Source organism: Zosterops lateralis (genome assembly GCF_965231275.1).
Source record: "Zosterops lateralis genome assembly, chromosome: 37".
Taxonomy (NCBI): domain Eukaryota; kingdom Metazoa; phylum Chordata; class Aves; order Passeriformes; family Zosteropidae; genus Zosterops; species Zosterops lateralis.
Window position 1 is genome coordinate 330058 of NC_139797.1, and position 139787 is coordinate 469844.

The window sequence follows — 139787 nt, forward strand, 5'->3', positions numbered from 1 at the left end:
GTTTGTTTTTGGGGCGGGCGCGGTTTGGGCATAAATCGGGCGGGGATTGGCTGGACGGAAAAGGGGGCGTGGCTTATATCTGCCCCGCCCCTTTCACGGGCGCAGCGCCCCCCGCGGGCTCCGGGAGAGGAAACGGGACCCGCCGGGACCCGCCGGAGCAGGTGGGGACAGGGACCGGGACAGGGGGGGACACAGGGATAGGGGGGACAGCGGGGACAGGGGGGGGACACTGGGACCGGGACAGGGGGGGACACCGGGATAGGGGGGACAGCGGGGACAGGAGGACCCACCGGAGCAGGTGGGGACAGGGACCGGGGGGACACCGGGAATGGGACTGGGGGGACAGGGGGACTGGGGGGGACACCGGGTATACTGGGAATGGGGGGGACACCCCGGAGCAGGTGGGGACCAGGGGGGACACCGGGATAGGGAGGACAGGGGGGGACACCGGGACATGGGGTACAGGGGGGCTGGGGGGACACCGGGACCCACTGGAGCAGGTGGGGCCAGGGGGGACACCGGGAATGGGGGGACACCGGGGACAGGGGGGGACAGGGAGACTGGGGGGACACTGGGACAGGAGGGACAGAGGGACTGGGGGGGACAGCGACCGGGGACAGGGGACACCGGGATTAGGGGGGGACACCGGGGACATGGGGGTGACAGGGGGAACGGGGGGGACACCGGGACCCACCGGGACCCACTGGAGCAGGTGGGGACAGGGGGGACACCAGTATAGGGGGGGACACCGGGACTGGGGGGACACTGGGGACACTGGGACAGGAGGGACAGAGGGACTGGGGGGGACAGGGGGACCCACCGGGAACACCGGGAATGGGGGGACACCGGGAATGGGGGGACACCGGGACTGGGAGGGGACACCGGGGACAGCAAAGAGGGGACAGCGGGACTGGGGAGGGGACACAGGGGAAAGTGGGGGGACAACGGGACCGGGACCGGGGACCGGGAGGGGACAGCGGGACTGGAGGGGGGTGACAATGACCGGGAGGGGCGGGACCGTCCCGGTGTCCGGTCCCGGTGTCCCCTCCCCCCCCCCATTCCCAATTTCCCCTCCCCCCCATTTCCATTCCCGGTGTCCCCTCCCCCACCCCCCATTCCCGGGGGGGGGAGGGGTCACCCGAGGTGAGGCCGCACGTGGGGGCGGGGGATCCCCCACGTGACCGCGGCACGTGCCGGGAAGCCCCGCCCCTCCCCCCTCGTGTCACGTGTCCCCCACGCGTGTGGAGCGCCGGGTCACGTGTTTGGGGGGGCGTGGTCACGTGGGCTCGGTCACGTGACGGGATTTTTTGGGGGGACAACCCCTCCCCCCAAATTTTAGGGGGAATTTGGGGGAAAATTGAGGATTTTTTGGGATATTTTTTTAGGGGAAGATTTTGGGGAGTTTCGTGAGGAATTTGGGACATTTTTGGGGGGAATTTGGGGCATTTTTAGGGGAGATTTGGGGGGAATATTTTGGGGGAAAACTGGGGGATTTTGGGGGGAAAAAATTTGGGGAATTTTGGGGTATTTTAGGGCGAGGATTTGCGGCATTTTGGGGGGAATTTGGGGCATTTCAGGAGGAATTTGGGCCATTTTGGGCAGAATTTAGAGCCATTTTGGAAGGAATTTAAACCATTTTTAGGGGAACAATTTGGGCCATTTCAGGCTGAATTTGGGGCATTTCGGGCGGAATTTGAAGCATTTTTAAAGGAGCTATTTGAGGCAGAATATGGACCATTTGGGGAGCAATTTAAGGCATTTTTGAAGGGAAGATTTGGGGCATTTTAGGCGGAATTTGGTTCATTTCACCATGGCCCCCCATGACCCCTCCATGACCCCAATGACCCTCCCATGACCCCCCATGACCCCCCATGACCCCCATAACCCCCCTGTGACCCCCATGACCCCAATGACCCCCAGTGACCCCTCCATGACCCCCATGACCTCCCATAACCCCCCCATGACCCCAATGACCTTCCGTGACCTCCTGTGACCCCTTTGTGACCTCTATGACCCCCTGATGACCCCCATAACCCCAATGACCCCCATGACCTGCATGACCCCCAATGACCTCCCATGACCCCAATGACCCCTCCATGACCCCCCATGACCCCCATGACCCCAATGACCTTCCGTGACCCCCCATGACCTCTTTGTGACCTCTATGACCCCCTGATGACCCCAATGACCCCTCCATGACCCCAATGACCTCCATGTGACCCCAATGACCCCCCTGTGACCCCTGATGACCCCTGTGACCTCCTGATGACCCCAATGACCCCCCGATGACCCCAATGACCCCTCCATGACCCCCAATGACCCCAGTGACCCCCCTGTGACTCCAATGACCCCTGATGACCCCTGTGACCCCTCCATGACCCCCCAATGACCCCCCTGTGACCCCCAGATGGAGGAAGCGGGCGGGAGCCGTTTCGTGGGCGTGTCCCTGGCCCCGCCCTGGGAACGCCCCCCGGCCCCGCCCCCTCCCCAAATGGGGGTGGGGGGTCCCGAGCTGGAGTACGTGGACCTGGACGAGTTCCTGAGGGAGCACGGGCTGCCCCCCCCCAGCCCCCCCGAGAGCCCCCAGACCCACGAGAGGGCCCCCGGTACGAGGGGGGGGATGGGGAATTGGGGAGGAGGATAATGGGAATTTAATTTGGGGAGGGGGATGCGGGAATTCGAGGAGGGAAAAAGGGGAATTTGGCGGGAAAAGCGAATTTGGGAAGGGGAGAACAGATTTTGGGGGAGGGAAATGGGAATTTGAGGAGGGGGATAATTTGGGGGGAAATGGGAATTTGGGGCGGAGGATAATGGGAATTTGGCGGGAAATGGGAATTTGGGGAAAAAAATGGGAATTTGGGGAGGGGGATAATGGGAGTTTGGGGGGGAAATGGGAATTTAATTTGGGGAGGGGGATGCGGGAATTTGGGAGGGAAATGGGAATTTGGGGAGGGGGATAATGGAAATTTGGCGGGAAATGGGAATTTGGGGAGGGGGATAATGGAAATTTGGGGGAAATTTGGGGAGGGGCATCTTTGGGGGGAGAAACGGGAATTTTGGGGGAAAACCAGGAATTTGGGGAGGGGAAAACCGGAATCTGGGGGGACAGAACCGCCGCCTATCGCGACAGAACCGCCGCCTATCGCGACATAACCCCTGGTTTAACCCCCTCAGCGCCGGGCCCGGTGCGGGAGGCGCTGCCCGAGGCCGAGGGGGGTCCCGGGGGCGGCCCCTTCGACCCCCGGAGGTTGCGATTCTCGCAGGAGGAGCTGCGGCCGCAGCCCATGGCCCGCAAGGCCCGCAAGGTCCACGTCCCCGAGGAGCAGAAGGTGAGGAGGGGTTTAGGGGAAAATTCCGGGTTTTTGGGAAAATTGAGAATTTTTGGGGATTTTTTTGGGATTTTTTTGGGGGTGGTTGGGGGATTTTTTGGGAATTTTTTTGGATTTATTTTTTTTTTTGGGGGGGGGGGGTTTAGGGATTTTTGGGGGGGTTTTTTAGGGATTTTTTTTTATTATTTTTGGAGGGAGGTTTTTGGGGATTTTGGGGGATTGTGTCCTTGTGTTCGTCCCTGTGTCCATCCCTGTGTCCCCTTAACCCTGTCCTCGTGTCTCTCTGTCCCTGTGTCCCTGTGCCCCCCCTGCCCATGTCCCCATGTCCCTCTGTCCATCCCTGTGTCTCCCTGGCCCCCTAACCCTGTCCCCCCTGTCCCTCTGTCCCCTCTGACCGTGTCCCCATGTCCCTCTGTCCATTCCCTGTGTCCCCATGTCCATTCCCCTGTCCTGTGTCCACCCCCTGGCCCTGTGTCCATCTCCATGTCCCCCTGTCCCTCCTAACCCTGTCCCTTTGTCCCTGTGTCTCCCCTGCCCATGTCCCCATGTCCTCCTGTCCATCCCCTGTCCCTCATGTCCCTCTGTCCCCTCTAACCCTGTCCCCGTGTCCCCATGTCCCCCTGTCCCCCCTAACCCTGTCCCCTATCCCCATGTCCCCATGTCCCTGTGTCCATCCCCCTGTCCCTGTGTCCCCCCTGTCCCTCTGTCCATCCCTGTGTCCCTGTGTCCCCCCTGACCGTCCCTGTGTCCATCCTCCTGTCCCCATGTCCTCCATGTCCCCTCTAACCCTGTCCCCATGTCCCCCATGTCCCATTGTTCCCCTGTCCCCCTGTCCCCCCTAACCCTGTCCCCGTGTCCCGCTGACCCTCTCCCCGTGTCCATCCCTGTGTCCCCCATGTCCCCCTGTGCCCCCCTAACCCTGTCCCTGTGTCCCTCCTGTCCCCATGTCCCTGTGTCCATCCCCCTGTCCATCCTCCTGTCCCCATGTCCCCCTGTCCCCTGTCCTGCCTAACCCTGTCCCCTGTCCCCCTGTCCCCATGTCCCCCATGTCCCCATATCCCTCTGTCCCTCCTAACCCTGTCCCCATGTCCCCCCTGACTGTGTCCCCATGTCCCCCATGCCCCCCTGTCCCCCTGACTGTCCCCATGTCCCCCTAACCCTGTCCCCCTGTCCCCTGTCCCCATGTCCCCCGTGTCCCTCTGTCCCTCCTAACCCTGTCCCCATGTCCCGTGTCCCCCTGTCCCCCTGACTGTGTCCCCATGTCCCCGTGTCCCCCTGTCCTCCTGTCCCCATGTCCCCCATGTCTGTCCCATGTCCCCCTGTCCCTGTGTCCCCCCTGACTGTGTCCCCATGCCCCCCATGTCCCCGTGTCCCCCTGTCCCCCTGTCCCCATGTCCCCTGTCCCCCTGACTGTCCCCTGTCCCCCTGACCGTCCCCTGTCCCCCTGACCGTCCCCTGTCCCCATCCCAGGACGAGAAGTACTGGAGCCGCCGTTCCCGTAACAACGCGGCGGCCAAGCGCTCTCGGGACGCGCGGCGCCTCAAGGAGAACCAGATCTCGGTGCGGGCGGCGTTCCTGGAGCGCGAGAACGCCGCGCTGCGCCTCGAGGTGGCCTCGGCCCGCCGGGAGCTCCAGCGGTTCCGGGCCATCCTGGCACGATACGAGGCCCGGCACGGGCAGATATGAGAGATCTCCGGGCTTTGGGGTCTGCCTGGAGGGGTCTGGGACCATCCTGGACTGATCCAGGTGATCCAGGACTGCTCCAGGTGATCCAGGACACCTCCAGGGCCATCCTGGCACGATACGAGGCCCGGCACGGGCAGATATGAGGGTCTGGGGTCTGCCTGGAGGGGTCTGGGACCATCCTGGACTGATCCAGGTGATCCACAACACATCCAGGTGATCCAGGACTGCTCCAGGACTGCTCCAGGTGATCCAGGACACCTTCAGGGCCATCCTGGCACGATACGAGGCCCGGCACGGGCAGATCTGAGAGATTTTGGGGGTCTGGGGTCTGCCTGGAGGGGTCTGGGGTGATCCAGGAGGGATCTGGGACTGCACACAGAGCCTGGAGATGTTTTGGGACAGTTTGGGGAGATTTTGGGGCTGTTTGTTTGGGGAGATCTGGGCCAGCCCCGGGTGATCCAGAACCGCCTGGAGGGATCCGGGAACCATCGGGGACGGCCCGGGAAGGGATCCAGGAGCTGCTGGGGATCCACAACCACACCCAGGGCCGGGATCCAGTGAGGAGATCCGGGACTGGGATCCAGTCAAAAAGATCCAGGATTGGGATCCAATGAGAAGATCCAGCAGCAGGATCCAGGCCCCAGACACAGCACCGGGATCCACTCAAGAGATCCAGAGCTGGGATCCAGTGAGAAGGTTGAGGATTGGGATCCACCACTGAGATCCAGGACTGGGATCCATCCCCGGGATCCATTCCCGGGATCCACTGAGGAGATCCGCCCCCGGGATCCAGTGAGGAGATCCAGGATTGGGATCCATCCCTGGGATCCACTGAGGAGATCCATCCCCGGGATCCAGCAGCTCTACGGCCCCAGAGCCCCCCAGGGGGATGGGGAGGGGGTTAGGACTGAAATCCCCTCCCCCAGATCCCCAAATTCCCGGGATCCCCCCAAAATTCCCAGATCCCCTCCCCCAATTTCCCTATTTATTCCCAGCCCCTCCCCCCGGGGTTGGATCAAAGCACAATTTTGGGGGGTGGGGGAGGGGTCCCAGGGATTTCCCCCTCCCCCACTCTCCCCTCCCCCACCCCATTCCCAGTTCAGGCCAGTAGCGTTACTGGGGTGGGGGGAGGGGCACTCTCATCACCCCTCCCCCACCCCAAAATCCCCCCCCCCGCCCCTCCCCCCCCCCCCCCCCCGGCACTTTGACCACTTTACCGCCCCTCCCCCCACCACCCCCCGCCCCCAGCACGAGGGATTTTTTTGGGGGTGGGGGAGGGGTTTTTGTACAGAATTAAAAACAAAATAATAAATTAAAAAAAAAAAAACACAATAAAAAAATCGAACTGGGGGATACTGTGAGGGGGGGGATGGGGTGGGTTTTAGACCCCAAAACTTCCCAGGAATCCACAAAAATCCCTAAAAATCCCCCCAAATCCCCGTCCCAAGGGGTCCCCTCTGTCACCTCAATGTCCCCAATGTCCCGGGACAGCAATGGGGGCAGCTGTCGCTTTTTTCCCCTCTCACATTTCCTGCCCTTTTCCCTTCATATTTCCTGTTCTTTTCCCCTCACGTTTCCCGCCATTTTTCCCCTCTTTTCCCGCCATTTTCCCCCTCACGTTTCCTGCCATTTTCCCCTCAGGTTTCTCTCCTTTTCCCCTCACATTTCCTGCCCTTTCCCCCTCACATTTTATGCCTTTTCCCATCATATTTCCTGTTCTTTTCCCCTCACATTTCCCACCATTTTCCCCTCACGTTTCCCACTCTTTTTCCCCTCAGGTTTCTCTCCTTTTTCCCCTCACATTTCCTGCCCTTTTCCCTTTGTATTTCCTGTTCTTTTCTCCTCATGTTTCCCTCCATTTTCCCTTCACATTTCCTTCCATTTTCCCCTCACATTTCCCACCCTTTTTCCCCCTCAGGTTTCTCTCCTTTTCTCCCCTCACGTTTCCTGCCCTTTTTCTCCCCTCACATTTCTCACCATTTTCCCCTCACCTTTCCCTCCCTTTTCCCCTCACATTTCTACTTTTTCCCTCACATTTCTCACCATTTTCTCCTCTTGTATTCGCTGCCATTTTCCCCTCACGTTTCCCGCCATTTTCTCCCCACTTTTCCCTCCCTTTTCCCCTCACCTTTCTTACCATTTTCCCCTCACATTTCTGCTCTTTTTCCCCTTTACATTTCTCACCATTTTCCCCTCACGTTTCCCGCCATTTTCCCCTCACATTTCCCACCCTTTTTCCCCTCAGGTTTCTCTCTTTTTTTTCCCCTCACGTTTTCCCGCCCTTTTCTCCCCTCACGTTTCCCGCCCTTTTCCCCCCTCACGTTTCCCGCCCTTTTCTCCCCTCACATTTCCCTCCATTTTCCCCTCACATTTTCCCCTCACATTTCCCACCATATTTTCTCCCCATCCCCAAAAAAAAAAAACCCCAAAATTTCCCCCTGGAGGATCCCCTTCCTTCACTTCCCCATCACCCTCAGCACAGGTACAAAACCCCCTCCCCAAATAACCCCCCTCCCCTTTTTTCCGCATCAATTACCAGCACCATTGATTGATTTATTGATTGCTCTTTATTAATTAGCCCAATTTAAGGAGGGGTCCCACTTTTGGGAGGGCTCTGAAGGCACTTGGAAGGGGGAGAATCAATAGGGACCCCCAAATTGGGGAGGGGTCCTGAGGGTGTTTTTTAAAGGGGGGATCCTGGAGATGTTTTTGGGGTAAATTTTGGGGGTCCCCTCCTTTTTTAGGGGCTCCTTAGGGGGGTCCCGGGGGGGTCTTGGGGACATCCAGGCTGGGGGGAACATGGGGAGGGGGGTCCTGAGGGGTTTTTGGGGTTCCCTGGGGTGTTTTAGGGGGAATCTGAATTTTTGGGGGGTCCTGAGGGGTTTCTGGGGGATCCTGAGCATTTTTTGGGGAACCCTGAGGAGTTTTTGGGGCATCCTGAGGAGTTTTTGGGGCATCCTGAGGAGATTTTTGGTGATCCTGAGGTGTTTTTTGGGGCGTTTCTCCTCCTTTTGGGGGTTCCCCATCCTCGCCGCCCTCCTGGGAGGATTCGAGGGCGTTTTTGGGGGTCTCCGGGGGGATTTCGGGGGTGTCCCAGGGGAAGGAGACCCCCAGACCCTCCATCCTCTCCCTGTAGACGAGGTCGAAGCGTTGACTCTGCTCCGGGCTCAGGTGGTTCCTCCAATCCCCCGAGATCCCTGAGGAAATGGGGACAAAAATGGGAAAAAAAGGGAAAAAAATAAGCAAAAATGGGCAAAAAATGGGAAAAAATGGGGTAAAAATGGGCAAAAATCCCTCAGGTTGTTTTCAAATATCCCCAATCCTCCCAATATCACCAAATATCCCAAATTATCTGAATTGTCACCAATGTCCCCAAAGTCCCCAAATGTGCCAAATCCCCCCAAATATCCCAAATTATCCCAAATGTTCCCAAATGTCCCAAACACCCCCAATGTCCCAAATCCCCCAAATGTCCCCAATTATCCCAAATGTCCCCAATGTCCTCAAATGTGCCAAATGCCCCCAAATGTCCCCAATGTCCCCAACACCCCCAATGTCCCCAAAGTCCTCAATTATCCCAAATGTCACAAATCCCCCCAATGTCGTCAATTATCCCCAAATGTCCCCAAATCCCCAAATGTGCCAAATCCCCCCAATTATCCCAATTGTCCCCAATGTCCTCAAATGTCCCAAATGCCCCCAAATATCCCAATTGTCCGCAAAGTCCTCAATGTCCCCAAATGTGCCAAATCCTCCTAAATATCTCCAGTTATCCCAAATGTCCCCAAAATCCTCAAATGTGCCAAATCTCTCCAAATGTCCCCAACACCCCCAATGTCCCCAATGTCCTCAATTATCCCAAATGTCCCCAATGTCCTCAAATGTCCCCAATGTCCCAAACACCCTCAATGTCCTCAATTATCCCAATTGTCCCCAATGTCCTCAAAGTCCTCAAATGCCCCAAATCCCCCAAATGTCCCCAATACCCCTAATGTCCCCAAATGTCTCCAATCTCCCCAATGTCCCCAATGTCCCCCAATGTCCCCGCTGTCCCCAGCCCTCCCCAATGTCCCCCATGTCCCTACCTTTCCTGAGGAAGGGTCCCCGCCGCCGGTCCAGGATGAACTGGGGGCTGAGGCTGAAGTTGCTCATGGGGTTGTGGCTCATGGTGACAAAGGAGGCGTTGGCCACCACGGCGTCCAGCGCCGCCGCGTCCAGCGGCCGGCCCAGGAACGAGCACAGCCTCTGCACGCTGCCACGGAGATCCTGGGGACAGTGGGGACAATCAGGGGACATTGGGGACACTGAGGGGCCCAGGAACGAGCACAGCCTCTGCACGCTGCCACGGAGGTCCTGGGGACACCAGGGGACATTGGGGACAATCAGGGGACATTGGGGACACTCAGGGGCCCAGGAACGAGCACAGCCTCTGCACGCTGCCACGGAGGTCCTGGGGACATTGGGGACAATCAGGGGACGTTGGGGACACTCAGGACATTGAGGGGGATTTGGGGACATTGGGGACAATCAGGGGACATTGGGGACACTGAGGGGCCCAGGAACGAGCACAGCCTCTGCACGCTGCCACAGAGGTCCTGGGGACAGTGGGGACAATCAGGGGACATTGGGGACATTGGGGACATTGGGGACACTCAGGGGACATTGGGGTCATTCAGGGGATTTGGGGACACTCAGGGGATTTGGGGACATCCAGGGGAATTTGGAAAATTTTGGGAACATTCAGGAATTTTGAAGACATTGAGGTGACACAGGTGACCTCGAGGTGTCCCCAGGTGTCCCCAGGTGTCCCCAGGATGTCCCAAGGTGTCCCCAGGGTGTCCCCAGGTGTCCCCAGGATGTCCCAAGGTGTCCCCAGGTGTCCCCAAGGTGTCCCCAGGTGTCCCCAGGATGTCCCAAGGTGTCCCCAGGTGTCCCCAGGGTGTCCCCAGGATGTCCCAAGGTGTCCCCAGGTGTCCCCAAGGTGTCCCCAGGGTGTCCCCAGGATGTCCCAAGGTGTCCCCAGGTGTCCCCAGGTGTCCCCAAGGTGTCCCCAGGTGTCCCCAGGTGTCCCCAGGTGTCCCCAAGGTATCCCCAGGTGTCCCCAGGTGTCCCCAAGGTGTCCCCAGGTGTCCCCAGGTGTCCCCAGGTGTCCCCAGGGTGTCCCCAGGTATCCCCAGGTGTCCCCACCTGCTGCAGCTCCTCGTAGCTGATCCAGAAGAAATTCTCTCGTCCCCGGAGCTGGAGCCACCCCCGGACGTGCTGGAACCACGACCCGAAGGGCACTGGGGACACGTTGGGGACACGTTGGGGACACGTTGGGGACATCGCTGACACCTCAAACCCCCAAAATCTGGATTTCCCACCCCAAAATCCCCCCCAAACCCCACAAAATTCACCAGAAACAGCCCTTGGATTCCAAAATCCCAAATTTCTGCCCCAAAATCCCCCAAAATCTCCCCTAAAACTCTCCAGAACCTTTTAAATCCCAGAAATTCCCAATAAAACCTCCCCAAAACCCCCAAAAATCCCCGAAAATCTCCCCAAAACCTTTTAAATCCCAGAATTTCACAATAAAACCTCCCCAAAACCCCCCAAATCCCCAAAAATCCCCGAAAATCTCCCCAAAACTTTTTAAATCCCAAAAATTCCCAATAAAACCTCCCCAAAACCTCCCAAAATCCCCAAAAATCCCTGAAAATTTCCCAAAAAAATCTCCCCAAAACATTTTAAATCCCAGAAATTCCCAATAAAACCTCCCCAAACTCCCCCAAAAATCTCCCCAAAACCTTTTAAATCCCAGAAATTCCCAATAAAATCCCCCAAAATCCCCCCAAATTTGGCACCATCTCCCTCCAGGAATTTCTCCATGAACTCCTCGAGGGTCCCGGGGTCTTTGTAGGGTCGGAAAATTCGAGCAAAGTGGAAAAGGGACACCAGGACGTCCTTGGGATCCCTCACGGTGTAAATCACCTGCAAAAAGAGCCCAAAAAACCCAAAAAATCTTCCTAAATATCAAATTCTATTGAAATCCCAAATTTCTGAGCCAAAATCCCAAATTTCTGACCCCAAATCCCACAGAAATCCCAAATTTCTGACCCAAAATTCCACTGGAATCCCAAATTTCTGACCCCAAATCCCACATTCCTGATCCCAAATCCCATCAAAATTCGATGTTTCCCATTTTTTTTTACCCTTAAAAATCCCCCTAAATTTCCCATTTTTCCCCCCCTAAAATCCCCATTTTTTACCCTTAAAAATCCCTCTAAAAATCCCATTTCCCCCCCCTAAAATCCCCATTTTTTACCCTTAAAAATCCCTCTAAAAATCCCATTTCCCCCCCCTAAAATCCCCATTTTTTACCCTTAAAACCTCCCCTAAAATCCCCATTTTCCCCTAAAATCCCCATTCTTTCACCAAAAACCACCATTTTTTCACCAAAAAATTCAGATTTTTTACCCAAACCTTGGCTTTGGAGCCAAAAAAAGCTTTAGGGAACATCTGGACGGGGATTTGGGAGCTGATGATCCTCGGCCTGGGATTCCCCCGGGCTCTGCCATAACCCGCCATTTTCTCCCCTCACATTTCCCTCCATTTTCCCCTCATATTTCCCATCTTTTCCCCTCACATTTCCTGCTCTTTTCCCCCTCAGATTTCTCTCCTTTTTCCCCTCACGTTTCCTGCCCTTTTCCTCTCACATTTCTATCCATTTTCCCCTCATATTTCCCATCTTTTTCCCTCACATTTCTCACCATTTCCCCCCCTCACGTTTCCCGCCCTTTTCTCCCCTCACGTTTCCCGCCATTTTCCCCCCTCACGTTTCCCGCCATTTTCTCCCCTCACGTTTCCCGCCCTTTTCCCCCCTGGAATCCCCATTTTCCCCCCTAGAATCCCCATTTTTTCACCAAAAAACACCCATTTTTCAGCCCAAACCTTGGCTTTGGAGCTAAAAAAGGCTTTAGGGAACATCTGGACGGGGAGGTGGGAGCTGATGATCCTCGGCCTGGGATTCCCCCGGGCTCTGCCATAACCCGCCATTTTCCCCCTCACGTTTCCCTCCATTTTCCCCTCACATTTCCCATCTTTTTCCCTCACATTTCCTGCCTTTTTTCCCCTCAGGTTTCTCTCCTTTTTCCCCTCACGTTTCCTGTCTCTTTTCCGCTCACATTTCTATCCATTTTCCCCTCATATTTCCCATCTTTTTCCCTCACATTTCTCACCATTTCCCCCCCTCACGTTTCCCGCCCTTTTCTCCCCTCACGTTTTCCCGCCATTTTCCCCCCTCACGTTTCCCGCCATTCTCCCCCCTAAAATCCCCATTTTCCCCCCTAGAATCCCCATTTTTTCACCAAAAAACACCATTTTTTCCCTCCAAACCTTGGCTTTGGAGCCAAAAAAAGCTTTAGGGAACATCTGGACGGGGATTTGGGAGCTGATAATCCTCGGCCTGGGGTTCCCCCGGGCTCTGCCATAACCCGCCATTTTCCCCCTCACATTTCCCTCCATTTTCCCCTCATATTTCCCATCTTTTCCCCTCACGTTTCCTGCCTTTTTTCCCCTCAGGTTTCTCTCCTTTTTCCCCTCACGTTTCCTGCCCTTTTCCTCTCACATTTCTATCCATTTTCCCCTCATATTTCCCATCTTTTTCCCTCACATTTCTCACCATTTCCCCCCCTCACATTTCTCACCATTTTCCCCCCTCACGTTTCCCGCCCTTTTCTCCCCTCACGTTTCCCTCCATTTTCCCCCGTAGAATCCCCATTTTCCCCCCTAGAATCCCCATTTTTTCACCAAAAAACACCCATTTTTCAGCCCAAACCTTGGCTTTGGAGCTAAAAAAGGCTTTAGGGAACATCTGGACGGGGAGGTGGGAGCTGATGATCCTCGGCCTGGGGTTGCCCCGGGCCCTGCGATATCCCAGCAGAGTCTCCAGCCACGGGCCCCGGTCCCAGTTGGGGACGGAGCGGCACCACTTGGGATCCCCGTCCTGGCGGATCAGGCTCAGGATCTCCAGCATCCACACGGTCCCTAAACAAATAAAGGATTTCAGGTAAATTTTTTGGGATTTTTTTGGGATTTTTTTGGGATTTTTTTGGGATTTTTTTGTGATTTTTTTTTTTATTTTTTGGGGGAATTTTGGGGTCCCTGTCTTGGATTTTTTTTGGGATTTTTTTGGGATTTTTTTTGGATTTTTTTGCAAATTTTTTGTGATTTTTTTTTTATTTTTTGGGGGAATTTTGGGGGTCCCTGTCCTGGCTCAGAATCTGCAGCAATCACAGTGTTCCTAGAAAAAAACCACAGGATTAAGGATAATTTTTTGGGAATTTTTTTTAGGGTTTTTTTTTTTTTTTTTTTTTGCAATTTTTTGGTGATTTTTTGGTGATTTTTTGGGGATTTTTTGGGGATTTTTTGGGATTTTTTTGTGGTTTTAGGGGTCCCCGTCCTGGCGGATCAGGCTCAGGATCTCCAGCATCCACACGGTCCCTAAACAAATAAAGGATTTCAGGTAAATTTTTTGGGATTTTTTTGGTGATTTTTTTTGGATTTTTTTTTTATTTTTTTTGGATTTTTTGCAAATTTTTTGTGATTTTTTGGGGGGAATTTTGGGGTCCCTATCCTGGCTCAGGATCTCCAACATCCACACAGTCCCTTAAAAAAAGAAAATAAGGTTTTTGGGGGATTTTTGTGATTTTTTTGAACCTCAACCAATTTCTGGACATTTCCTGCACATTTTCCCACCCCAAATTCAGGATTTTCCTCCCAATTTCAGGATTTTTCTCCCCAAAACCCCCAAATTTCCACCCAAATTTTCAATATTTCCTCCCAAAATTTGGGAATTTTCTCCCCAAACTCTCAGACCTCAGAAATTTCCCCAAAATCCCCATTTTTTCCCCCCAAATCTCCCAATTCCTGCACATTTTCCCCCTCCAATTTCACAATTTTCCTCCCCAAACCCCCAAATTTTTTCCCAAAACCCCTGAATTTTGACCCAAAATTTTGGGATTTTTACCCCCAAACTCTCAGACTTCAGGAATTTCCCTAAAATCCTCATTTTTCCCCCAAATCTCACCCAATTTCTGGATATTTCCCACACTTTCCCACCCCAAATTCAGGATTTTCCTCCCAAAAATCAGGATTTTCCTCCCCAAAACCCCCATTTTTTTTCCCCAAAATCTTCAGATTTTCTCCCAAAATTTCAGATTTTTCTCCCCGAACTTTTAGACCTCAGAAATTTCCCCAAAATCTCCATTTTTCCCCCCAAATCTCACCTCATTTCTGGACATTTCCCACATGTTTTCCCCCCCAAATTCAGGATTTTCCTCCCCAATTTCTCCAATTTCAGGTATTTCCCCAAAATTCTCATTTTTCACCCCAAATCTCCCCCAAATTCAGGATTTTCCTCCCCAAATTCAGGATTTTCGTCCCCAATTTCAGGATTTTCCTCCCCAAAACCCCTAAATTTTTTCCCAAAATTTCAAGATTTCCTCCCAAAATTTCAGAATTTCCCCCCAAATTCTCCAATTTCAGGTATTTCCCCAAAATTCTCATTTTTCACCCCAAATCTCCCCCAAATTCAGGATTTTCGTCCCCAATTTCAGGATTTTCCTCCCCAAAACCCCAAATTTTTCCAAAATCCTCATTTTTCCCCCAAATCTCACCCAATTTCTGATCATTTCCCACATTTTCCCACCCCAAATTCAGGATTTTCCTCCCAAAAATCAGAATTTTTCCTCCCCAAACCCCCAAATTTTCTCCCCAAACCCCCAAATTTCCACCCAAAATCTCCAGATTTTCTCTCAAAAATTCAGATTTTTCTCCCCAAACTCTCAGACCTCAGAAATCTCCCCAAAATCCCCATTTTTCCCCCCGATCTGACCGGATTTCTGGTAGGTGACGTTGAAGACGTCGTCGTCCTCCACGGGGAAATCGCGCGCGGCCTCGAGGCCCCGGGGGGAGTAAAGGAGCCCCGGGAACGTCACCCCCCCGTGCTGGAAGTACCCGCACGACATCGGGGACACCTGGGATTCCAGGAAAAAAAGGTCAGGAATTAACAAAAAATTTGTCCTAAAATTTGCTCAGAATTACAAAAAAATCCCCGTCAAAATCCGCCCAAAATTCCCGTCAAAATTCCCAAAAATTCAAAAAAAATTCCCAAAAATTCCCGTAAAAATCTACCCGGAATTCCCAAAATTCCCATCAAAATTCCCAAAAAATTCCTGTCAAAATTCCCCAAAAATTCCCGTCAAAATCTACCCGGAATTCCGAAAATTCCCATCAAAATTCCCAAAAAATTCCTGTCAAAATTCCTCAAAAATTCCCGTCAAAATTCCCAAAAATTCCCATCAAATGTCCCAAAAATTCCAATCAAAATTTGATTGGAATTCCCAAAATCTGCACGACATCGGGGACACCTGGGATTCGGAGAAAAAAGGTCAGGAATTAACAAAAAATTGGTCTCAAAATTTGGTCAGAAGTCACAAAAAAATCCCCGTCGAAATCTGCCCAAAATTCCCGTCAAAATTCCCAAAAATTCGCAAAAAATTCCCAAAAATTCCTGCCAAAATTCCTCAAAAATTCCCGTCAAAATCTGTCCAAAATTCCCGCCAAAATTCCTTAAAATTCCCGTCAAAATCCAGCCAGAATTACAGAAAAATCTGCCCCAAAAATTTGTCCCAAAATCTGCTCAGAAGTCATGAAAAATCCCCGTCAAAATAATAAAAAAATCCCCATTAAAATCTGCCCAGAATTCCCCAAATTCCCATCAAAATTTGTCCCAAATTCCCATCAAAATCTGCCCAGAATTCCTGAAAATCCCTGTCAAAATTCCCAAAAATTCCTGTCAAAATTCCTTTAAAAATTCCCATCAAAATTCCCAAAAATTCCCAAAAATTCCCAAAAAATCTGCCCAGAATTCCCGAAAATTCCCGTCAAAATTCCTCAAAAATTCCCAAAAAATTTCCTGTCAAAATCCACCCAGAATTCCCAAAATTCCACCCCCAAAATTCGCTCCAAATCCACCCGGAATTTCCCCCCAAAAATCCCAAAATTTCCCCCACAAATTTGTTTCAAATAAAAGTAAAAATAAAAATAAAAGTAAAAGAAATAAACAAAGAAATAAATAAATAAAAATCCGGAGTTTGGGGATTTTGGGGAGGTTTTTTGGGGGATTTTAGGAGAATTTTGGGGGGATTTTTAGGAAATTTTGGGATAATTTTGAGGTTTTTTTGGGGGAATTTGGGGAGTTTTGGAAGATTTTCCAGGGGAATTTTGGGAGATTTTTGGGGAAGTTTTGGGAGATTTTTTTGGGGGAATTTTGAGACATTTTTGGGGGGAATTTTGTTTTTTTTTTTTTTTTTTTTCAAGTTTTGGGAGAATTTTGGGGAAGATTTGGGAGATTTTTTTGAGATTTTTTGAGATTTTTTAGGGTAAATTTTGGGAGTTTTTTTGGGGGAATTTTTAGGAATTTTTGGGGGGAAATTTTGGGAGATTTTTTGGGAGTTTTGGGAGATTTTTCAGGGGAATTTTGGGAGATTTTTAGGAATTTTTTGGGGGAAATTTTGGGAGATTTTTTGGGGGAGTTTTGGGAGATTTTTGAGAGAATTTTGGGGAATTTTGAGAGATATTTTTGTGAAATTTCGGGCGATATTTTTTTTTGAGTTTTGATAAAATTCTGGAACATTTTTTGGGGGATTTTTGGGTCCCGGCAAAACCCCCCCGCCACCACCAGGGGGCGCTAAAAAACCACCTAAAAAATTTTATGACAAATTTTTGCCAAATTTATAATTTTTTTTTTAAAATCTCATATTTTTTTACCTCCCAAAAATCCCTGAACGATCCCCAAGCCCCTTTACCCAAAAAAACCCATAAAAATCTTTAAAAAACGCCCCAAAATATTTTTTAAAAATAAAAAAATCTCCACGGCAACACCTCGGGGTGGGGGAGGGGCGGGACCTGCCCTTATTTTATTTTAATTTTTAATTAATTTTTTTTTTTTTTGGTTTGGGGGGAGGGGCAGGTGGGGGAGGGGCACCTTGAGGATGATAAAAATCATTTAAAAAAAACCCCCCAAAAAACCCCTAAAAATCAAAAATTTTCCCCTCCCCCACCTTTACCTGGAGCCGCGGCCGCACCTGAGCCCGGGGTGGGGGGAGGGGCTGAATTTGCCCCTCCCCCACCCTAAAAAAAAAAAAAAAGCCACGCCCCTCCCCCACCCCGCCCCTCCCCCACCCTTCGAATTGACGCAAAAACCCCCCGGACCGGTTTTGCCCCTCCCCCACCCCCTTAAAATTATTATTTTTTTATTTTCTGCCCCCTCCCCCACCCAAAAATCCCCAAATTTTTATTTATTTTCCAAAAATTTTGCCCCTCCCCCACCCCCAAAATAATTTTGGGACCCAAAATTTGGGGAAAAAACAAAAAAAATTTCAAATTTTTTTATTTTTTTGGCTCCTCCCCCACCCCAAATTTTCCTCCTCCCAAAAATTGAGGAAAAAAAAAAAAAAATTAAAATTTGGGACCAAAATTTGGGCAAAAAAATTTCCCAAGATTTTAATTTTTGACCCTTTTCCAACCCCAAATTTGCGTAAAAAACCTCCAAAATTTGGGTCCCAAATTGGGATAAAAATAATAAAAAAAATTTATTTTCAAACCTCTCCCCCAATCACAAATTTCAGGAAAAAAAATCCAAAATTTGGGTCCCAAATTGAGGGAAAAAACCCAAAATTTGGGTCCCAAATTTGGAAAAAATCTCCAAAATTTGGGTCCCAAATTAGAGAAAAAATCCCCAAAATTTGGGCTCCAAATTAGAGAAAAAAAAACCCAAAAATTTTAATTTTTGACCCTTCACCCTCCCTAAATTTTGGGGAAAAAAAATTCCAAAATTTGGGTCCCAAATTGGGTTAAAAAACCCCAAAATTTGGGCTCCAAATTTGGGAAAAAAAACCCCCAAAATTTAAATTTTTAAACCCCTCCCTTAACCCCAATTTTTTTGTCCTTCCCTCGATTTTTCCCCCCAAATTTTGGGTAAAAAAACCCAAAAATTTGGAATTTTTACCAATTTTACCCCAATTTTTTTTTAAAAAAAACCCCAAAATTTGGTTAAAAAAACCCAAAAAATTTAAATTTTTTACTTTTCCCACCATATTTTTTTAAATTTTTCCCAAATTTTTCACCCCCAAAAAACAAAACTTGAGCCCGTCCCCTTTATTTCCTTTATTTGATATAAAAACATAAGTTACAAAGGGGGGAAAAACCCCAAAATCCGCCCCAAAATCCCCCAAAATTTGAAGGAAAATCCCAAATTTTTTTGAAGTTGAACCCGAATTTTGGGGAAAAAAAAAATTTCGAGGATCCCCAAAAAAATTGGGGCGAAAAAAGAGAAAAAATAGAGAAAAAAATCCCAAAAATTTGGGGAAAAAATTCAAAATTTTGGGGAAAAAAAAGGGAAAAAACCCAAAATTTTGGGAATAAAAAAAGGGAAAAAACTCCAAATTTGGGGGAAAAAAATCCCAAAATTTGGGTCCAAATTGAGGAAAAAAAATCCCCAAAAATTGAGAAAAAAATCCCCAAAATTCGGTTTTTAAATAATAAAAAAACCCCCAAAATTCAGGATCCCAAAATAAAAAGAAATCCTCAAAATTCGGATCTAAATTGAGAAAAAAATCCCCAAAATTTGGGTCTAAATTGAGAAAAAAAAAAAAAATCCCCAAAAATTGAGAAAAAAATCCCCAAAATTTGGGTCCAAATTGAAGGAAAAAACCCCCAAAATTTGGGGTCTAAATTGAGAAAAAAATCCCAAAAATTTGGGTCAAAATTAAGGAAAAAACCCCCAAAATTTGGGTCCAAACTGAGGAAAAAAAAAACCCAAAAAATTGAGAATTTTTGGGCCATTTTGGCGCCGCCTTGTGGCCAAACCCGGGAACTGCAGCGCCCAAAATTTGGGATTTTTTTTTTAAATTTTTTTTTGATTTTTTGGGGGATTTTTGGGGAGGATTTTGGGGTTTTTTTGGGGTGTTTTTGGGGTGATTTTGGGGGATTTTGGGGCCCCCTAACGCATGCGATAATCGGTGGAGCAGGAGAGTTCACAGAGCTGCCCCTTGAAGTCCAGGTCGATGGTGAAATCCAGGTCTCGCTTTTTTAGGAGAAAAAACAAAATTTTAACCATTAAAAATTAATAAAAATTAATTAAAATTAATTTAAAATTTCCTGTCATTAAATAAATTAAAATTACTCCCGTAAAATCCCCAAATTTTATCACAAAATTGTTTTAAAATTGTCAAAATTCCCAAATTTCCTCCCAAATTCCCTCCCAAAATTTAAAATTCAAACCCAAAATACTCCAGTTTGCTCCTAAATTCTCCAAACAGTTGAAAAATCCCACACAAATAAACCAAAAAAACCCCCCAAAAATCCCACAAAAATATTAAAAAATCCCCCCCAAAAATCCATCCAAAAAACCTCAAAAAATCCCCCCAAAAACCGTTTAAAAAATTCCCCAAATAATAAAAAAATCCCCAAAAATCCTCAAAAAATTTCCCAAAAAAACCCCAAAAAATCCCCAAAAAATTCCATAAAAATCCCAAAAAATCCCCAAAAAATTCCATAAAAATCCAAAAAAATTCCAAAAAATTCCCAAAAAAACCCCTAAAAAATGGCCCAAAAATAATAATAAAAACTTCTCAAAAATCCACAAAAATCCAGAAAAAGTTCCCAAAAAATTCCCCAAAATTTTCAAAAAATTCAAAAAAACCACAAAATATTCCCCAAAAATTCCTAAAAAAATCCCCAAAAAATCCTCCCAAAATCCCAAGAAATTCCCAAAAAAATACCCTAAAAAATCTCTCAAAAAATCTACAAAAAATTACCCCAAAAAATTCCCAAAAAAATCCACAAAAAATCCGTAAAAATTCCACAAAAGATTCCTAAAAAAATCCCAAAAAAATCCCCCAAAATTTCCCTAAAAATTCCTTAAAAATCCCGAAAAAACCCCAAAAAATCCCCCCAAAAATTCCCAAAAAAATTCCCAAAAATCCCCAAAAAAATCCACAAAAAAATCCAAAAGAATTCCAAAAAAATCCATGAAAAAAAATCCACAAAAATCCACAAAAAATTCCAAAAAAATTCCTAAAAAATCCCTCAAAATCCCCCTAAAAAAATCCCTCAAAAAATCCCAAAAAATCCCCCAAAAAATCCCCCCAAAATACACAAAAATTTCCTAAAAAAATCCCAGAAAAACCCCCCAAGAATACACAAAAAATTCCAAAAAAATTCCCAAAAAAATCCACAAAAGTCCACAAAAAATCCCCAAAAAATCCCCCCAAAAACATCCCAAAAAATTCCCAAAAAAATCCTAAAAAATCCACAAAAAATCCCCCAAAAAATCCACAAAAAAATCTCAAAAAAATCCACAAACAAATCCAAAAAAATTCCAAAAAAATTCCCAAAAAACCCTCAAAAAATCCCAAAAAATCCCGAAAAAATGCCACAAAAATCCCAAAAAATCCCCCAAAAATCCCAAAAAATCCCGAAAAAATGCCACAAAGGTTTCCTAAAAATATCCCAAAAAAAGCCCCAAAAATACACAAAAATCCCCCAAAAAATCCCAAAAAATCCCGAAAAAATCCCCAAAAAATCCCCAAAAAATTCCCAAAAAAATCCCCCAAATTCTGCTTTTCTCACGTTGTTTTTGGCGTTGGGTTTCATGGTGATGGTTCCAAAAATCTCCTCCCCGCTCTTGACGGTCAAATATTCCTCCATGTAAAACACCGTCTGTTTCCAGTGGGTGTACGGCGATTCTGGACCTGAAAATGCACCAAAAATCATCAAAAATCCACCCAAAATCACCTCAAAATCCTGGAGAAATTATCCCGATTTTTTCCTATTTTTTTGGATTTTTTTCCTATTTTTTTAAAGATTTTTTTCCCAATTTTTCTTGATTTTTTTTCGTATTTTTTTCCCAATTTTTTCCTATTTTTTTCCAAATTTTCATCAATTTTTTTCCTATTTTTTTTTCAATTTTTTTCCCATTTTTTCTTGATTTTTCCTATATTTTTTCGATTTTTTTCAGATTTTTTCCCTATTTTAGTTCCAATTTTTAATCAACTTTTTCCTAATTTTTTCCGATTTTTCATTAATTTTTTCCCAATTTTTTACATCAATTTTTTCCCCAATTTTTCTTGATTTTTTTCTTATTTTCTATCCAGTTTTTTTTCCTATTTTTTCCAATTTTTTATCAAATTTTTCTTATTTTTTTCCAATTTTTAATCAATTCTTTTCCATTTTTAAATCAATTTTTTTTTCTACTTTTTTCTCTATTTTTTTCAATTTTTCCCCCCAATTTTTCTGGTTTTTTTTTCCATTTATTTTTAGCTAATTTTTCCTATTGCGCAAAAAATCCCAAAAATGCCCCAAAAAAATCCCCCCAAAAATCCCAACCCCCCCCAAAAAATCACCAAAAAAATCTGAAAAATTTCCCCCAAAAAGTCCCTGAAAAAATATCCTAAAAAACCCCGAAAAATTCTGCAAAAAAAATCGTGAAAAAATTGCCGAAAATTCCCAAAATTCCTCAAAAAATTCCAAAAAAATCCCTCAAACAATTCCAAAAAAAATCCCTAAAATTCCAAAAAAATCCCCCAAAAAACCCCAAATAAAAATCACCCAAAACCCCCTTAAAAATAATAAAAAAAAAATCTAAAAAAATTCCGAAAAAAATAAAAAAAACCCCTTAAAAATAAAAAAAAACCACCAAAAAAACCCTTAAAAAATCAGAAAAAAATCAGAAAAAAATCCCAAAAAATCCCAAAAAATTCCCAAAAATCCCAAATTGCCCAAATTTCTCAAAATTAACCCCAAATTACTTGTGGAGAATCCGGTTCTCTTGTGGCACCGGGTGAACTCGATGTTGAAATTGGTGATCAAAACTCCCTGGAAAAATCCCCCAAAAATCCCAAAAAAATCCCAAAAAATCCCTAAAAAATCCCCAAAAATCCCTTAAAATTTCGCAAGAAAATCTGCTAAAACAATCCCAAAAAATTCCCAAAAATCCAGGAAAAAATCCCTGAAAAATTCCCAAAAAATCTCCAAAAATCCCAAAAAAATTCCGCAAAAAATTCTGGAAAAATTCCACAAAAAATCCCCAAAAAAACGCAAAAAAATCCCTGAAAAAATCGCCGAAAAATCCCAAAAAAATCCCTTAAAAAAATCCCAAAAATTCTGAAAAAATTCCAAAAAAATCCCGAAAACCTCCCCTAAAAAAACCCTTAAAAATTCCCAAAAAATATCTAAAAAAAAATCTAAAAAAATTCGAAAAAAACCCTTAAAAAATCGGAAAAAAATCAAAAAAATGTCCAAAAACCCCCTTAAAAAATCCGAAAAAAATCCAAAAAAATCCCAAAAAATTCCCAAAAATCCCAAATTGCCCAAATTTCTCAAAATTAACCCCAAATTACTTGTGGAGAATCCGGTTCTCTTGTGGCACCGCGTGAACTCGATGTTGAAATAGGCGACGAGGGCGTGAACGTAATCGTTGCGCTTCACCTGGAGACAGAACGGGGCTGTGAACGTCAGCTCCTCCACCTTCACTGTGTAAATGTCCACCTCCTGGGGAGAAAAATGGAAAAAAAGGGAAAATTTGTGAAAAAACAGCGAAAAAATGGAGAAAATCGGTGAAAAAATGACGAAAAAATGACAAAATTTGGTGAAAAAATGACGAAAATCGCACAAAAAACGACCTAAAAATGGAGAAAATTGGGTTAGAAATGATTCATTCAGCTCCTCCACCTTCACCGTGTAAATGTCCACCTCCTGGGGGAAAAAATGGGGAAAAAAAATAAAATTAGAAAAAAAAAATGGTGAAATTTGGTGAAAAAATGACGAAAAAACGACGAAAATTGCACAAAAAACGACCTAAAAATGGGGAAAATTGGGTTAGAAATGACTCATTCAGCTCCTCCACCTTCACCGTGTAAATGTCCATTTCCTGGGGGGAAAATAGAAAAATAGAGAAAATTTGGGGAAATTTGGTGAAAAAATGGAGAAAATCGGTGAAAAAATGATGAAAAAATGACGAAAATTGGGTTAAAAATGACCTAAAATGACTTAAAATTAACTCCAATTTCAGTTTCTCCACCTTCACTCTGTAAATGTTCATTTCCTGGGGGAAAAATAGGAAAATAGAGAAAATTTGGGGAAATTTGGTGAAAAAATGGAGAAAATCGGTGAAAAAATAACGAAAAAATGACAAAAATCACACAAAAAATGGCCTAAAAATGGGGAAAATTGGGTTAAAAATAGTCAAAAATGATCTCAATTTCAACTTCTTCACCTTCACTGTGTAAATATTGAATTCCGGGGGGAAAAAATAGAAAAATAGAGAAAATTTGGGAAAATTTGGTGAAAAAATGGAGAAAATTTGGTGAAAAAATGACGAAAATTGGGTTAAAAATGACCTAAAAATGGGAAAAAAGAGGAAAAGAATTGGAAAAAACTGGGAAAATTCAGAGAAACTGAAAAAAAGGGGAAAATTTTGGAAAAATCAGGAAAAAAAACCAGGAAAAAAAAACAGGAAAAAATTGGGAAAAATCAGGAGAAAAAAAGGGAAAAATTGGGGAAAAAACAGGAAAAAAAACAGGAAAAAATTGGGGAAAATCAGGGAAAAAAAGGAAAAATAAAAGGTGAAAAAATTAAGGAAAAAAATCAGGGAAAGAAAAAAAAGTGGAAAAAAGAATTGGGAAAAAAAAAAGGAAAAAAACAGGAAAAATCAGGAAAAGAAATGAGAGAAAAAGTGGAAAAATTGGGGAAAATTGGGGAAAAAAACCCAGGGAAAAACATGAAAAAAAAAAGAGTAAAAACTGGGAAAAATCAGGGAAAAAATTAGAAAAAAAAACAAGGAAAAATGAGCAAAAAAATGAAAAAAAAAGGAAAAATGAGCAAAAAAATGAAAAAAAAACAGGAAAAAAAAGCAAAAAGAAAGAAAAAAAAAACCCACGAAAAAATGAGAAAAAAAAGAGAAAAAACCACGGAAAAATGAGAAAAAAAAAAAGACAAAAAATCCCAAAAAAATCAGAAAAATTCACCAAAAAACCTCAAAAAAATTGGAAAAAAACCTGCAAAAAATCCCTAAAAATTCCCATTTTTTTCCTTCACCCCCCTGAGCCATTTCTATATAAATTTTTTTTAATTTTTCCCCAAAATAATTTGATTTTTTCCTATTTTTCCTGACCTTGATGAGGCAGGCGTTGGTCACCAGCTGCTTCGGGTCCACCACGTCCACCAGGGGCTCCTTGATGGCCACGTCCTTAATGCACGACATGTCAAAGCCATAAACGTTCTCCCACCCTGAATTTGGGGCCAAAAAAATCAAATTTTAATTAAAAATAATTAGAAAATATTTCAGAAAAAAATCCGGAAAAAATCCGACAAAAATTCGCATTTTTATCGCAATTTTTTGGCATTTTTTTGTCATTTTTATTCAATTTTTTTAAAATTTCGAAGCAAAAATTTTGTCCAAAATTCCCCATTTTTTTGGGACATTCCCATTAAAAATCTTTCACCAAAAATTTGAGAATTTATACCCAAAAAATTAAAAAAAAAATCCCAAAAAATTATCAAAAATTATCCCAAAAAATTCCCCCAAAAATTCCTCAAAATTTCCCCAAAAAAATCCCCCAAAATGCCTCAAAAAATCCCCAAAAAATCATCAAAAAAAACCCCAAAAAATCCCCAAAAAAATCCCCAAAAATTCCCCCAAAAATTCTCAAAATAATCCCCAAAAAATCCCCAAAAATCCCGACCCCGGTGGGTCCTTAATGCACGACATGTCAAAGCCATAAACGTTCTCCCACCCTGAATTCGGGCCAAAAAAATCAAATTTTAGTTAAAAATAATTAAAAATAAATTTAGAAAAAAATCCGGAAAAAATCCAGTAAAAAATCATATTTTTACAGCAATTTTTTGGTCATTTTTGGTGATTTTTATTCAATTTTATTGAGATTTCGAAGCAAAAATTTTGTCCAAAATTCTCAATTTTTTTTTGGGGAATTTCCATTAAAAATTATTGGTCAAAATTTTGAGAATTTATTAAAAAAAAATTAAAAAAAAAATCCAAAAAAATTATCAAAAATTATCCCAAAAAAATCCCCAAAAAATCCCCCAAAAAATCCCCAAAAATTTCTCAAAAATTCCCCAAAAAATCCCCAAAAATTCTCAAAAAAATCTTCAAAAATTCCCCAAAAAATCCTCAAAAAATTCTCCAAAAAAAATCCCCAAAAAATTCCTGAAAAATTCCTGAAAAATTCCCCCAAAATTTCCCAAAAAATCCCCCAAAAATCCCAAAAAATTCCCCAAAATCCCCCCAAAAATCCCCAAAAATTCCCCCCAAAAATCCCAAAAAAATCCCCCCAAAAAATCCCCAAAAATTGCCCAAAAAATCCCCAAAAAAATCCCCAAAAATTCCCCCAAAAATCCTCAAAAAAAATCCCCAAAAAATCCCCAAAAATCCCGACCCCGGTGGGTCCTTAATGCCCGACATGTCAAAGCCATAAACGTTCTCCCACCCTGAATTTTGGGGCCCAAAAAATCAAATTTTAGTTAAAAATAATTAAAAATAAATTTAGAAAAAAATCCGGAAAAAATCCAGTAAAAAATCATATTTTTACAGCAATTTTTTGGTCATTTTTGGTGATTTTTATTCAATTTTATTGAGATTTCGAAGCAAAAATTTTGTCCAAAATTCTCAATTTTTTTTTTGGGAATTTCCATTAAAAATTATTGGTCAAAATTTTGAGAATTTATTAAAAAAAAATTAAAAAAAAATCCCAAAAAATTATCAAAAATTATCCCAAAAAAATCCCCAAAAAATCCCCCAAAAAATCCCCAAAAATTCCCCAAAAATTTCTCAAAAATTCCCCAAAAAATCCCCAAAAATTCTCAAAAAAATCTTCAAAAATTCCCCAAAAAATCCTCAAAAAATTCTCCAAAAAAATTCCCCAAAAAATTCCTAAAAAATTCCTGAAAAATTCCCCCAAAATTTCCCAAAAAATCCCCCAAAAATCCCAAAAAATTCCCAAAAATCCCCCCAAAAATCCCCAAAAATTCCCCCCAAAAATCCTCAAAAATCCCAAAAAAATCCCCAAAAAACCCCCCCAGAAATCATCAAAAAATCCTCAAAAAAATTCCCAAAAAATCCCAAAAAATTCTCAAAAAAATCCCCAAAAAATCCTCAAAAATCCCGACCCCGGTGGGTCCTTAATGCCCGACATGTCAAAGCCATAAACGTTCTCCCACCCTGAATTTGGGCCAAAAAAATCAAATTTTAATTAAAAATAATTAGAAAATATTTTAGGAAAAAACCCCGAAAAAATCCGATGAAATTTCGTGGTTTTATTGCATTTTTATTCCATTTTTTTTGGAATTTTTTAGGTATTTTTTGGGATTTTTATTCAATTTTTTTGAGGTTTCGAAGCAGAAATTTTGTCAAAAAATCCAGAATTTTACCCCAAATTTTTTGGGAATTTTTATCTGGATCTTTGGCCAAAAATTTGGGAATTTATCCCCAAAAAATAAAAAAAAAAAATCCCAAAAAATTCTCAAAAATTACCCCAAAAAATTCCCTCAAAAATTCCCCAAAAATTCCCCAAAAAATTCCCCAAAAATTCCCCCAAAAATCCTCAAAAATCCCCCAAAATTCCCCAAAAATTCCCCAAAAAATTCCCAAAAAATCCCAAAAAAATCTTCAAAAATTCCCCCAAAAAATCCCCAAAAATTCCCAAAAAATCCTGAAAAAAATTCCCCAAAATTAAAATAAAAATGTTTTAAAAACCCCTAAAAATAATCCAAAAAATCCCAAAAAAAATCCCAAAAAATTCCCAAAAATCCCCAAAAATTTCTGAAAAATCCCCGAAAAATTCCTGAAAAATTCCCCAAAAAATCCCCCAAAAATCCCAAAAATTCCCATCCCAAAATTCTCCAAAAAACCCCAAAAAAATCCTCCAAAAAAATATCCCCAAAATTAAAAAAAAAAATTTAAAAAATCCCTAAAAATCACCCAAAAAATCCCCAAAACCGCCAAAAAAAATCCCAAAAAAATTCCAAAAAATTCTCCAATAATTCCCCAAAAATTTGGGGGATTTTTTGGGAATTTTTTTGGATTTTTCCCCCAAATATTTAAATTTCTCACAGTGAATTTTGTAATCCTTGTACTGCCGGTCCTCGATGGCCGTGACGTAAAGTGTCGCTCGGTCGGGGAAAATCAAACCATCAGGAGTCTGGAAATAGAAAAATTCATCATTTTTTTTAGGGAATTTCCCAAATTTTTAGGGAATTTATGAATTCCCAAATTTAGGGGAGGGGCTGAGTGATCATTCAGAAATTTTTGGGAATTTTGAGGTTTTTTTTACTTTATTTTTAAGGGATTTTAAGGGATTTTTGAGGTGAATTTTGGGTATTTTTTCAGTTGATTTTCTGTGATTTTTAGGCTGAATTTTGGTGATTTTTAGGCTGAATTTTGGGGTGGATTAGGGGAATTTTTGGGCTGAATTGCTGTGATTTTTGGGCTGAAATTTGTGGTTCTCTGGCTGATTTTTTGGCCAAAAAATTCCATTTTTAAGCCTTTTATATCTCAAAAAAAAAAGGCGATTTTTGACCATTTTTTCCCAGAATTTTTAGGATAAATTCTGGATATTTTTGGGCTGAATTTTGAAGATTTTTGAACTGAATTTTGGGGATTTTTGAACTGAATTTTGGTGATTTTTTGGGGGTTTTTTTTGGTGATTTTTGGGCTGAATTTTGGTGATTTTTTAGGGTGAATTTTGGGCTGAATTCTGGATATTTTTAGGCTGAATTTCGGTGATTTTTGAACTGAATTTTGGTGATTTTTGGGCTGAATTTTGGGGATTTTGGGGGTGAATTCTGGAGATTTTTGGGCTGAATTTGGGAGCAAAAATCCCATTTTTTAACCCTTCGAAACATTAAAAAAATGGCAATTTTTGACCATTTTTTCCTCAAACTTTTACCATTTTTTCCCCGATTTTTTGGGCTAAATTGGGGATATTTTTGGGGTAAATTTTGGCCATTTTTGGGGTAAATCTGAGCGATTTTGGGGCCTCACCAGCCACTTGTCCCGGGCGTAGATGACGGTGTTGAGAATTTTGGGGATTTTTGGGCTGAATTTTGGGGCTCTTTGGGTGAATTTTTGGCCAAAAAAATCCCATTTTTAAGCCTTTTAAATCTCAAAAAAAAAGGTGATTTTTGACCATTTTTTCCCAGAATTTTTAGGATAAATTCTGGATATTTTTGGGCTGAATTTTGGGGATTTTTGAACTGAATTTTGGTGATTTTTTTGGGGTTTTTTAGGGTGAATTTTGGGCTGAATTCTGGATATTTTTAGGCTGAATTTCGGTGATTTTTGAACTGAATTTTGGTGATTTTTGGCTGAATTTTGGGGATTTTTGGGCTGAATTTCAGTGATTTTCGGGCTGAATTCTGGAGATTTTTTGACAGAATTTTAGAGATTTTTGGGCTGAATTTTGGAGCAAAAATCCCATTTCTTAACCCTTCGATATGTTGAAAAAAATCGCGATTTTTGACCATTTTTTCCCGGAAATTTTTGGGATAAATTCTGGATATTTTTGGGCTGAATTTTGAGGACTTTTGAACTGAATTTTGGTGATTTTTTGGGGTTTTTTTTTGGTGATTTTTGGGCTGAATTTTGGATATTTTTGGGGTGAATTTTGGTGATTTTTGAACCGAATTTTGGGTTGAATTTCTGTGATTTTTGGCCTGAAATCCCACAATTTTTGGGGTGAATTTTGGGTATTTTTGGGCTGAATTTTGAGGATTTTTGGGCTGAATTTTAGGGATTTTTTGGACAGAATTCTGGATATTTTTGGGCTGAATTTTGGAGCAAAAATCCCATTTTTTAACCCTTAAAAACATTAAAAAAATGGCAATTTTTGACCATTTTTTCCTCAAACTTTTACCATTTTTCCCCACAATTTTTGGGCTAAATTGGGGATATTTTTGGGGTAAATTTTGGCCATTTTTGGGGTAAATCTGAGGGATTTTGGGGCCTCACCAGCCACTTGTCGCGGGCGTAGATGACGGTGTTTAACATGGACTCGTAGAACAGGCAGTAGCCCATCCACTCACTGATGATGATGTCGACCTTGTCCACGGGCAGCTCCACCTCCTCCACCTTCCCCTTGATGATGGAAACCACTGAAAAATAAACATTTTGGGTAAAATAAAAAATCAGGAATTTTTGGGATTTTTTTCAGATTTTTGGGGGGATTTTTTTGGGGTTTTTTTGGACTTTTTTCGGATTTTTTTTGGATTTTTTTTGAATTTTTTTTGGATTTTTTTCGAATTTTTTTGAATTTTTTTTGAATTTTTAATGAATTTTTACTGAATATTTTTGGGATTTTTTAGGGATTTTTTCGAATTTTTTTTGAATTTTTTTCTGAATTTTTTTCGAATTTTTTTGAATTTTTTTCAAAGTTTTTTTGGATTTTTTTCGAATTTTTTTTGAATTTTTTTCGAATTTTTACTGAATTTTTTTGGGATTTTTTAGGGATTATTTAAGGGGATTTTTAGTGATTTTAAAGGAATTTTTGGGATTTTTTTCGGAATTTTTTTCGGGTTTTTTTTTGAATTTTTTCGTGATTTTTTTCGAATTTTTTTCACTTTTTTTGGATTTTTTTTTGATTTTTCATGAATTTTTCCTGAATTTTTTTTTTTTATTTTTTAGGGATTATTTAAGGGGCTTTTTTAAAGTGGTTTTTTTTTAGTTATTTTTTAATTTTAGGGCTTTTTTTTAGGAGGTTTTTGGGGAGTTTTTGTGGTTTGTTCAGGGAATTGTGATTTTTTTTTTTTGTGGGATTTTTTTGATTTTTGGGGCTTTTTTTGCGATTCTTTTGTGGTTTTTTAGGGATTTTTTGAGGCTTTTTAAAGGATTTTTTGAAGGTTTTTTTTGCGGGTTTTTATTAGGAATTTTTTTGGAATTTTTCTGGATTTTTCAAGGATTTTTTGGGGCTTTTTTTAGGAATTTTTTGGTGTCTTTTTTTTTTTTTTTTTTTGAGTTTCAAGTCGTTTTTTGGGATTTTTTCAGGGATTTTTTTGGTGGTTTTTGATTCATTTTTTTAGAGGATTTTTTAGAGAATATTTAGGACTTTTTGGGATCTTTCCTGAATTTTTGGAGAATTTTTGGGAGATATTTGGGAGGTTTTTTGGGGGGATTTTTGGGGTAATTTCGGGCATTTTTGGGTGTTTTTGGGGAGGATTTTTTGGGTGATTTGGGGAGTTTTTGGGGTGATTTTTTTGGGTTTCTTAGTGGATTTTTTGGTGTGATTTTTGGGCCTTTTTGGGATCATTTTTGGGGCGATTTTGGGGCTATTTTTGAGGTGATTTTTGGGGCCTTTTTGGGTGATTTTGGGCCTTTTTGGGGTGATTTTTGGGGTGTTTTTGGGCTGATTTTTGGAGTTTCTTATTGGCATTTTTGGGCTATTTTTGAGGTGATTTTTGGGGTGTTTTTAGCGGATTTTTGGGGCATTTTTGGGGTGTTTTTGGTTGATTTTTGGGGCATTTTTCGGGTAATTTTGGGCCTTTTTTTGAGGTGATTTTTGGGGTAATTTTGGGCCTTTTTGGGTGATTTTGGGGGTGATTTTTGGGGTGTTTTTAGTGAATTTTTGAGGCATTTTTGAGATGATTTTTGGGGTGTTTTTAGTGGATTTTTGGGGCATTTTTGGGGTGGTTTTGGGCTGTTTTTGAGGTGATTTTTGGGATGTTTTTGGTGGATTTTTGGGGTAATTTTGGGCCTTTTTTGGGGTGATTTTGGGGCTATTTTTCAGGTGATTTTTGGGGTGTTTTTGGGGTGATTTTGGGGGATTTTTGGGGCGATTTTGGCCATTTTTGGGGCTCTCACCGTGGTCCAGTTTGTTGGCCTTGACGATCTTCACGGCGTAGTCGGAGATGCTCGAGCACTCGATCTGGGGGAGGCACAGTCACCCCAAAATCCACAAAAAACACCCCAAAACACCCCAAAAAACTCCCAAAACACCCCAAAATCTGCCCCAAATTTGCTCAAAATTTTGCCAAAAAAATTTCCGCGAAAATCCCCAAAAAATGCCCAAAAATCGCCCAAATTTGCCCCAAAATCGCTCAAATTTCACCCAAAATCCTCCCAAATTTCTCCTAAAATCTCACAAATCCCCAAAAATTCTTAAAAATTAACCCCAAACGCCTTTAAATTTCCTCCAGGACCCCCCAAAACTCCCCAAAAATCTGCCCCAAATTCACTCAAAATTTTGCCAAAAAAATTTCCAAAAAATGCCCAAAAAACGCTCAAATTTCACCCAAAATCCTCCCAAATTTTTCCCAAAAAAGGCCCAAAAATCTCCAAAACTAAACCTAAATCCCCTAAATTCTCTCAAGAACCCCCAAAACTCCCCTGAATTTGCTCAAATTTCGCAAAAAAAAATTGCGCGAAAATCACCAAAAAACCCTCAAAAATGGCCCAAAATCCCTCAAATTTCACCCAATTTTTTCCCAAAATCCCCCAAATTTTCCCTAAAAATCCCTAAAATTCCTAAAACCAAACCTAAATCCCCTAAATTCATTTCAAGAACCCAAATCTCCCCAAAATCTGCCCCAAACTCACTCGATTTTCACCCAAAAAATTGCACGAAAATCGCCGAAAAACGCCCAAAAATCGCCCAAATTTCACCCAAAATGGCTCAAATTTCACCCAATTTTTTCCCAAAATCCCCCAAATTTCTCCCAAAAAATCCCCAAAATTCCTAAAACCAAACCTCTTTAAATTTTCTCCAGGACTCCCAAACTCAGTCAAAATTTCACCAAAAATCTGCGCGAAAATCGCCGAAAAACGCCCAAAAATGGCTCAAATTTCACCCAATTTTTTCCCAAATTTCACCCAAAATCCCCCAAATTTCTCCCAAAATCCCCAAAAGTTCCTAAAACCAAATCTAAATCCCCTAAATTTCCCCCCAGAACCCCCAAAACTCCCCTAAACTCACTCAAAATTTCACCCAAAAAAATTGCGCGAAAATCGCCAAAAAACGCCCAAAAATGGCTCAAATTTCACCCAAAATCCCTCAAATTTCACCCAATTTTTTCCCAAAACCCCTCAATTTTCTCCTAAAATTCCCAAAATTCCCTAAAAACCAACCCCAAACCCTTTTAAATTCCCTCCAGGACCCCCAAACTCACTCAAAATTTCACCAAAAAAATTGTGCGAAAATCGCCGAAATACGCCCAAAAATCGCCCAAATTTCACTCGATTTTTTCCCAAATCCCCCAAATTTCTCCCAAAAAATCCCCAAAAATCTCCAAAACCAAACCTAAATCCTCTTCAGGATCCCCAAACCATCTTTAAATCTGCCCTGAATTTGCCCAAAATTTTGCCAAAAAATTACGCAAAAATCGCCGGAAAACGCCCAAAAATGGCTCAAATTTCACCCAATTTTTTCCCAAATTTCACTCAAAATCCCTCAAATTTTTTCCCAAAATCCCCAAAAATCCTTAAAAATCAACCCCAAACCTCTAAATTTCCCTCCAGAACCCCCAAAACTCCCCCAAACTCACTCGATTTTCACCAAAAAATTGCGCGAAAATCGCCGAAAAACGCCCAAAAATCGCCCAAATTTCACCCAAATTTCACCCAATTTTTTCCTAAATTTCACTCAAAATCCCCCAAAATTTTCCAAAAAAACCCCAAAAATAAACCTAAATCCCCTTCAAGTCTCCCAAAACTCCCCCAAATTCACCCAAATTTTGCAAAAAAAAAATTGCGCGAAAATCGCCAAAAAACGCCCAAAAAATGCCCAAATTTCACCCAAAATCCCTCAAATTTTTCCCAATTTTTTCCCAAATTTCCCCCAAATTTCGGTCTCACCCCGATGACCCTCCTGGCGCCGGCCTTGGCCGCGAACATGCAGAGGATCCCGGTGCCGCTGCCCACGTCCAGCACCACAAACCGCCCAAAGCTGCCCCAAAATCCCCCAAATTCCTCCAAATTTCACCCAAAATCCCTCAAAATTCCCCCAAAATCCCCCAAATTTCTCCTAAAATCCCTCAAATCCCCAAAAATCCTTAAAAATCAACCCCAAACTCCTTAAATTCCTTCCAGGACCCCCAAAACTCCCCCAAAATTTGTTTAAATTCCGCCAAAAAATTCCACCTAAAAACACCCAAAAATGGCTCAAATTTCACCCAATTTTTTCCCAAATTTCACCCAAAATCCTCCCAAATTTCTCCTAAAACCCCTCAAATCCCCAGAAAACCTTAAAAATCAACCCCAAACCACCAAAATTCTCTCCAGGACTCATTCGAATTTCACCAAAAAAACTGCGCGAAAATCACCGAAAAACGCCCAAAATTCGCCCAAATTTCACCCAAAATCCCTCAAATTTTTCCCAATTTTTCCCCAAAATTTTGTCTTTACCCCGATGACCCTCCTGGCGCCGGCCTTGGCCGCGAACATGCAGAGGATCCCGGTGCCGCTGCCCACGTCCAGCACCACTTTGTCCTTGAACAGGTGCCGGTTGTGGAACATGGAGTTGCGGTAGGTCAGGGTGCGAACCTCGTCCTTCAGCATCTCCTGGGGGGAAAAAACAGGGAAAAAAATATTAATTTAAATTAAAATCTACCTGGGGAATGTCAAAGTTTATTTAAGAGGCGTGAAATCCCCAAAAAAATCCGAAATTCCTGTGAAAATCTGCAAAAATTTGACCAAAATCGGCTCAAAATGGTCCCTAAAAATTCCACTTTGGGCTTCAGAATCTCCTGGAGAACAAAAAATGGAGTTTGGGAACCCAAAATTGACTTGGAGAACCTCAAAATTCCCCTGGGATTTGAGAAATCCTAAAAAAATCCCAAAATTCCTGTAAAAATTGGCGGAAATTTGATGAAAATTTGAGGATTTTGGCTCAAAATCGTCCCTAAAAATTCCAATTTTTCCTTCGGTATCTTCTGGGGGAGAAAAACACACAAAAATTAAATGTGGAATTATAAAATTTATATGGAGGAGTTTAAAATGTGGTTGGGATGGGTGAAATCCCCCAAAAAAATCTGAAATTCCTGTAAAAATTGGCTGAAATTTGATAAAAAATCAACGATTTTGGCTGAAAATCCCCTAAAAATCCCCAAAAAATCCCCAAAAAGTTCCAAAAAAATCCCCAAACCCCCCAAAATTATTTTTGAATTAAATTTGTGTATTTTTCTCACCTCGTGGATGCCCAAAGTGGGTGTAGGAATAAAAGTCTCCCCTAAAAATCCCCAAAAATTCCCTAAAAATCCCCAAAAAAATCCCAAAAAAAATCCCAAAAAAATCCCAAAAAATCCCCAAACCCCCCCGGATGGATTTTGAATGAATTTTTTCTATTTTTCTCACCTCGTGGATGCCGAAGTGGGCGTAGGAGTCGAAGTAATAATCCTTGGAGGTCATGTCCTCTGCCGAGGGTTTGGCGCTGCCCTCGCCGGGGGGACACGACACCTGAGGGGGGCAGAGCACGGCTTGGGGGGGCCCCTGCAACAACAGGGCCGTGACTCCCACATTCCCAGAGAAATTCCCGAAATTCCAGTGAAAACCCCGTGAAAATCCCATTTAAAATGAAGAAATTCCAGTGAAAATCCCATTAAAAATGACAAATTTCCATTAAAATCCCATTAAAATCCCATTAAATCCAATTAAAATCCAATTAAAATCCCATTATTGGGGTCCTGAAATGCCTCAGATCCCAAAAGTTCTGAAATTCCCAGAAAAATCCCCAAAATTCCAGTGAAAATCCCATTTAAAATGATGAAATTCCATTAAAATTGCATAAAATCCCATTTAATCCCATTAAATCCCATTAAAATCTTAATAAAGTCCCATTAAAATCCCATTATTGGGCCCCTGGACCCCCCTGAGGCTTCTGAGACCAAAATTCCCAAATTTCCCATGAAAATTCCCAAAATTCCAGCAAAAATCCCATTAAAATCCCATTAAAAACACCAAATTCCCATTAAAAATAACAAAATCCCATATTAAAATCCCATTACTGGGCCCCTGCAACAACAGGGCCGTGATTCCCAAAATCCCAGAGAAATTCCCGAAATTCTCATCAAAATTCCCGAAATTCCAGTGAAAACCCCGTGAAAATCCCATTTAAAATGAAGAAATTCCAGTGAAAATCCCATTAAAATCCCATTAAAAATAATAAATTTCCACCAAAATCGCACTAAAATCCCACTAAAGTCCCATTGTTGAAGTCCTGAAATGCCTCAGATCCCAAAAGTTCTGAAATTCCCATGAAAATTCCCAATATTCCAGTGAAAATCCCATTTAAAAATGACAAAATTTCATTAAAATCCCATTAAATCCCATTAAAGTCCCGTTAAAATCCCATTATTGGGGTCCTGAAATGCCTCAAATCCCAAATTCCTGCAATTCCCAGAAAAATCCCCAAAATTCCAGTGAAAATCCCATTAAAATCCCAGTTAAAATGACAAATTTCTGTTAAAATCCCATGAAAACCCCATTTAAAACGCAAAAATCCCATTAAAGTCCCATTAAATCCACTTAAAATCCCATTAAAGTTCCATTAATGAAATGATAAAACCCCTCAGAGCCTCAAAATCCCCAAAATTCCAGTGAAAATCCCACTAAAATCCCATTAAAAATGACAAATTTCCATTAAAAATCCCATTAAAGTGACAAAATCCCATTAAAATCCCATTAAAATGCAAAAATCCCATAAAAACCCATTAAAATCCCATTAAAATCCCATTATTGGAGTTATGAAACCCTTCAGAGCCTCAAAATCCTGAAATTCTCAAAATTCCCACAAAAATTCCCAAAATTCCAGTGAAAATCCCATTAAAAATGATAAAATCCCATTAAAATCCCATTAAAAACACCAAATTCCCATTAAAAATACCAAAATCCCATTAAAATCCCATTATTGGGATCCCTCATGTCCTGAAATTCCTGGAATTCCCATCAAAATTCCCAAAATTCCAGTGAAAATCCCATTAAAATCCCATTAAAAATGACAAATTTCCATTAAAATCCCATTAAAATCCCATTAAAAATGACAAATTTCCATTAAAATCCCATTTAATCCCATTAAAATCCCATTTTTGGGATCTCTCAGGTCCCGAAATTCCTGAAATTCTCAAAATTCCCAGAAAAATTCCCGAAATTCCAGTGAAAATCCCGTAAAAATCCCATTTAAAATGCCAAAATTCCAGTAAAATTCCATTAAAACCCCCAAAATTTCCAGAAAATTCCCGAAAATTTCCACCAAAAAAAAAAAAAAAAAAAAAAAATTCCCCAAAAATTCTTTTTCCCAAAAAAAAAAAAAAAAATTTTGGGCTTTTCCCCACAGAATTCAAAATTTCCCCAAAATAATTCAATTTTCCCCTCCAAAAATTCAATTTTTTTTCCCGAAAAATTCAAATTTTCACCCAAATTTTCACCTTTTTTCCCCAAATTTTCGCCATTTTTCCCCAGAATTTTTTTGTTTTTCTCCAAAATCTCATTTTTTTGCCCCCAGATTTTTAATTTTATGCCCCAAAATTGGATTTATTTTGTTATATTTACATGGTCCCGAGGCGGGCGCAGGTTCATCCCCTCAGCCAAGGAGGAAACAAAATTCTGGGGAAAGAACAAAAAATGTCACCCAAAATTTGGGGTTTTTGGGAAAAATTGGAATTTTGTGGAAAAAATGGGATTTTTGGGAGAAAATTTGGGATTTTTGGGACAAAAAATGGGATTTTTTTGGGGAAAAAATGGGATTTTTTTGGAAAAAAATGGGATTTTTGGGGTAAAAATGGGATTTTTTGGGGAAAAAATGGGATTTTTGGGAGAAAAAAAAGGGATTTTTGGGACAAAAATGGGATTTTTTTGGGGAAAATTTGGAATTTTTTGTGGAAAAAATGAGATTTTTTTGGGGAAAAAAAAAGGGATTTTTGGGACCAAAAATGGGATTTTTTTGGGGGAAAAAATGGGGGTTTTGGGACAAAAATGGGATTTTTTTGGGGGAAAAATGGGATTTTTGGGACAAAAAATGGGATTTTTGGGAGGAAAAAATGGGATTTTGGGAGGAAAAAAGGGATTTTTGGGGTAAAAATGGGATTTTTGGGAGAAAATTTGGAATTTTTGGAAGAAAAATGGGATTTTTTGGGGAAAAAAAATGGGGGTTTTGGGGGAAAATGGGATTTTTGGGACCAAAAATTGGATTTTTTGGGAGGAAAAAATGGGATTTTTTGGGAGAAAAATGGGATGTTTTGGGGGAAAAAATGGGATTTTTGGGACCAAAAATGGGATTTTTGGGAGAAAATTTGGAATTTTTGGGAGAAAAATGGGATTTTTTTTGGGAAAAAAATTGGGATTTTTGGGACAAAATTGGGATTTTTTGGGAAAAAATTGGGATTTTGGGAGAAAATTTGGAATTTTTGGGACAAAAATGGGATTTTTTGGGGGGAAAAATTGGGATTTTTGGGAAGAAAAAATTGGATTTTAGGGGAAAATTTGGAATTTTTGGGGAAAAAATGAGATTTTTTGGGGAAAAAAAAGGATTTTGGGGAGGAAAAAATAAGATTTTTTTGGGACCAAAAATGGGATTTTTTGGTGAAAAATTTGGAATTTTTGGGACAAAAAAAAATGGGATTTTTTTAAGGGAAAAATGGGGGTTTTGGGACAAAAATGGGAGGTTTGGGGGAAAAAATGGGATTTTTGTGGGAAAAATGAGATTTTTGGGGAAAAATTGGGATTTTTGGGACAAAAAATGGGATTTTTGGGGACCTAAAATGGAGATTTGGGGGAAAAAATTGAAATTATCGGAGAAAAATTTGGATTTTGGGGCCAAAAATGGAGTTGGGGGTCCCTAAAATTGAATTTTTGGGACCCTAAAATGGGATTTTTGGGGCCAAAAATTCGGATTTTGGGATTTTGGGGGTCCCAGAGCCCAAATTTTTTGGAATTTTAAAAGATTTTGGGAATTTTAGGGGTCCCAAAACCCAAAATTTTGGAATTTTTTTGGGTTTTCGACCCTCCACGTGGCTCCGGAACCAAAAAATCCCAAAAATTTCCTCCAAAATCTCAAAAAAATCCCCTAAAAAAAAAAAAAAAACTCCCCAAAAAAATTCCCTAAAAAATTCTTTTTAAACCCCAAAAATGTCCCAAAGGCGCCCCCAGACTCATTAAAACCCTCAGATTTATTAAAATCTCCCCAAATTTAATTAAAAACCTCAATTAAATCTCCCCGAACTTCACTAAAATTTCCTCAAAACCTCCTTTAAAAATCCCTAAAAAATCTCATTAAAACCCCCCAAAAAACCTCATTAAAACCCCAAACCCCATTTAAAAAAATAAAACCCACCAAACCTCACTCCGAACCTTTAAAACCTCATTAAAAACCCCTCAAAAACTTTATTAAAACCCCCAAAAATAAAAAAAATTCCTCATTAAACCCTCGGGGCCCCTCAGAGCCGCCCCCCCCCTCACCCTCAGGGCCCCTCAAATCTCCCCCCAAACCCCTTTTTGACCCATTTTTTAACCATTTTCCGCCTTTTCGAGCCCGTTTTTCCCTCAGATTTGGCGGATTTTTGCCCGATTTTGCCTTTTTTTTCCTTTTTTTGCCTCATTTTCGCCGCTCACCTCCATGATACAATTGGCCGCCTCCGCCATCTTGTGAACGCGCGGAGCAGCCCTCACCCCCTCAGCCTTTTATAGCGGGGGCGGGGCCGCCGAGCGCCCACCGCGCGTTCTCATTGGGCGGCGCTTCCCGCTTGACGCCTCCTGATTGGTTAAAGTCAATGTCGATCAAGGGTAAAGCACGCCCCGCGTCGCTGATTGGACAAGGGCGTTGTCAGTCATGGGAAGAAGGCGCTTGAGTTATTCTGCGTTCTGATTGGTCGAGAGAGACGTCAATCATTTGGCCACGCCCACTCGAGTAGCGCCACCAAATTTCCCATTAAAAAAGTCCAAAAAAATCCCAAAAAATTCCAAAAAAATCCCCCAAAAGTCCATTAAAAATCACAAAAAATACCCTTAAAAAATAATTGAAAAAATCCCCAAATAAATCTCCTAAAAAATAAAAAAAATCCCCACAAAATTCCCAACAAATCCCCTAAAAATCCCCCCCAAAAATCAATTTAAAAATCCATTAAAAATCTATTAAAAATCCCAGAAAATTCCCCAAAAATCCCATTAAAAATCCCATTAAAATCCCCCCAAAAATCCATTAAAATCCCATTAAAAATTCCATTTAAATCCCATTTAAAATCCCATTAAAAATCCCATTTAAATCCTTTTAAAATCCCATTTAAATCCCTTTAAAATCCCACTAAAATCCCACTAAAATTCCTATTAAAAATCCCATTAAAATCCCATTAAAAATCCCATTTAATACCCCATAAAAACCCCATTAAAAAAAAAATTCCCATTAAAATCCCATTAAAAATCCCATTTAAAATCCCATTAAAAATCCATTAAAAATTCCATTTAAATCCCATTTAAATCCCATTAAAACCCCCCCAAATCCCATTTAAATCCCACTAAAAATCCCATTAAAAATCTCATTTAAATCCCATAAAAACCCCATTAAAAATCCCATTAAAAATCCCATTAAAAACCCCATAAAAAATCAAAATAAATCCAGAAAAAAATCAGAATACATCACCAAAAAATCAGAATAAATCCACAAAAATCTCTACAAACCAAATCTTTATTAAATTTTTCATACAAAACACAAACTCCCCAATTTTTGGGGTAATTTTGGGGTATTTTTGGGGTAATTTTGGGTGTTTTTGGATATTTTTTCACCACTGGTGGTCCCCGAACCTCCCGAGCAGCTCCTGTTGATTCTCCAGGTCCTTCTGAACCTTCCGGCGCATGTAGAAAATGGGGCAGTCCCGGCTGGGAACGGGAAAAAAAATCAGATTATTTTTGGGTCTTTTGAGATTTTTTGGGGTTTAGGACATTCAGGAATTTTTGGGAATTTTTTGGGGATTTTTTTATGATTTTTTTTTGATTTTTATTTTATTTTTTTGGGATTTTTTTGGGATTTTTTTGACGATTTTTTTTGGGGAATTTTTGAGGATTTTTTGGGGATTTTTATTTTATTTTTTTTTAGAATTTTTAGAGGATTTTTTGAGGATTTTTTGGGAATTTTTAAGGATTTTTTGAGGATTTTTTTTGGGAATTTTTTGGGGAATTTTAGGGAATTTTTTAGGGATTTTTTGGGATTTTTTTGGAAATTTTTGGGAATTTTTTCGGACTTTTTTGGGATTTCTTGGAGGATTTTTTGGGAATTTTTAGGGGATTTTTTAGGGATTTATTGGGATTTTTTGAGGATTTTTTTGGGAATTTTAGGGAATTTTTTTAAGGATTTTTTTGGGAATTCTTAGGGAATTTTTTGAGGATTTTTTGGGATATTTTTAGGGGATTTTTTTTGGAATTTTTTGGGAGTTTTTGGGGGATTTTTGGGGAATTTTTGGAGATTTTTTTGGGATTTTTGTGGGGATTTTTTTTTAATTTTTAGGAGATTTTTTGAGGATTTTTTGGGATTTTTTAGGGAATTTTTGGGAATTTTTTAGGGAATTTTTTTTTGGATTTTTATTTTATTTTTTTTGGGAATTTTTAGGGGCTTTTTTGGGGGATTTTTTTGGAATTTTTTGGGGATTTTTTAAAATTTTTTTTTTACTTTTTGGGGGATTTTTTTGGGAATTTTTTTGGAATTTTTGGGAATTTTTTTTTTAATTTTTGGGAATTTTTTGGACAATTTTGTGTATTTTTTTGGACTTTTTTTAGGGCATTTTAACTCACCTGGAGCACAAAACATCCTGCAGGAGGGAGCCCTGACACCTCTGGCACTGACTCCACAACCGGGAGAAACTTCGCTCCAGGTGCCACATCTGGGACACCTGAGGGGCCAAAAACGACCAAAAAATTCAAATTTCTGACCTTAAAAACCCAAAAATCTGAATTTGGGGCCCCAAAAACCCCCCAGGTGCCACATCTGGGACACCTGAGGGGTAAAAATGCACAAAAAATCTGAATTTTTGGCAACCAAAAATCCAAATTTTAAACCCAAAAAATCCTCCAATTTTAAGCCCAAAAATCCCCCAATTTTAACCCCAAAAATCCCCAATTTTAACCCCAAAAATCCCCCAATTTTAACCCCCAAAATCCTCCAATTTTAACCCCAAAAATCCCCAATTTTAACCCCAAAAATCCCCAATTTTACCCCCCAAAATCCTCCAATTTTAACCCCAAAAATCCCCAATTTTAACCCCAAAAATCCCCAATTTTAACCCCCAAAATCCTCCAATTTTAACCCCAAAAATCCCCAATTTTAACCCCAAAAATCCCCAATTTTAACCCCCAAAATCCTCCAATTTTAACCCCCAAAATCCTCCAATTTTAACCCCCAAAATCCTCCAATTTTAACCCCAAAAATCCCCAATTTTAACCCCAAAAATCCCTAATTTTAACCCCAAAAATCCCCCAATTTTAACCCCAAAAATCCCTAATTTTAACCCCAAAAATCTCCAAATTTTAACCCCAAAAAATCCCCAAATTTCAGCCTCAAAATCCCAAATTTTAAACCCCAAAAATCCCCCAATTTTAACCCCCAAAACCCCCAAATTTTGACCTCAAAAATCCTCCAATTTTAACCCCAAAAAAACCCCAAAACCCCGAATTTCTGCCCCAAAATTTTAACCCCAAAAACCCCAAATTTTAACCCCAAAAACCCCCAATTTTTCACCCCAAAAATCCCAAATTTAACCCCAAAAACCCCCCAAAATCCCCAAATTTTAACCCCAACCCCCCCCCCAAAGTACCCAAATTTCTGCCCCAAAAATCCCAATTTTAACCCCAAAAATCCCAATTTTTAACCCCAAAAATCCCATTTTTCCCCCTGACCTCTTTCTGGTAGAGCTCGGACTCCCTCTGGCGGCAGAAATCGCAAACTGCACCTGGGGGGGAATTTTGGGTCAATTTGGGGCAAATTTTTAATTATTAACGAGTTTAATTAGCCCAGGGCTCATTAATTAGTGCAGAGATAATTAATTAGTGCAGAATTAATTAATTAGGGAAGAAAAATTCATTTTTCAGCCTCAAAAATCTCATTTTTTTGTCCAATTTTGGCCATTTTTGGCCGTTTTTCACCCGGTTTTTTTTGCCAGACTTGTGTAACTCCCCCTAAAATTATTAATTAAATATTAATTAGATTAATTAGCGTTAATTAGGGGCAGAACTGACCGTGGTGGGGCAAGAAACTCAATTTGAGGCTCAAAAAAATCTCATTTTTTTTGCCCAATTTTGGCCATTTTTGTCCATTTTTTCCCCATTTTTTTTTTACCAGACCAAGTTAATTATCCCCAGAGAATAATTAATTTAATATTAATGAGATTAATTAACCCAAGACTAATTAATTAGAGGAAGAAATTTAATTTTCAGCCTCAAAAATCTCATTTTTTGTCCATTTTTTGCCCATTTTTGGCCGTTTTTCACCCGTTTTTTTTTGCCAGACTTGTGTAACTCCCCCCTAAAATTATTAATTAAATATTAATTAGATTAATTAGCGTTAATTAGGGGCAGAACTGACCGTGGTGGGGCAAGAAACTCAATTTGAGGCTCAAAAAAATCTCATTTTTTTTGCCCAATTTTGGCCATTTTTGTCCATTTTTTCCCCATTTTTTTTTTACCAGACCAAGTTAATTATCCCCAGAGAATAATTAATTTAATATTAATGAGATTAATTAACCCAGGACTAATTAATTAGAGGAAGAAATTTAATTTTCAGTCTCAAAAATCTCATTTTTTTACCCAATTTTGGCCATTTTTGGCCGTTTTTCACCCGGTTTTTTTTTGCCAGACTTGTGTAACTCCCCCCTAAAATTATTAATCAAATATTAATTAGATTAATTAGCGTTAATTAGGGGCAGAACTGACCGTGGTGGGGCAGCAGGGCCCGGCAGCCGATGCAGCTGCTGCGTTTGGAGGTGAAGGCGGAGAGAGCCCCGGCCTTGGCTGTGAGGAGGGTCTTGCAGCGGGTGTGTTCTCCCTCTAAAAAAGGAAAAATTAATTAAAAATTAATTAAAAAATGACCCAAAAAATTCCAGAAATTTGGACAAAAAAAAATCCCAAAAATTTGCCCCAAAATTGCCCCAAGAACGGCAAAAATCGCCCCAAAAATCGCCCAAAAAAAGTCAAAAACCCCCTTAAAAAGTCAAAAATTTGCATCAAAAATTCCCCCCAAAATTCCCAGTTATTTGGAATTCAAAGAATCCCAAAATTCCCCCCAAAAATCCCCCAAAATTCACCTAAAAATGTCCCCAAAATCCAGGAGCTATTGGGAGCCAAAAATCCCCAAAAATTCCCCCAAAATCCCCCCAAAAATCAAAAAAAATTGGCCCAAATTCTTCCCCCAAACCCCCAAAAAATTCCAGTTATTGGGAGTCGCAAAATCTCAAAAATTCCCCTCAAAATTCCCCAAAAATCCTGGAATTTCTGGGAGCCCCAAAATCCCCAAAATTCCCCCAAAATGCCCCAAAAATCCCTGCCCAGGTTTGGGTGTACGAGGATTAAAAATTAATCAAAAAATGACCCAAAAAATTCCAGTGATCGGGAGGGAAAAAATAATAAAAAAAAAATCCACCCAAAATCGCCAAAAAAATCGCCCCCAAAAAATCGAATTTCACTCAAATTTCGCTCTATTTTTGTCATTTTTAACCCGATTTTGACGTGGTTTTTTTTGGAAATTTCAGAATTTTGGGGTAAATTTTGGAATTTTAATCAAACTCACGGAGCAGCGCGGCCTGGGCCCGGCCCTCGCCCAGGATGGGCTCGAAGATCCCAATTTTGGGCCAATTTGGGTCAATTTTGATCAAATTTTGATCGAATTTTCGCAATTTTTGCTCCATTTTCTTCCCATTTTCACCCAAATTTTGGGATTTTTTTTGTGGAAAATTTGGGAAATTTGGGCAAATTCAGGGAGCAGCCCTGGACGGGCTCAAAGCTCCCAATTTTGGGCCAATTTTGAGCAAATTTTGAGCAAATTTTTCGCGATTTTTGACGTTTTTCACGATTTTTGGGCGATTTTTTCTCTATTTTCGTCATTTTTTGTCCGATTTTGACACTTTTTTTTTTGAAAAATTCAGGAAAAATTGGGGAATTTCAATAAAACTCATGTAGCAACCCCAGATGGGCTCAAAGTTCCCAATTTTGGGCCAATTTTGAGCAAATTTGATCAAATTTTTCACGATTTTTGGACGTTTTTCGCTCTATTTTCGTCATTTTTTGTCCGATTTTGACACTTTTTTTTTTAAAAAATTGGAAAAAAATTGGGAAAATTTGGGAATTCTGGGATAACTCACAGATCAAAACCCCAGGATGAATTTTGGGTGAATTTTGGGCCAATTTAGGGCAAATTTTAAGGGAATTTTTCGCGATTTTTTGACGTTTTTCGCTCTATTTTCGTCATTTTTTGTCCGATTTTGACACTTTTTTTTTTGGAAAAACCAGGAAATTTTGGAGATTTTAATAAACTCACGGAGCAGCACGGCCTGGGCCCGGCCCTCGCCCAGGATGGGCTCGAAGATGCGGAGCAGGGGGCGGCTGAGCTGCTGCTCCAGGTAGTAGCGGGTGTCGATGGGGAGGTTTTGCTCCAGGGCAAAAACTGGGTCCTGAAAGGGGAAATTTGGGGAATTTTTTGGGATTTTGGGAAAAAATTTGGGGTTTGGGGGGAATTTGGGGGGTTTGGGGGGGAAATTTGGGGAAAAAAATGGGGAAATTCGGGGGATTTTGGGGAGAATTTAAGGAAAAATTGGGGATTTTTTTGGGAAAATTGGGGATTTTTTGGGGGGGATTTGGGGATTTTGGGGGGAAATTGGAGATTTGGGGGATTTGGGGGGAATTTGGGGGATTTGGGGAGAATTTGGGGAAATTTGGGGGATTTTTGGGGGTTTGGGGGAAAAGTTGGGGATTTTTGGAAAAATTTGGGGGTTTTGGGGGGAAATTTGGGGATTTTTGGGGGATTTTGGGGGTTTTGGAGGAAAATTTGAGGATTTTGGGGGGAAATTCGAGGATTTTTGGGGGAATTTGGGTTTATTGGGGAAGATTTGGGGATTTTTGGGGGATTTTGGGGAAGATTTGGAGGGTTTGGAGAGAAATTTGGGGATTTTGGGGAAAATTTGGGGGATTTTTAAGGGTTTTGGGGGAAATTTGGGGAATTTGGGGAAGATTTGGGGAATTTGGGGGATTTTAGGGAAAATCTGGGGATTTTTGGGGAAAATTTGGGGGATTTTGGGGGTTTTTGGGGGGTTTGGGGTGAAAATTTTTGGGTTTTGGGGAATTTTGGGGGGTTTTCCCCCAGTTTTGGGATCCCCTGACCCCCAGGTGACCCCTGGGTGACCCCACCAACCTCCCAATGTCCCCAAATCCCAGAATTTTCCCCATTTTTTTCCAAATTTTTTCCCCAAATCCCCCAAAAATCCCCAAATTTTGGGACCCCTTGACCCCTGAGTGACCCCTTGACCCCTCAATGACCTTTGAATGACCAAACATCCCCAAATCCCCAAAATTCCTCCAAATTTCCGCATTTTTTCCCCAAATTTTCTCCGAATTCCCCCAAATTTCGGTATCCCATGACCCCAAATGACCCTTTGACCCCTGAGTGACCTTTGAGTGACCCCTTGACCTCTTTAGTGACCCCTGAGTGACCCAATGTCCCCAAATCCCCAAAATTCCTCCAAATTTCCCCATTTTTCCCCCCGAATTTCCTCATTTTTTCCCCGTTTTTCCCCCAAATTTCGTCATTTTTTCCCCAAATTTTTCTCCAAATTTTCCCCAAAATGTCCCAAAGTTTTGGGTGTTTCTCTGACCCCTGAGTGACCCCCTGACCCCTGAGTGACCCCCTGACCCCTCAGTGACCCCATCACCCTCCCAATGTCCCCAAATTGTCCCGAAATCCCCAAAATTTCCCCATTTTTTCCCCAAATTTCCCCAAAAATCCCCAAATTTTGGGACCCCTTGACCCTTGAGTGACCCCTTGACCTCTTTAGTGACCCCTGAGTGACCAAATCCCCAAAATTCCTCCAAATTTCCCCATTTTTCCCTTGAATTTCCTCATTTTTTCCCCAATTTTCCCCCAAATTTTCTCCAATTTTTTCCCAAATTTTTTCCAAAATTTTCCCAAAATTTTGTGACCTCCAGGTGACCCCTTGACCCCTGAGTGACCCTGAATGACCCTGAGTGACCCAATGTCCCCAAATCCCCAAAATTCCTCCAAATTTCCCCATTTTTTTTCCAAATTTCCCCCAAAATGTCCCAAATTTTGGGTGTTTCTCTGACCCCTGAGTGACCCCAAGTGACCATGAATGACCCAAAGTCCCCAAATTGTCCCCAAATCCCCAAAATCCCTCCAAATTTCCCCCAAAAATCCCCAAATTTTGGCGGTTTCTCTGACCCCTGAGTGACCCCTTGACCCCTGGGTGACCCTGAGTGACCCATTGACCCCTTGAATGACCTCCTGACCCCTGAGTGACCCCAAGTGACCATGAATGACCCAAAGTCCCAAATTGTCCTCCAAATTTCCCTGGTTTTTCCTCCAAATTTCGTCATTTTTTTCCCCAATTTTTTCCAAATTTTCCCCAAAATTTTGGTGACCCTTGAGTGACCCCTTGACCCCTGGCTGACCCTTGACCTCTGACCTCTGAGCGTGTGTAGGCGGCCTGTCCCCGGGCCCCGGTGACGATGACATAGGGGACTCTGTCCCCCAGGGAGGGGGCACTGCCGGGGTCGCGGCGCCGCAGCCTGGGGGGAGAAAAATAAATAAAAATTATTAAAAATAATGAAATTTGGGGTGAAAAAGGGAATTTGGGGAATTTGGGACATTTGGGGAAAATTTGGGGGAAAAAAAACCCAAAAATTGGGAGAAAAAACACCGAAAATGGGAAAAAAAAGAGAAAATTTGGAGGAGAAAAATTGGAAATTTGGGGGAAAAAAAAACCCAAAAAATGGGGAGAAAAATGATAAATTTGGGGAAAATTAAGGGAGAAAAATGATAAATTTGAGGAGAAAAAATGGGGAGAAAGATCTGAAATTTGAGTAAAATTTGGGGAGAAAAAAACCCAAAAATCGGGAGAAAAAACAGCAAAAATGGGAAAAAAAAAAGAGAAAATTTGGGGGAGAAAAATTGGAAATTTGGGGAAAATTTGAGGAGAAAAAAAACACAAAATGAGGAGAAAAATCTGATATTTTTGGGGGGAAAAATGATGAATTTGAGGAGAAAAAAAGTCAAAAAATGGGAAAAAAAAATCTGAAATTTGGGGGGAAAATAAATAAAAATTGTTAAGAATAAGATTTTTGGGGGAAAAAAAACCCAAAATCAACCACCATCCAAAACTCCCCCCGAAACCCTTAAAAATGGCCCCAAAATGCTCAAAAATGGCCCCAAATTCCCTAAAAAAACAGCCCCAAAATCCTCAAAAAATGGTCCCAAAAATCATCAAAAAAGGCCCCAAAAATTCTCAAAATAAGCCCCAAAAATGGTCCCAAAATCTCCAAAAAACAGCCCCAAAATGCTCAAAAAATGGTCCCAAAAATCATCAAAAAAGGCTCCAAAAATTCTCAAAATAAGTCCTAAAAAATGGCCCCAAAATCACTTAAAAATGGCCCCAAATTCCCTAAAAAACAGCCCCAAAATCCTCAAAAAATGGTCCCAAAAATCATCAAAAAAGGCCCCAAAAATTCTCAAAATAAGCCCTAAAAAATGGCCCCAAAATCACTTAAAAATGGCCCCAAAAATCCACAAAATTGGTCCCAAAAATCCTCAAAAAAAGCCCCAAAAATCCATAAAAAACGGCCCCAAAATCCTCAAACCGTAAAAAATGGGAGAAAAAAGTTTGTGGGGAGAAAATACACAAAAAATGGGGAAAAATGAGGAAATTTGGGGAGAATAAAACACATAAAAATAGAGAAAAAAGCAACAAAAATGGGGGGGATTTTGGGGTGAATTTTGGGTTTTTTGGGTGAATTTTGGGGTGAATTTTGGGGTTTTTTGGGTGAATTTTGTGAGGCTTTTTGGGGTGAATTTTGGGGGTTTTTGGGGGGAATTTTAGGGGATTTTGGGGTGAATTTTGGGTGGTTTTTTGAGGGGTTTTTGGAAAAGATTTTGGGGTTTTTTGGGGTGAATTTTGGGAGGTTTTGGGGTGAATTTTGGAGGTTTTTTTTGGTGGATTTTGGGGTTGAATTTTGGAGTTTTTTGGGGTGAATTTTGGGGGTTTTTGGGGTTGAATTTTGGGGTTTTTGGGGTGAATTTTTGGGAGGTTTTTGGGGTGAATTTTGGGAGGTTTTTGGGGTTGAATTTTGGGAGTTTTTTTGGGTGGATTTTGGGAGGTTTTTGGGGTTGAATTTTGGGGTTTTTGGGGTGGATTTTGGGGTTGAATTTTGGGGTTTTTTGAGTCAATTTTGGGAGCTTTTTTGGGTGGATTTTGGGGGGTATTTTGGGGATGGATTTGGGGTTTTTGGGGTGAATTTTGGGAGTTTTTTGGGATGGATTTTGGGGGTTTTGAGGTGAAATTTTGGGGGGTTTTGGGGGGTATTTTGGGCTGGATTTGGGGTTTTTGGGGTGAATTTTAGGGGGATTTTGGGGCCGGATTTTGATCTTCTTGGAGTGAATTTTTGGGGTCAATTTTGGGGCCAATTTTTGGATTTTCGGGGCCGTTTTTTTTTTTGAATTTTGTGTCATTTTTGTGTTATTTTCTCTCCCTCACCTCTCAGCCAGAACCTCATGCACCTCAGAGGTGCCGAGACAGATTTTGGGGTCATTTTTGGGTAAATTTGGGCGATTTTGGGGCCGAATTTGGACATTTTGAGGGTGTTTTTTATGGTTTTTGGGGCCGTTTTTTTCAATTTTTGTGTCATTTTTGGTGTATTTTGTGTCCCTCACCTCTCAGCCAGGGCCACATGGGCCTGGGGGGCGCTGTAGGCCGAGGCAGCCCGGGTCAACTCCTTGGTGATCACCAGCTGGGAAATGTCGATGCGGTTACACAGCAGGTCTGAGATCACCTCCTGCGCGTGGGCCACGGCCCCCTGGGGGTCTCTGGGGGCAAAAAAAAGGGTTTAAAAAGTAAAAAAATAGTCCAGAATTCATTAAAAAAAATTTGGGGATTTTTACTCCATTTTTTTCCCATTTTTTTCCTCATTTTTTTGGCATTTTTACCCATTTTTTGGTCATTTTTTGGCCATTTTTTCTCCATTTTTTTGCCTTTTTTCCCCCCATTTCCCCCCCAATTTTGGGTCATTTTTTTAGATTTTTTTCTCCTTTTTTTTTTTTTGGATTTTTTCTCCAATTTTTTTGGCTTTTTTCCCTTTTTTTTCCACTTTTTTTTGCTTTTTTTCCCCATTTTTCAGCCATTTTTTCCCCATTTTTTTACCTTTTTTTCCCCATTTTTCAGCTTTTTTTTCCCATTTTTTGGCCTTTTTTCCCCCTTTTTTTTACCCATTTTTCGGTCATTTTTTCCCCATTTTTTGGTCTTTGTTTCAGATTTTTTCCCCCATTTTTTGGCACTTTTTTCCCCATTTTTTGGTCATTTTTTTGGTGTTTTTTTCCCTCATTTTTTTGGCTGTTTTCCCTTTTTTTTTTTTGCTTTTTTCCCTTTTCTGGGTTTTCCCCTCCTGGGCGTGGGCCACGGCTCCCTGGGGGTCTCTGAGAGCAAAAAAAAGGGTTTAAAAAATAAAAAATTAGTACAGAATTCATAAAAAAAAATTGGGGATTTTTACTCCATTTTTTTCCCATTTTTTTCTCGTTTTTTCCCCATTTTTTAGTAATTTTTTTGCCTTTTTTCCCAATTTTTCGGCCATTTTTTCTCCATTTTGTTGCTTTTTTTTCCCCATTTTTTGGTCATTTTTTTTGGATTTTTTCTCCAATTTTTTGGCTTTTTTCCCTATTTTTTTCCACTTTTTTTTTTTGCTTTTTTTCCTCATTTTTTGGCCATTTTTTCCCCATTTTTTTTTATTTTTTTCCTCATTTTTTTTGTTTTTTTTTTCCCCCATTTTTTCGCCTTTTTTCCTCCATTTTTTTGGCCATTTTTTCAGCTTTTTTTCCCCATTTTTTGGTCATTTTCCAGCTTTTTTCTGCATTTTTTCAGCTTTTTTCTCCTTTTTTTTGGCCACTTTTTCTGCCTTTTTTCCCCTATTTTTTCCCCATTTTTTCAGCTTTTTTACCCATTTTTCAGATTTTATCCCCCATATTTTGGCCATTTTTTGCCTTTTTTTCCCATATTTTTTCCCCTATTTTTTACCCATTTTTTCAGCTTTTTTCCCCATTTTTTAATCATTTTTCGGCCATTTTTTCATCATTTTTTTGGCTTTTTTTATTATTTTTTGGCCATTTTTTTGTCATTTTTTGGCCACTTTTTCAGCTTTTCCCCAAATTTTTTTGCCTTTTTTCCTCATTTTTTGGTATTTTTTTTGGCTTTTTCCCCCATTTTGTTCCCATTTTTTGGCCATTTTTGACGCATTTTTGGTCATTTTTTCGTCATTTTTTCCCCATTTTTTGGCCGTTTTTCGCCATTTTTTTTGTGGCCTGACCTGTGCAGGAGGATCCTCTTGAGGCAGGAGGTGACCAGCTTCACTCAGGAGAAAATTCTCTAATTTTTGCCCATTTTAATCCATTTTTCCCCATTTTTTTCCCCATTTTTGACGCGTTTTTTGTCATTTTTTCACCATTTTTTCCCAAATTTTCACTTTTTTTCTCCCCAAACCCCACCTGTGCAGGAGGATCATTTTTCACTCAAATTTTGGGTCATTTCCCCAAATTTTTACCATTTTTAATCCATTTTTTGGCCATTTTTAACCCTTTTTTTGCTGTTTTTCGTCATTTTTTCGTCATTTTTTCCCAAATTTTCACTTTTTCTCCCCAAACCCCACCTGTGCAAGAGGATCATTTTTCACTCAAATTTCGGGTCATTTTTCCATTTTTTTACCATTTTTTAACCCATTTTTTCACCATTTTTCCATCATTTTTAACCCTTTTTTTGCCATTTTTCGTCATTTTTTCACCATTTTTTCCCAAATATTCATTTTTTTCCCCCAAAATCCACCTGGATCCTCCTGGATCAGGATCTTCCTGATCTGGAGACTCACTCATTTTTCACTCAAATTTTGGGTCATTTTCCCATTTTTTGAAAATTTTTTAACCCTTTTTTTGCCATTTTTTGGCCGATTTTCGCCATTTTTTCGTCATTTTTTCACCGATTTTGGTCATTTTTTCACCGTTTTTCCCCGTTTTTTTTGCGGCCGGACCTGTGCAGGAGGATCCTCTTGAGGCAGGAGGTGACCAGCTTGGAACTCAGGAGAAAATTATCCCAATTTTGGGGCCATTTCCCCATTTTTTCCCCATTTTTTGGTGATTTTTGACGCATTTTTCGTCATTTTTTCGTCATTTTTTCACCGATTTTCGTCATTTTTTCACCGTTTTTCCCCATTTTTTTTTTGTGCCCCGACCTGTGCAGGAGGATCATTATTCACTCAAATTTTGGGTCATTTCCCCAAATTTTGACCATTTTTTAACCCATTTTTTGCCATTTTTTCCCCATTTTTGGACCATTTTTGGTCATTTTTTGGCCGTTTTTCGTCATTTTTTGACCGATTTTCGTCATTTTTTCACCGTTTTTTCCCAAATTTTCACTTTTTTCCCCAGAATTACCTGTGCAGGAGGATCCTCTTGAGGCAGGAGGTGACCAGCTTCACTCAGGAGAAAATTATCCCAATTTTGGGGCCATTTCCCCAAATTTTCACCATTTTTTAACCCTTTTTTTGCCGTTTTTCGTCATTTTTTGGCCGATTTTGGTCATTTTTTCACCGTTTTTCCCCATTTTTTTTGTGTTCTCACCTGTGCAGGAGGATCCTCTTGAGGCAGGAGGTGACCAGGTTGGCAGCCAGGGGACAGTTGTCCCTCCTCACGGCCTCCAGGCCTTTGCAGTCCAGTTTGGGGGAGCCCCCGGAGCCCCCCGGGAAGCAAAGGCCGGCGTAACGTTTCTTGCTGATCAGTAAATAGGGGTGGTAAACCTGAAAAAAGAATTAAAAATAGTTAAAATTATCATTTCCCAGGTTTGGGGAATTTTTTCCCATTTTTTTCCTATTTTTTTCCCAATTTTTTTGGCATTTTTTAGTGATTTTTTCGTATTTTTTATGAATTTTTCGCCGTTTTTCCCCTCAATTTTTGGTCGTTTTTAAAGCCACATTCCCCAAATATTTGGGAATTTTTCCCCATTTTTTCCTATTTTTTTCCCAATTTTTTTTGGCATTTTTTAGTGATTTTTTGGTATTTTTTTATGATTTTTTTCGCCATTTTTTATCGATTTTTTTCCTCATTTTTTGGCCATTTTTAAAACCCATATTCTCCAAATATTTGAGATTTTTTTCCCTATTTTTAATTATTTTTTTCCTATTTTTTTTCCAATTTTTTTGGCATTTTTTTAGTGATTTTTTCGAATTTTTTATGATTTTTTTCGCCATTTTTTCGGTATTTTTTTCCTCATTTTTTTACCATTTTTAAAACCATTTTCCTCTCAATATTTAGATTTTTTCTCTCCATTTTAAAGTATTTTTTTTCACTATTTTTCCTGCATTTTTTAGGTGGTTTTGATCATTTTTTTACGAATTTTACAAATTTTTTTGCTATTTTTTCCTGTTTTTTATCTATTTTTCCCTAGTTTCTTGCTGATCACTAAATAGGGGTGGTAAACCTGAAAAAAGAATTAAAAATAGTTAAAATATTTATTTTATAATTTCTGGGATTTTTTTTCCCTTTTTTTTTTCCCAATTTTTTTGGCTTTTTTTTTGCCGTTTTTTACTAATTTTTTTGGTATTTTTTATGAATTTTTCACCATTTTTTCGGTATTTTTTGGCCATTTTTAAACCCATTTTTCCTCCTCAATATTTAGATTTTTTTCCTCCCCATTTTAAAGTGTTTTTTTTTTTTTTTTTACTATTATATTATTTTTGGGGGATTTTTTGGGGAATTTTGGGGCATTTTTTTGGCATTTTTGGGACATTTTGGGCCATTTTTGGGCCATTTTTGAGGATTTTTGGGCATTTTTGGGGCATTTAGGACCATTTTGGGGGTTTTGGGGGCATTTTTGGGGGATTTTGAGTCCCGTGAGGACATTTTTGGGGCATTTTAGGGCGTTTTTGAAGGATTTTGGGGCATTTTTGGCCATTTTGGGACTTTTAGGGGCATTTTTTGAGGGTTTTGGGGGCATTTTTGGGAATTTTTTGAGGACTTTGGGGCTGTTTTGGGACATTTTTGGGGATTTTGGGGACATTTTGGGGGTTTTGGGGCATTTTCGAGATTTTTTGATGGTTTTTGGGGTAATTTTGGGGCAGTTTTGGGCCATTTTTGTGGTGTTTTGGGCCATTTTGGAGGATTTTTGGGGCATTTTGGGTCTTTTTGGGGCATTTTTGGGGCATTTTGAGCCATTTTTGGGGAGTTTTGGGCATTTGGGGGGTTTGGGGTGGTTTTTGAGGTGTTTTGGGGACATTTGGGGGGATTTTGGGCCATTTTGGAGGATTTTTGGGGGATTTTGGAGGCATTTTGTGGAATTTTTGGGCCATTTTTGGGGCATTTTGGAGGATTTTTGGGACATTTTTGGAGATTTAGGACCATTTTGGGGGTTTTGGGGCATTTTTGGGGGATTTTGAGTCCCCTGAGGGCATTTTAGGGCGGTTTTGGGGGGATTTTGGGGGGATTTGGGGATGTTTTGGGGTGTTTTGGGGAATTTTGGGCCATTTTGGGGGGATTTTGGGGCGATTTTGGGGCGTTTCTGGCCATTTTGGAGGATTTTTGGGGCGTTATTGGGGCATTTAGGGCCATTTTGGGCATTTTGGGGGTATTTTGGATGATTTGGGTGGATTTTTGGGGCATTTTTGGTCATTTTGGAGCTTTTTTGGGCTGTTTTGGGGCATTTTGGGGGAATTTTGGGGTGTTTTTTGGGGATTTTGAGTCCCTTGAGGACATTTTTGGGGCATTTTGGGACTTTTTTGGCCGTTTTTTGGGGGTTTTTTGGTCATTTTGGGGGGATTTTGGGCCATTTTTGGTGGTTTTCTGTCATTTTTGGGGCATTTTGGGCCGGTTTTGGGCCGTTTTGAGCCGTTTTTGGGGCATTTTGGGATGATTTTGGGGTGTTTTTGTGTCTGACCTTCTCGAACTCGAGGCGGATGGGGGAGGGGAAGTGCCCCGACACCCACGCGGCGACTTCGCGGCCCCGAGCGGCGGCTTCGGGCACCGAGGGCACGGCCAGGCGGCACATCACCGAGTCTGTGTCCCCGTACACCACCTGGGGAGCCAAAAAAACCCAAAATCAGCCAAAAAAATGGGATCAGGACCCCAAAAAACCCCAAAATCTGCATTAAAATAGACAAAAATCCCATTAAAATAGACCGAGGGCACGGCCAGGCGACACATCACCGAGTCTGTGTCCCCGTACACCACCTGGGGACACGAAATTTGGGGTTGGGGACACGAAATTTGGGATCAGGACCCCAAAAAACCCCAAAAATGACCCCGAAAACATCAAAATCGGCATTAAAAGAGACAAAAAAAAATTAAAATGCACAAAAATCCCATTAAAATACACAAAAATCCCCATTAAAATACCTAAAAAATCCCATTAAAACCCTCCAAATCCCCATTAAAATACACAAAAAAAACTCCATTAAAATGCACAAAAAAAACCACATTAAAATACATAAAAATCTCCATTAAAATACACAAAAATCCCCATTAAAATACACAAAAATCCCATTAAAATACACAAAAATCCCATTAAAATACACAAAAATCCCATTAAAATACACAAAAATCCCCATTAAAATACACAAAAATCCCATTAAAATACACAAAAATCCCCATTAAAATACACACAAAAAACCCCATTAAAATACATGAAAAAATCCCCTTTAAAATACACAAAAATCCCATTGAAATACACAAAAAAATCCCATTAAAATACATAAAATCCCGATTAAAATACACCAAAACGTCACTAAAATACATCAAAACGTCAATAAAATAAATCAAAATTAATGTCACCGAGTCTGTGTCCCCGTAAACCACCTGGGGAGGGGAAATTTGGGATCAGGACCCCAAAAAACGGGATCAGGACCCCAAAATTTGGGATCAGGACCCCAAAAAACCTCAAAAACTGCCCCCAAATGCCACTAAAATCCCACCCAGGTGTGTCCCAGGTGAGTTACCTGTCCCCAGGTGTGTGTTACCTGTGCCCAGGTGTGTTTGTGAACATCCCCAGGTGTGTTTTGGGTATCTCAGACATGTCCCAGGTGTGTCTCACCTGTCCCCAGGTGTCCCCAGGTGTGTTACCTGTCCCCCGCTGTGTGTTACCTGTCTCCAGGTATCCCCACGTGTTCCCAGGTGAGTTACCTGTCCCCAGGTGTGTCCCAGGTGTGTATTACTTGTCCCCAGGTGTGTTACCTGTCCCAGGTGTGTTACCTGTCCCCAGGTGTGTTACCTGTCTCAGGTGTATTACCTGTATTACCTGTCCCAGGTGAGTTACCTGCACGTCGCTGTATTTACTCTCCCCCAGGTGTGAGTTACCTGTCCCCAGGTGTGTATTACCTGTCCCAGGTGTATTTTACCTGTCCCAGGTGTGTGTTCCCTGTCCCAGGTGCGTTACCTGTCCCAGGTGTGTGTTCCCTGTCCCAGGTGTGTGTTCCCTGTCCCAGGTGTGTGTTCCCTGTCCCAGGTGTGTTACCTGTCCCCAGGTGTGTATTTTACCTGTCCCAGGTGTGTGTTACCTGTCCCAGGTGAGTTACCTGCACGTCACTGTATTTACTCTCCCCCAGGTGTCCCCAGGTGTGTCTCAGGTGTGAGTTACCTGTCCCCAGGTGTGTATTACCTGTCCCAGGTGTGTCCCAGGTGTGTGTTACCTGTCCCCAGGTGTGTATTTTACCTGTCCCAGGTGTGTCTCAGGTGAGTTACCTGCACGTCGCTGTATTTACTCTCCACCAGCTGTTTCGTTTTCTCGATCATTTGACGCCCAAAGCCCGTCACGCTCTGAGGGGACACAGGTGTGCACAGGTGAGCCCAGGTGAGCCCTGAGGGTGCCCAGGTGAGCCCAGGTGAGCCCAGGTGAGCTCAGGTGAGCCCAGGTAACGCTCTGAGGGGACACAGGTGAGCCCAGGTGAGCTCAGGTGAGCCCAGGTAACACTCTGAGGGGACACAGGTGAGCCCAGGTGAGCTCATGTGAGCCCAGGTGAGCCCAGGTAACGCTCTGAGGGGACACAGGTGAGCCCAGGTGAGCCCAGGTGAGCTCAGGTGAGCCCAGGTAACACTCTGAGGGGACACAGGTGAGCCCAGGTGAGCTCAGGTGAGCCCAGGTAACGCTCTGAGGGGACACAGGTGAGCCCAGGTGAGCCCAGGTAACACTCTGAGGGGACACAGGTGAGCCCAGGTGAGCTCAGGTGAGCCCAGGTAACACTCTGAGGGGACACAGGTGAGCCCAGGTGAGACCTGAGGGTGCCCAGGTGTGATTTGGGTTCCCCAGGTGTGTTTTGGATATCTCAGGTGTGCCCAGGTGTGTTTGTGAACATCCCCAGGTGTGTTTTGGGTATCTCAGGTGTGTCCCAGGTGTGTTTTTACCTGTCCCAGGTGTGTCTCAGGTGTGTCCCCAGGTGTGTAATCTCACCTGTGATATCTCGAGGCAGGGCAGGCGCCCGGCCTGGGCCCCGGTGAAGCCGTACACGGAGTTTGCTCAGTGTTACCTGTCCCAGGTGTGTGTTACCTGTCCCAGGTGTGTCCCAGGTGTGTCTCACCTGTCCCAGGTGTGTGTTTACCTGTGATATCTCGAGGCAGGGCAGGCGCCCGGCCTGGGCCCCGGTGAAGCCGTACACGGAGTTTGCTCAGTGTTACCTGTCCCAGGTGTGTCTCACCTGTCCCAGGTGTGTGTTACCTGTCCCTAGGTGTGTCTCACCTGTCCCCAGGTGTGTGTTTACCTGTGATATCTCGAGGCAGGGCAGGCGCCCGGCCTGGGCCCCGGTGAATCCGTACACGGAGTTTGCTCAGTGTTACCTGTCCCAGGTGTGTGTTACCTGTCCCAGGTGTGTCCCAGGTGTGTCTCACCTGTCCCAGGTGTGTTATCTCACCTGTGATATCTCGAGGCAGGGCAGGCGCCCGGCCTGGGCCCCGGTGAAGCCGTACACGGAGTTTGCGCTGATTTTCAGCGCCAGCTGCCGCCCGTCCAGGACCTGCCGCCTCTCGGGGTCCTGTTCCTCGGCCAGAAGGGTCTTCACCCTGCCAGGACCTGCAGGTGAGCTCACCTGGGAACACCTGGGCACACCTGAGCTCACCTGGGAAAAAATCCCCAGAGAAATCCCAGAAATTCCCACAAAAATCCAAAAATTCCCGCAAAAATCCAAAAAATTCCCGCTAAAATTCACCCAAATTTTCCGAAAATTCACCCAAATTTCCCCATTTTGGGTCCTGTTTCTTGGTTAAAAGCATCTTTATCCTGCCAGGACCTGCAGGTGAGCTCACCTGGGAACACCTGGGAACACCTGAGCTCACCTGGGAAAAAATCCCCACCAAAATCCCAAAAATTCCTGCAAAAATTCACCCAAATTTGCCGAAAATTCACCCAAATTCGCCCAAATTCACCCAAATTTCCCCATTTTGGGTCCTGTTTCTTGGTTAAAATCACCTTTACCCTGCCAGGACCTGCAGGGGAGCTCATCTGGCCACACCTGGAACACCTGAGCTCACCTGGGAACACCTGAGCCCCAAAATCCCCAAAAAAATCCCCAAAATTCACCCCAAAATCCCCCAATTCACCCCAAAATCCCACAAAATTCATCCCAAATCCATCTCAGAGACCCCAAATTGCCCCACAGTGACCCCAAATCCCCCCAAATTCCCCCCAAAATCCCCAAGTTTCCCCAAAATTGCAAATCTTCCAAATTCACCCCAAAATCCCCAAAATTTCACCCCAAAAATCCCTAAATTCATCCCAAATCCACCCCAAAATTCACCCTAAAAATCCCCAAATCTACCCCAAAATCCTCCCAAATTTCACCCCAAAAATCCGCCAAATTTCACTCCAAAATCCCCAAAAATCCCCCAAATTTCACCTTAAAATCCCCAAAAATCCCCCAAATCCCCCCAAATTTTGCCCCAAAAATCCCCCAAAATTTCCCCAAATCCCCGAATTTTCCCCCCTGACCTGCTCCTGGCCGCCAGCAGCCCCTGCAGCACCCGGGGCAGGACCCCCCAAAATCCCCCCAAAATCCCCCAATTTCACCCCAAAAACCCCCAAATTTCATCCCAAAATCCCCCAAATTTCTCCCAAATTTCCCAAAATCCCCGAATTTCCCCCCAAATCCCCCCTGACCTGCTCCTGGCGGCCAGCAGCCCCTGCAGGACGCGGGGCAGGACCCCCCTGCGCACCCGGGGGGTCACAAAGAGCTGCCCCGTCGGGGTCCGGATGAAATCCTCGGGGCCCAGCCTGGGGAGGGGGACAGGACACACCAGTATAGACCAGTACAGACCAGTATAAACCAGTATAAACCAGTATAGACCAGTACAGACCAGTATAAACCAGTATAAACCAGTATAAACCAGTATAAATCAGTACAAACCAGTATAAATTAGTATAGACCAGTACAAACCAGTAAGACCAGTATAAACCAGTATAGGTCAGTATAAATCAGTATAAACCAGTAAAGACCGGTACAGACCAGTATAAACCAGTTCAGACCAGTATAAACCAGTATAGGTCAGTATAAACCAATATAAAAGTATAAACCAGTATAAACCAGTATAAACCAATATAAAATTATATAAGCCAATATAAACCAGTATAAACTAATATAAACCTATATAAGCCAGTATGAACTAATATAGAATTATATAAACCAGTATAAACCAGTATAAACCAGTATAAACCAATATAAACCAGTAGTAACCAATATAAACCAGTAGAAAATTATATAAACCAATATAAACTAATATAAAATTATATAAATCAGTATAAACCAATATAAACTATGTAAACCAATATAAACTAGTATAAAGTGATATAAACCAATATAAACCAATATAAAATTATATAAACCAATATAAACCAATTAAACCAATATAAACCAATATAAACCAGTATAAACTAATATAAACCAGTATAAACCAATATAAAATTATACAAACCAGCATAAACCAGTATAAACCAATATAAGCCAATATAAACCAGTACAAGCCAATATAAACCAATATAAAATTATATAAAGCAATTAAATCAGTATAAACCAATACAAACCAATATAAACCAGTAGAAACCAATAAAAACCAATTTAAACCGGTATAAACCAACTAAACCAGCACGTCTCAGAGTCATTTTAGAGCCTCCCAGTACAAAACAATCCAAACCAGTTCAAACCTGTTCAAACCAGTATAAACCAGTACCTCCCAGCGCCCTCCCAGTCCAAACCAGTATAACTCAGCCCCTCCCAGTGCCATTTTAAACCCCTCCCAGTATAAACCAGTATAACCCAGCCCCTCCCAGTGCCCTCCCAGTCCAAACCAGTATAACCCAGTACCTCCCAGTGCCCTCCCAGTCCAAACCAGTATAACTCAGCCCCTCCCAGTGCCATTTTAAACCCCTCCCAGTCCAAACCAGTATAAACCAGTACCTCCCAGCACCCTCCCAGTCCAAACCAGTATGTCCCAGTGCCATTTTAGAGCCCTCCCAGTGCTCCCAGTGCCCTCCCAGTCCAAACCAGTATAACCCAGTATGTCCCAGCACCATTTTAGAGCCCCCTAATCCCATTTTAATGCCCTCCCAATGCCCTCCCAGTCCAAACCAGTATAAACCAGTATAACCCAGTATGTCCCAGCACCATTTTAGAGCCTTCCAATCCCATTTTAATGCCCTCCCAGTGCCCTCCCAGTCCAAACCAGTATAACCCAGTACCTCCCAATCCCATTTTAGTGCCCTCCCAGTCCAAACCAGTATAAACCAGTATAAACCAGTATGTCCCAGCACCATTTTAGAGCCTCCTAATCCCACTTTAGAGCCCTCCCAGTGCTCCCAGTGCCCTCCCAGTCCAAACCAGTATAAACCAGTATAACCCAGTATGTCCCAGCACCATTTTAGAGCCTTCCAATCCCATTTTAATGCCCTCCCAATGCCCTCCCAGTCCAAACCAGTATAACCCAGTACCTCCCAATCCCATTTTAGAGCCTCCCAGTCCAAACCAGTATAAACCAGTATAAACCAGTATGTCCCAGCACCATTTTAGAGCCTCCTAATCCCACTTTAGAGCCCTCCCAGTGCTCCCAGTGCCCTCCCAGTCCAAACCAGTATAACCCAGTATAACCCAGTATGACCCAGCACCATTTTAGATTCTCCTAATCCCATTTTAGAGCCCTCCCAGTCCAAACCAGTATAACCCAGTCCAAACCAGTATGTCCCAGTGCCATTTTAGAGCCCTCCCAGTGCTCCCAGTGCCCTCCCAGTCCAAACCAGTATAAACCAGTCCAAACCAGTATAACCCAGTATGTTCCAGCACCATTTTAGAGCCCCCTAATCCCATTTTAGAGCCTCCCAATCCCATTTTAGAGCCTCTTAATCCCACTTTAGAGCCCTCCCAGTCCCTCCCAGTGCTCCCAGTGCCCTCCCAGTGCCCTCCCCGTCCAAACCAGTATAACCCAGCACCTCCCAGCACCATTTAAACCCCTCCCAGTGCCCTCCCAGTCCAAACCAATATAAACCAGTACATCCTTAAGCCATTTTGGAGCCTCCCAGTGTCACTTTAGAGCCTCTTAATCCCATTTTAGAACCCTCCCAGTCCAAACCAGTATAACCCAGCACCTCCCAGCCCCATTTAAACCCCTCCCAGTGCCCTCCCAGTCCAAACCAATATAAACCAGTACATCCTTAAGCCATTTTGGAGCCTCCCAGTGTCACTTTAGAGCCTCTTAATCCCATTTTAGAACCCTCCCAGTCCAAACCAGTATAACCCAGCCCCTCCCAGTGCCCTCCCAGTATAAACCAGTATAAACCAGTCCACCCCAGTACAGACCCGTGTGCCTGGGCGCCCCCTGGCGGCAGCAGGGTGCTGTAGCACAGGTTGTGGGCGATCATGATCGACGGGTACAGCGAGGAGAAATCCAGAGTGGCGATGGGCTCGTCGTAGTACCTGAAATTTGGGGTTTATTTGGGGGGTTTGGGGGGTTTTTAGGGGGGTTTGGGGTGTTGGGGATTTTTTGGGATTTTTTTGGGATTTTTAGGGAATTTTTAGGGGGTTTTTTAGGGGGTTTTTTGGAATTTTTAGGGTTTTTTTTGGAATTTTTAGGGGTTTTTTTAGGTAATTTTTAGGGGTTTTTTGGGGTTGTTTTTTTTTTTTGAATTTTAAGGGGTTTTTTGGGGGGAATTTTCAAGGGGTTTTTGGGAGTTTTTGGGGAATTTTCTGGGGTTTGGGGGTTTATTTGGGAATTTTCAGGGGGTTTTTGGGGTTTTTTTTATTTATTTTTAGGGGGGTTTTAGGGAATTTTTAGGGGTTTTTTTGGGGAATTTTTAGGGTTTTTTGGGGGGAATTTTCAGGGTTCTTTGGGGAATTTTTAGGGTTTTTTTGGGGGGATTTTTGCATTTTTTGGGGTTTGGGATTTTCAGGGGTTTTTGGGGGGAATTTTCAGGGTTTTTTTGAGGAATTTTCAGGGTTTTTTTGGGGAGGAATTTTTTTGGTTTTTTAGGGTTTTTTTCAGGGTGTTTGTGGGTTTTATTTTCATGGCTATTCAGGGATTTTTTTAAGGAGAATCTGGTGAATTTTAGGGGTTTTTTTTGTGTCCCTCCACTCACCCCTTGAGAGGCTCAATGACTGTGGCCCCCTCGAAATCTTCTCCTCCCTCCGACTTCACCACGGGCAGCAGAAAATCCTCCTGCATGGCCTGGGAGGGATAAAACCACCCCAAAATGTCACAATTTAACCCCAAAAATATCCTAAAAATCCCACCCCAAACTCCCTAAAAATCCCATTTTAAAAGGCCTTAAAATTCCCCATAAATGGCCTTTTTCCCCTCACATTTCCTTCCATTTTCTCATTTGTTCCCATCACTTTTCTCCCCTCATGTTTCCCAACCTTTTCCCCTCACATTTCCCTTCCTTTTTCCCCTCACATTTCTGCTCTTTCTCCCTCACATTTCTCACCATTTTCTCCTCTTGTATTCGCTGCCATTTGCCCCTCACGTTTCCCGCCCTTTTTCTCCCCTCACGTTTCCCGCCCTTTTCTCCCCTCACGTTTCCCGCCCTTTTCCCCCCTCACGTTTCCCGCCATTTTCTCCTCTCATGTTTTCCCGCCCTTTTCCCCCCTCACGTTTCCCGCCCTTTTCTCCCCTCACGTTTCCCACCATTTCCCCCTCACATTTCCTGCTCTTTTTCCCTCACGTTTTCCCCCTCACATTTCCCAACCTTTACCCCTCACATTCCTGATTTTCCCCTTCACATTTCCTGCTCTTTCCCCCTCATGTTTCCTGCTCTTTTCCCCTCACATTCCCCATTTTCCCCCCTCACATTTCCCGCCATTTTCTCCTCTCGCATTCACCATTTTTCCCTCACCTTTCCTGCTTTTCCCCTCACGTTTCCCACCCTTTTCCCCTCACATTTCCCTCCCTTTTCCCCTCACATTTTCCACCCTTTTCCCCCTCACATTTCCCTCCCTTTCTCCCTTCCCATTCCCCTCCATTTCCCCCTCACCTTTCCCTCCCTTTTCCCCTCACATTTCTCACCATTTTCCCCTCACCTTTCCCACCATTTTCCCCCTCACATTTCTGCTCTTTTTCCCTCACATTTCTCACCATTTTCCCCCTCACATTTCCCTCCCTTTCTCCCTTCCCATTCCCCTCCATTTCCCCCTCACCTTTCCCTCCCTTTTCCCCTCATATTCCCCACCATTTTCCCCTCACATTTCCCTCCCTTTTCCCCTCACATTTCCCACCATTTTCCCCTCACCTTTCCCACCATTTTCCCCCTCACATTTCTACTCTTTTTCCCTCACATTTCTCACCATTTTCCCCCTCACGTTTCCCGCCCTTTTCTCCCCTCACGTTTCCCGCCCTTTTCTCCCCTCACATTTCCCGCCCTTTTCCCCCTCACATTCCCCACCATTTTCCCCTCCCATTCCCCACCATCTCCCCTCACACTCCCCTCCATTCTCCCCTCCCCTTTCCCCCCACCATTCCCCCCGTCCCCTCCCTCACCTGCCGCAGCAGCTGCGCCACCACCTTGACCTGCTGTCCCCGCGTCAGGAGGTAACTGAGGGGCACGGCCGTCACCCGCGCCATTTCCACCAGCGTCACCAGCGTCATCAGCCGCTCCAGGAGCCGCAGGGGCAGCACGGCGTCCTTCAGGCAGTACAGGGCCAGGCGGCGGCGGGTCTGGGCGTCGCCATTCTGAGGGGACATTAATGACATTGGGGACATTAATGACAATGGGGACATTAATGGGAGTGTCCTTCAGGCAGTACAGGGCCAGGCGGCGCCGGGTCTGGGCGTCGCCATTCTGAGGGGACATTAATGGGGACATTAATGGGGACATCAATGGGGACATTAATGACAATGGGGACATTAATGGGGACATTGTGAGTGTCCTTCAGGCAGTACAGGGAAAGGCGGTGGCGGGTCTGGGCGTCGCCATTCTGAGGGGACATTAATGACAATGGGGACATTAATGGGGACATTAATGGGGACATTGTGAGTGTCCTTCAGGCAGTACAGGGCCAGGCGGCGCCGGGTCTGGGCGTCGCCATTCTGAGGGGACATTAATGACAATGGGGACATTAATGGGGACACCATTAGGGACATTGGGGACACCATTGGGGACATTGGGGACACCCCTAGGGACATGAGGACGCCATTGGGGACACCCTTAGTGACATTGGGGACACCCTTAGTGACATTGGGGACACCCTTAGGGACATTGGGGACACCCTTGGGGACATGAGGACACCATTGGGTCACCCTTAGGGACATTGGGGACACCATTAGTGACATTGGGGACACCATTGGGGACATTGGGGACACCATTAGTGACATTGGGGACACCATTGGGGACATTGAGGACAGCCTTAGTGACATTGGGGACGCCATTGGGGACACTCTTAGGGACATGGGGACACCATTGGGGACATTGGGGACACCATTGAGGCCATTTTGGACCATTTTTTGCCATTTTGAGACCATTTAGTGCCATTTTGGGGCCATTTTGAGGCCACACCTGTAACTCCAGGTGACACAGGTGACATTTTGGTGCCCCAGGTGCCCCTCAGGTGCCATTTGAGGCCATTTTGGGACCATTTTGGTCCATTTTGGGACCATTTTTTGCCATTTTGAGGCCATTTAGTGCCATTCTGGGACCATTTTTTACCATTTTGGGCCATTTTGAGCCATTTTGGACCATTTTGAGACCATTTAGGGCCATTTTGGGCCCTTTTTTTTTTCACTGGTCACTCTGTGACCACTCCAGGTGACACCTGGGCACACCTGAGGACCCAGGTAACTCACCTGGAGCTCGGTGATGATCCCGTGGTGCACAAAGGTGACACTTGACGCCATTTTGGGACCATTTTGAACCATTTTGGGATTCTTTTGGGTCCATTTTTTGCCATTCTGGGACCATTTTGGGCCATTTTGGGATGATTTTTTACCATTTTGGGCCATTTTTGTCCCATTTTGGACCATTTTTTTGCCATTTTGAGACCATTTAGTGCCATTTTGGGGCCATTTTGAGGCCACACCTGTAACTCCAGGTGACACAGGTGACATTTTGGTGCCCCAGGTGCCCCTCAGGTGCCATTTGAGACCATTTAGTGCCATTTTGGGGCCATTTTTTGCCATTTTGGGACCATTTTGATCCATTTTGGGACCATTTGAGACCATTTTGGAGCCATTTGGGGCCATTTTTGGCCCATTTTGGAGCCATTTTTTGCCATTTTGGGCCCATTTTTTTTTCACTGGTCACTCTGTGACCACTCCAGGTGACACCAGGTGACACCAGGTGACACCTGGGCACACCTGGGGACACAGGTAACTCACCTGGAGCTCGGTGATGATCCCGTGGGGCACGTCCTCCTTCTGCTCGTGCAGGAAATGGGCGCTGACGGCGTTGAGTGAATACGAGCGCAGCTTGTGCTCCCTCAGCAGCACCTGGGGGGGAAAAACACCCAAAACTCACCTGGAGAGGCCCAAAACTCACCTGGGGAGACCAAAATTTACCTGGGGAGACCAAAATCCCTCCCCAAATCCCCTCCCAGGTGTGTCCAAGGTATGTCCAGGTGTGCCCAGGTGTATCTCAGGTGTATTTTATCCCCTCCCAGGTGTGTGTTACCTGTCCCCAGGTGTGTTTTATCCCCTCCCAGGTGTGTTCCCTGTCCCCAGGTGTGTGTTCCATGTCCCCAGGTGTCCCCAGGTGTGTCTCTTACCTGCAGCATGTCCAGGGTGACCCTCCCAGGTGTGTGTTACCTGTCCCAGGTGTGAGTTACCTGTCCCAGGTGTGTGTTACCTGTCCCAGGTGTGAGTTACCTGTCCCCAGGTGTGTGTTACCTGTCCCCAGGTGTGCTACCTGTCCCCAGGTGTGTTACCTGTCCCCAGGTGTGTTACCTGTCCCCAAGTGTGTGTTACCTGTCCCCAGGTGTGTTACCTGTCCTCAGGTGTGTTACCTGTCCCTAGGTGTGTCCCAGGCATGTTTTATCTTCCCCCAGGTGTGTTTTATCCCCTCCCAGGTGTGTTTTACGTGTCCCCAGGTGTCCCCAGGTGTCCCCAGGTGTGTGTTACCTGTCCCCAGGTGTGCCCAGGTGTGTCCCCAGGTGTGTCTCACCTGCAGCATGTCCAGGGTGACCCTCCCAGGTGTGGTGACCACCTTTCCCTCTCTCCGGCCGAGCTGTCGGGACTGGAAGGTCGAATCCTTCACCTGTGAGGCCACGCCCAGGACCCGCCCCAGGTACGGGAACGAAGGAACCTGCACAGGTGAGACAGGTGAGAATGGACAGGTGAGATGGGACAGGTGAGATGGGACAGGTGAGACATGGGCAGGTGAGACAGGGACAGGTGAGACAGGGACAGGTGAGACAGGACAGGTGAAAAATGGGAATTTTCATGGGTATTTTTGGGATTTTTGGGGGGAATTTGGGGTTTTTTTGGATCTGGGGGTTTTTTTTAGCATGTCCCAGGTGTGTCCAGGTGTCCCCAGGTGTGTCCCAGGTGTGTCCCAGGTGTGTCCCAGGTGTCCCCAGGTGTGTCCCAGGTGTGTCCCCAGGTGTGTCCAGGTGTGTCCCCAGCTGTCCCCAGGTGTGTCCAGGTGTGTCCCAGGTGTCCCCAGGTGTGTCCCAGGTGTGTCCCAGGTGTGTCCCAGGTGTGTCCCAGGTGTCCCCAGGTGCGTCCCAGGTGTCCCCAGGTGTGTCCCAGGTGTGTCCCCAGGTGTGTCCAGGTGTGTCCCCAGGTGTCCCCAGGTGTGTCCAGGTGTGTCCCAGGTGTCCCCAGGTGTCCCCAGGTGTGTCCCAGGTGTGTCCCCAGGTGTGTCCCCAGGTGTCCCCAGGTGTGTCCAGGTGTGTCCCAGGTGTCCCCAGGTGTCCCCAGGTGTGTCCCAGGTGTGTCCCCAGGTGTGTCCCAGGAGTCCCCAGGTGTCCCCAGGTGTGTCCCAGGTGTGTCCCCAGGTGTGTCCCCAGGTGTCCCCAGGTGTGTCCCAGGTGTCCCCAGGTGTCCCCAGGTGTGCCCAAGTGTGTCCCAGGTGTCCCCAGGTGTCCCCAGGTGTGTCCCCAGGTGTCCCCAGGTGTGTCCCCAGGTGTCCCCAGGTGTCCCCAGGTGTGTCCCCAGGTGTCCCCAGGTGTGTCCAGGTGTGCCCAGGTGTCCCCAGGTGTCCCCAGGTGTGTCCCCAGGTGTCCCCAGGTGTGTCCAGGTGTGCCCAGGTGTCCCCAGGTGTCCCAGGTGTGTCCCCAGGTGTCCCCAGGTGTGTCCCCAGGTGTCCCCAGGTGTGTCCAGGTGTGCCCAGGTGTCCCCAGGTGTGCCCAGGTGTGTCCCAGGCTCTCACCTGTAACACCTGAGCTCTCTGGATCAGGTAGGGCAGGTCGAAGTTGTGGATGTTGTACCCAGTGATCACATCGGGGTCCACGATCCGAACAAACTCCGCCCACGACTGCGGAAAAAAATCCCAATTTTTTCCCCAAAAATCCCCATTTTTTGCAGCCCAAAAATCCCAATTTTTTTTGCCCCAAAATCCCAATTTTTTGCCCTAAAATCCCCCCTTTTTTGCCACCCAAGAATCCCCATTTATGGCTCCAAAATACCCAATTTTTTGACCCCAAAACCTCCATTATTTTGGGCTTTAAATCCCCTTTTTTTTGGTCCCAAAAATCCCCATTTTTTTTTTTCCCCAAAATCCTCTTTTTTTTTTTTGCCACCCAAAAATCCCCATTTATGGCCCTAAAATCCCTGGGTATTTTTACCCCAAAATCCCCAATTTTTTCGCCCAAAACCCCCAAAATTTCTTGCCTAAAAATCCCTATTTATGACCTTAAAATTACCAATTCTTTGCCCCAAAATCCCCACAGTTTTTTGGCTTTAAATCCCCATTTTCTGCCCCAAAATCTCCATTTTTTTTGCCTCAAAATTCCTGTTTTTTTTTCCTCAAATCCCCATTATTTTCCCCCATTTCCCCCCCATTTTTTTTCCCAAAATCCCCATTTTTCCCCCCAAATCTCACCTGCAGCAGCTCCTTTTCCGTCTGGAAGCTCCTGACGGTGGCTCCCCTCAAGGGGGCGCAGCTGAGCAGAGTAAAAACCACCCTGAGAAAAGGCTCCCGGCTGCCCTGGCGCAGCGCCACGGCCGCGATGGCGATCACCGGGTCCTGCTGCGGCTCCGGAAACACCCCTGGCGTCCCGAAAAATCGATTTAGGACCCCAAAAAACCCCCAAAACCGCCCCCAAAACCCCAAAAACGGCCCCAAAATGACCAAAAACGGCCTAAAAATGCCCAAAATTCCCATCCTGCAGCGACACCTGGTGGCCAAAAAGCGGAACTGCAGCTCAAAAGACGCCGCCCAAAACTGACCTAAAAAAGCTCCAAAATTGGGTCAAAAATTCCCAAATTTGAGTCAAAAATATCCAAAATTGAGCCAAAAGCATCAAAAATTTGGATCTGTGACCTTATAAAACCCTGTAAATGATCCTAAAAACTTTAAAATGCCCTAAATCCCCCAAAATCTTCCCCCAAATCCCCTCCCAGTCCATCCCAGTGCCCCGAAAGTGCCCCAAATGCCCCTGAAATGGCCCAAAATCACCAAAAATCCCCCGAAAAAAGTCCCAAATCCCCTCCCAGTCCCTCCCAGTTTATCCCAGTCTATCCCAGTCCATTCCAATCCCCTCCCAGTCCATCCCAGTGTCCCGAAACTGCCCCAAATGCCCCTGAAATGGCCCCGAATGCCCCAAAAACTGCCCGAAATCCCTCGAAAAAAGCACAAAAATCCCCCAAAAATTCCCAAAAAAACCCTCAAATGGGTCAAACCCCTCCCAGTCCCTCCCAGTCCATCCCAGTTCATCCCAGTCCATCCCAATCCCCTCCCAGTTTATCCCAGTTTATCCCAGTCCATCCCAGTTGCTCCCAGTGCCTCGAAGTCCCCCAAAAATGGTCCCAAATTCCCCCGGAATGGCCCCGAATGCCCCAAAAATCCCCCAAAAATTCCCCAAAAAAAGCCCCAAACCCCTCCCAGTTTGTCCCAGTCCCTCCCAGTATGTCCCAGTCTATTCCAGTCCATCTCAAACCCCTCCCAGTCCATCCCAGTCTATCCCAGTCTGTCCCAGTGCCTTCCCAGTTTATCCCAAGCCCTCCCAGTCTCTTCCAGTGCCCCAAATCCCCCCAAAACTGCCCCAAATCCCCTCCCAGTCCCTCCCAGTCTATCCCAGTTACCTCCCAGTCCCTCCCAGTGCTCCAAAACTGTCCCAAATCCTCCCGCAATGGCCCAGAACCCCCAAAAATCCTCCGAAAAAAGCCCCAAATCCCCCAAAATCCCCCAAAAATTCCCTGAAAAAAGCCCCAAAATGGCTCAAATTCCCTCCCAGTTCATCCCAGTCCCTCCCAGTTTATCCCAGTCTGTCCCAGTCCATCTCAATCCCCTCCCAGTCCCTCCCAGTTGCTCCCAATGCCTCGAACTCCCCCAAAATAGCCCCGAAATCCCCAAAAATTCCCTGAAAAAAACCCCAAAATGGCTCAAATCCACTCCCAGTCCCTCCCAGTTTATCCCAGTTTATCCCAGTTTACCCTTCCTGCCGGCGCACTTGATGTCAAAGCTGAGCACCCTGAGGGGGGGGCAGCCCCAGCCAGGCCCCAGTGCCCCAAATCCCCCAAAAACTGCCCCAAAAACTGCCCCAAATCCCTTCCCAGTCCATCCCAGTGCTCCCAGTTTATCCCAGTCCCTCCCAGTTGATCTCAAACCCCTCCCAGTTTATCCCAGTCTATTCCAGTCCATCCCAATCCCCTCCCAGTCCATCCCAGTTGCTCCCAGTGCCCCAAAACAGCCCCAAATCCCCCCCCCAAACTGCCCAAAATTCCCGAAAAACGCCCCAAATCCTCCCAAATCTCCCCCAAACCCCTCCCAGTTTATCCCAGTTTATCCCAGTTTATCCCAGTCCATCCCAGTCCCTCCCAGTGTCCTGAAACTGCCCCAAATCCTCCCGCAATGGCCCAAAATCCTCCAAAAATTTGCCGAAAAAGGCCCCAAATCCCCAAAAATCCTCCAAAAATTCCCCGTAAAAAGCCCCAAAAAGCCCCAAATCCCCTCCCAGTCCCTCCCAGTTTGTCCCAGTCCCTCCCAGTTTATTCCAGTTCATCCCAATCCCCTCCCAGTTTATCCCAGTCACCTCCCAGTCCATCCCAGTTGCTCCCAGTGCTCCAAAACTGTCCCGAATCCCCCAAAAACTGCCCGAAATTCCCCCCAAAAAAGCCCCAAATCCCCTCCCAGTCACTCCCAGTTTATCCCAGTCCCCTGAGTGCCCAAAAATGGCCCCAAAAGCCCCCAAAACTGCCCAAAATCTCCCAAAAAAAGGCCCAAATCCCTTAAAATCCCTCGAAAAAAAGCCGCAAATCCCCAAAAATCCCCCCCAAAAAGCCCAAAAATCCCAGGAAAAAAGCCTTAAAATGACCCCAAACCCCTCCCAGTTTATCCCAGTTTGTCCCAGTTTACCCTTTCTCCCGGCGCACTCGATGTCAAAGCTGAGCACCCTGAGGGGGGGCAGCCCCAGCCAGGCCCCCTCGGGGGGGTGACCCCGCAGGGACCCCCAGGGGACGTCGAGCTCCAGCTGGCACAGGGTGGCCCTGGGGGGGTTTGGGGAGAAATTCGGGGGGTTTGGGGGGAAATTTGGGGGATTTTGGGAAAAATTTGGGAAATTTGGGGGGTTTGAAGTGAAATTTGGGGGGTTTTGAGTGGAATTTTGGGGGAAATTTGGGGGGTTTGGGGGGAAATTTGAGGGGTTTTGGGAGGAATTTTGGGGGTTTTGAGAGGAATTTTGGGGGAAATTTGGGGGGTTTTGGGAGGAATTTGGGGGGTTTAGGGAATTTTCAGAATAATTTTGGGGATTTTGGGAGGAATTTGGGGGATTTGGGGAAAAATTTGGGGGGTTTGGGGTAAAGTTTGGAGGGTTTGGGGAATTTTCAGAAAAATTTTGGGGGAAGTTTGAGGGATTTTGAGAGTTTTCGGGAGGATTTGGGGGGTTTTGGGTGGAATTTTGGGTGGAACTTTCCGAATTTTGGGTGGAATTTGAAGGATTTTGGGTAGAATTTTGTGTGGAATCTGAAAGATTTTGAGTGGAATTTTCAGCGGAATTTTCTGAATTTTGGGTGGAATTTTGGGTGGAATCTGAAGGATTTGGGGTAAAATCTTGTGAATTTTGGGTGGAATTTTGGAAATTTTGGGTGAAATCTGAGAGATTTTGAGTGGAATTTTCCGAATTTTGTGAATTTTGGGTGGAATTTTGTGGATTTTGGGGGGAATTTTGGGAATTTTGGGGCTCCCCACGCCAGCGGAAGGTCCCCGGGGGCAGCTCCACCCAACAGCAGCCAACGAGTCCTGAGTCTGCCATAAACCTGAAAAAAAATAAAATTTTGGGGTTTTTGGGAGAAATTTTGGGGGATTTTGGGAAAATTTGGGGGATTTTGGGGGTTTGGGAAAATTTGGGGGTTTGGGGAAAAAATTTGGGGGTTTTGAGAGAAAATTTGGGGGTTTTAGGAGGAATTTGGGGGGAAAAATTCAAAATTTTGGGGGGTTCAGGAGGGATTTTGGGGAATTTGGGAAAAATTTGGGGGATTTGGGGAAAAAGTTTGGGGGTTTGGGGTGGAATTTGGGGAAATTTTGGGGATTTTGGGGCCAGATTTTGGGGGTTTTTTGGGTGGAATTTTGGGGAGTTTTGGGCTCACATTTTGGGGATTTTTTAGGTGGAATTTGGGGGTTTTTGGGATCAGATTTTGGGCTTTTTTTTGATGGAATTTGGAGGATTTTGGGGTCAGATTTTGGAGGTTTTGGGGTCAGATTTTGGGGTTTTTTTGGGTGGAATTTTGGGGGTTTTGGGGTAGAATTTTGGGGTCATATTTTGGTTTTTTTTAGGATGGAATTTTGGGGATTTTGGAGCCGAATTTTGGGGATTTTGGGGTCTGATTTTTGGAGTTTTGGGGGTTTTGGGGAAGAATTTTGGGGTCAGATTTTGGGGGTTTTCGGGTCAGATTTTGGAGGGATTTTGGGTGGAATTTTGGGGTGGAATTTGGGGGATTTGGGGATTTTTTGGGGTGGAAATTTGGGGTAGAATTTTGAAGTTTTGGGATCAGGTTTTGGGAGTTTTTGGGTGGAATTTTGGGATCAGATTTTCAGGTTTTTTTGGGTGGAATTTGGCAGATTTTTGGCTCAGATTTTGGGAGGTTTGGGGTCAAATTTTGGGAGGTTTGGGGCCAGAATTTGGGGTAGAATTTTGGAAGGATTTTAGGGTCAGGATTTGGGATTTTTGGGGTGAAATTTTGGGGGTTTGGGGCTTAAACCCCACCCAAAAAAATCCCGATTTTCACCATTTTAAGTCAGAATTTTTTGGGGATTTTTCCACTCCACCTCATCCATCCCACTCTATATTTTTTTTGGTGATAAATTATAATTTCTGGTGTGTTTTTACCTGATCTCGAAGTCGATATTGGCCTCGTAGGGCGGCGCCGGGTGCAGCCCCAGGTTTCCCCAGCGCAGGCCCCGCTCCAGGAGCCGCCGGGCCGGGGCCACCAGACGGGGCAGGGACACCACAACACGGACAAATGGGGAGGGAGTATTCCCCTGGAAACCAAAAATGCCTGAAAAGAAGGAAAAAATTGAGTTAGGAGAGAAATAAAGGTGAGGAAATGGGGTTTGAGGGAAAAAAACGGGGAAAAATTGTGATTTTCGGGGGAAAAACACAAAAAAATTTGAATTTTAGAGGAAAAAAAATGCAAAAAAAATCGGATTTTTGGTGAAAAATATCTGAATTTTGGGGGGAAAAAAAGAGGTGAAAAAATCTGAATTTTTTGGGGGAAAAAAGAGAAAAAAATCGGATTTTGGGGAAAAAAATGCGAATTTTCGGGGGAAAAAATCGGATTTTATGGGGAAAAATGTGAATTTTAGGGGAAAAAAAATCTGAATTTTCGGGGGAAAAAATCTGGATTTTAGGGGAAAAAAGTGAAAAAATTGGATTTTTCAGGGAAAAAAAGGGTAAAATAATGTGAATTTTCCGGGAAAAAAAATCTGAATTTTTTGGGGAAAAAAATTGAAAAAATAGGATTTTTTGGGGGAAAAAAGCAAAAAAATCTGAATTTTACCCTGAAAAAATGTGAATTTTAGGGGAAAAGAATCTGAATTTTGGGGGAAAAAAAGTGAACAAAATTGGATTTTTTGGGGGAAAAAATGGTGAAAAAATGTGAATTTTGGGGGACACAACAACACGGACAAATTGAGATGGATTATTCCCCTGGAAACCAAAAATACCTGAAAAAGGGGAAAAAAATTGAGTTAGGAGAGAAATAAATATGAAGTAATGTGGTTTCGGGGAAAAAAAACGGGAAAAAATCGGATTTTTGGGGGAAAAAATGTGAATTTTAGGGGAAAAAATTGGATTTTTGGGGGGGAAAAATCTGGATTTTACCCTGAAAAAACTGGATTTTTCGGAAAAAAAAAACCTCTGAATTTTACCCTGAAAAAATTGGATTTTTGGGGGGATAAAGTTGAATTTTGGGGGAAAAAAGCGAGAAATATCCAAATTTTGGGGGGGAAAAAGTGAAAAAAATCTGAATTTTGAGGGGAAAAAGGAGAAAAAATCTGAATTTTGGGGAAAAAAAGTGAACAAAATTTGGATTTTTCAAGGAAAAAAATGGTGAAAAAATCTGAATTTTGCGGGGAAAAAAAACACGAAAAAATACGATTTTTGGGGGGAAAAAAGGTGAAAAAAATCTGAATTTTGACCTTTTTGGACCCAAATTTGGACATTTTAGGTGCCAAATTTTCACTTTTTTGGGGTCAAATTTTCACATTTTTGAGGCCAAATTTTAAGGCCAAATTTTGACATTTCGCGACCAATTTTTGAAACCAAACTTTGACATTTTGGTGTCGAATTTTCACATTTCAAGGCCGAATTTTGCCATTTTTGGGCCGTTTTTGACGTGTTTTTTTTCCCCTAAATCCCCCAAAATCCTCCCAAATTTTATTTTTGTGATTCTCACTCTGTTTCTGGACCAGCTGCAGCCCCAGGACGTTTTTTGGGGGCGTCAATTTGGGGTTTCCCCCCCTCTGTTCCCTCCTCAGCGCCGCCTCCAGTTCCTGCTCCAGCTGCTCCAGGTGAGTCTCCTTCACACCTGGAAAAAAACACCCCAAAAACCACACAAAATTTATTAATTTTTACGTGAAAAATGACGGTTGTGCCCCTCAGTTACCTCCTCACTGCGGCAGGTGAGGGAGGGGAGGTGGGGAATGGTGGGGGGAAAGTGAGGGGAGAATGGAGGGGAGTGTGAGGGGAGAAAAGGGCGGGAAACGTGAGGGGAGAAAAGGGCGGGAAACGTGAGGGGGAAAAAGGGCGGGAAACGTGAGGGGAGAAAAGGGCGGGAAACGTGAGGGGGAAAAAGGGCGGGAAACGTGAGGGGGAAAAAGGGCGGGAAACGTGAGGGGGGAAAAGGGCGGGAAACGTGAGGGGAGAAAAGGGCGGGAAACGTGAGGGGAGAAAAAGGGCGGGAAATGTGAGGGGAGAAAAGGGCGGGAAACGTGAGGGGAGAAAAGGGCGGGAAACGTGAGGGGGAAAAGGGCGGGAAACGTGAGGGGGAAAAGGGCGGGAAATGTGAGGGGAGAAAATGGTGAGAAATGTGAGGGAAAAGAGTAGAAATGTGAGGGGAAAATGGTGGGGAATGTGAGGAAAAAAAGGAGGGAAAGGTGAGGGGGAAATGGAGGGGAATGGGAGGGGAAAAGGGCGGGAATGTGAGTGGAAAAAGGAAGGGAAATGTGAGGGGAAAAGAGTGGAAAATGTGAGGGGAAAATGGCGGGAAACGTGAGGGGAAAATAGCAGCGAATACAAGAGGAGAAAATGGTGAGAAATGTGAGGGAAAAAGAGTAGAAATGTGAGGGAAAAAGAGTAGAAATGTGAGGGGAAAATGGTGGGGAATGTGAGGGAAAAAGAGTAGAAATGTGAGGGGAAAAGGGAGGGAAATGTGAGGGGGAAATGGTGGGAATGTGAGGGGAGAAAAAGGGCGGGAAACGTGAGGGGAAAAAATGGAGGGAAAGGTGAGGGAATTTTCCAGAAATTTGGGTTTTTTTGGATAAAGAATTTTGGGGTGAATTCAGCAGTTTTTGGGCTTAATTTGAGGCAATTTTGGAGCGACTTTTGAGGGATTTTGGGGCAAAATGTTTCAATTTTTGAGCCATTTTGGCCCCGATTTTGGTGAAATTTTGGATTCTTTTTGGATTTTGATGGGGATTTTTTGGGGGAATTTTGTTAATTTTGTGTTCATGAAATTTGGGGTGAATTTGGGGCGATTTTGGGCCCGAATTTTGCGATTTTGGAGCCGTTTTGAGCCCGATTTTTATGAAATTTTTAGATTTTGATGGGGATTTTTTGGGAATTTCGCAGAAATTTTGACATTTTTTGGTTCATTGATTTTGGGGAGTTTTGGGGTGATTTTGGAACAATTTTCGGACAGAATTTTGCGATTTTTGGGCCGTTTTGAGCCATTTTGGGCCCGATTTTTGGATTTTTTTCAGGTATTTTTTCCAGAATTTTAGTGTTATCAGGGTCAAGGATTGTCGGGTGAATTTGGGGGATTTTGAGGCAATTTTGGGGCGAAATTTTTGGATTCTGGAGCCGCTTTAGGTCAATTTTTGGCCGTTTTTTGAGCCGTTTTGAGCCCGATTTCGGATTTTTATGGCAATTTTTGTAGGAATTTCACAGAAATTTGGGAATTTCGAGCTCAGGGATTTGGAGTGAATTTTTAGCAATTTTAGGGCAGAATTTGGCAAATTTTGAGCCGTTTTGGGCCATTCTGGGCCCGATTTTTATGGTGATTTTTGGATTTTTTTGGGGGATTTTTTGGGGATTTTTTCTGGAATATTTATAATTTTGTACTGAGGGTTTTTGGGGTGAATTTTAGGATTTTTCGGCCACTCACCTGGCGGTGCCAGCACGTAGAAATAGGGGCTGAAGCCGTGCAGGTGCAGACACACACTGAGCCCCTCCCCCGTCACCCCGAACATCCGCAGGATGGGGGAGGGGTGGGGCCACCCCGGGAATCCTGGAGGGGGAATTCCTGGAAAAAAATAAAAATTTGGGGGATTTTAGGGGTTTTGGGGGGTTTTAGGGAGGGTTGGGGGGTTTCCGAGGGGATTTGGGGAGATTTTGGGGGAAAAATTTGGTACCTGAGGGAAAAATTTTGGGAATTTGGGGGAGAAATTTGGGGAAAGATTTGGAATTTTGGGGGGGAATTTGGGAAAAATTGGGACTTTTGGGGAAAAATTGGGATTTTTGGGGGGATTTGGGGAAAATTGGAGATGTTGGGAGAGTTGGGGGGTCTTTGAGGGGATTTGGGGGAATTTTGAGGGGATTTGGCAGGAAAAATTGGGAATTTGGGGGGAAAATTGGGAATTTTGGGGGGAATTCGGGGGGGAATTTGGGGGAAAATTGGGAATTTTGGGGGAAATTTTGGAAATTTGGGGGTTTTTGGGGGAGAAATTGGGAATTTTGGAAGGAATTTGGGGAAAATTGGGAATTTTGAGGGTAAAATTAGGAAATTTGGGAGGAATTTGGGGAAAATTAGGGAGAAAATTGGGAATTTTGGGGGTATTTGGTTAAAAATTGGGAATTTTGGGGGAAATCTGGGAGGATTTCGGGGACAAAATTTGTAATTTTTGGGGACTTTTCGGGGAATTTTTTGGGAATATTTTTTTTATTTTTGGGGGGATTTTTGGGGCTGTTTGGGGATATTCTCAGGGCTATTTTTGGGGTGAATTTGGGGTGTTTTGGGGACCAAATTTGTCATTTTTGGGGATTTTGGGGGGGGATTTTTGGGGGATTTTTTGGGGGATTTTTGGGAATTTTTCTGGATTTTTGGGGATTTTTTTTTAATTTCTTGGGGGATTTTTGGGGCTGTTTGGGGATTTTCTCAGGGCCATTTTTGGGGTGAGTTTGGGGTGTTTTGGGGCCCCTCACCCACGTAGTGATCCAGGTCCAGCTGCAGGAAGGTCACACTCTGGGGGGGCTCTGGGGGAGGGGCCGGGCGGCGCCACTTTTGGGGAATTTCCCCCACAAATAGAGACCCTGAAAGGGAAAAAAACACAAAAAATGAAATTAAAATACACAAAATTGGGTAAAAATAAATAAAACAAGTCAAAAAGAGGTAAAAAACAGACAAAAGTTGGTTTAAAATATGTCCTTGTAGGGGAAAAAGGCACAAAAATACTCAAAAATCCTCAAAAAAATCAAAAAACTTCCCCTTTAAAATTTAAAAAGAAAAATTAAAAAAAAAATCCACAAAAAACCCAAGCCCCCCCCAAAAAATAAAAAAAACCCCAAAAAATCCCAATTTTAAAAAAAAATCTACAAAAAAATCCCTCAAAAAACCTCAAAAAAATCCTAAAAAAAATCCTAAAAAAAAAATCCCCCCAAAATTTTTAAAAATCCTCAAAAAAATTCCCCCAAAAAAGCCTTAAAAATTCCTCCAAAAATTTTTTAAAAATCTTGCAAAAAACCCAAAAAATTTCCCGAAAAATTTCAAAAAAATTCCAAAAAATTCCCAAAAAAATTTCAAAAAAATTCCAAAAAATTCCCAAAAAAATTTCAAAAAAATCCCCAAAAAATCCTAAAAAAATCTCCCAAAAATCCTCCAAAAATCCTCCAAAAAATTCTAAAAAAAAAAAAAATCAAAAAAATCCGAAAAAAAAAGAAAAAAAAAAAAACACCAAAAAATTCCCAAAAAATCCCTAAAAATTTTCAAAAAATCCCTAAAAAAATCCCTAAAAATCCCTAAAACATCCCTCAAAAAAATCCTAAAAAAATCTCAAAAAAAATTATAAAAAAACCTTTAAAAAAATCCTAAAAAAATAAATAAAAAAAACTTAAAAAAATCCAAAAAAATTCTAAAAAATCCCCAAAATTCCCTTTTACCTGTGGGCTGTTTCTGTGGCTCCCCCGTTATTTCCTCCCCCATTTCCATCTCCTCCTCCTCATCCTCCAGTTCCCCCAGTTGGGCCAATTCCTGCTCGAACTGGGAGGGTCCTTTGGGACCCCCCCGGAATTTTTTGGCTCCTCCAGGGGGTCCCCCGGGGCCTCCAGGGCGTTTTGGGCCTTCCATGGTGCTGAAAAAAAGAAAAAAAATTGATTTTTTAAAATATTTTAATGGTCAGAAGTTTATGTTTAGTTTATATATTTAATATTTAAATATATATTATAATACATACAATATAAGTATTATATATATATAATTAAGAATAATTATAATATTATAATTATAATATATTTATATAATATAAAATATATTTATATTACTATTAAAATATACATTATAATTATAAGTATATATAATATATAACCATATAATACAATATATGTTATGTAATAAATACACACTTTTATATATAAATATGTATCATATATTATAACAAATACTGTAATATAATATTTAAATATATATTATAATACATAATAGTTAAATATATATTAAACATAACTATAAAAATAATATATATAAATATATAATAAATATAGAATAATTATAGATACATAAATACATAAATAAATAAATATTCTATATATAATAATTAAATATATATTATTATATAATAATAATTAAACAATATTAATTATTATTACATAATATATATTTAAATACTTATACATTCAGATTTATAAATTTGCGTCAAAATCGTGAATTTTTCCTGTTAAAATTTAGTGATTTTGCAACAAATTTTGCCTAAAACCGCTCAAAATTCCGTTAAAATTGTCTCAAATTTTAGTCAAAAATCTCTTTATGAAATTTGTCTGTAAAAATCCTGAAATTTCTCCCCGAAAATTCTTTGATTTTCACTTAATATTTCTCAAAATGTCAAATTTCACAAATTTTCACCTCAAAATTCTGCAATTTTCCACCAAATAATCTCGAAATTCCTAAAATTTCCCTCAAAATCCTCCAATTTTCCCCTCAAAATCTCAAATTTTTCTCTCAAAATCTCAAATTTTCCTCTCAAAATCCCAAATATCCTAAATTTTCTCCTCAAATTTCTCCAATTTCTCACCAAAATCCCTCAAATAATTCTCAAAATCCCAATTTTTTTCCCTCAAAATTCTCAAATTTCCCCCCAAATTCCCCTAAAATCCCTCAAATCTTCCTCAAAATTCTCCATTTTCCCCCCAAAATCCACCTAAAAATCCCAAAATTCTCCTCAAAACCTCCTAAAATTCCCAAATTTCCCTCTCAATCCACCAAAAAAACCCCAAAATTTACAAATTTTACCCCCAAAATCTCCTCAATGACCCCAAAATCCCTTCAGGGATCCCAAAACCACCTAAAAAAAACCCCAAAATCGCCTCAAAAAAACCCCAAAATCTCCTCAGAAACCCCAAAATCTCCTCAGAAACCAAAAAATCTCCTCAGAAACCAAAAAATCTCCCCAGAAACCCCAAAATCTCCTCAGAAACGTCAAAATCTCCTCAGAGAACCCAAAAAACACCTAAAAAAACCCCAAAATCCCTTCCGAGACCTCAAAATCCTCTCAAAACCCTCAAAACTCCCTTTGCGATCCCAAAATCCCCTCAGAGACCCCAAAATCTCCTCAAAAACCTCAAAACCTCCTCAGAGACCCCAAAATCGCCTCAGAAACACAAAAATCTCCTCAGAAACCCCAAAATCCCCTCAGGGACGCCAAAATTTTCTCAGAAACCCCCAAAATCTTCTCAAAAACCTCAAAAATCCCCTCAGGGACCCCAAAACATCCTTAAAAACCCCGGAATCTCCTCAGTAACCCCAAAATCGCCTCAGAGAACGCAAATCCCCTCAGATTCCCCCCCTTCCCCTCACGGTTCCCGCGCCGCCTCCTTTTCCCTCATTTTCCCCTAAAATCTCCTCAAAAACTCCGCGGAAATCCCTCGAAACATCATTAAACTTCCCGAAAAATTTATAAAACCCCAAGATTCCCACAAAAAAACCTAAAAATTCCCTAAATTTTCCTTCAGGAAACTCCCGGCCGCCCTCACCTCGCTGAGGATCTCCCGCCAACAGCGAGCCCGCCCCGGAGGTGCCCTCTGATTGGTCGGTTTGCATTGACGTCACTCGCTGTTTCCGGTTTGCGGGCGCCGCCATATTCCGTACACTCAATGGTCTTTAATAGGCGCCGCCATTTTCCGTACGTTCAATCCGCCCTATAGGCGCCGCCATATTGGGAAGGCAAACCGGAAGTGTCAGCGTTGAGAAGGAATTGTAGTTTCATGGGCGCCGCCATTTTGAGTTCACCGGAAGTGCCCCAAAGGGGCGCGGCCATGTTGAGAAGGAAACCGGAAGTTTCCTTGTCCGCCGCCATCTTGGGAGTAGTTTTTACCTCCCCCTTTTAAAATTTGGGATAAAATTCCCAAAAATTCCCAAATTTCCCGCAAAAAAAACACTTAAAAGAGAGTTTTTTAAATTTAATTTTTAATTTTTATTATGAGGATTTTCTTCCTCTTCAAATTTCAGGGGGCATCACCTGAAAAGGCAATAAAAATGGGTTTAGTTTTACATAAAAAATGGTTTAAAATTTTTAAAAATTTGATTTTTTGGGGCCCCCTCAGACCCTCCCCGATGGGGAAGGGGCACAGGAATCCTTCAGGGGGGGTCAGAGCCCAGTGCTGCCATCACGGGGGGCCCCAAATCCCAAAAAATTCCCAAAATTCCCCAAAATTTTGCCCCAAAAATCCCCAGATTACAAAAAATTCCCCCAAATTTTCAAAAAATTCCCCCAAAATTCCCCAAAAAAAGTCCCTGAATTGACCCAAAATCACCTTTGGGGATGGGTTTATTCTCAGGGTTTCAGGATAAAAATTTTAATTTTTTAATCCTTCAAATCTTCACAAAATCCTGGAAAATTTTGCTAAAAACTCCTAAGAAACTTTAAAATTGTCCTAAAATTCCCCAAATTCACCCAAAGCTTTCCAAATCCTACTAAAATCTTTAAAAATCACTCCAAAATTTTAAAAAATTATATTTAAACCCCCCCAAAAATTCCTGTTTTTAACCCTTTCAACCCTAAAACTGCCTTTGAAAATTCCAAAAAATTCCCAAATTTTTCCTAAAACTTCCCCAAATCCTCTTAAAACTCCTCAAATCCCATAAAATAAAAAAAATCCCAAATGTCTTTAAAAATCTTTTTTAAATGCTTTAAAAATTCTCATTTTTAACCCTCAAAAATCCCATTTTTAACCCCAAAATTTCCAAAAATCCCCCAAAAAATCCCCCTAAAAAATCCCAAAAAACCCCAAATCCTTATAAAACTTCCCAAATATCCAAAAAAACAAAATAATTTCCCAAATTCCTTTAACAATCTCCTTTTAAACCCCAAAAATCCATAATTTTAACCCTTTAAACCCTGAAAAAAAATTTCATATTTTAACCCCTTCCACCCCAAAACTCCCCATTTTTAACCCCAAATTTTTTTCCCAAACCACCCCAAAACTCACTTTTTTTTTTTTAAATCCTCCAAATTTTAGATTTTTATTCTTTAATCCTCCTCCTCATCCTCCCCTCCCCCGGCTCCTCCTTGGGGACAAAAATTCCCCATTTTTAACCCTTTAAACCCCAAAAATCCCATTTTTAATCCAAAAATTTCCAAAAATCCCCAAAAAAACCCCAAAAAATCCCAAATTTTCCTAAAACTTCCTAATTTTTCTAAAATCCTCTAAATCTTTTTAAATTCCCCAAAAATCCTCTTTTACCACAAAAAAAAATTCATTTTTTCACCTTCAAAACCCCAAAAATTCCCATTTTTTAACCCTTTAAACACCAAAAAATTCCACCGATTTGCCCCCAAATTTTTTTCCCAAACTCACCATTTTTTTTTAAAAATCCCCCAATTTTCGATTTTTATTCTTTAATCCTCCTCCTCATCCTCCCCTCCCCTGGCTCCTCCTTGGGGACAAAAATTCCCCATTTTTAACCCTTTAATCCCCAAAATTCCCCCAAAATCTTAAAAAATTCCCAAATTTCTCCTAAAACTTCCTCAAATTCTCTTAAAACTCCATAAATCCCATAAAATAAAATAAAAAAATCCCAAATTCCCTTAAAAATCTTTTTTAAATGCTTTAAAAATTCTTATTTTTAACCCTTTAACCCCCAAAAGTCCCATTTTTAACTCATAATTCCCCAAAATCCCCAAAAAAAACCCAAAAAATCCCAAAAAACCCCAAATCCTCATAAAACTTCCCAAATCCCCAAAAATCCAAAATAATTTCCCGAATTCCTTTAAAAAATCTCCTTTTAATGCCCCAAAAAATTCCCATTTTTAACCCTTTCAACCCCAAAACTCCCCATTTTTAACCCCAAATTTTTTTCCCAAACCACCCAAAACTCACAATATTTTTTTAAATCCTCCAAATTTGTAGTTTTTTCTTTAATCCTCCTCCTCATCCTCCCCTCCCCCGGCTCCTCCTTGGCCCTTTTTGGCGTTTTTCCTCTTGACCCTCCCGGGGCGGCCGCCGCCGTACGGGGAACGCAGGGAGAAGTCGATGTGTTTTTGGGAGTCCAGGCGGACGATGAACGACGGGATGTTCACGACCTGCTTCCTCACACTAAAATTTTGACATTTTCCAAAAAAAACCCGAAGAAAAAAGGTTAAAATTTGACCGTTTTACAGCAAAATTTGGAATTTTTTTTGGCAAAAATCGCGATTTTCGGCACTAAAATCGTCATTTTTTTGCATTAAAATTGTGGTTTTTTAAGAAGGATTTGAGATGAAAAATAACATTTAAGAGAGAAAATTGTGTAGGAAAAAGAATCCCCAAAACTCGGAAAATTTTTGCAAAATTTTGGAGTGAAAATTGCAAAATTTGGCTTTTTCGGCGCTAAAATCGCCATTTTTGGAACAAAAATTGCAATTTTGAGCACTAAAATCGTATTTTTTTTGAGGAGCTTTTCAGTTTAGAAGTGAGGTTTATGAGTGGAAAAGGTCTTGGAAAGAAAAATCCAAAAATTCAGGAAGTTTTCCCAAAATTTGGGGTTTTTACGGCAAAAAAATTGGAATTTTTTGGCGAAAATCGCCATTTTCAGCACAAAAATCACCATTTTTGGAACTAAAATTGCAGGTTTTGGGGGAGGTTTGAGGATGAAAAATAAGATTTAGGAGTGGAAAATATCTGGGAAAGATAATTCCAAAAATTCAGGAAGTTTTCCCAAAATTTTGGAGTTAAAATCCCAAAATTTGAGATTTTACAGCGTAAAAATGGTGGGTTTTGAGAAGAAAAGGGATTTTTGGGAGTCCAGGCGGACGATGAACGACGGGATGTTCACAACCTGCTTCCTCACACTGGAAATTTTTAAAATTTAAAAAAAAACCCGGAGAAAAAAGGTTAAAATTTGACCGTTTTATGGCATAAAAATCAATTTTTTTGGTAAAAATCGCGATTTACGGCACAAAAATCACAACTTTGGGCACTAAAATCGTGGCTTTCTGAAGGTTTTTTGAGCTGAAAAATGAAATTTAAAAGGGGAAAATGGCTCAGTAGGAAATTTACCAAAATTCAGGAAGTTTTTCCAAAATTTGTGGTTTTTTACAGCAAAAAAATTGCGATTTTTAGACAAAAATCGCAATTTTCGGGGTTAAAATCGCAATTTCGGGCACCAAAATCACCATTTTCTGAGAAGATTTTGAGTTTAAAAATGAGATTTAAGAGTTGAAAAGATCTTGGAAAGAAAATTTTAAAAATTCAGGAAGTTTTCCCAAAAATTTGGGTTTTTATGGCAAAAAATTTGGAATTTTTTGTCAAAAGTCGCCTTTTTCGGAACAAAAATCGCAACTTTGGGCTCTAAAATCGTGGTTTTCTGAAGGGTTTTTGAGTTTAAAAATGAGATTTAAGAGTGGAAAAGGTCTTGGAAAGATAATTCCAAAAATTCAGGAAGTTTTCCCAAAATTTGGGGTTTTTACAGCAAAAAAATTGGAATTTTTTGGCAAAAGTCGCGAATTTCGGGGCTAAAATTGGAATTTTTGGTGTTAAAATCATGGTTTTCTGGGGAGATTTTGAGATGAAAAATGAGAATTAAGAGTGGAAAATATCTGGGAAAGAAAATCCCAAAAATTCAGGAAGTTTTACCAAAATTTAGTAGTAAAAATTCAGAAATTTGGTGTTTTCTGCACTAAAATCGCCATTTTTGGCACTAAAATCGTAATTTTTGGGTGATTTTGGGACAACTTTGCAGATGAAAAATTAAATTAAGAGAGGGAAAATTTTTGGGAAAAGAGCTTTGTGTGTCACTGGGAAATTTGGCAGGAAAATTGATAAAAAATTCGGGAAAAATCAAAAAAAAAATTGGGATTTAACCCCAAAATTTCACAATTAAGAACCCCCCAAACAATCAAAAAATGTTTAAAACTTTGGGAATTTGGGGTTTTTTTCTTGAGGACAAAACCTTTAAAAATTTGACTTACGAATTTTAAAGATCACCACGAAAATTGATGGGAAAAACAGTAAAAAATTCAAGAAAAATCCCAAAATTTTGGGATTTAACCTCAAAATTTCAGGATCCAGAACCCCAAAACCTTAAAAAAAATCCAGAACTCTTGAAAATTTGGGTGGTTTTGGGGGGCAAAACCCTAAAAAATTTGACTTTTTAGCTCTTAAGTTCAAATTATTTCAGGAAATTTAAATCTTTTCAGGAAAATGAGAAAAAATTCCGGAAAAATCCCAAAAATTTGGGATTTAACCCCAAAATTTCCTAATTCTGACCCCAAAACCATCCCAAAAACCTGGAAAATTTGAGGTTTTTTTGGAGGACAAAACCCCAAAAAATTGATTTTTAAACTTTGAATTTTCGGTGCAAAATTTTGTGGGAAAATGACAAAAAATTCGGGAAAAATCCCAAAATTTTGGGATTAAACTCCAAAATTTTAAATTCTGACCCCAAAACCATCCCAAAAACCTGGAAATTTTGAGGGTTTTTGGGAACCAAACCTTTAAAAATTTCGATTGTTAAACTTTTAATGTTGAATCAAAAATCGGCCAAAAAAAAATCAACAAAAATTCAGGAAAAATCCCAAAATTTTTGGATTTAACCCCAAAATTTCTTGATACAAACCCCCAAGTCATCCCAAAAATTTAAAATTTAATTTATTTTCAATTTTTACCTGCTTTTTTTCCCATCCTGGCTCTCCCTTCGCAAGGTGTACGGCGGGGCCGCAGTGACACTTGCCGACCTCAATTTTATTTTGATTATTTTTTTCCCAAAAATCTTTATTTTTTCACCCAAAATTTGGGATTTTTTTCCTCTTTAACCCACCGGATGTGGCGCTGCCGGATCAGAACTCGGGCGTGGTGGATGGATTTGGCCAATCCCAGTTTGAAAACCTGAGTTTGGAGTCTCCTCTCCAGGAAATCTTCGATTTTTAAACCCAAAATGTAATCGAGTTTCATTTTTCCTTCGTCCAAAACCCCGATCCGGACCAGGCGGCGAAGGAGGGCGTTGCCTGAAAAGGATTTGAAAAGTTTTTGGGGGAAATTTAGGGGGTTTTGGGGAAATTTGGGGGGTTTTGGGGTGAAGGGGAGAAGGAAAAATAAAAAAAAAAATGGGGAAAAAATGGGGAAAAAAAAATTGGGGAAAAAATTAAAAAAATGGGGAAAAAAGGGGGAAAAAATGGGGAAAAAATAAAAAAATGGGAGAAAAATGGGGAAGAAATAAAATGGGGAAAAATTAAAAAATAGAGGAAAAATGGGGAAAAAATGGGAAAAAATAAAAAAGGGGAAAATGGGGAAAAAAATGGGGAAAAAATGGGGAAAAAATAAAAAAAATGGAAAAAAAAATGGGGAAAAATAAAAAAAATGAAAAAAAATGGAGGAAAAAAAAGGGAAAAAAATTTTAAAAATTGGGGAAAAAATGGGGAAAAATAAAAGAAATGGGGAAAAAATGGGAAAAAATAAAAAAGGGGGAAAATAAGGAAAAAATGGGGAAAAAAGGGGAAAAAAAGGGAAAAAATAAAAATGGGGAAAAAATAAAAAAAATGGGGAAAAAAATGGGGAAAAAATAAAAAAGGGGAAAAATGGGGAAAAAATGGGGGAAAAAGTAAAAAAAAGGGGGAAAAATGGGAGGAAAAGAGGGAAAAATAAAAAAATGGGGAAAATGGGAAAAAAATAGAGAAAAAATGAGGAAAAAAATTTTAAAATGGGAGAAAATGGGAAGAAAATTAAGAAATAAGAGGGAAAATAAAGGGGAATAAAAAAGGGGATTAAAAAGGAAAAAATGAGGAAATTTTAGGGGGGTTTTGGGAAAATTTGGGGGGTTTTGGGGTGAAGGGGAAAGGAGAAAATTTTAAAAAATGGTGAAAAAATGAAAAAAAAAAAAGGAGAAAAAATGGAGGGAAAAAGAGGAAAAAGAGAAGAAAAAAAAGGGAAAAAAAAGGAAATAGAAGACAAAAAAATCCAGGGAAAAAAGGGAATGGAAAAAGAAAAAAATAAATTTAAAAAAGAAAATAAAAATTAAAAAAAAAAATTTAAAAAAAATCCAAAAAAAATTTTAAAAAATGTAAAAAAAATCAGAAAAAAAATCAGAAAAAAAAATCAGAAAAATTCAGGGAAAATCAGGAAAAATTATGGGATGTCAAGGAAGGAAATTTGGGTTAAAAAATTAGAATTTTTGGTGCCAAACTGACCCTCAAAGAGGCGTTTTGGGTCCTTCTCATCGAGCGTGAGCAGCTCCCGCGCCGCTTTCCTGATCTTGGCCAGAGTGAACTTCACCCTCCAAACCTCCCTCTTGTTCCTCAGCCCATATTCACCTAAAAATAATAAAAAAATACATTTTACAACATTTTAAAAGCTTTTTTTTCAACAAAGATTTGATTTTTTACAAAAAAAAAATTGAATTTTTGCAAAAAAAATTTTATTTTTTGAAAAAAAATTCAATTTTTCTGAGGGAAGAATTAAAATTTTCCCTCATAAAATTCAGATTTTTTTTTGCCTCAGAAAAATCACTTTTTTGCCTCAGAAAAATCAAATTTTTTGCCTCAGAAAAATCTAATTTTTCCTTCAGAAAATTTAAACTTTTTCGCCTCAGAAAAGTCAAATTTTTTCCCATAGAAAAGTCAATTTTTTTCCCTCAGAAAAACCAAATTTTTCCCTCAGAAAATTCAATATTTTTCCCTTAAAAAGATCAGATTTTTTACCTCAGAAAAATCAAATTTTTTCCCTCTGAAAAACCAGATTTTTTTCCTCAGAAAAGTCAAATTTTTCCCTCAGAAAAATCAGATTTTTCTCTCGGAAAATTCAATATTTTTCCTTCAGAAAAATCAGATTTTTGCCTCAGAAAAATCAAATTTTCCCTGTTAAAATTTTGTGGTTTTTCTACCTGAAATTTAATTTTTTTTTCCCTTTAAAATGTGAATGTTCCTTATTTTCACCGTCAAAATCTATTTTTTCCCACCCAAACCCTCCAAAAATCCAACTTATTCCCCCCAAACCCCTTTAAAACCCATTTTACCCCCAAATCCCTTTTTTACCCCCAAACAAAACTATTTCTCCCTCACAAATATCAAAAAAATTGAATTTTTACCGATGAGTTTTAACTCCTGGTCGAGCCGGGATTTCTCGAAGGGTCTCCGGGGAGTCACGTAAGTTTTACGACAAACCCAACTCCTCGCCACGGGCATCGCGACTAAAAAAAAACACAAATCGCGATATTTTACAAGCTTTAAAAACTCCCAAAAAATATTTAAAAATTTTAAAATAATTTTAAAGCGGCCTAAGCACATGGCGCGCTCTGCGCATGCGCGTTTTGCCCGCCCGCCAGGGGGCGCCATTCCCGCCATTTCCTCCCCCTCAGAACCTTTTAAAGGCCTCAAACGCCTCTTTGAGCTTTTAATTCCGCTTTAAAGCCACCTCGCCTCTCCCGGTAAATCCCGATAAAGCACCGAGGAAGATCGAGCAGCGGCAGAAAGGAATTGTGGAGGAATTTTTAATTAGCGGGAGCGAGCGCGGCCTCACCTCAGTTCCGCCGCTTTCGCGGGCACGGAAAGGGAAACGCGGCCTCCAGCACCGCTTTATATACCCCGCTGGGTGAAGCCACGCCTACTTTTTACCTATTAACCAATCAGAGCGCGCAGAGAGGGCGGTGTCGACCAATAGGAGGGCGGGGCGAGAGGATCATAGAGATGAGGCGAAGGCGCCGCCATGTTTGCCTGAGGGAGGGGAGGAGCGCCGTGTCCTCCAAGGGGGAGATTTTGGAAAGATTTCGTAGAATTTGAGGTGATTTTCTCCGATATTTAAAGGTTTTTACTTCTTTTTTTTTTTTACTAAAGTCTGTCCAGTGTTATCCTCAGATATATCGGGGGTGGAGGTGGTTATATATCCGATATATATCCTATAATCCTCCAAAATTCCCGTTAGAAATTCCCTTTAAAACCCCCCTCAAATTAAAAAAAAAAACCAAAAAAAACCCACCAAAAAACACCAACACAACCTCCCAAAAATTCCTAAAAAAATTCCTTTCAAACCCTCCCAAAAAAAATTCCTTTTAAAAAAAAAATCCCCAATTCTCCATCCTTTGGTTACCATGACAACCTCAAGGAACGCCCCGCCCCTTTTTTGGCGCGAATTTGATTGACACCTCCCTCAGCCAATCAGCGGCGGCTCCCGTTTGGGCGGGACCATTGACAGGGAAAAGCGGGGGGGGGGCTCGGGGGGTTGGGGGGGGTCGTTGTCGGTCGCGATCGGTCGCGACAGCGACGCCTCGGCCGCCTCCGCACCCCGAGACCCCCCCGGGACCCCCCCCACCTTTGGGTGCCGCCCCCTCCCCTTTTTTTCCCTTTTTTTTGTTCCTTTTCTTTGTCCCCCCCTCCCCTTAACCCCCCTTCCCTTCCATCAGGTTTTCCTCTTTTTTTTATTTATTTTTATTATTATTTTATTAAATTAATATTTTATTTTTCATCTAAAAATTTCTTCCTTTTATTAAAACCCCGCCTGGAATTTCTGGAGGGTTTGTTTTTCCTTAATTTTTTATTCCTTTTCTTTCCTTGTTTCTCCTCCTTTTTTATTCCCTTTTTTCCTCCATTTTTCCTCCTTTCTCCCTTTAAATCTCCGTTTTCTCCTCCTTTTTTTTTCCTATTTTTTTCCTCATTTTTTCCCCTATTTTTCCCTCATTTTTCCTTATTTTTCTCTCCTTTTTTCCCCATTTTTCCCTCATTTTTTCTCTATTTTTCCTCCATTTCCCCCCATTTTTCCCTCCTTTTTTCCCTTGTTTTTCCCTGTTTTTTTCCCCATTTTTCCATCTTTATTTCCCCATTTTTCCCTCCTTTTTTTTCTCTATTTTTCCCTCATTTTTCCCCTTTTTTTTCCCCTCCTTTTTTCCTTATTTCCTTTTCTTTTCCCCCTCTTTTCTCCTCCCGTTAAATCCCTTTTCTTCCCTCTTTTTAATCCCAATTTTTCCCCCTCATTTCCCTCCCCTTTAATTCCATTTTTCCCGATTTTTCCCCAATTATCTCCCCCTTAAATTCCCCTTTTTGTCCCAATTTCTTCCTTTTAATTCCCTTTTTTCCCTTCATTTTCCCCCCTTTTAATTCCCTTTCTTTAATTCCCATTTTCCCCCTTTTTACCCCAATTTTTCCCCTCTTTAATTCCCTTTTTTCCCTCCTTTTTCCCCCAAATTTTCCCCAATTTTCCTCCCTTTAATCCCATTTTTCCCTCCTTTTTTTCCCATTTTTTCCTCAATTTTCCCCTCTTTAATCCCCTTTTTTTCTCCTTTTTTTCCCCAAATTTTCCCCAATTTCTCCCCCTTTAATTCCCTTTTTTTCCTCCTTTTTTTCCCCTTTTTTTCCCCAATTTTTCCCCAATTTTCCCCCTTTAATTCCCTTTTTTTCCCCTTTTTTTTCCCCTTTTTTGTCCCAATTTCCCCCAATTTTCCCCCAAAATGCCCCTTCCCTCCCCTCCCCCCCCGCGGCTCCCCCATTGACCCCTCCCCAAAGGGGGCGGGGCCTGGGGATGAAGTGGGCGGGGCTTCCCCCTTTGCCCCTCCCCTATTGGTCCCGCCCCCTTTTCCCCCTCCCCGATTGGCTCCTCCCCTTTTCTTCCCGCCCTTTTTTCCCGCTCCCTGATTGGCTGTTCCCGGCCTGGCCCCGCCCCTTTTGGCCCCGCCCCTCGTTGCTGGTGGCGGCCATGGCGTCAATGGGACCCCCCGGAGCGCTGGGGGCGCCCCCGGCCCGCGGTGAGTTATCGATTATCGATTATCGATTATTGATTATCGGTTATTGATTATCGGTTATTGATTATTGGTTATTGATTGGTTATCGATTGGCGGATACTGGTTATCAGTTATTGGGTATTGGTTGTTGGTTATTGATTGGTGGATATCGGTTATTGGGTATTGATTGGCGGGTATTGGTTATCGGTTATTGATTGGCGGGGATTGATTATCGGGTATTGATTGGTGGGTACTGGTTATCGGTTATTGGGTATTGATTGGTGGGGATTGGGTATTGGGTATTGCTTATTGGGTATTGATTGGTGCGTATTGGTTATTGATTGGTGGGGATTGGTTATTGATTATCGGGTATTGATTGGCGGGTACTGGTTATCAGTTATTGGGTATTGATTGATGGGGATTGGGTATTGGTTATCGGTTATTGATTGGCGGGTATTGGTTATCGGTTATTGATTATTGGGTATTGATTGGTGGTTATATGTTATTGATTGGCGGGTATTGGTTATTGGGTATTGATTGGCGGGGATTGGTTATCAGTTATTGATTATTGGGTATTGATTGGTGGGTATTGGTTATTGGTTATTGATTGGCAGGTATTGGGTATTAGTTATCGGATATTGATTGGCAGGTAATGGTTATTGGTTATTGATTGGCGGGTATTGGGTTTTGTGTATTGGATATTGGTTATTGGGTATTGATTGGCGGGTATTGGTTATCGGTTATAGATTGGTGGGTATTGGTTATTGGTTATTGATTGGTGGCTATTGGTTATCGGTTATCGGGTATTGATTGGTGGGTATTTTTTCCCTTTTGTTTCTCCATTTTTCCCCCATTTTTCCCCATTTTTCCTCCATTTTTTCCCCATTTTCCCCCATTTTTTCCCTCAAAAAAAATCCCATTTTCCCCCCATTTTTTCCCCATTTTTCCCCCATTTTTCCCCCAAAAAATCCCATTTTTTCCCCAAAAAATTCCCATTTTTTCCCCATTTCTTCCCCAAAAAAATCCAATTTTTTCCCCAAAAAAATCCCATTTTTTCCCAAAAAAAAATCCCATTTTTTCCCTGTGTTTTTTCCCCATTTTTTCCCATTTTTTCCCCTAAAAAATCCTAATTTTTTCCCATTTTTCTCTCCCGTTCCAGGCTCCCCGCCGGGTCTCCGTTCCCCGTTCCCGTCCCCGGGGGTGACTCTGCTGGTCTCGTGTTCGGGGCTCGTGGCCTTTGTGCTCCTGCTGCTCACCTGCCTCTGCTGCAAGCGGGACCTGGGCTTCAAGGTCAGCAAAAACACAAAAAAACACGAAAATCCAAAAATTTCACCCCAAAAAACCCAAAAAAAGTGAAAATTCGGCCCAAAAAACCCAAAAAAACCAAAATTTGGCCCCATAAAAACGCGAAATTTGACCCCAGAAAGCCCCAAAAACTGAAAATTTGCCCCAAGAGACCCAAAATTCACCCCCAAAAACCCCAAAATTCAGAATTCTGACAAAAAACCCTGAAAATTCCACTCAAAAAACCCAAAAAACCTGAAAATTCGACCCAAAACCCACAAAATTTGGCCCTAAAAACCGGAAAAAATGAAAATTTGCCCCCCAAAAACCCCAAAACTGAAAATTTGACCCAAAAAATGAAAATTTGACCCAAAAAAAACCCAAAAAGTGAAAATTTGGCCCAAAAAAACCAAAAAAAAGCAAAATTTGGCCCCAAAAAAAACCAAACAAGTGAAAGTTCGCCCCAAAAAACCCCAAAAAAACCAAAATTTGGCCCCAAAAAACCCCAAAATTTGACCCCAGAAAACCTCAAAAACTGAAAATTCACCCCAAAAACCCCAAAAATTCAAAATTCTGACAAAAAAACCTGAAAGTTTGACCCAAAAAAACCCCAAAACCTGAAAATTTGACCCAAAATAACCCAAAAGGCAGAAAATTCGACCCAAAAAATGAAAATTCGACCCAAAAAACCCCAAAAACCTGAAAATTTGACCCAAAATAACCCAAAAAGTGAAAATTCACCCAAAAAAACCCCAAAAAACACAAAATTTGCCCCCCAAAAAAACTCAAAACCTGAAAATTCACCCCAAAAAAAACCCAAAATTCAGAATTCTGAAAAAAAAACCTGAAAGTTCGACCCAAAAAACCCCAAAAAACACAAAATTCGCCCTCAAAAAAACCCAAAAAATGAAAGTTTGACCCAAAAAGCCCCAAAAACTGAAAATTTGACCCAAAAAACTGAAAATTCAACCCCAAAAAAACCAAAAAAGTGAAAGTTCGCCCCAAAAAAACCCAAAAAACCCCAAAATTTGGCCCCATAAAAATCGCCCCCCAAAAAATAAAAAAAAAAGAAAAAAAAATCCAAAAAACCCCCAAAAAATTCCAAAAAAATCTAAAAAAATTCCAAAAAATCCCAAATTTTCTGTTTTTCACCCCAAACTTTTTTTAGGAATTTGAGAACCCCCAGGAGGACAAAAATTCCAATAATTTCACCCCCAAAAATTCCCAAAAAAAAAATCACCAAAAAATCCCCCAAAAATCAAAAAAAAATTCAAAAAAAATTCAAAAAAAATCCAAAAAAAATCGGAAAAAAATCCCCAAAAATCCCATTTTTTCCCAAATTTTTGGTTTTTCATCCCAAATTTTTCAGGAATTTGAGAACCCCGAGGGCGAGGAGGACTCGGGGGAGTTCAAGCCAAAATCCCCAAAAATCACCAAAAAATCACCAAAAATCAAAAAAATTAAAAAAAAAAAATCAAAAAAAAATCCAAAAAAATCCAAAAAAATTCCCAATTTTCCCAAAATTCCCTAAATTCACCCCAAAATCTTTTCAGGAATTCGAGAACCCCAAGAGGACAAAAATTCTGAAAAATTCTAAAAAATTCAGAAAAAAAATCAAAAAAAAAATCCAAAAAATTTTTAAAATTTTTTAAAAAAAACCCCCAAAAAAAAATCAGAAAAAATTCCAAAAAATTCCCAAAAATTCCCATTTTTTCCCCAATTTTTTTTTAGGAATTTGAGAACCCCGAGGAGGACAAAAGTTCTGAAAAATTAAAAAAAAAATCCAAAAAATTCAGAAAAAAATCCAAAAAAAATCCAAAAAAAATCCAAAAAAATTTCCAAAAAATCCCCAAAAATTCCCAAAAATTCCCAAAAATTCAGAATTTTCTCCCAAACTTTTTCAGGAATTCGAGAACCCCGAGGGCGAGGAGGACTCGGGGGAGTTTTCAGCCCCCGCAGAGGATCCGTCGCCGTCGCCGCCCCCGGAGCTTTTCGTGGTGCCCCTGGAGCCAAGGCCGGGTCAGGAAAATACAAAAATTGGGGAAAAAATGGGAAATTTAAAATAAATGGGAAAAAATTGGGGGAATTGGGGGGAAAATTGGGGGTTTGGGGGAGAAAAAATGAGAAAAAAGGGGAAAAATTGGGAAAAATGGGGAAAATTGAGATTTTTGGGTGAAAAAATGGGGAAAAAAGGCAGAAAAAAATGGGATTTTTGGGGGAGAAAATTGGGGGAAATGGGGAAAAATTGGGGGTTTTGGGGGGAAAAATGGCATTTTTTGGGGAAAAATGAGAAAAAAGTGGGGAAAATTGGGAAAAATGGGAAAAAAATGGGGAAAAATTGGGATTTTTAGGAGGGGAAAAATGGGGGGAAATTGGGATTTTTTGGGGGGAAAAAATCAGAAAAAAATGGGATTTTTGGGAGAAAAAAAAAGGGAACATTTTGGGATTTTTTGGGGGGGAAATGGGGGTTTGGGGGGGAAAAATAGGATTTTTGGGAGAAAAAATCAGAAAAAAATGGGAAAAAAATTGGGGAAAAATGGGGAAAAAATTTAGATTTTTGGGGGGGAAATAATGGGGGAAAATGGGGAAAAATAGGGAAAAAATGGGATTTTTTTGGGGAAAAAATGGGGAATAATTGGGATTTTGGGGGGGAAAAATTGGGGGAAAATTGGGGTTTTTTGGGGAAAAAATATGGGGAAAAATGGGGAAAAAATGGGAAAAAATTGGGGGGAAATGGGAAAAAAATTGGGAAAAAATTGGGTAAAAATTGGGGATTTGGGGGATTGGGGGGAAAAAATGGGGGGTTGGGAGAAAAAAAAAGGGAAAAAATGGGATTTTGGGGGGTAAAAAATGGGGAAAAAATGGGATTTTTTGAGGGAAAAAATGGGATTTTTCGGTGGGGAAAATGGGGAAAAAAATGGGGGGAAAAATGGGGGAAAATTGGGATTTTGGAGGGAAAAAATGGGGGAAAATTGGGATTTTTTGGGGGAAAAAATGGGGAAAAAAGGGGGAGAAATGGGGAAAAAAATGGGATTTTTAGGGGGAAAAAATCAGGAAAAAATGGGGAAAAATTGGGAAAAAGTGGGGGAAAATTGGGATTTTTTGGGAGAAAAAAAAAGGGAAAAAAATTGGGATTTTTACATGGGGGAAATGGGGGTTTGGGGGAAAAAATGGGATTTTCCAGGGAAAAATGTGGGGAAAAATTGAGATTTTTGGGTGAAAAAATGGGGAAAAAATGAGAAAAAAATAGGAAAAAATTAGGAAAAAATGGGAAAAAATTGAAATTTTGGAGGGAAAAAATAGGATTTTGGAGGGAAATAATGGGGGAAAAATTGGGATTTTTTTGGGAGAAAAAAGTCAGAAAAAAATGGGGAAAAAATGGGATTTTTGGGAGAAAAAAAGGGAAAAAATTGGGATTTTTAGGCGGGGGAAATGGGGGTTTGGGGGAAAAAATGGGATTTTTGGGGGAAAAAATGAGAAAAAAATGAGGAAAAAATGGGAAAAAATGGGGAAAATTTGGGATTTTTGGGTGAAAAAATGGGGAAAAAAGGGGGAGAAATGGGGGGAAAAAAGGGATTTTTGGGGGGGAAAAAGGGGAGAAAATGGGGAAAAACTGGGAAAAAATGGGGAAAAATTGGGATTTTGGGGGGGGGAAAAATGTGGGAAAAACTGCAAAAAATGGGGAGAAAATGGGATTTTGGGGAAAAAAATGGGGGAAAATGGGGAAAATGGGAATTTGGGGGAAAAATGGGGGAGAAAAAATGGGATTTTTGGGTAAAAAAAAAAGCAGGGAAAAAATTGGATTTTTAGGAGGGGAAAATGGGAATTTTGGGAGAAAAAATGGGAAAAATGGGGGAGAAATGAGGAAAAAAATGGGATTTTTGGGGGGAAAAAAAAATCAGAAAAAATGGGGAATAAATGGGAAAAAATGGGAAAAAATTGGGATTTTTGGGGGGCAAAAATGGGGGAAAAATGGGGAAAAAGGGGAAAAAAGGGGAAAAAAGGGGGGGAAATGGGATTTTTGGGGGAAATAATGGGGAAAAAATGGGAAAAATTTGTGAAAAAAATGGGGAAAAATCGGGATTTTTTTTGGGAAAAAATATGGAAAAATGGGATTTTTTGGGGGGAAAATAATGGGAAAAAATTGGGATTTTTAGGAAGGAAAAAAATTGGGATTTTGGGGGGAAAATAATAGGGGAAAATGGGGAAAAATGGGAATTTTGGGGAAAAAATGGGAATTTTGGGGGAAAATGGGGAAAAAATGGGATTTTAGAGAGAAAAAAATGGGAAAAAATGGGGAAAAATTGGGATTTTTGGGGGGAATAATGGGGAGAAAAAAAGGAAAAAAATTGGATTTTGGGTGAAAAATTCAGAATTTTGAGCCAAAAAATGGGAATTTTGGGGTGGAAAATTTTGGTATTTTTGGGGGGTGGAAAAAATCAGAATTTTGGGTGAAAAAATGTGGATTTTGGGTCAAAAAATGGGAATTTTGGGGTGAAAAATTCAGAACTTTGGGTCAAAAATGGGAATTTTGGGGTGGAAAATTCAAATTTTGCGTCAAAAAATTCAAATTTTGGGTGGAAAATTCAGAATTTTGGGTGGAAAACTGTGAATTTTGGTGTTTTAGCCCCCCCAGGGCTGCAGAGGCAACAACTGAATTTCCTGCAGGAAATCGGAACCGCCTGGTTTGGAAAGGTCCAAAATTGGGGAAAATTTGGGGAAAATTTGGGGAAATTTTGGGAATTTTGGGGAATTTATTTGATTATTCGGGGATTTGGGGGATTTGGGGGAATTTTGGGGGATTTTTTTTGGAATTTTTTGGGGATTTTTTGGGGACTTTTTGGGGATTTTTTTGGATTTTGCGGAAATTTTTTTGAATTTTTTTAAAATTTTTTGGATTTTTTTTTTTTTTAATTTCTTGGGAAATTTTGGGGAATTTTTTTTTTATGTTTTCCTGGAATTTTAGGGGATTTGGGGGAATTTTGGGGGATTTTTTGGGAATTTTTTGGGGATTTTTTTTGGATTTTTGGGGAATTTTTTGGGGATTTTTTGGGAATTTTGGAGAATTTTTTTTTTAATTTTTTTTTAATTTTTTTGTCAATTTTTGGGAAATTTTGGGTTGGTTTTTTTTTATGTTTTCCTGGAATTTGGGGGAATTTGGGAGGGATTTTTGGGGTTTAAAATGCGATTTTTTTATTATTTAATGGGATTTTAATGGGATTTTTTTTTTTTTTTAAAATTTTTACAGGATTTTTTTGGGATTAATTTTGGGTTAAAATTTGCATTTTTTTTGGTGTTTTCCAGGTGATTTTAGGGGGGGATTTTTGGATTTATTTTCGGATTTTTTTTTTTAATGGGATTTTTTGGGGGTTTTTTAAAGGGTTTTTTTTTTAATTTTGGGATTTTTTTAATGTTGTTTTTTTGGGGGCTTTTCCAGGTCATTTTTGGGAAAATTTTTTGGGGGATTTTGGGGTTTTAAAATGGGATTTTTTTCTTTATTTTAATGCGATTTTGGGGGATTTTTTGGGGGGAATTTTTTGATTTTTTTTTTTTTTATTATTTTTAACAAGATTTTTTGGGATTAATTTTGGGATGAAATTTGATTTTTTTGGTGTTTTCCAGGTGATTTTGGGGGGGGTTTAATGGGAATATTTTGGATTTTAATGGGATTTTTTTTTGATTTTGGGGGGATTTTTTTTTTAATTTTTAACAGGATTTTTTTGGGATAAATTTTGATTTAAATTCTTTATTTTTTTTGACTTTTCCAGGTGATTCTGGGGGAGCTGAGGGGGGGCCCGGGCCCGGCCCAGGTCGTGGTGAAGCAGCTCCGGGCGGGGGCCGCGACCCCCGAGAGGAGCCGCTTCCTCAGGGAGGCCGAGCCTTACAGGTGAGAGAAAATCACCAAAAAATGACAAAAATCACCCAAAAACACCCCAAAAACACCCCAAAACACCCAAAATCCAGCAAAAAATATAAAAAAATGCCCAAAAAATACCCCAAAACACACAAAAATACCCAAAACCGCACAAAAAACCCCCCAAAACACCCAAAAAATGCCTTGATATGCCCCAAAAATACCCAAAAATACCCAAAAACGCCCCCAAAATGGCCAAAAATATCAAAAACGCCCACAAAATAACCCCAAAATACCCCAAAAAATGCCCTAAAACACCCAAAAATATTAAAACCACCCCAAAATAACCCAAAATGCCCAAAATCACCCCAAAACAACCCCAAAAACGCCCCAAAAATGCCCAAAATCCACCCAAAACCACCCAAAAAACATCCAAAAATACCCCAAAATAACCCAAAAATATCCAAAATCCAGCCAAAAATTACCCCAAAATATGAAAAAAGTCCCAAAACACCCAAAATTAACCCAAAAAGTCCCCAAAACGGCCCAAAATAATCCCAAAATAACCCAAAATGTCCCAAAAACACCCCAAAATAATCCCAAATATGCCCCAAAAATAACCCAAAATTAACCCAAAATTGGCCCCAAATAACCCAAAATATCGAAATACCAAAAAAAACCACCCAAAATACACCAAAAACACAAAAATAACCCAAAATAACCCAAAAATGTCCCAAAGTATCAAAAAATAGCCCAAAATAACCTAAAAATAACCCAAAATACCCACAAATACACAACCCCGCACAAAATAACCCAAATAAAAAATAATTTTGTGTAGAATTTGTGGATTTTGGGGAATTTGGTGTCCCTGGGTTGGAATTTGGGTGAAATTCCTGAAATTTTGGGCATTTTTGGGGTCCCTGAGTCAATTTTGTCTGAAATTTGGGAATTTTGGGTGGAATTTGGGAGATTTTGGGCAGAATTTGTGAATTTTGAGGAATTTGGTGTCCCTGATTTGGATTTTGGGTGGAATTTGGGTGAAATTCATGAAATTTTGGGTGAAATTTTGGGAATTTTTGGTGTCCCTGGAGTAATTTTGATGGAATTTTGATGAAATTTGGGGATTTTGTCTGGAATTTGACCGGAATTTGGGTGGAATTTGGGATATTTTGGGTGGAATTTGTAGATTTTGGTTAATTCAATGTCCCTGGTTTGGATTTTGGGGGGAAATTGGGTGAAATTCATGGAATTTTGGGTGAAATTCCCGAAAATTTGGGAATTTTTGGGTCTCTGAGTCAATTTCGGGTGGAATTTTACTGGAATTGAGGGATTTTGGCTGAAATTTGGGTGGAATTTGGGAAATTTTGGGTGGAATTTGCGGATTTTGGGTGGAATTTTGTGTCCCTGGGTTGGAATTCAGCTGAAATTTGGGTGGAATTTGGTGAAATTTGGGGGGTTTGGGGTGAAATTTTGGGAACTTTTGGATTTTGTGATCCCTGGGCTGGAATTTAGATGAAAATTGTGGAATTTTGGGGAATTTTCAGGGTCCCTGGGGCTGATTTTGTCTGAAATTTGAGAATTTTGGGGTGGAATTTTGGATATTTTGGGCGGAAATTTTTGTGGAATTTGTAGATTTTGGTTAATTCAATGCCCCTGATTTGGATTTTGGCCGAAATTCGGATAAAATTCCTGAAATTTTGGGAATTTTTGGTGTCCCTGGAGTAATTTTTGATGGAATTTTGATGAAAATTCGGATATTTTGGGTGGAATTTGGGGGATTTTGGTCAGAATTTTGTGTAGAATTTCTGAATTTTGGGGATTTTGGTGTCCCTGGTTTGGATTTTGGGTGGAATTTGTATAAAATTAATGATATTTTATTTATTTTTGGCCCCCAGGCGGCTCCGGCACCCGAACGTGCTGCGGTGTCTGGGCGGGTCCCGCGAGCGCCCCCTGCTGCTCCTCATGGAGTATTGCCAGATGGTCAGAACGAAATTTGGGGAAATTTTGGGGATTTTTGGGGGAATTTTGGGAAAATTTGGGGATTTCGGGAAAATTTGGGAATTTTAGAAAAATTGTGGAAATTTAGGGGGATTTTGGGGGGATTTTGGGGCATTTTTTGGGATTTTTGGGGGGATTTTTGGGAATTATTTTTGAATATTTTGGGATTTTTTGGGGAATTTTTCTGGAATTTTTTGGGGCATTTTTTGGGGCATTTTTAGGATTTTTTTTGGGGAATTTTTGGGAGTTTTTTGGAATTCTTTTTTTTTATTTTTTGGGAGTTTTTTGGGAATATGGGGGGATTTTTTGGGAATTTTTTGGGGATTTTGGGGGGAATTTTTTTTAATTTGGGGAATTTTTGTGGGATTTTGGGGATTTTTTTGGGAATTTTCGGGAATTTTGGGGGAATTAGGGGGATTTTGGGGGATTTTGGTGATTTTTTTGGGAACGTGCTGCGGTGTCTGGGCGGGTCCCGCGAGCGCCCCCTGCTGCTCCTCATGGAGTATTGCCAGATGGTCAGAAACTGGGGAAAAATTGGGATTTTTTTGGGAAAATTTGGGGATTTTTTGGGAATTTTGAGGATTTGGGGATATTTTAGAAAAATTCCGGGGATTTAGAGGGGATTTGGGGAAGTTTTGAGGGGATTTGGGGGAATTTTGGGGGATTTGAGGAAATTTTTTTGAATTTTTGGGGGATTTTTTTTTGGATTTTTGGGGGGATTTTTTGGAATTTTTGGGGGGATTTGGGGTTGGGGTTTTTTTGTTTTGGTTTGGTTTGGGTTTTTTTTTGTTTGTTTGTTTGGTTTTTTCCGGGATTTTTGGGGAATTTTTTTTTAATTTTGGGGATTTTGGGGGGGATTTTTGGGAAATTTGGGGAAATTCTGGGAATTTAGGGGAATTTTGGGGGGACTTTTGGGAATTTGGAGGGGATTTGGGGAAGTTTTGGGGAATTTTTTTGAGATTTTTCGGGATTTTTGGGGATTTTTGGGGGATTTTTTTGGGGATTTTTTGGGGATTTTTTGGGAATTTTTTTGAAATTTTTTTTGATTTTTTGGGGAATTTTTTTGGAATTTTTTTAGAATTTTTTGGGGCGTTTATTGGAATTTTTTTGGGAATTTTTTGGGATTTTTTTTTATTTTTTGGAAATTTTCTTGGGATTATTTTGGAATTTTTTTTTTTGGGAATTGGGGGAATTTTAGGGGAGTTTTGGGGGGATTTGGGGGAATTTTTTTTCGAATTTTTTTTTGATTTTTTGGGTTTTTTTTTTTTTTTAATTTTGGGTAATTTTGGGGGATTTTGGGGGGATTTTTGGGGAGGAATTTTGGGGGGATTTTTGAAGAATTTTGGAAGATTTGGGGAATTTTCAGGCAACTTTGGGGAACTTTTGGTGGAATTTTGGGGGCATTTGTGGGATTTTGGGGATTTTTTGGGAATTTTGGGGATTTTTGGGGAACTTTTGGTGGAATTTTGGGGGGATTTGGGGAATTTTCAGGAAATTTTCGGGTTTTTTGGGGGGTTTGGGGTAAATTTTTGGGTAAATTTTGTGTATTTCTGGGTTAATTTGGGGGAGGTTGGGTAATTTTGGGGTTTTTTTGTGTATTTTTGGTTAAATTTTGGTTTTAGGGAGTTTTTGGGTTATTTTGGGGTAAATTTTGGGGGGGGTTGGGTTGATTTTGTGTATTTTTGGGGTTTATTTTTGGGGTTTTGGGATTTTTGGGTTAATATTTGGGGTTTTGGGGGTTAATTTTGTGCATTTTGGGGTAAATTTTGGAGGTTTTTGGGTTGTTTTGGGTAAATTTTGTATAAATTTTGTGTATTTTTGAGTAAATTTTTGGGGTTTTTTGTTAAATTTCGTGTATTTTCGGTTAAATTTGATGTTTTTTGGGTAAATTTCGTTCAAATTTAATTTATTTTATTTATTCCAGGGTGACCTGAAGCGTTACCTGCGGGCCCAGCGGGGTGGGGGAGGGGCAGCCCCAGCCCCGCCCCCGCCCCTCCCCCCCCGGGATTTGGGGACCCTGCAGCGTTTGGCCCTGGAGGTGACCCGGGGCATGAGGCACCTGCACAGGCACGGATTCGTCCACAGGTCAGTCAAAATTCACATTTTTATACCTAAAATTGGGGTGGGGGGTGAAAAAAATTAAATTAATTTAAATTTTAAAAAAATTCCCACAAAAATCCCATTAAAAATCAAAAAAAAATCACGAAAATCCCATTAAAAACACATTAAAAATCAGAATATCCCATTAAAAATCCCATTAAAATTTAAAAGTCCTATTTAAAAATTCTATTTTAAAGTCCCATTAAAAATCCTATTAAAAATCCCGTTAAAAATCTCCCAAAAAATAATAAAAAAACCCATTAAAAATCCCATCAAAAATCCCATTTTAAAAATCACAAAAATCCCACGAAAATCCCATTAAAAATCCCATTAAAAATCCCATTTAAAAAACCCATTTAAAATCACAAAAATCCCATTAAAAATCCCAATTAAAATCCCATTAAAAATCCCATTAAAATCCCCCCAAAAATTCACAAAAATCTCATTAAAATCCCATTAAAAATCCCCATTAAAAATCATAAAAATCCCAATAAAAATCCCATTAAAAATCCCACTAAAAATCCCTAAAAATTCCCATTAAAAAAAATCACCAAAAAAATCACAAAAATTCCATTAAAAATCCCCCCAAAATCCCCCAAAAAATCCCCCCAAAAATCCCTAAAAATTCCCATTAAAAATCCCATAAAAATCCAAAAAAAAATCCCATTAAAAATCCCCCCCAAAATTCACAAAAATCACAAAATCCCATTAAAAATCCCATTAAAAATCCCATTAAAAATCACAAAAATCTCCATAATAATCCTATTAAAAAATCCCATTAAAAATCCCCCAAAAAATCAAAAAAATCCCATTAAAATCCCATTAAAAACCCCCCAAAAATTCACAAAAATCCCCCTAAAAATGTCATTAAAAATCCCTAAAAATTCCCCTTAAAAATCACAAAAAAATCACAAAAATCCCATTAAAAAATCCCATTAAAAATCCCATTAAAAATCCCATTAAAAATCCAAAAAAAAATTGCAAAAATCTCATTTTAAAAAAAAAACATTTAAAAATCCCATTTAAAAATCTCATTAAAATCCCCCCAAAAAATCGCAAAAATCTCATTAAAAAAATCCATTAAAAAATCCCATTAAAATTGAAAAAATCCCATTTAAAATCCCCAAAAATTCCATAATTTCCCCAAAAAATTTCATTTTTTCCCCCAAATAATTCACATTTTCCCCAAATTTTGTGGATTTTTTCCCAAATTTTGTGGATTTTTTCCCAAATTTTGTAGATTTTCCCCCAATTTTTTGAGATTTTTCCCAACTCCAAATTAAATTCGGTTTAATTCCAATTAAACCCCAAAAATTCCATCATTTCCCCAAAAAAATTTCGTATTTTCCCCAAAAAATTTCATATTTTCCCCCAAAAATTCTGTATTTTCCCCAAAATTTCCCCTTTTTTCCCCAAATTTTCACTTTTTTTCCCCAAATTTTCTGGATTTTTCCCCAAATTTTGTGGGTTTTTTGCCCAAAACTTTACGATTTTTCCCAACTCCAAATTAAATTCGGTTTAATTCCAATTCAACCCCAAAAATTCCATCATTTGCCCCAAAAAATTTCATTTTTTCCCCAAAATAATTCACATTTTCCCCAAATTTTCACCGTTTTTCCCCAAATTTTCACCGTTTTTCCCCAAATTTTGTGTATTTTTCCCCAAAACTTGTGGATTTTTGCCCGTTTCAGTGACCTGGCCCTGCGGAACGTTCTCCTGACGTCGGAACTGACGGTGCGGATCGGAGACTACGGCCTCGGGCCCAGCAACTACAGGGTGAGAATTGAGGAAAAATACAGGATTTGGGGGGAAAAATTTGGGAAAATTTGAGAAATTTGGGAAAATTTGGAAAATTTGGGGATTTTTGGGGGAATTTTGGGGGGATTTTGGGGCATTTGGGGGTTTGGGGGGGAATTTTGGGGTAAATTTGGGGGGATTTTGGGAAAAATTTGGGGATTTTTGGAAAAATTTGGGGATTTTGGGGGGAATTTTGGGAGAATTTGGGGGAAATTTGGGATATTTTGGAGATTTGGGAACTTTTTTTAGAATTTGGGGTATTTTGGGAGATTTGGGGTAGATTTGGAAAAATTTGGGGAAAATTTGGGGATTTTGGGAAAAAATTGGGGATTTTGGGGGGAATTTTGGGGGAATTTTGGGGGAAATTTGGGGAAATTTGGGAAAATCTGGGGATTTTGGGGGGATTTGGGGGGGAATTTGGGAGATTTTGGGAAAAATTGGGAATTTTTGGGAAAAATTTGGGGATTTTGGGGGAAATTTTGGGGAAATTCAGGAAAATTCAGGAAAATTTGGGGATTTTGGGGGGAATTTTGGGGGAATTTGGGGGAAATTTTGGGGATTTTTAGGGGCATTTTGGGGTAAATTTGGGGGGATTTTGGGGGATTTTGGGGAGATTTTGTAGGAATTTTGGAGGAATTTTGGGGGAAATTTGAGGCTCCTTGAGGGAATTCGGGGATTTTTTGGGGGGAAATTCGGGGAATTTTGGGACTTTTTTGGTGGAAATTTTAATGAAAAAATCCCTAAAAAAATTTAAATTTTCCCCCAAAATTCCCCCAAAATCTCACCGATTTTTTTTTTTTTTTTTTTTAATTTTTTCCCAAAAATTCCCAAATTTTTTTGGAATTTTTTTTGGGGTGCCCCGATGACGTCACAGGAGGATTATTACGTCACCCCGGGGCGGGTCCTGGTCCCCCTGCGTTGGGTGGCCCCGGAGCTGGTGACAAAGGGACACCAGGGGACACTGGAGGTGGCGCCGCAGAGCAAAGAGAGCAACGTCTGGTCAGGGACACTTTGGGGACATTTTGGGGACATTTTGGGGACAGTTTGGGGACATTTGGGGACATTTTGGGACATTTTGGGGACATTTTGGGACATTTTGGGGACATTTTGGGGACTTTGGGGACATTTGGGGACATTGGGGGGATTGGGGACATTGGGGACATTGGGGACATTGGGGACATTTGGGGACATTGGAGGGATTGGGGACATTTGGGGACATTTGGGGACATTGAGGACTTTGGGGTCATCAACAACATTTGGGGACATTAAAAACTTTGGGGACATTTTTGGGACATTTTGGGGACATTGGAGGGATTGGGGACACTTTGGAGACATCAAAGACTTTGGGGACTTTAGGGGGATTGGGGACATTTGGGGACATTTGGGGACATTTGGGGGCATTTTGGGGACAATTTGGGGACTTTGGGGACACTTTGGGGACTTTGGGGACATTTGGGGACTTTGGGGACATTTGGGGACATTTGGGGACATTAAAAACTTTGGGGACATCAAGAAAATTTGGGGACATTAAAAACTTTGGGGACGTTTGGGATATTTGGTGACTTTGGGGACATTTGGGGACATTTTGGGGACTTTGAGGGGATTGGGGACACTTGGGGACATTGGGCTGACATTGGGGGAGGTGACAATGACCATGGGGAGGTGACAATGACGGTGACAATGATAACAATGATGATAACAATGATAAAACAACGATAACAATGATAACGATAATAACAACAATGATAACACTGATAACAATGGTGACACTGGTGACAATGGTGACAATGGTGACAATGGTGACAATGACAATGTCCCTGTCCCCTCAGGGCGCTGGGGGTGACTCTGTGGGAGGTGACAATGGTGACAATGACGATAACAATGACAATGACAATAACAATAACAATGATAACAACAATAATAATGATAACAATAATAACAACACTGATAACAATGATAACAATGGTGACAATGGTGACACTGGTGACAATGGTGACACTCCTGTCCCCTCAGGGCGCTGGGGGTGACTCTGTGGGAGGTGACAATGGTGACAATGACGATAACAATGACAATGACAATAACAATAACAATGATAACAACAATAATAATGATAACAATAATAACAACACTGATAACAATGATAACAATGATGACACCGGTGACACCGATGGTGACAATGGTGACACTCCTGTCCCCTCAGGGCGCTGGGGGTGACCCTGTGGGAGCTGCTGGAGTGGGGGGCGCAGCCCCTCCCCCACCTGTCGGACCTGGAGCTCCTGGGGAGGCTCCGGAGCCGCCGCCCCCCGGGGCTGCCCCGCCCCCGCCTGGCCCTGCCGCCCCAGTGGTGAGTGAGGGGACAATGGGGACAGCGGGGGGATCGGGGACATTTGGGGACATCCAGAGGGTTGGGGACAATGGGGACATTGGGGACATTGGGGACATTGGGGACATTGGGAGGGATTTGGGGACATTGGGGACATCGGGTGAATTGAGGGTGTTGGGGATGTTGGGGACATCAGGAGAGTTGGGGACATTGGGGACATTGGGGACATCGGGGACAATGGGGACAATGGGGACATTGGTGGATATTTGGGACATTGGGGACATTGGGGACAATGGGGACATCAGGAGGGTTGGGGACATTGGTGGATATTGGGGACAATGGGGACACTGGGGACATTGGGGGCATTGAGGGTAATTAGGGACATTGGGGACATTGGGGACATTGGAGAGATTTGGGGACATTGGGGACAATGGGGACATTGGGGAGACATTGGTGGATATTGGGGACAATGGGGACATTGGGGACATCTGGGGACATCTGGGGACAATGGGGACATTGGGGACATTGGGGACATTGGGGACATTGGGAGGGATTGGGGACATCTGGGGACATTGGGGACATTGGGAGAGATTGGGGACATTGGGGACATTGTGGGGAAATTGAGGGAATTGGGGACATTCGGTGACATTTCAAAAACCTGGGGACATTGGGGAACATTGGGGACATTTGGGGACATTGAGAAGATCCGGGGACATTTGGGGATGTTGGGGACATTTGGGGACATTGGGGGACACTTGGGGGGAAATTTGAGGGATTTGGGGACATTTGGGGACATTGGTGACATTTGGGGACATCAAAAAACAAACCACAACAAACCCTCGACCATCCCCAAACCCCTCAATGTCCCCAAACCCCCCCAAAACTGTCCCCAAACGTCCCCAAACGTCCCAAAACATCCCCAAACCCCCCCAAAACTGTCCCCAAATGTCCCCAAATGTCCCCAAATGTCCCCAGGTACGACCTCCTCCAATCCTGCTGGCTGCCCCCTCCCCAACGCCCCACCCTGGAGCAGCTCCACTGGCGCCTCTCCTCCCTCCTGGGATGTCCCCAAACGTCCCCGACGCCCCCCGAGGTGACGACGACGACGACGACGTCCCCAACGACGTCCCCGAGGTCGCCGTTCCCGCTGCTGGACGCTCTGCCGGACGCCGACGACGTCCTGACGGTCACTCAGGGTCGAGGGGGCGGCCTGAGCTTCGAGTGTTTGTGGGAACGAGGCCGGGGACGTCACCGGGGAGGTGACGACGCTGTCCCCAAGTTGTCACCGTCGTCGCCGTCGCCGCCGCCGGGGGTGTTGCCGGTTTTGGGGGCTCGGAGCCCTTCGGGGGGTTCTGAGTTTTTCGTTCGGTTGGAGGAGGTGGCGACGTCGTCATCAGTGACGTCATCGTCGTTGGTGATGTCGTCGTCGGTGACGTCATCATCGGAGGTGGTGACGTCATCGTCGGAGGTGACAAAAGCCGGGGCGTGTCACCGGTGCCGACAGGTGACGTCACACTGCGGGTGTGGCCTGGAGGTCACCGGGAGGTGGCCGGAGAGGGGAGGGGACACTGAGGGTCAGTCGGGGGTCAAGGGGTCAACGGGGGAGGGGAGGGGATGGGCGGCGGGGGGGGAGGGGTCGGCGTGGGGTCAAGGGCGGACGTTGGGTCAGGACCGGTCATCGTTGACCCAAGACCGGACATTGAGCCAAGATCGGTCAGTGTTGGGTCAAGAGGGGTCATCGTTGGGTCAAGAGTGGACATTGGCCCAAGGCCGGTCATCGTTGGGTCAAGAAGGGTCATCGTTGGGTCAAGAGTGGACATTGGCCCAAGGCCGGTCATCGTTGGGTCAAGATCGGTCATCGTTGGGCCAAGAAGGGTCATCATTGGGTCAAGACCGGACATTGAGCCAAGATCGGTCATCGTTGGGTCAAGAAGGGTCATCATTGGGTCAAGACCGGACATTGGCCCAAGGCTGGTCATCATTGGGTCAAGACCGGTCATCGTTGGGTCAAGACCGGACATCGACCCCAGACCGGTCATCGTTGGGCCAGGACCGGTCATCGTTGACCCAAGACCGGACATTGAGCCAAGACCGGACATTGACCCAAGATTGGTCATCGTTGGGTCAAGACCGGACATCGCTGACCAGAGATTGGTCATCGTTGACCCAACCAAGGTCAACGCCCCAAGCGACGTCACCGTTGTCCCTTGAGATGACCCCGTGGGGACGCGGCCGGACGTTGAGCCCGGACAGGTCAACGTTGGGTCAAGAGGGGTCATCGATGGGTCAGGACCGGTCATCGATGACCCAAGGCCGGACATTGACCCAGGACTGGACATTGACCCAAGACCGGTCATCGTTGACCCAGGACTGGACATCGACCCAAGACCGGTCATCGTTGGGTCAAGACCGGTCATCGTTGACCCAAGACTGGACATTGACCCAAGACCGGTCATTGTTGGGTCAAGACCGGTCATTGTTGGCCCAAGGTTGGTCATCGTTGACCCAAGAAAGGTCAACGGCCCAAGTGACGTCACTGGAGATGACTCCATGGGGACACGGCTGGACATTGAGCCAGGACGGGTCATCGTTGACCCCAGACCGGTCATCGTTGGGTCAAGAGGGGTCACCATTGACCCCAGACCGGACACTGACCCAAGAGTGGCCATTGTTGACACAAGACCGGTCATTGTTGGGTCAGGACCGGTCATTGATGGCCCAAGACCGGACACTGACCCAAGACTGGACACCATTGGCCCAAGAGTGGACATTGAACCCAGACCGGTCACCATCGGGTCAAGAGGGGTCATCGTTGGGTCAAGACCGGACACTGACCCAAAACTGGACATTGACCCCAGACCGGTCATCGATGGGTCAAGAAGGGTCATCAGTGGCTCAAGACCGGACATTGACCCAAGGCCGGTCATTGTTGGGTCAAGACCGGTCATCGTTGGGTCAGGACTGGACATTGACCCCGGACCGGTCATTGTTGGGTCAAGAGGGGTCATTGATGACCCAAGACCGGACATTGAGCCCAGACCGGACATTGACCCAAGGCCGGTCATCAATGGGTCAAGAGGGGTCATCTTTGGGTCAGGACCGGTCATCGTTGGCTCAAGACCGGACATTGACCCCAGACCGGTCATCAATGGGTCAAGACCGGACATTGAGCCCAGACCGGTCATCGTTGGGTCAAGAGGGGTCATCTTTGGGTCAGGACCGGTCATCGTTGGCTCAAGACCGGACATTGACCCCAGACCGGTCATCAATAGGTCAAGACCGGACATTGACCCCGGACCGGTCATCGTTGGGTCAAGAGGGGTCATCGTTGACCCAAGACCGGACATTGACCCAGGATCGGTCACCGCTGACCCCGGACCGGTCATTGTTGGGTCAGGACCGGTCATCGGTGGCTCAAGACCGGACACTGACCCCAGACCGGTCATTGTCACCTCCATTGGTGGCACCTCGGGGACAAAACCGGACGTCGATGACCCAGGACCGGACACTGACCAATGACCGGTCACCGCCCCCGGTGCCCCCGAGGCCACCAGAGACGTCCCCAAGGCCACCAGAAATGTCCCCGAGGCCACCAGAACTGTCCCCAAGGCCACCAGAAATGTCCCCGAGGCCACCAGGAGCTGGGGACACCCCTGGGGACCCCCCGGGTGGCACCACAGGGGAGGGATGTCCCCAAATGTCCCCAAAATTGTCCCCAAAGGGGTCCCCGATGTCCCCAGGGGGGTCCCAGGTGTCCCAAGTGTCCCCAAAATTGTCCCCAATGTCCCCAAATGGGTCCCCAGTGTCCCCAATGTCCCCAAAATTGTCCCCAGTGTCCCCAAAGGGGTCCCAGGTGTCCCCAATGTCCCCAAAAATGTCCCCAATGTCCCCAAGGGGGTCCCCAATGTCCCCAAAATTGTCCCCAGTGTCCCCAGAGGAGTCCCTGATGTCCCAAATGTCCCCATTGTCCCCAAAATTGTCCCCAAACGGGTCCCTGGTGTCCCAAATGTCCCCAAAAGGCTCCCAGGTGTCTCAAATGTCCCCGAAATTGTCCCAAATGTCCCCAAAAATGTCCCCCAGGGGGTCCCCGAGGAGGTCCCCGAAGAGGGGCCGGAAACGCCGCGAGGTGGCCCCGAAAATGTCCCCAAAAATGTCCCCAAAAACGAGGCCACAGAGGGACCCGTCCCCGAAAATGTCCCCGAAAAAATCCCCCAAAGGGTCCCCAAAAAGGTCCCCGAGGCACCTGGGGGTGGCCCAAAAGTTGTCCCCAAAAAGCCACAAAATGTCCCCAGAAATGTCCCCAAAAATCCCGGAAATGACCCAAAAAGTGGCCGAAAAAATGTCCCCAAAAGGCCCCGTAAATTCCCCAAAAATGGCCCTGAAGTGCCACAAAATGTCCCCAGAAATGTCCCCAAAAGGCCCCGAAATGTCCCCAAAAGGCCCCGAAAATTCCCCAGAAATGGCCCAAAAAATGGCCCCAAAAAATCAGAAAATTTCCCCAGAAATGTCCCCAAAAATCCCAGAAATTACCCAAAAAATGGCCCCAAAAAATCAGAAAATTTCCCCAGAAATGGCCCCAAAAATGTCCCCAAAAATCCCAGAAATGTCCCCAGAAATGGCCAAAAAAATGTCCCCAAAAAACCAGAAAATGTCCCCAGAAATGTCCCCAAAAAGCCCCAAAATGGTCCCAAAAATTCAGGAAATGTCCCCAAAAATGTCCCTGAGGGAGTTCCAAGAAATGTCACAGGAAATGTCCCCAAAAATGGCCCCAAAAATGTCCCCAGAAATGGCCCCAAAAAACCCCGAAATCTCCCCAAAAATGTCCCCAAAAAGGCCCAAAATGGTCCCAAAAATGCAGGAAATGTCCCCAGAAACCCCCAAAATGTCCCCAAAAATGTCCCCAAAACACCTCAAGACGTCCCCAAAAATGTCCCCAAAAATGTCCCTGAGGGGGTCCCAAAAAACGGCCCCAAAAAGCCCCGAAACGGCCCCAAAAAGTCCCAAAATGGCCCCAGGTGTGACCCCAGGTGTGTCACAGGTGACCCCAGGTGTGTCCCCATCCCCTCCAGGTGTGTCTGGGATGTCCCCAATGACCCCAGGTGTGTCCCCAGGTGTGTCCCAGGTGTCCCAGGTGTCCCCAGGTGTGTCCCAGGAGCACCTCCAGGTGTCCCCAATGACCCCAGGTGTGTCCCCATGCCCAGGTGTGTTGCAGGTGTCCCCAGGTGTGTCTCCACCTCCTCCAGGTGTGTCCCTGTCCCCTCAGGTGTCCCCAGGTATGACCCAAATGTCCCCAGGTGTGTCACAGGTGTCCCAGGAGCATCTCCAGGTGTCCCCAGGTGTGTCTGGGATGTCCCCAGGTGTGTCTCCGGGTCTGTCACAAGTGACCCCAATGACCCCAGGTGTGTCCCCACCCTCCCAGGTGTCCCCAGGTGTGTCACTGCCCCCTCAGGCACCCCCAGGTGTGTCCCTGTCCTTGGAGGTGTCCCCAGGTGTGTCTGGGATGTCCCCAATACCCCCCCAGGTGTCCCAGGTGTCCCCAGGTTTGTCTCTGCCCCCACCAGGTGTGACCCCGCCCTTACAGGTGTCCCCAGGTGTGTCCCCAGGGGTGTCTGGGATGTCCCCAGGTGTATCACAGGTGTCCCAGGAGCACCTCCAGATGTCCCCAGGTGTGTCACAGGTGACCCCAATGACCCCAGGTGTGTCTCCATGCCCAAGTGTAACCCCAGGTGCATCTGGGATGTCCCCAATGCCCCCCCAGGTGTCCCCAGGTGCGACCCCAGGTTTGCCTGGGATGTCTCCAGGTGTGTCACTGCCCCCTCAGGTGCCCCCAGGTGTGTCCCAGGTGTCCCAGGTGTCCCCAGGTGTGTCCCAGGTGTCTCCAGGTATGACCCCAATGTCCCCAGGTGTGTCACTGCCCCCTCAGGCGCCCCCAGGTGTGTCCCCAGCTGTGTCCCAGGTGCCCCCTCAGGTGTCCCCAGGTGTGTCCCAGGTGTCCCAGGTGTCCCCAGGTGTGTCTGGGATGTCCCCAGGTGTGTCCCAGGTGTCCCAGGAGCGCCTCCAGGTGTCCCAAGTGTCCTCAATGACCCCCCAGGTGTCCCCAGGTGTGTCCCAGGTGTCCCCATCCCATCCAGGTGTGTCCCCAGGTGTGTCCCAGGTGTCCTCAGTGACCCCTCAGGTGTCCCCAGGTGTGTCACAGATGTCCCCAATGTCTCCAGGTGTGTCCCAGGTGTCCCCAGGTGTGTCTGGGATGTCCCCAGGTGTGTCCCCAGGTGTGTCACAGGTGTCCCCAGGTGTGTCCCAGGTGTCCCAGGTGTCCCCAGGTGTGTCTCAGGTGTCCCAGGAGCGCCTCCAGGTCTCTCTCACCGAGGGGGTCTCTCGACGCCTCCTCCGGGTGGGGGAGGGGCGGACCGGAAGCGGAACCGGAAGCGGAACCGGAAGCGGAAAAGGCGGGGCCGAAGGAGGAGGAACCGAGAAGGCCCCGCCCCGCCCCTCCCCCACCCCCAGCGCCGAGATCAGAGGTGGGGGAGGGGAGGAATTTAAAATTTAAAAATTTAGGGGGATTTGGGGGCTTTTTGGGAGAAAATTTGGGGATTTTTGGGGAAAAAATTTGGGGAAATTTTGGGGATTTGGGGGGAATTTTGGAATTTGGGAGAAATTTTGGGATTTGGGGGAAAATTTGGGGATTTTGGGGAGAAAATTTGGGGATTTGGAGAGAAATTTGAGAATTTGGGAGGAAATTTTGGGATTTGGGGGGAAATTTGGAGATTTGGGGGAAATTTGGGGAGAAATTTGGAATTTGGGGGATTTTGGGAGATTTGGGGAGAATTTTGGAATTTGGGGGGAAATTTGGGGGAAATTTGGGGGAAATTTTAAGGGAAAATTTGGGGATTTGAGGGGAAAATTTGGGGAAATTGGGGATTTTGTGGAAATTTGGGGAATTTCGGGGGATTTTGGGGGCAATTTGGGGATTTTGGGGGAAAAAAATGGGGATTTGGGGGGAATTTCAGGGGAATTTCGGGGGATTTTGGGGGGGAATTTTTTTGGAATTTCGGGGGATTTTGGGGGGGAATTTTTTTGGAATTTCGGGGGATTTTGGGGGAAAAAATTGGGGATTTTGGGGGAAAAAATTGGGGATTTGGGGGGAAATTCAGGGGAATTTCGGGGGGAAATTTTGGGAATTTCGGGGGATTTTGGTGGAAAAATTGGGTATTTTTATTCCCCCTTATTTTATCCCCAGCCAAGGCCTCCCGCCTGTCCCTCCCTCTCCCCCCTCTGTCCCTTCGACCCCTCGAGCTCCTCTGGGCGCCCCCCGAAGCCCCTCCCGGACCCGGGAACGACCCAGAAGACGAAGAATCATCTCCGGAAACCTCGGAAACTTCGGGAATTCCCGTCCCGCTGGTTATTTCCCGCTGGGACGGGCGAGGCCTCCGCGGCCTCCTGAAACAACCCCAAGGCCCGCCGGAAGCGCCACTGAGCCAAACCCGGAAGAGGAAAGCGGTGTCGTTCTTCGATGACGTCACCGTGCACCTCTTCGATCAGGTGCGCTGATTGGTTGAAAGGGGTGGTTTGATTGATGGGGGTGAGGAGCCAATCAGAGTGCGAGTTTTGGTTCCCGCGCAGGAGACGCCGACCAATGAGCTGAGCGGAGAGAGGGGCCATGAGGGGAGGGCGGCGCCCGATGGAATCGGTGGGTTTGGATTGGGGAATTTGGGGGATTTTTTGGGAAAATTTGGGGAAAATTTGGGGAATTTTGGGGAATTTTGGGAAAATTTGGAGTGTTTTGGGGGGATTTGAGATGAAATTTGGGGGTTTTAGGGAAGTGTGAGGGGAAGTTTGGGGGTTTTGGGAAGAAATTTGGGGGTTTGGGGGGAGAATTGGGGGAAAAATTGGGGGTTTTGGGAAGAAATTTGGGGATTTTGGGGAAAATCTGAGGGGAAATTTGGGGGGTTTTTGGAGAAAATTGGGATTTATGGGGAATTTGGGGGTTTTCGGGGAAGTTTGGGGGAAAATTTGGGTGTTTTGGGGAGAAAATTTGGGGCTTTGGGGGAAAACTTGGAGGGAAAATTTGGGGATTTTGGGGGAAATTTTGGGGGGAAATTTGGGAATTTTGTGGGGAAATTTGGGGATTTTGGAGGAAAAAAAAATTGAGAATTTTGGGGTAAAAAAAATTGGGAATTTGGGGAGAGAAATTCAGAATTTTAGAAGGAAAAATCAGAAATTTTGCCGGGAAAAATTCAGGAATTTTGTGGTAAAAAACCTGATATTTTGAAGGGAAGAAATTTGATCATTTTAAACCAAATTTCTCTGTAATTTTTTAAAGAACAAATCTAAAAATTTTGTGATTTTTTTAACCCTTTTTCAGCCGCCGTCGAGAACTGACCCTGAAGGAGGAGGCCACGCCCATTTCTTCAAGCCCCGCCCACTTTTCTTTAGGCCACGCCTCTTTTTCTTTGACCACGCCCCTTATTTGGGGTGGGGGAGGGGCGGGATTAATTGGGGGGGGTGGGGGGAGGGGTGGGGGAGGGGCAATAAAACAATTCCAGGGATTTTCCTGGATTTTATTGGGAATGGGCGGAGTCGGACTGGTTTGTACTGGGTTAGACTGGGAGGGACTGGGTTATACTGGTTTGGACCGGTCTGGACTGGTCCAGACTGGTCTGTACTGGGAGCCCCAGACTGGGAACCCCAGAACCCCCAAACTGGTCTGAACTGGTTTAAACTGGGAACCCCAAACTGGTCCAAACTGGGAACCCCAGAACCCCCAAACTGGTCTGAACTGGTTTAAACTGGGAACCCCAAATTGGTCTGAACTGGGAACCCCAAAACCCCAAACTGGTTCAAACTGGGAGCCCCAAATTGGTTTAAACTGGGAGCCCCAGAACCCCAAACTGGTCTGAACTGGTTTTTAACTGGAAATCCCCAAACTGGTCTGAACTGGGAACCCCAAACCCCCAAACTGGGCACCCCAGACCCCCCCAAACCGTCCCTTACTGGTTCCAACTGGTCTGAACTGGTTTCCGGCGCTGCTCTCCGGCCCCTCCCCCCCCCCCCGGGGCGGCCCCTCCCCCTCCCTTGAGCCGCCCTGATCCCCCCCCGCCCCTCCCCCACCCCCCTCACCAGTAAATCCCAGTCCAAACCAGTTCAATCCCAGCCCGGAGCAGCCCCGGGGCCGCCGAGGGGAGGGGGAGACACAGGTGAGGGTGGGGGAGGGGGCGGGGGGTGGGGGAGGGGCGGGGGGGGTCCAGGTGAGGGGGGGGAGGGGAAAAAATGGGGGGAAAAAATGGGGGTGGGGGAGGGGAAAGGGAATAAAGGGGGTGGGGGAGGGGAAATAAAGGGGGGGAGGGGAAATGGGGGACAGGGAGGGTGGGGGAGGGGTCACGGGGTGGGGGAGGGGCGGGGGGAGATCCAGGTGAGGGGGGAGGGGCCGGACAGGTGAGGGGTGAGGGGAAAAAAGGGGGGAGAGGGGAAAAAAGGGGGGTGGGGGAGGGGCCACAGAGGTCACACAGGGGTCACAGGGTGGGGGAGGGGTCACAGAGGTCAGGGAGGGGTCACAGGGTCACTGACCCCTCCCCCTCTCTCTCTTCCCCCCCCCCCCCCCCCCTTTTGCAGCCGCCGGGACTCCGCCCCTCCCCCACCCTGGCTCGGCTCTAATTAACCCGTCACTAATTAGCCCCTCCCCCACCCCAGGCCATGTCCCCGCCCCTCCCCCACCTCCTCCCCCTCCTCACCCTCCTGGCCGCCGCCGCCCCTCCCCCACCCCCCCCATCCCCCTCCCTGCGCTTCCTGTGCACGCCCCTCCCCCCCCCGGCCCGGGGGGCGTGGCCTGGCCGGGCGTGGCCCCGGAAGGGGGCGGGGCCTGGGGGGGAGGGGCGGGGCCCTGCCGGGAGGGGGAGGGGCAGGAGGAGGAGGAGGAGGAGCCCGAGGGGGCCCTGAGGGCGCTGAGGGCGCTCAGGGAGAGGCTGGGACAGCTCCAGGTGAGGGGCGGGGCTTAACGGGGGCGGGGCTTAACAAAGGGGGCGGGGCTTAATAGTGTGGGCGGGGCTTAGAATGGGGTGGGCTTTAAAGGGAGGGGGCGTGGCTAAAGGTGGGTGGGGTTAAAAGTGGTGGGGTGGGGCTAAGGGTAGGGAAAGGTTAAAAGGGAGGGGGCGGAGCCACAGAAAGGGGCGTGGCTAAAAGTGGGCGGGGTTAAAAGTGAAGGGGCGGGGCTAAGGGTAGGGAGGGGTTAAAAGGGAGGGGGCGGGGCTAATAGAGGAGGGGCGGGGCCATAAGAAGGGACGGGGCTTAAAATAGGGGAGGGGGCTAAAGGTGGGCGGGGTTTAAATGGAGGGGGCGGGACTAAGTGAGGATCATGGGATGATTTTGGGGTTAATTTTGGGGTAATTTTGGAGTGAATTTGGATTAATTTTAGGCTCATTTTTGGGTAATTTTGGGGTTAATTTGGGTTAATTTTGGGCTTAATTCTGGGGTAATTTTGGGTGAATTTGGGTTAATTTTGGGATAATTTTGCAGTGATTTTTGGGATGATTTGGGGGTAATTTGGGGTAATTTTTGGGTGATTTTGGGCAGAGCCGGAACGTGTCGGGGCTGCGCGAGGCCCTGCAGAGGAAAATCGGGGCCCTGGAGCTGCAGCTGCGTCTCCACGGCAACGGATCCCATCACCATGACAACCACCATGGTCACCATGGCAACCACCATGATCTCCATGGCAACCACGACCATGACAAGCATCCCCACGGTCTCCATGGCAACCACCATGAGGAGAAACATCTCCATGGTCACCATGGCAACCACCATGAGGAGAAACATCTCCATGGTCACCATGGCAACCACCATGGTCTCCATGGCAACCACGACCAGGAGAAACATCACCATGGTCACCATGGCAACTACGACCAGGAGAAGCATCATCATGATCTCCATGGCAACCACCATGGTCTCCATGGCAACCATCACTCTCACGATCTCCATGGCAACCATGAGAAGCACGGGGACCACCACAATGGTCTCCATGGCAACCATGACCATGAGAAACATCACAATGGGCTCCACGGTCACCATGGCAACCACCATGGTCTCCATGGCGACCACGACCATGAGAAACATCCCCACGGTCACCATGGCAACCACCATGAGCACCATGAGGAGAAGCATCCCCACAGTTTCCATGGCAACCACCATGGTCTCCATGGCAACCACCATGAGGAAAAGCATCTCCATGGTTTCCATGACAACCATGACCATGAGAAGCAGCCCTATGGTCACCATGGCAACCATCACGGTCTCCATGACAACCACGACCATGAGAAGCATCACAATGGTCACCATGGCAACCATCACGGTCTCCATGACAACCATGACCATGAGAAGCATCACAATGGTCTCCACGGTCACCATGGCAACCACCACGGTCTTCATGGCGACCACCATGAGGAAAAGCATCTCCATGGTCACCATGGCAACCATCATGATCTCCATGGCAACCATCACCAGGAGAAGCATCATGACGGTCACCATGGCAACCAGCACCACGACGGTCTCCATGGCAACCACCACAGCCACCATCACAATGGTCACCACGGCGACCATGACCATGAGAAGCATCTCCATGGCAACCACGATGGTCTCCATGGCAACCACCACCCCCATGATCACCATGGCAACCATGAGAAGCACGGGGACCGCCATGACGGTCACCATGGCAACCATGACCATGAGAAGCATTCCCATGGTCTCCATGGCAACCATGACGGTCTCCATGGCAACCACCACTCCCACAGTCACCATGGCAACCATGAGAAGCACGGGGACCACCATGACGGTCTCCATGGCAACCACCATGAGGAGAAGCATCATCATGGTCTCCATGGCAACCACGACCATGACAAGCATCCCCACGGTCTCCATGGCAACCATGAGAAACATGGGGACCACCATGATGGTCTCCATGGCAACCACCATGAGGAGAAGCATCATCATGGTCTCCATAGCAACCACCATGGTCTCCATGGCAACCATGACCATGAGAAGCATCATCATGGTCTCCATGGCAACCACGATGGCCACGATCTCCATGGCAACCATGATAAGCAGCCCCATGGTCTCCATGACAACCACCATCATCTTGGTCTCCATGGCAACCACCAGGAGGAGAAGCATCCCCACGGTCTCCATGGCAACCACAACAGTCTCCATGGCAACCACCACCCCCTTGGTTTCCATGGCAACCAGGCCAAGGCGGCCGAGCCCGGTTTCCTCCACGGTTTCCATGGCAACCGCAGCCTGATCCTCCATAGCAACCACCCGCCCGGTTTCCATGGCAACGGGAAGGCGGGAAATGGGCTGGAGGGCGGTAACCATGGCAACGGCCATCGGAATCATCTCCACGGCAACCAGCACGGTAACCATGGCAACCACCACGGGGCGGAGCCCGCCAAAACTGCCCGTTTCCATGGCAACCGGCCCTGGGGGCGTCGCCATGGTGACAGTGAGGAGGAGGAGGAAGAGGAGGAAGATCCAGGTGAGATTTTGGGATTTTTTTGGGATTTTTTTTGGATTTTGGGGGTTTTTTTGGGGATTTTGGGGGGGTTTTATTGGATTTTTGGGGGGGATTTTTTTAAAGATTTTTTTGGGATTTTTTTGGGGATTTTTTGGGGATTTTTTTTTGAGATTTTTGGGGATTTTGGGGGGATTTTTGGGGGATTTTTTTGGGGATTTTTTTGGGGATTTTTTGGGGGGTTTTGGGGGTTTTTTTTGGGGTATTTTTTTGGGATTTTTTGGGGATTTTTTGGGGGGATTCTTTGGGGGCATTTTTTGGGGGGGAAGTTTTGGGGATTTTTTTAGGGAGTTTGAGTGGATTTCACTGGAATTTGTGGGCAAATTTGAGGCAAATTTGCCTGGAATTCAGGGAAAATTTGGGGTGAATTTTGTACAGATTTTGCTGGAATTCTGGACAAATTTGAGTGAATTTTGAGCAGATTTGGCCTAAATTTGTGGTGAATTTGGAGCGAATTTTGAGTGAATTTGGGGGGAATTCGGGACAAATTTGGGTGATTTTTGGGTGAATTTGGGGCAATTTTTGGGTGAATTTGGGGCAATTTTTGGGTGAATTTGGGGCAATTTTTGGGCAATTTTTGCTGCAATTTGGGCAAATCTGAGTCAATTTTGTGCAGATTTGTCCCGAAGTCACGGGCGAATTTCAACAAATTTTAGCCAAATTTCATGTGAATTTGACCAGAATTTGGGGCAAATTTCGCCAAAACTCACCCAATTTTCACCCAAATTTCGACCAATTTTCCACCAATTTTAATTTAATTTTATTTTATTTCTTCCAGCTCCTCCCAGCAGTTTCCGTGTCTCTTTTCCCCTCCGCACCAATTCCATGTTCGCGCGTGTCCGGGGCCCCTTTGGGCGCCCCCTCGGCGCCGTCTCCGTTTGCCTTTGGCTTCGCCCGGGGGGGACCCCCACCCTGGGGACCCCCACCCTGGGGACCCCCTTGTCCTACTCGGCCCCGGGCCAGAACAACGAGCTGGTGCTGCTGGCCTGGGGGGGAAGGCCCATGGAAATGATCGTGGATGATCAGGTAAAATATGGGGAAAAATTGGGGGAAAATTGGGGAAAAATTGGGGAAAAATTGGGGAAAATTTGGGGAAAATTTGGGGAAAATTTGGGATTTTTTTGGGATTTTTTTCAGAAATTTTTGGGGATTTTTTGAGTATTTTTCAGGATTTTTTGGGGATTTTTTCAGGGTTTTTTGGGATTTTTTTGAGTTTTTTTTTCAGGATTTTTTGGGGATTTTTTCAGGGCTTTTGGGATTTTTTTGATTTTTTTTTCAGGATTTTTTTGGGATTTTTTGGGTTTTTGGGGATTTTTTTCAGGATTTTTTTGGACATTTTTTCAGGATTTTTTTTTTTTTTTTTTTTAATTTTTGGGGATTTTTTTAAATTTTTTTTTTCTGGAATTTTTTGGCATTTTTGGAGGTTTTTCTGGGTTTTTTGGGATTTTTAGGGGGAATTTTTGGGATTTTTTTGGGAATTTTTTGGGGAATTTTTTGGGATTTTTTTGGGATTTTTTCATAATTTTTGGGGATTTTTGAGGGGGTTTTTGGCATTTTTTTGGGCATTTTTTTAGTTTTTTTTTGATTTTTGGGGGGATTTTTCTGCATTTTTTGAGGTTTTTTGGGAGATTGTTTGGGCATTTTTTGAGGGTTTTTGGAGATTTTTGGGGATTTTTTTGGGACTTTTTGGGGGATTTTTCGGGGTTTTTTTCGGGAATTTTTTTTGGCATTTTTTGAGGTTTTTCTGGGATTTTTCAGGATTTCTTGGCATTTTTTTGAGGGATTTTGTGGGGATTATTCGGGATTTTTTGGGGATAAATTTGGGATAAATTCGGCATTTTTTGGGGGATAACTTTGGGATTTTTGGGAGATAAAATTCGGAATTTTTTGGGGATAAATTTGGGATAAAATTGGGATTTTTTGGGGATAAATCTGGGGTTTTTGGGGCTAATTTCAGGATATTTTCCGTCCCCAGGCGGTGCCGCTGTAGTTCTCCCCCGCCCCCACCAGGTGGCAGCACCTTGGGGTCACCTGGGCGGATTTTTGGGGCCATTTTGGGTCAATTTGGGGCCATTTTTTTTTTTTGATGGAATTTCATCAAAAATTTGGGAAATTTTTGGGATAATTTGAGGACAATTTCAAGATAAATTGGGGACAATTTTGGGATAATTTGGGGATAATTATTGGAGGATTTTTGGGGCCATTTTGGGGCCTTTTTTTGACTGAATTTCATGAAAAATTTGTGATTTTGGGGGGCATAAATTTAGGATAATTTCAGGATATTTTGCGGATTATTCGGGATAATTTGGGGATAAATATTGAGCAGATTTTGGGGCCATTTTCGGTTATTTCGGGGCTGTTGTTTGACTGAATTTTATGAAAAATTCGGGATTTTTTGGAGATAATTTTGGGATTTTTTGGGGATAATTTCAAGATAAATTTGGGATAAATTTGAGAATTTTTTTGGGATACATTTGAGATATTTTTGGGATAAATTTGGGACTTTTTGGGGGATAAAATTCGGGATTTTTTTGGGATAAATTTGGGACTTTTTGGGGATAAAATTCGGGATTTTTTGGGATAAATTTGGGATTTTGGGGGGATAAATTTGGGAATTTTTGGGCGTAAATTTGGGATAAATTTGGGACTTTTTAGGGATAAAATTCGGGATTTTTTGGGGACAAATTTGGGATTTTTTGGGGGATAATTTTGAGATATTTTGGGGATAAATTTGAGATTTTTTGGGGATAATTTTGGGATTTTTTTGGAGCTAATTTTGGACTTTTTGGGCATAAATTTGGTATTTTTTGGGCTAATTTCGGCTATTTTCTCCCCCCAGTCGGTACCGCTGTCGCTCTCGCCCGCCGCCGGCAGGTGGCAGCACGTGTGTGTCACGTGGGCGGCCCCGGGGGGCACCTGGAGGAGCTTCATGGACGGGACCCCCCGCGGGGGGGGGGAGGGGCTGGCCCCGGGCCACGCCCTCAGGCCGCACGGGGTCCTGGTGCTGGGCCAGGAACAGGTGAGGGTTTTACCTGTCCTCAGGTGTGTTACCTGTGTGTGTTACCTGTGTGTGTTACCTGTGTGTATTACCTGTGCCCAGGTGTGTTACCTGTGTTACCTGTGCCCAGGTGTGTTACCTGTGTGTGTTACCTGTGCCCAGGTGTGTCCCCAGGTGAGTTACCTGTGCCCAGGTGTGTCTGTGTGAGCCCCTGAGGCCGCACGGGGTCCTGGTGCTGGGCCAGGAACAGGTGAGGGTTTTACCTGTGCCCAGGTGTGTTACCTGTGTTACCTGTGCCCAGGTGTGTCCCCAGGTGTGTCCCAGGTGTGTTATCTGTGTGTGTTACCTGTGCCCAGGTGTGTCCCAGGTGTGTTACCTGTGTTACCTGTGCCCAGGTGTGTCCCCAGGTGTGTTACCTGTGCCCAGGTGTGTCCCAGGTGTGTTATCTGTGTGTGTTACCTGTGCCCAGGTGTGTCCCAGGTGTGTTACCTGTGCTCAGGTGTGTTACCTGTGTGTGTTACCTGTGTGTGTTGCCTGTGTGTGTTACCTGTGCTCAGGTGTGTCTGTGTGACCCCTGAGGCCGCACGGGGTCCTGGTGCTGGGCCAGGAACAGGTGAGTGCCCAGGTGTGCCCAGGTGTGTCTGTGTGAGCCCCAGGTGTGTCCCCAGGTGTGTTACCTGTGCCCAGGTGTGTCCAGATGTATTTACCTGTCCCGAGGTGTATTTACCTGTCCCCAGGTGTGTGTGTAACCTGTCCCAGGTGTGCTCAGGTGTGCTCAGGTGTGTGTTACCTGCCCTCAGGTGTGTGTTTACCTGTTCCAGGACGCCCTCGGGGGCGGCTTCGACGCCGGCCAGGCCTTTGTGGGTGTGTCTGTGTGTGTGTTACCTGTCCCCAGGTGTGCTCAGGTGTGTCTGTATTTACCTGTCCCAGGTGTGTGTGTTACCTGTCCCAGGTGTGTATTTACCTGTCCCAGGTGATCTCAGGTGTGTCTGTGTGTGTGTTACGTGTCCCCAGGTGTCCCCAGGTGTGCTCAGGTGTGTCTTTACCTGTTGCAGGACGCCCTCGGGGGCGGTTTCGACGCCGGCCAGGCCTTTGTGGGTGACCTGGGGGAGCTGCACCTGTGGAGCCGCGCCCTGGCCCCGCCCGAGGTGGCGGCTCTGGCCAGGTGTGACCCCCGGGCCTCACCTGCCCACGGGGACCTGCTGGCCTGGCCCAGGGCGGGGCTGGAGCTGCACGGGGGGGTCACGGCCCGCCCCTTCCGCCCCTGCACCTGAGGGAGCCAAAAACTCACCTGGACACACCTGGGACACACCTGAGACACACCTGGATACACCTGGAGAGCACCTGGATACACCTGGGACACACCTGGATACACCTGGAGAGCACCTGGACACACCTGGGACACACCTGGATACACCTGGAGAACCCAAAAACTCACCTGGAATTACCTGAGAGCACCTGGATACACCTGGACAGCCCAAAAACTCACCTGAGACACACCTGAGAGCACCTGAGAGCACCTGGACACACCTGGGACACACCTGAGAGCACCTGGGAGCACCTGGATACACCTGAGACACACCTGGATACACCTGGGACACACCTGAGACACACCTGGATACACCTGGAGAGCACCTGGGAGCACCTGGATACACCTGGACAGCCCAAAAACTCACCTGGACACACCTGGACACACCTGAGAGCACCTGGACACACCTGGACAACCCAAAAACTCACCTGGAATCACCTGAAAGAGCCCAAAAAACTCACCTGGAAACACCTGGACACACCTGGACACATCTGGATACACCTGGGAGCACCTGGAATTACCTGAGACACACCTGGACACACCTGGAGAGCCCAAAACTCACCTGGGACCCCCCAAATTCTCCCAAAAAAGGCCCCAAATCCCCCCAAATTCTCCCAAAATTTCCCCCAAAATTTCCCAGAATCCCCAAAATTTCCCCCAAAATCCCCAAAATTTCACCCAAATTGGCCCCGAATTCCAAAAATTCCCCAAATTCTCCCCAAATTCCCCTCAAATTTCCCAAAATTCCCCCAAAATCCCCAAAATGGCCCCAAAATTCCCCAAATTTCCCCAAAATTCTCCAAAATTTCCCCAAAAAACAGCCCCAAACTCCTCCAATTTTCCCGAATTTTCCCCAAATTTCTCCAAAATTCTCCAAATTCCCAAAATTTCTCCCAAATTCTCCCAAATTGACCCAAATTTCCCCCCAAATTCGCGAAATTTCCCCCAAAATTCCCCCAAAATCCCCAAAAATTTCCCAAAATTTCCCCAAACTCCCCCAAAATTCCCCCAAAAATTCCCAAAATTTCCCCCAAATTCCCCCAAAATTCCCCAAAAATTCCCAAATTTCCCCAAAATCCCCCCAAAATTCCCCTCCCCCCCCTTTCCCGCCCCCTCCCAAAATTTTTTCCCCCCAAAATTAAAAAATTTTCCCAAATTTTTCTGGAATTTTCATTTTTTTTTATTTGGGGTCATAAATAAAGGGGGGGGGGGAGGGGCCGGGACCCCCCGGGAGCCAAAATTTGGGATTTTTTGGGGAAAATTTGGGGAATTTTGGGGGAAAATTTGGGATTTTGGGAGGAAAATTTGGGAGGAAAATTTGGGATTCCCAAATGGGGATTTTTTGGGGGAATTTTTGGGGATTCCCAGAAGGAATTTTGGGTTTTCCAAAAAAAAAAAAAAAAAAAAAGGGATTTGGGAGGAAATTTTGGGATTTTGGGAGGAAATTCGGGATTTTGTGGGGAAATTTTGGGTATTTTGGGGGATTTTTGGGAGGAAAATTTGGGATTCTCAAAGAAAAATTTGGGATTTTGGGAGGAAATTTTGGGGAATTTTGGGATTTTGGGGGAAAATTTGGGATTTTGGGGGGAAATTTTGGGATTTTGGGGCTCCCAGAGGGAAAATTTTGGGAATTTTTGGGAATTCCGGAGGTTCCAATTCCCAATTTTGGGGATTTTTTTGGGGGGAGATTTTTTCCCAATTTTTGGGAATTTTTTTGGGAATTTTCCCCAATTTTTGGGATTTTTTTTGGGAGAATTTTCCCCATTTTTGGGAATTTTTTTTTAGGATTTTCCCCATTTTTGGGGATTTTTTTGGGGAAGTTCCAGGTGGGAATTTGGGGGTCCCGCCCCCTTTTTTTTTGAGGTTTATTTTTAGGGATTTTCGGGTTTTTTCTTGACCGAAATTCGCTTTTTTCTCGCCGCCAACATCTCGTAGAAAGGATCCACACTCACCGCGGCCCTGCGGGAAAAAAATGGGAATTTTTTTGGAATTTTTTGGGATTTTTTTGGAGTTTTTTTGGGGAAAATTTTGAAGAAATTCAAGAGAATTTTTTTGGAATTATTTGGGATTTTTTTGGGATTTTTGGGGATTTTTTTTTGGAATTTTTTTGGGGGAATTTTAACGATTTTTTTTAGAATTTTTTACTGATTTTTTGGGATTTTTTGGAATTTTTTTTTGAGATTTTTTGGGGAAAATTTTGAAGAAATTCAAGAGAATTTTTTTGGGATTTTTTGGGGATTTTTTGGAGATTTTTTTACAATATTTTCAGAATTTTTTCCTGATTTTTTGGGGGATTTATTGGATTTTTTTGGGAGATTTTTTGGGGAAAATTTTGAAGAAATTCAAGAGAATTTTTTTGGAATTTTTTGGGATTTTTTTGGGGAAATTTTACGATTTTTTTAGAATTTTTTACTGATTTTTTGGAATTTTTTGGAATTTTTTTTGGAGATTTTTTGGGGAAAATTTTGAAGAAATTCAAGAGAATTTTTTTGGGATTTTTTGGGATTTTTTGGGGGGAATTTTTACGATTTTTTTAGAATTTTTTACTGATTTTTTGGGGATTTTTGGGGATTTTTTGTGGAATTTTTGGGGGGATTTTTTGGGAATTTTGGGGGGATTTTTTGGGATTTTTTGGGAATTTTTTGGGGGATTTTTTGTGAGATTTTTTTGGGGGATTTTTTAGAAATTTTTTTTTTGAATTTTTGGGGGGTTTTTTTGGAAATTTTTTTGAAATATTTTGGGAATTTTTGGGGGGAATTTTTGGGGATTTTTTTTTTTTATTATTTTTGGGGGATTTTTTGGGAATTTTTTAAGGAACATTTTTGGGATTTTTCTTGCCTCTCACTGGACCATTTTAACCCTCAAAAATTCACATCTTAACTCCCAAAAATTCACATTTAACCACCAAAAAATTCACATTTTATCCCTTAAAAATCCACATTTAACCCTGAAAAATTCAATTTTTACCCCCCAAAATCCCATTTTTTACCCCCAAACCGCCCCTTAACCACCCCCCACCCTCTCCCAAATATTTTTAGGAATTTTTTGGGAACTTTTTGTGATTTTTTGGGAATTTTTTTGAGAATTTTTGGGGGGATTTTTTTGGAATTTTTTTGGGGGATTTTTTTGATTGTTTGGGGGGTTTTTGGGGGATTTTTTTTGTATTTTTTTTTTAATTTTTTGAGAATTTTTTTTGTATTTCTTTGGGAATTTTTGGGGAAATTTTTTGGAATTTTTCGTGAATATTTTGGGGATTTTGGGGGGGATTTTTTGGAGGGAATTTTGGGAATTTTTCAGGAATATTTGGGAAATTTTGGGGGGAATTTTTGGGGAAATTTTCGGGGATTTTTTTTTTTGTCACTGGACAAATTTGACCCTAAAAAATCCCATTTTAACCCTTGAAAAATCCCATTTTAAACACCAAAAATTCAATTTTTAACCCCAAAAATCCCGTTTTTCACCCCCAAACCCCCATTTCTTGACCCCCCCACCCTCCCAATTAATTTTTTATAAACTTTTTGGATTATTTTGAATTCTTTTCAGCCCCCTCACTGTATGGATTTGATCCACTCGTCCTTCTGCTCCCGGGTGGGGGCCGAGATCCGATACACGACGTGGTTCCCCTCGACCACCCGCCCGTCGGCCTCGGTTTTACAGGCCTTGATCAGCTGCCCCTTGTTGTTGGGGATGAACAGCTCAAAACAGTGCTGGGAAATAAAAATAAAACAGGAAAAAACAGTTAAAAGAGCTGGGAAAAAATTGGGAAAAAATTGGGAAAAAATTGGGAAAAATTGGGAAAAAATTGGGGAAAAATTGGGGGGAAAATGGGGAAAAAATTGGGGAAAAATTGGGGAAAAATTGGGAAAAATTTGGAGGAAAAATGGGAAAAAATGGAGGAAAAACGGGAAAAAAATTGTAAAAAATTTGGAGGAAAAATGGGGAAAAAATGGGAAAAATTTGGAGGAAAAATGGGGAAAAAATGGAGGAAAAAATGGGAAAAAAATTGGAGGAAAAATGGGGAAAAAATTGGAAAAAAATGGGGAAAAATTTGGAGGAAAAATGGGGAAAATTTTGGAGGAAAAATTAGGAAAAAATGGGGAAAAATTTGGAGGAAAAATGGGGAAAAAATGGGGAAAAAATTGGGGAAAAATTGGGGGAAATGGGGAAAAATGGGGAAAAAATGGGGAAAAAGGGGGAATAAATGGGGAAAAAATGGGGGAAAAATTGAGGGAGAAAAGGGAGAAAAATTGGGGGTTTTGGGGGCCCTGACAGGCCTTGATCAGCTGCCCCTTGTTGTTGGGGATGAACAGCTCAAAACAGTGCTGGGAAATAAAAAAAAAATAGGTTAAAAAATGGGGAAAAGTTGGGAAAAAATTGGGGAAAAATTGGGAAAAAATTGAGAAAAAATTGGGAAAAAATGGGGAAAAAATGGGGAAAAAATGGGGATAAAATTGGGGGAGAAATGGGGGAAAAAATGGGGAAAAAATTGGGAAAAAAGTGGGGGGAAATTGGGAAAAATGGGGAAAAAATGAGGAAAAAATTGGGGAAAAATTGGGGGAAAATTGGGAAAAATGGGGAAAAAATGAGGAAAAAGGGGGAATAAATGGGGAAAAAATGGGGGAAAAATTGAGGGAGAAAAGGGAGAAAAATTGGGGGTTTTGGGGGCCCTGACAGGCCTTGATCAGCTGCCCCTTGTTGTTGGGGATGAACAGCTCAAAACAGTGTTGGGAATAAAAATAAATAGGTTAAAAAATGGGGAAAAGTTGGGAAAAAATTGGGGAAAAATTGAGAAAAAATTGGAAAAAATTTGGGGGAAAAACGGGGAAAAAATGGGGAAAAAATTGGGAAAAAATTGGAGGAAAACTGGGGGAAAAAATGGGGAAAAAACTGGGGAAAAATTGGGGAAAAATTGGGAAAAAATTGGGGAAAAATTGGGAAAAAATGGGGAAAAAAACGGGGAAAAAATTGGAAAAAAATTTGGAGGAAAAATGGGGAAAAAATGGAAAAAAAAGGGGGAAAAATGGGGATTTTGGGGCATTTTTGGTGGAAATTTGGAGGTAAAAATGGTTTAACAGGGAAGAAAAATTAGTAAAAACCAGTAGAAACCAGTAAAAACCAGTTTGGACCAGTTTGGGGCTCCTGGGGGAGGAAATTTGGGGGTTTTGGGGGCCCTGACAGGCCTTGATCAGCTGCCCCTTGGTGTTGGGGATGAACAGCTCAAAACAGTGCTGGGAAATAAAAATAAAACAGGAAAAAACAGTTAAAAGAGCTGGGAAAAAATTGGGAAAAAATTGGGAAAAAATTGAGAAAAAATTGGGGGGAAAATGGGGAAAAAATGGGGAAAAAATGGGGAAAAAATTGGGAAAAATAGGGAAAAAATTGGGGAAAAATGGGGAAAAATGGGGAAAAAATTGGGGAAAAATTGGGGAAAAATTGGGAAAAAATTGGGGGGAAAAATGGGAGAAAATGGGGAAAAAATGGGGGAAATTTGGAGGAAAAATGGGGAAAAAATGGGGAAAATTGGGGGAAAAATTGGTAAAAATTTGGAGGAAAAATGGGGGGAAAATTGGGAAAAAATAGGGAAAAAATGAGCAAAATTTGGAGGAAAAATGGGGAAAAAATTGGTAAAAATGGGGAAAAAATGGGGAAAAAATTGGGGAAAAATTGGGGGAAAATTGGGAAAAATGGGGAAAAAATGAGGAAAAAGGGGGAATAAATGGGGAAAAAATGGGGGGAAAATTGAGGGAGAAAAGGGAGAAAAATTGGGGGTTTTGGGGGCCCTGACAGGCCTTGATCAGCTGCCCCTTGGTGTTGGGGATGAACAGCTCAAAACAGTGTTGGGAATAAAAATAAATAGGTTAAAAAATGGGGAAAAGTTGGGAAAAAATTGGGGAAAAATTGGGAAAAAATTGGGGAAAAATTGGGAAAAAATTGGGGAAAAAATGGGGAAAAAATTGGGAAAAAAATTGGGAAAAATTTGGAGGAAAATTGGGGAAAAAATTTGGAGGAAAAATGGGGGAAAAATTGGGAAAAAATTGGGAGAAAATTGGGGGGAAAAATGGGAGAAAATGGGGAAAAAATTGGGGGAAATTTGGAGGAAAATTTGGGAAAAAATGGGGAAAAAAACGGGGAAAAAATTGGAAAAAAATTTGGAGGAAAAATGGGGAAAAATGGGGAAAAAATGGAGGAAAAATTGGGAAAAATTTGGACGAAAAATGGGGGAAAAATGGGGAAAAAATTGGGAAAAATGGGGAAAAAATGGAAAAAAAGGGGGAAAAATGGGGATTTTGGGGCATTTTTGGTGGAAATTTGGAGGTAAAAATGGTTTAACAGGGAAGAAAAATTAGTAAAAACCAGTAGAAACCAGTAAAAACCAGTTTGGACCAGTTTGGGGCTCCTGGGGGAGGAAATTTGGGGGTTTTGGGGGCCCTGACAGGCCTTGATCAGCTGCCCCTTGGTGTTGGGGATGAACAGCTCAAAACAGTGCTGGGAAATAAAAATAAAACAGGAAAAAACAGTTAAAAGAGCTGGGAAAAAATTGGGAAAAAATTGGGAAAAAATTGAGAAAAAATTGGGGGGAAAATGGGGAAAAAATGGGGAAAAAATGGGGGGAAAATGGGAAAAAAAGGGGAAAAGATGGGGAAAAAATGGGGAAAAAATTGGGGGAAAATTGGGGGAAAATTGGGGAAAAAATTGGAAAAAATTTGGAGGAAAAATTAGGAAAAAATTTGGAGGAAAAATGGGGAAAAAATTGGGAAAAAAATGGGGAAAAAATGGGGAAAAAATAGGGAAAAAATTGGAAAAAATTAGGAAAAAATTGGGAAAAATTTGAAGGAAAAATGGGGAAAAATGGAGGAAAAACGGGAAAAAAATTGTAAAAAATTTGGAGGAAAAATGGGGAAAAAATTTGGAGGAAAAATGGGGGAAAAATGAGGAAAAAATTGGGGAAAAATGGGAAAAAAAAAGAGAATTTTCTGGTGAAAATGAGAAAAAAAAAGAGAATTTTCCAGTAAAACCAGTTTGGACCATTTTGGGAAAAAATCGGAAAAAATTTGGAGGAAAAAATGGGGAAAATTTGGAGGAAAAATGGGGAAAAACGGGAGGAAAAAATGGGAAAAAAATTGGAGGAAAAATGGGGAAAAAATTTGGAGGAAAAATGGGGAAAAAATTGGGAAAAAAATGGGGAAAAAATGGGGAAAAAATGGGGAAAAAAAGGGAAAAAATTGGAGGAAAAACGGGGAAAAAATGGGGAAAAAAATGGGGAATTTTTGGGATTTTTGCGCCAATTTTTGGATCATTTTGGGGAATTTTGGGGGAACTTTTGGGGGAAATTTTTGGGGTAATTTTGGGGTAATTTTTGGATATTTTTGGGGTTAATTTGGGGTTAATTTTCGGGTAATTTTGGGGGAAATTTTTGGGGTAATTTTGGGGTAATTTTTGGATATTTTTGGGTTAATTTTCGGGTAATTTTGGGATATTTTTGGGTCATTTTGGGGTGATTTTGGGGTAATTTTTGGGGTAATTTTGGAGTAATTTGGGGGAAATTTTGGGGAATTGTTTTGCCATTATTTGGGTCATTTTGCGGAATTTTGGGGGAAATTCGGGGTAATTTTGGGGTGATTTTTGGGGTCATTTTGAGATAATTTTGGGATATTTTTTGGGTCATTTTGGGGATAATTTTGGGGTAATTTTGGGTCACTTTGGGGTAATTTTTGTGCCATTTTTTTGGGTCATTTTGGGATATTTTTGGGGTAATTTTGGGATAATTTTGGGGTCATTTTGGGAGATTTTTGGGGTTAATTTTCGGGTAATTTTGGGATATTTTTGGGGTCATTTTGGGGCAATTTTTGGGTAATTTTGGGGTTAATTTTGGGGTAATTTTGGGATATTTTTGGGGTTAATTTTGGGATATTTTTGGGGTAATTTTGGGGTAATTTTTGAGTAATTTTGGGATATTTTTGGGATATTTTTGGGTTAATTTTGGGATATTTTTGGGGGTAATTTTGGGTGATTTTGGGTTAATTTTGGTGTTTTTTCTCACGGGTTTCCGGGGGTCCTCGACCTCGCGGATGCTCAGGTTCTCCAGGGGGATGATCCCACGGGGCTCCTTGTCCTGAAAAAAAATAAAATTTTGGGGATTTTGGGGAATTTTTGGGACTTTTGAGGGAATTTGGGGGATTTTGGGCGAATTTTGGGGAATTTTGGGGGAATTTTGGGGGATTTTGGGCGAATTTTGGGGATCCCTGAGGCAAAATTTGGGGGATTTTTGGGGGAAATTTGAGGAAATTCGGGAATTTTTGGGAATTTTGGAGGAATTTTGAGGATTTTTGGGGAATTTTGGGGAAAATTTGGGGAAATTTGGGGGATTTGGGGAAATTTTGGGAGCCCTGAGGGAATTTTTGGGGTCCCTGGGGAGAGATTTGGGGGAAATTTGGGGAATTTTGGGGAATTTTGGGACTTTCTTGGGGATTTTGGGGAGGATTTGGGAATTTTGGGATAAATTTGGGGTATTTTGGGGTGAATTTTTGGGTTTTGGGGGGTCCTAAGGCCGATTTTGGGGTAATTTTGCTGATTTTGGGATAAATTTTGTTGATTTTGGGATAAATTTGGGGTATTTTGGGGTCGATTTTGGGGTTTTTGAGGCTCCTGAGTTGGATTTTGGGTGATTTTGGGTTGAATTTTGTTGATTTTGGGGTGAATTTTGGGGGTTTGGGGGTTTCTGAATTGGATTTTGGGGTTTTTGGGGCTCCTGAGTTGGATTTTCGGGGATTTTGGGGTGAATTTTGTTGATTTTGGGGCCAATTTTGGGTATTTTGGGGCAGATTTTGGGGTTTTTGGGGGTCCTGAGTTGGATTTTGGGGTATTTTGGGGTGAATTTTGCTGATTTTGGGGTGAATTTGGGGTGTTTTGGGCTCTCACCGTGGTGTACTCGAAGTAGTAGAGGCAGTTGTCGGTGAGGATGAACCAGCGGCGCTTCCACGTCTTCACCCGCCCACCTGGGGGGTTTGGGGGGAATTTGGGGGGAATTTGGGGGGATTTTGGGGGAATTTGGGGCTTTTTGGGGAAATTTGGGGGATTTGGGGAAATTTGGGGGGATTTTGGGGGAATTGTGGGGGATTTTGGGGGGATTTTTTGGATTTTGGGGGAGAATTTGGGGGAAATTTGGGGGATTTTGGAGGAAATTTTGGGGAATTTGGGGGGAATTTGGGGGATTTTGGGGGTTTGGGGGGATTTGAGAGAAATTTGGGGTATTTGGGGAGGATTTTGGGAATTTTGGGTGATTTTGGGGGGGATTTGGGGGAATTTTGGGCGTTTTGGGGAATTTTAGGGGAATTTTTTGGATTATGGGGGAGAATTTGGGGGAAATTTGGGGGATTGGGGGAAAATTTGGGGGATTTTGGGGGAATTTTGGGACATTTTGGGGGAATTTGGAGACTTGAGAAAGATTTGGGAGATTTTGGAGGGATTTTGGGGGAATTTGGGAGGAATTTGGGGGATTTGCAGTGAAAATTGAGGACATTTGGGGAATTCTGGAGGGATTTGGGGGAATTTGGGGATTTTTAGGGTATTTTGGGGGGAATTTTGGATTTTTGGGGGGGATTTTTGGGGGGTCCCTCCCCCACTCCGTCACTCACCTCCTGGGGGGGTCCCAAAAGCAGCACCAGGGGGGGAATTTTGGGGAAATTTGTGGAATTTTTTGGGAATTTTGGGGAATTTTAAGGGAATTTTGGAGAATTTTGGGAAATTTTGGGGAAGTTTGGGGAATTTTGGGGATTTTTGGGGAATTTGGGGATTTTGGAGGAATTTGGGGGAATTTTGGGAGAAAAAAAGAAAGAAAACTCTCATTAATTAACTAATAAATCATTAATTAACAATTAAACGTCAGCAAAATCCAACTGGGGGAATTGGGAGGGGGCGTGGCCTGGGGAAAATGGGCGTGGTCAGGAAAATGGGCGTGGCCAGGGGCGTGTCCCACCAAAAAAATCCCAAAAAAATCCCAAAAAAAATCCTAAAAAAATCCCCAAAAGTCACAAAAAATCCCCAAAAAATCCTCCAAAAAATCCCCCAAAAATCCTCAAAAAAATTCCCAAAATATCCCAAAAAAATCCCCAAAAAAATCCCCCAAAAATCCCCAAAAAATCCTCAAAAAAATCTTCAAAAAACTCCAAAAAAAATCCAAAAAAATCCTCAAAAAAATCCCCCCAAAAATAAAAAAAAAATCCTAAAAAAATCCCCAAAAAATCCCCCAAAAATCCCCAAAAAATCCCCAAAAAATCACAAAAAATTCCTAAAAAAATCACAAAAAATCCAAATTTCACCCAATTTTCACAGAGTTTTTTTTGGGATTTTTGGGCGTGGCCCCTCCCAGGTGTGCTGGGCGTGTCCAGGTGTGTTGGGCGTGGCCCAGGTGAGGTGGGCGTGGCCTAACCCTTAAAAAACACCAAAAAATCACCAAAAAATCATCAAAAAATCACCAAAAAATCCTAAAAAAAATCATTAAAAATCCAATTTTCACGGGGGTTTTTTTGGGATTTTTGGGCGTGGCCCCTCCCAGGTGTGCTGGGCGTGTCCAGGTGAGGTGGGCGTGTCCAGGTGAGATGGGCGTGGTCTAACCCTTAAAAAACACCAAAAAATCACCAAAAAATCATCAAAAAATCACCAAAAAATCAAAAAAAATCATTAAAAATCCGATTTTCACGGGGGTTTTTTTGGGAATTTTGGGCGTGGCCCCTCCCAGGTGTGCTGGGCGTGTCCAGGTGCGCTGGGCGTGGCCCGGGCCCGTGTCTGACCCAGTTTGAGCAGCCAGCCCTCTGAAAAACCCAAAAAATCCCCAAAAAAATCATCAAAAAATCCCCAAAATTCGAAATTTTGGTCGATTTTAACCCGGTTTTTTTGGGGAATTTTGGGCGTGGCCCCTCCCAGGTGCGCTGGGCGTGTCCAGGTGCGCTGGGCGTGGCCCGGGGGGCGTGTCTGACCCAGTTTGAGCAGCCAGCCCTCGCGGTCGGGGTTGAAGAAGGTGTGGGTCAGGTCGTTCCCGTCGTCCTCGGGGATCTTGAACGGCTCCGAGCGGATGCTCTCGTACAGGTTCTGGAATTTGGGGGAAATTTGGGATGTTTTTGGAAATTTTGGAAGATTTGGGGGATTTTGGGGAGTTTTGGGGAAATTTGGGGGAGTTTGGGGGAGTTTGAAGGGAATTTTGGGGGATTTTTGTAGAATTTAAGGGAATTTTGGGGGATTTTTTTAAGAATTTCATGAGAATTTGGGGGATTTTTCGGGGAATTTTGAAGGATTTAAGGGGAATTTGAGAGATTTTGGGGGAATTTGGGGGATTTTGGGAAATTTTGGAGGATTTGGGGGGAGTTTTGAGGGAGTTTGGGGGAGTTTTGAAGAATTTAAGGGGAGTTTGGGGGATTTTTCAGGGAATTTTGGGGGATTTTGGGGGAAATTTGGGGGAATTTGGGGGGATTTGGGAAAATTTGCGGGATTTTGGGGGGGTTTTGAGGAAAATTTGGGGGATTTTTAAAGAATTTAAGAGGAATTTGGGGGATTTTTTTGGGAATTTTGGGGGGGCTTGGGGGATTTTGGGGGATTTTGGGGAAAATTAAGATGATTTAAAGGGATTTTTGGGGGATTTGGGAAAATTTGGAGGATTTTGGGGAGTTTTGAGGGAGTTTGGGGGAGTTTTGAAGAATTTAAGGGGAATTTGGGGGATTTTGGGGGAATTTGGGGAATTTTGGAGGGATTTGGGAGATTTTGGGGGATTTTTCGGGGAATTTTTGGGGGATTTGGGGGAAATTTGGGGGGTTTTGGGGAAGTTTGGGGGTTTTGAAGGGAATTTTGGGGGAATTTTGAAGAATTTAAGGGGAATTTGGGGGATTTTGGGTGGATTTTGGGGGAATTTGGGGGATTTTTTGGGTGGATTTTGGGGGAGTTTGGGGGAATTTTTGGGGGATTTTGGGGGGAATTTGGGGGATTTGGGGAAAATTTGGGGGATTTTGGGGGATTTGGGAGATTTTTTGGGGAATTTTGGGGAATTTTGGGGGATTTTGGAGGAAAATTTGGGGGATTTTTGAAGAATTTAAGGGGAATTTGGGGGATTTTTCGGGGTATTTTGGGGGATTTTGGGGGGTTTGGGGGAGTTTTGAGGGAGTTTGGGGGTTTTGGAGGAAAACTTGGGGAATTTTGAAGAATTTAAGGGGAATTTGGGGAATTTTTCGGGGAATTTTTGAGGGATTTGGGGGATTTTGGGGGGATTTGGGGGAGTTTGGGGGGTTTTGGAGGAAAATTTGGGGGATTTTTGACGAATTTAATGAGAATTTGGGGGATTTTTTGGGGAATTTTGGGGGGATTTGGGGGAATTTGTTGGAATTTTGGGGGATTTGGGAGATTTTCGGGGAATTTTGGGGGATTTGGGGGAAATTTGGGGGGTTTTTGAGGAATTTTGGGGGATTTTTGAAGAATTTAAGGGGAATTTGGGGGATTTTGGGGGATTTTGGGGGGAGTTTTGGGAGGTTTTCGGGGAATTTTGGGGGATTTGGGGGAATTTGGGGGGGATTTTCCCCTCCCAACCCCCCTAAATTTCCCAATTTTTCACCTTTTTCCTCCCAAATTTCACCCAAAATTTCCCCCCACACCTGGCCACGCCCCCTGACCACACCCACATAAGCCACGCCCCCAACCCCCCCAAATCTCCCATTTTTCTCCCCGAATCTCCCATTTTTTTCCCCAATTTTTGCCCCAAAATTCCCATTTTTTCACCTTTTCTCCCCCAATTTTTTACCTTTTCCCCCCCAAATCTCCCCCCACACCTGTCCACACCTGGCCACGCCCCCTGGCCACGCCCCCCGAAGCCCCGCCCACCCTGAGCAGCTCCTCGGGCAGGTCGCCGCCGTCGTTGATGCCGCGGTTCATGGCCACGAAGCGCTCGGCCGACGGCTTGTCCCGCACGTTGGGGTTGTGCAGGCTTGTGTTCAGCATGATCACGGCAAAGGACAGCACGTAGCAGGTGTCTGCGGACAGGTGAGCTCAGGTGAGCCTTACCTGGGCACAGGTGTGTGTTACCTGTGCTCAGGTGTGCCCAGGTGAGCTCCTGTCCCAGCCAATTGTGGCCCTGTCCCAGCTAAATGTGAGTCTGTGTGAGTTCAGGTGTGTCCCAGGTGTGTTACTTGGGCTCAGGTGTGTGTTATCTGTGCTCAGGTGTGAGTTATGTGTGTCCCAGGTGTGTCCCAGGTGTCCCCAGGTGTGTCCCAGGTGTGTCCAGGTGTGTCCCAGGTGTGTTACCTGTGCTCAGGTGTGCCCAGGTGAGCTCCTGTCCCAGCCAATTGTGGCCCTGTCCCAGCTAAATGTGAGTCTGTGTAAGTTCAGGTGTGTCTGTGTGGGCCCAGGTGTGTCCCAGGTGTGTTACCTGTGCCCAGGTGAGTTCCTGTCCCACACAGGTGTGGCCCTGTCCCACACAGGTGTGAGTATCTGTGGGCCCAGGTGTGTCCAGGTGTGTCCCAGGTGTGTCCCAGGTGTGCCCAGGTGTGTCCCAGGTGTGTCCCAGGTGTGTCCAGGTGTGTCCCAGGTGTGTTACCTGTGCTCAGGTGTGCCCAGGTGAGCTCCTGTCCCACCCAATTGTGGCCCTGTCCCAGCCAAATGTGAGTCTGTGTGAGTTCAGGTGTGTCTGTGTGGGCCCAGGTGTGTCCCAGGTGTGTTACCTGTGCCCAGGTGAGTTCCTGTCCCAGACAGGTGTGAGTATCTGTGGGCCCAGGTGTGTCCAGGTGTGTCCCAGGTGTGTCCCAGGTGTGTCCAGGTGTGTCCCAGGTGTGTCCCAGGAGTGCCCAGGTGTGTCCCAGGTGTGTCCCAGGTGTGTTACCTGTGCTCAGGTGTGCCCAGGTGAGCTCCTGTCCCAGCCAGGTGTGGCCCTGTCACACCCAGGTTTGAGTATGTGAGAGTTCAAGTGTCCCCAGGTGTGTCTGGGTGTGTCCAGGTGTGTCCCAGATGTGTTACCTGTCCCCAGGTGTGTGTTACCTGTCCCCAGGTGTGTGTTACCTGTCCCAGGTGTGTGTTACCTGTCCCAGGTGTGAGTTACCTGTCCCCAGGTGTGTGTTACCTGTCCCAGGTGTGTTACCTGTCCCCAGGTGTGTGTTACCTGTCCCAGGTGTGTTACCTGTCCCCAGGTGTGAGTTACCTGTCCCCAGGTGTGTTACCTGTCCCCAGGTGTGTGTTACCTGTCCCAGGTGTGAGTTACCTGTCCCCAGGTGTGTGTTACCTGTCCCAGGTGTGTTACCTGTCCCCAGGTGTGTGTTACCTGTCCCAGGTGTGTTACCTGTCCCCAGGTGTGAGTTACCTGTCCCCAGGTGTGTTACCTGTCCCCAGGTGTGTGTTACCTGTCCCAGGTGTCCCCAGGTGTGTTACCTGTCCCCAGGTGTGTTCAGAGCTCACCTGTGCAGGTGAAGACCCCCGGGTTACACAAACAGTATCTCTGGGCAAAGGCCTCCATCATTCGGTCGATTTTCTGCGCCTCCCCCGGGAGCCGGAAACTCCACAGGAACTGCCTGGAATGTTCCAGAAAAACTCACCTGGGAGCCCCAAAAACCTCACCTGAAATCTCCCAAAAATCTCACCTGGAATTCCCAAAAAAATTCACGTGCAACACCCCAAAGTCTCACCTGGAATTCCCAAAAAATTCACCTGGAATTCCTAAAAAATACACCTGAAACCCCCCAAAAACCTCACCTGGAATTCCCCGAAAAATTCACCTGGAATTCCCAAAAAAATTCACCTGGGACACCTCAAAACCTCACCTGGAATTCCCCAAAATTCAGGTGTGTCCCCAGGTGTGCCCAGGTGTGTCCAGGTGTGCCCAGGTGTGCCCCAGGTGTGTCCCAGGTGTGTCCCAGGTGTGTCCCCAGGTGTCCCCAGGTGAGTCCCAGGTGTCCCCAGGTGTCCCCAGGTGTCTCCAGGTGTGTCCAGGTGTCCCCAGGTGTCCCCAGGTGTGTCCCAGCCCCACCAGGTGTGTCCCCAGGTGTCTCCAGGTGTCCCCAGGTGTCCCCAGGTGTGTCCCAGCCCCACCAGGTGTGTCCCCAGGTGTCTCCAGGTGTCCCCAGGTGTCCCCAGGTGTGTCCCAGCCCCACCAGGTGTGTCCCCAGGTGTCTCCAGGTGTCCCCAGGTGTCCCCAGGTGTGTCCCAGCCCCACCAGGTGTGTCCCAGGTGTCCCCAGGTGTCCCCAGGTGTGCCCAGGTGTCCCCAGGTGTGTCCCAGGTGTCCCCAGGTGTCCCCAGGTGTGCCCAGGTGTCCCCAGGTGTGTCCCAGGTGTCCCCAGGTGTCCCCAGGTGTGTCCCCAGGTGTGTCTCAGGTGTCCCCAGGTGTCCCCAGGTGTGTCCCAGCCCTACCAGGTGTGCCCAGGTGTCCCCAGGTGTGTCCCCAGGTGTCTCCAGGTGTGCCCAGGTGTCCCCAGGTGTGTCCCAGGTGTCCCCAGGTGTGTCCCCAGGTGTGTCCCCAGGTGTCCCCAGGTGTGTCCCCAGGTGTGTCTCAGGTGTCCCCAGGTGTGCCCAGGGGTCTCACCTGAGCGCCTGCACCAGGTTGAGGTCGGTGAACTCGTGCAGGTCCACGAAGGCGTGGAGGACGCCCAGGTTAAACTCCTCCCTGGGGGGCGGGGCCAGGCTGTCAATCAACCCTGGCCACGCCCACCTCATTAACAGACCAACCCCAGGCTGTCAATCAACCCTGACCACGCCCACATCCCCACAGGATGTGCCCACTTCATTACCAGACCAGCCCTGTCAATCAAGTCTGGCCACGCCCACATCCCCACAGGACACGCCCACCTCATTTACCAGACCAGCCCTGTCAATCAACCATGGCCACGCCCACATCCCCACAGGACACGCCCACCTCATTTACCAGACCAGCCCTGTCAATCAACCATGGCCACGCCCACATCCCCACAGGACACGTCCACCTCATTAACAGACCAGCCCCAGGGCTGTCAATCAAGCCTGGCCACGCCCACACCCTCACAGGACACGCCCACCTCATTACCAGACCAGCCCCAGACCTGTCAATCATCCCAAGCCACGCCCATAGCTGTCAATCATTGTGCTCCCAGTTAAATTCCCATCAATCCCAGTTCAGTCCCAGTTGCTCCCAGTCTGTCCCAGTGCCCCAAAGCTGCCCCAAATCCCCCCAAAACTGCCCCAAATCCCCTCCCAGTCCCTCCCAGTTTATCCCAGTCACTCCCAGTCCCTCCCAGGGCCCCAAAACTGCCCCCATTGATTCTCATTGGCTCCAATTTGCTCCCATTGGTTCCCATTGACTCCCATTGGCTCCCATTGGCTCCCATTGGCTCCCATTGGTTCCCATTGATTCCCATTGGCTCCCATTGGTTCCCACTAAATCCCATTGTCTGCCATTGGCTCCCATGGATTCCCATTGGCTCCCATTCACTCCCATTGGCTCCCATTGATTCCCATTGGTTCCCATTGGCTCCCATTGGCTCCCATTCACTCCCATTGGCTCCCATTGGCTCCCATTGGTTCCCATTGTCTGCCATTGGCTCCCATTGGCTCCCATTCACTCCCATTGGCTCCCATTGGCTCCCATTGATTCCCATTGGCTCCCATTGGTTCCCATTGGCTCCCATTCACTCCCATTGGCTCCCATTGATTCCCATTGGCTCCCATTGGCTCCCATTGGTTCCCATTGGCTCCCATTGGTTCCCATTGGCTCCCATTGGTTCCCACTAAATCCCATTGGCTCCCATTGGCTCCCATTGACATACATCAATTCCCAGTTGATCCCAGTCCCTCCCAGTCCCCCCAGTTTATCCCAGTCCCCACCTCTCCCCCAGGTAATCCCCAATGGCCGTTTTGTTCAGCCCCTCCCCCTTGTAGAGGAAGCGGGCGATGTCCTCGGCCGTGTGTCGCAGCAGCTCCTGCTCCACCAGGAACTGGATCCCCTGGGGGGGAGAAATTTATAAAAATATTCAAATTTAAGAGGTGGGAGATGAAATTCCTAAAATTTCTCAAAAATTCCCACCAAAAAACCCCAAAATTCCCACCTAAAATCCCCAAAATTTGCATTTTTTATAACAAAAAATACTCAAAATTCCCTGAAATTTCTCCAAAATTTCCCCAAAATTCTCAAAAATTCCCTCCTGGAACCTGAAAAATTCCCATAAAATTCCCCCGCAAAATTCTTCAAAAATCCTCAAAAATTCCTAAAAAATTCCCCAAAAAATAATTAAAAATCCCAAAAAATTCCCCCCAAAAATTCCTCAAAAAAATCCAAAAAATTCCAAAAAAACCCCCAAAAATTCTCCCCAAAAAAATCCAAAAAATTCACAAAAAATTTCCCTAAAAAATTCAAAAAAATTCCCAAAAAAAATACCAAAAAATCCCCAAAAATCCCAAAAAATTCCCCCCAAAATTCTAAAAAATTACAAAAAAATCCCCAAAAATTCCAAAAAAATCCCAAAAAATTCCCAAAATTCCCCCCAAAATTCCAATATATCCAAAAAAAATCCCAAAAAATTCCCAAAAATCCCAAAAAAATCCCCAAAATTCCCGAATTTCCCTCACCTTTTTTGGGTCCATGTTGAATTTTTTCCGGCCCATCCCCATCTTCCGGTTCCTCTGCAGAGTCTTGCTGGA

General features: G+C 43.5%; 6 protein-coding genes across 7 annotated transcripts in view; 1 reads left to right on the forward strand and 5 right to left on the reverse strand.

The window, feature by feature from the left end:
- Positions 1-454: 454 nt before the first annotated feature.
- On the forward strand, positions 455-5373 carry LOC310921863 (hepatic leukemia factor-like; the record flags this gene model as incomplete). Its single annotated transcript, XM_083882116.1, is given in 5 exon segments — positions 455-459; positions 2408-2447; positions 2450-2606; positions 3046-3329; positions 4800-5373. Coding segments are annotated over 5 exon segments (702 nt in total). The 3' UTR covers positions 5016-5373.
- Positions 5374-7319: 1946 nt separating this feature from the next.
- SULT2B1 (sulfotransferase family 2B member 1) lies at positions 7320-17178 on the reverse strand. The gene is made up of 7 exons (XM_083882069.1): positions 17126-17178; positions 14890-15031; positions 12832-13040; positions 10859-10985; positions 10203-10297; positions 9101-9281; positions 7320-8212 (listed from the first exon to the last, which is right to left on the reverse strand). Exons 2-7 carry the CDS (start codon positions 15020-15022, stop codon positions 7767-7769), a joined length of 1191 nt encoding a protein of 396 aa, XP_083738195.1. The 5' UTR covers positions 15023-15031; positions 17126-17178; the 3' UTR covers positions 7320-7766.
- A 1598-nt stretch (positions 17179-18776) lies between these two features.
- Positions 18777-38825, reverse strand: PRMT1 (protein arginine methyltransferase 1). Its single transcript, XM_083882068.1, has 10 exons — positions 38665-38825; positions 34414-34515; positions 33466-33621; positions 30928-30991; positions 29083-29225; positions 27187-27274; positions 24232-24347; positions 22460-22610; positions 20691-20812; positions 18777-19143 (listed from the first exon to the last, which is right to left on the reverse strand). The coding sequence occupies exons 1-10, from the start codon at positions 38692-38694 to the stop codon at positions 19060-19062; spliced, it is 1056 nt and encodes a 351-aa protein (XP_083738194.1). The 5' UTR covers positions 38695-38825; the 3' UTR covers positions 18777-19059.
- Positions 38826-39422: 597 nt separating this feature from the next.
- Positions 39423-79815, reverse strand: POLD1 (DNA polymerase delta 1, catalytic subunit). The gene is made up of 27 exons (XM_083882117.1): positions 79792-79815; positions 77707-77897; positions 76753-76860; positions 75716-75853; positions 73787-73918; positions 72220-72388; positions 71068-71149; positions 70251-70395; positions 67776-67942; positions 67104-67208; positions 65895-66035; positions 65114-65224; positions 63281-63472; positions 61884-61972; positions 61108-61224; positions 58422-58535; positions 57181-57328; positions 56018-56092; positions 54219-54356; positions 51911-52086; positions 48965-49117; positions 46725-46827; positions 44567-44699; positions 42967-43080; positions 41935-41987; positions 40834-40931; positions 39423-39924 (listed from the first exon to the last, which is right to left on the reverse strand). Exons 2-27 carry the CDS (start codon positions 77891-77893, stop codon positions 39828-39830), a joined length of 3285 nt encoding a protein of 1094 aa, XP_083738243.1. The 5' UTR covers positions 77894-77897; positions 79792-79815; the 3' UTR covers positions 39423-39827.
- A 2309-nt stretch (positions 79816-82124) lies between these two features.
- On the reverse strand, positions 82125-87822 carry RPS9 (ribosomal protein S9). Of its 2 annotated transcripts, none has more exons than XM_083882059.1 (5): positions 87748-87822; positions 87317-87418; positions 86421-86543; positions 85055-85241; positions 82125-82353 (listed from the first exon to the last, which is right to left on the reverse strand). In XM_083882059.1, exons 2-5 carry the CDS (start codon positions 87411-87413, stop codon positions 82176-82178), a joined length of 585 nt encoding a protein of 194 aa, XP_083738185.1. In that variant the 5' UTR covers positions 87414-87418; positions 87748-87822; the 3' UTR covers positions 82125-82175. The 2 variants fall into 2 exon arrangements, with proteins under 2 accessions (XP_083738185.1, XP_083738186.1); XM_083882060.1 differs by lacking the exon at positions 82125-82353 and adding an exon at positions 82976-83087 and having other exon boundaries at positions 87748-87821.
- Positions 87823-123359: 35537 nt separating this feature from the next.
- The window catches only part of CYTH2 (cytohesin 2), a 19506-nt gene continuing 3078 nt past the window's right edge, over positions 123360-139787 (reverse strand). Inside the window, exons 3-12 of the mRNA XM_083882067.1 lie at positions 139716-139782; positions 138975-139093; positions 137701-137781; positions 136579-136691; positions 135016-135164; positions 133131-133242; positions 131074-131150; positions 130196-130267; positions 125707-125861; positions 123360-124113 (exon numbers count right to left, since the gene is read on the reverse strand). Of these exons, the coding sequence (XP_083738193.1) occupies positions 124026-124113; positions 125707-125861; positions 130196-130267; positions 131074-131150; positions 133131-133242; positions 135016-135164; positions 136579-136691; positions 137701-137781; positions 138975-139093; positions 139716-139782 (1033 nt within the window). The 3' untranslated portion in view covers positions 123360-124025. The remainder of the gene's footprint in view (positions 124114-125706; positions 125862-130195; positions 130268-131073; positions 131151-133130; positions 133243-135015; positions 135165-136578; positions 136692-137700; positions 137782-138974; positions 139094-139715; positions 139783-139787) is intronic.

Coding starts and splice junctions, on each gene's coding strand:
- PRMT1 (XM_083882068.1), bottom strand. CDS start 38,694: ATGGCGGAGGCGGCCAATTGTATCATGGAG. Junction 30,992..33,465: donor GCGCCAGGAGGGTCATCGGG/GTAAAGACAAAA, acceptor TGCCTCCCCCAG/ATCGAGTGCTCGAGCATCTC. Junction 27,275..29,082: donor ACGCCCGCGACAAGTGGCTG/GTGAGGCCCCAA, acceptor TTCTATTTCCAG/ACTCCTGATGGTTTGATTTT.
- RPS9 (XM_083882059.1), bottom strand. CDS start 87,413: ATGCCCGTGGCGAGGAGTTGGGTTTGTCGTAAAACTTACGTGACTCCC. Junction 86,544..87,316: donor CCAGGAGTTAAAACTCATCG/GTAAAAATTCAA, acceptor TATTATTTTTAG/GTGAATATGGGCTGAGGAAC. Junction 82,354..85,054: donor ATCCGGCAGCGCCACATCCG/GTGGGTTAAAGA, acceptor TCAAAATTTTAG/TGTGAGGAAGCAGGTCGTGA.
- POLD1 (XM_083882117.1), bottom strand. CDS start 77,893: ATGGAAGGCCCAAAACGCCCTGGAGGCCCCGGGGGACCCCCTGGAGGA. Junction 61,225..61,883: donor GTCATTGAGCCTCTCAAGGG/GTGAGTGGAGGG, acceptor CCCAAATTTCAG/GTACTACGACGAGCCCATCG. Junction 43,081..44,566: donor GGCCCAGGCCGTGCTGCTCC/GTGAGTTTATTA, acceptor TTCCTTTTTTAG/AGGGAGAACACACCCGCTGC.
- SULT2B1 (XM_083882069.1), bottom strand. CDS start 15,022: ATGTCGTGCGGGTACTTCCAGCACGGGGGGGTGACGTTCCCGGGGCTC. Junction 10,986..12,831: donor TTTTTAGCTCCAAAGCCAAG/GTTTGGGCTGAA, acceptor CTCTTTTTGCAG/GTGATTTACACCGTGAGGGA. Junction 9,282..10,202: donor GCTACGAGGAGCTGCAGCAG/GTGGGGACACCT, acceptor CACTGTCCCCAG/GATCTCCGTGGCAGCGTGCA.